Genomic DNA, 144,179 nt, shown 5'->3' with positions numbered 1-144,179 from the left:
CCCATCGTTTGGTATTTTCTCTAGAGAAGCCACTAGTGAAACCTACGACCCCCAATCTATTCTACATCATCTATTTGCAAGATCTATTTTTCTATTCTCGTTTCCATTTTATTTGATATTTTATTTTTAGATCTATATTTTCAAAAACCCCAAATTACCTTGCTTTGTTTTATTTACCGTTACTTCATTTTCATCTATCAATCTGTATTTTTACTGCTTTATTTTACCCACGAGGGATTGACAACCCCTACACGCATTGGGTTACATGGATTTGTTATTGGTGTGCAGGTACCCCTTACATAGTCTTGTGGATCTTCGTACTGGATTGATACCTTGGTTTCATAATTGAGGGAAATACTTGCCGTCTCTGTGCTACATCACCCTTTAAGCTTGGAGGGGAACCAACGCAATGAGTGAGGAGTCAAGATTTCTCGTGCCATTTCCGGGGAATATCAAGTAAAGATCTATCATGTTCCCGAACATAAACACTCATCTACTTGCAATTACATTATTTGCCATTTGCCTCTCATTTTCCTCTCCCCCACTTCACAAAAATATTGGCCTTCTTTTCGTTTGCCTTTTTATTGCTTGCTTGCTTCTATTGCCTTCATGTCAACACTCGAAAACAGAAAAAATAAAAAGGAAAACTAAAGACATACGGATCCTCATCCACTTGCTAATCTTTTCAATAGATATAACTATCTTCAACCAATTTATAGTGAGTCGAGTGCTCTTGATTATATTTTTGAAGTTTTTCTTAAAAATCGTGAATCTAAATATTGTGATGAAGTGTTGGAAGAAGAAATTTATAGAGTGATTCATGATATGTCCTTCAATGAAAAGCTTGATTGCAATGATGTTATTAGAAGTTCAATTAATGTCAACCATGCTAATAATGTGTAAAACTACAATATTGGGGATAACAATGTCATGTCCACTACTCAGTATAATGAACATGATTGGGGTGATACTTCTTATTATGTTGAAAATTTATTTAATCATCATGATGAATATGATATTGACAATAATGTTTGCAATAGTATTGAAAGCGGGTTTGGATGAGTGTCAATTTTAGGTAAAAATGATCCTACTATTTTGGAGAATTATCTATCTCATGAATTTTTAGATAGAAGTGGGTTTGGAGAGGTCATGACTTTAGGTAATGTTAATCCCACTATATTGGAATATTATAAGACTTTTATGCATGTGGATCACGAAGAGAATATTTTATGTGATAGTTATATTGTTGAATTTGAATATGTCCCTACATGTAATTATTATGAGAGAGGGAAGTATGGTTATATGAATAGTCATGTTACTAAATTATCTTTCTTCACGTTGAGATTACTATTATTTCTTTCTTCTTCCATGCATATGTTAGATATTTCTTGTCTTGATAATTTGTTTTCTTATGAGATGTCTATGCATAGGAAGTATGTTAGACTTAAATGTTCTTTACTTATGCTACACGATGCTCTCTTTGTGTTTCAACTACTATCTTTCATGTGAGCATCAATAAAATCTCAAGCCTATCTTAATGTCTATAGCGATAATGCTTGCTGGGAGGTAACCCAATGAATAAAATTTATTTTTCACTTTTGATTTTGAGTGTTTGCACAATTACGCTACTATTATGATTTTGTTTTTCATGTTTTAATCAATCTTTGTGCCAAGTAAAGCCTTTAGGATCATGTTGGTTGATAGTTTCCTTGATCAGGTTGGGAAACATAAACTTTTGCATCCAGTAGCAGAATTTTAAAACATCACATAAGCGACGGAAGTGTGTGAATGTTTTACACAAGATTGATATACAAATTGCCTACGGTGACCTAATTTTTTCAGAATTTTTGGAGTTACAGAAGTATGAGTAAAATTCAAGTCTTTACAGATTGTTCTATTTTTGACAGATTCTGTTTTCTTTGCATTGTGTGTTTATTTTGATGAATCTATGGATTGGACCAGGGGGGAGGGGGTATATGCCATGGTAAAGTTAGAATACAGTAGGTATAATGCAAAAACAAAATTGGAATAGGTTTTTAACAGTACTTAAAGTAAAGATTGGTTTTGTTTTACTAATGGATCTCACAAAGGTTTTGTTGAGTTTTGTGTGATTGAAATTTTCAAGTTTTGGGTGAGATCACGATGGATGAAGGAATATGGAGTGACAAAAGACTAAGCTTGGGGATGCCCCATGACACCGCAAGGTAATATCCAAAGAATACCAAGCAACTAAGCTTGGGGATGGCTGGGAAGGTGTCACAACCCTAGTTTAATTATGATTGCTAATGCATTCATGCATGAATTTTAAATTTCGTATTAAAATGAATTGACAAAGTGACCAAGCCTCACAATGAAATTTTGTCAAATAAGAAATATAAAAATTGCTTCAAACAGATCCAAGAAAATGTCACTCGTATTCTAATAAAATATTGGCATGAGTTAAAAATGTCAACAAATATTTCAGAATCACAAACATTTTATTTTGGGACTTTGAATTAAACAAACAATTATTTGCAATGGAATTATATTTACTATATATACTATAGTTCCACATATTCTGAAATTTATTATGTGGCACTCGCTAATTCCATGTAAATCACATAATAACTTTCATGATTTTTATAAATGGTTTTATATTTTTTAAAGCCACAACAAATGTGAGAAATAGAAAAGAAAATAAAATGAGAAATATGCAGAAAATCTACCTTGGCTTACGTGCTACACAAGCGGCCCTGTCCAGGGGGCAGGATCGTCTTCGACCTATGCTAGTAGGCAGAGGGGAATGCGGGAACGACCAACCTCGTGCTTTGTTGTGGCGGCCTCCCCTGCATCCCTATCCGCCTGAGACCACCTCTAGGACCCCTTCGAGATAATTCCCTCCCCTGGTCCTCACTCTCTTCTCTCTCTTTCTCTCTGAAAGGATCGATATGGTTGGCTAGAGGGGGGGTGAATAGACAACAACCACTTTTTAATTAATCTTAACAAGTTAAGGTAAACACTATACGGGTTCACAAATAATATGGCAAAGAGGTGAACCCTATAGAAGCTAACAACAAGAGCTATTAAGACAAGTAAGATATAGTCACAAGCATATGCAAATACAAAGTAAAGGTTAGAGATAACCACAAGAGGAACCGATGGAGACGAGGATGTGTTACCGAAGTTCCTTCCCTTTGACAGGAAGTACGTCTCCGTTGGAGCGGTGTGGAGGCACAATGCTCCCCAAAAAGCCACTAAGGCCACCGTATTCTCCTCACACCCTCGCACGATGCAAGGTACCGTGATTCCACTATAGGTTCCCTTGAAGGCGGCGACCGAACCTTTACAAACAAGGTTGGGGCAACTCCACACAAAGCTTGGAGGCTCCCAACTAAACCACGAAGCTTCACCACAATGGAATATGGCTTCGAGGTGACCTCAACCGTCTAGGATGCTCAAACATCCAAGAGTAACAAGATCCGCAAGGGATTGGTGGGGGAATCAACTTTTCTCTTGGTGGAAGTGTGGATCTAGGCCTTCTCAACCAATCCCTAAAGAATCAACAAGTTTGATTGGCTAGGGAGAGAGATCGGGCACTTTAGAGCTTGTGGAGCAACAATGGAGCTTAGAGAGGTAAGAGATGATGTTCCTCAGCTAGAAGAACCCTTTATATAGTGGGGGAAAAAATCAGACCGTTTTCCCACTCTCTGCCCGAGTACCAGCGGTACTACCGCTGTGCCTGAGCGGTACTACCGCTGCCTGGAGCGGTACTACCGCTGGGCCTCCAGCGGTACTACCGCTGACACCAGCGGTACTACCACCGGCCCCTTGGTAGTGCACAAGCACTACTACCGCCGGGAAAGTCTTCGCAAAAGGGTCCGTCCACAAACTACCGCTAGGTAGGTGGAACAAAACACCTGGAGCGGTACTACCGCTGACCAGGGGTGGTACTACCGCTGACCAGGGGCGGTACTACCGCTGGCCAGCGGTACTACTGCTGGCTGCAGTGGTACTACCGCTGGCAGTCCAGCGGTACTACCGCTGGGGACCATTTTCCAGAGATAAACGAGACGAATAGGCGAGGGCCGCTCCAAAAGATAAGGAAAGGGAGAATGTGAAGTGTGCGTGTGTAAAGATAGATTCCACCCAAACCTTTCCACTACGGATCCCCTCTTAATAGTACGGCTTTCCTATGACTCAAATAAAGAGAATCGTAGAGAGCGTCATGCTTCCGTTCCAGAAGAGAGGAGACGTGTCGTCTTGTGCCGTTGACGAGTGTTACCTGAAACCTTGACACACACGATTAGTCCTGTACGGTACTGTCATCAATCACCAAAATTACTTAGGCATAAACTATGCCTCAACACTCTCCCGCCATGGTCGAGCTTTGCTTGAGCTCACCGCAGCCACTCGCGTAGCTAGGGCCTTCCCTTTGTCCGGACGTCGCACCCCAAGCTCTTCCGCGCCCCCCTTGACCTCACCGTGGAGCCATGCATCATCGGGAGCATCTTAACGCCAAGGTCGTAGCCGTTTTCCCCGCCTCAGCCATTATACCCTATCGTCAAATTCATCGGCTAAGGAGCTCCACCGACCTCACCGTCGCCGCCATTGAAACCGTCATGAGCCGCCGCCTCGTTTGTCCTTCCTCCCCTGCTTCTCTGTGTCCCCTAGCGTTAGCGCCGCCGTGGCCGAGCTCCGTCCGCCACCACGGGCTCGCTTCCGACGAGCTCCAACTCCCCCGCGACGAGCCGCATGTGCCCCTGGATGCGGGTGAGCCTGGGTTTCGCCCCAGTGCCCTCCTCCGTCGTTCCCGCGGCCTTTGGAGCAGACTCCGCCGCGTCCAGTGGTCGCCGGCGAAGACCTCACCGGCCTGAGCAACCGACCAATGGGCACCGGCCATTAGGAACTTAATTAGCGCTAATTAAACCGAACCTCATGCTGACAGTGGACCCCAGCCAGCTGGGGATTATCCCTAGGTTAGTGACCAGTGGACCCCATTGGTCAGGTTTGACCTGGACCTGACGCGGTTATGACGTGAGGTTGACGCAATTAGTGTTTTTCTGGATTACAAAAAGTTAGGAAAATTCAAGAAATTAGTATAAACTTAAAAATTTCATAGAAATTCAACCTTAGTGCTAAATCAAATAATTTATATATGAAAAATTATCAGAAAAGTTCAAGAAATCTGTTGGTACCATTTTCATGCATCTTTGAATACCCTAAACTTCCTGGATATGACAATTTAAATAAATGGGAAATAAAATGCCTTATGTGGAGTTTAAATTTGGTCTATATTGATCAAATGAACTTCATTTAATTGTGGATAGTGATTTCATCTCAAACCAGCAACATGTTAACATGGCATTACCATGCATCATTGTGAAGCATTTGTCGTGCTTAATTTGTTCCTTGTTTGTCCTTACCGCTAGAGTTGCGAGACGTAGTTATCAACGACATCAAAGAATAGTTGTGTTTTTCTGATCAACATGCACGCAACCCCCCTTGAGCATTCTGATACAATCCAACTCTCTCGCTCTTGCTCTCATTTCAATGCATTAGGAGAAGATAATTCAACTGTTATTTGTGTTACGGTAGATGAACCCATTCTCCCCCTTTTTGGTGGATTGATGACAATACCGGATTTGCACAGAGAATAACATGAGAATAAAAAGATAGAGATATATGACATATGACTCACAGCATATGATGGAAATAACTCTAATCTCACATAAGAAAGATCATGTCTCACACAAGATAGCAAACGAATCAAACCAAGTTCAAAGCAAACCATACGAGATAAAGCAAAGCAATGAAAAGTTCGAAATGAAAGCAAATCCTAGACTCTCTCCCCCTTTGGCACAAGACACCAAAAAGGGGCACACCTAATGCCACAGGTAACTACTCCTCGTCTTCAGGATCACCAGACTCGTCTGTCCCCTCCTGGTCGGTCTGCTCCTCCTCTGCTGCCTCATCGCCAGACCACTGGTACCCCTGAGCCTGCATCCAAGTGGCCTCCGGAGTGATGTCGTCCTCTGAGCCGCTGGAGATGTCCACATCCAAGGTCCTAAGAACACGCTTATGCCTTTGGCGGCTCTGCTTCTGAGCCACATGTGTCTGGTACTGTCCCTTGGCCTGCATACAGAAAAGTGTCTTCATCTTGTCATGTAGTTTGATAGCCCAAGATGGCATGGCAGACGAGCGGGACTGAGAGGCAGTTCCTCTGTTAGCATCGGTCTCTGTATATGTATCCATGTGCTGAGAGGATGTAGACGGATTGGCCCACTTGTCCTTGACGCGAAGCCTGATCGGGTCATGCACAATGTAATCAGACTATGCGTAGAGCACCTCATCCGGAAAAGTCTGTTCCCACTTATGGCAAATGTATGCGAACAGGTAAGGCCCGTAGATAGGAACCTTACGATTGATGATGCAGTTCCAGAGCTCTGTGAACATCACATCTGCAATATCCAGCTGAGCAGACTCCTGAGACATAGCATCCTCACACAGTAACAGCATCTCAGCCAAGTAGCGATGGACCTCATCAAAGTTACCAATCCGAGGGAAAAGGGTGTTGCGAAAGATCCGATGCATGATGTCCAGGTGCTTGGGAAGCACCCCCTTCCTCAGATACAGTGACTGCAGTCTGTCCTTTGTGGAGGACCTATCGGTGGGGGCTGCAGCATGAGGACGCAGCCCAAGAGGAGTGTCAGCACCCTGAAAGTCAATGTGAAGGAACTGCATGAACTCAGTCCAGGAACCGGTCATCTTTTTTGACCCAGTCATCCAGATCATGGAACGCTGATCATCAGGTGAGAAATGGAATGTGACATAAAACTGAGCCACTTCAGTGGGATCAAAGTCCGTCTTGAACGTGATGATGTCTTTGATGCCCAGTTTGTCAACCAGAGAGAGGGCATCACCAAAGTAGTCCATGTTCTGCTGAAGATGTGCCAGATCAATCCACTGAACAGAGACATGGTTCTTCTTGAAGGGAGCAATAACATCCCGATAGATCCTGCACTGGTCCCTTGCCCAGACATTTTCAACACCATCGATCACTTCTCTCTCCTTGAGATATGGGTTCTTGGTGCGAAATTGCAGAAAGTCCTTGGGGGACATTGTACGGATATTGACCCTCTTTTCCTTGTGAGCGACCTTCTTGAAGGACTTCTTCTTGGGAGGCAGACCAGACGTGGCAGACCCCTCGGGCGCCTCTGTGTTGCGAAACTGTTTGGACGCCGTGTCCCGTTGGGGATTCGAACGGCGAGCAGAGCCACCTGTGACACAGACCACAAAGCGAAAAAGAGGCGACAAGAAAAGTCAAGGCAATGAATCTTGAAAACGCAGAAAAAGGAAACATGCATTGCTAAGCACACAAAAAAAAAGAAATACACCGTGAATGCTCCTGGCGGTAGTACCGCCACCCCTGGCGGTAGTACCGCTGGGGCCTGGCGGTAGTACCACTGGGGGTCATAGCGGTAGTACCGCTACCCCTGGCGGTAGTACCGCTGGGGTCCTAGCGGTAGTACCGCTACCCCTGGCGGTAGTACCGCTGGGGTCCTAGCGGTAGTACCGCTACCCCCTGGCGGTAGTACCGCTGGGGGGTTTGACTTTCAGATCTGACATATAAAACTCGTATTCAAGGGCATGGATCGAATATGAACACTAAGACGTACACCCCAGCCCTACTGTCATGAGGAACACATAGTAACAAGAGGTACAAACATGCCTAGGCAAGAGAGAGCACGTTTTAGATCTAATCCAAAAGTTCAAGTATTCGATCTAAGACGATGAAATCCTAAAGCATGGCAGCAATCATAACAACAAACCATCGGACCTATACTCCCCTCAAGGATTTCCTTCATGCCATACAATAACTAGCCATAGGATCAACAAGATGAATCCAATCCCCAATGCTCCTAACCCTAGAACACGAAGAACAACCAAATAGAAGAAGGGAGGAGCTTTACCGGGATTCATGGCTCTTGGAGTAGGAAGAAGAGATGAAGCAACCCTTCCACACCAACGGGGAGAAGGAGCTCCATGAAGAGAGATCCAAACATGGGGTTTTCGTGCTAGGGGAGGGAGGAGCCGCGAGGAAGAAGAAACAGATGCAAAAATCGGGCTCCCCTCCCTTTATATAGCCCAAGGGGTACGGGCCAGCGGTAGTACCGCTGTGGCCCTAGCGGTAGTACCGCCAGATGCAGCGGTAGTACCGCTGGGGTCCTGGCGGTAGTACCGCTCCCCCTGGCGGTAGTACCGCTCCCCCTTGAAACCCTAGAATTTTTCTAGCCGGTCGTGTTAGATTTTGAATCCTGGCGGTAGTACCGCTGGGGTCCTGGCGGTAGTACCGCTACCCTGGCGGTAGTACCGCTGTACATGTATCAACATGGCTAAGGAAAAAGGGAAACTTGGGCACATGACAAGTGAGTAAAAAGGAATGACATCCAAGAAAATGTACTGACTTGTCATTGTATATCCTCTCCTTTATACGCAAGAGAGGATGGAGGGGCGGTGGCCGAGGCCACCTATGTTTGAGATAATGGTATGACACCGCGAAGAATTATCCTTGGGTTCATGACCAATGCTCGTCTTTGAAGCACACGTGCCATTTGTCAATGGCTAAAGTGAAAGACTAGATTGATTTACGCATAATGGGGGGAGGGAGAGTTCATTGAGAGAACAACACTCCCCCTATGTCCATGCCTACATCTAGACCAAGATGAAATGTAAAGTGAGGTGCAACATGCCTAGTTTCAATCCACATTACTTGAATCAATGATATTTAGCTCATGCCTTAACTCCCGGAACCTTGCTTCATCTAGTGGCTTGGTGAAAATATCTGCAAGTTGCTCTTCAGTGTGGATGAAGTGAACCTCAATATCACCTAGCTTGATATGTTCACGGATGAAGTGATGACGAATATCAATATGTTTGGTTTTGCTATGTTGCACTGGGTTGAGGGAAATCTTGATGGCGCTTTGATTGTCACATAGAAGAGGCACTTTGTCACAAGTGACACCATAATCCTTTATAGTTTGCCTCATCCATAGCAATTGTGCACAACAACTTGCAGCTGCCACATACTCAGCTTCGGTGGATGATAAGGAGACACAGTTCTGCTTCTTTGAAGACCAACTTACCAAAGAGCGACCAAGGAATTATGCCCTAGAGGCAATAATAAATATAGTTATTATTATAATTCCTGTATCAAGATAATCGTTTATTATCCATGCTATAATTGTATTGAATGAAGACTCATTTACATGTGTGGATACATAGACAAAACACTGTCCCTAGGAAGCCTCTAGTTTGCTAGCCAGTTGATCAAAGATAGTCAATGTCTTCTGATTATGAACAAGGTGTTGTTGCTTGATAACTGGATCACGTCATTAGGAGAATCACGTGATGGACTAGACCCAAACTAATAGACGTAGCATGTTGATCGTGTCATTTTGTTGCTACTGTTTTCTGCGTGTCAAGTATTTGTTCCTATGACCATGAGATCATATAACTCACTGACACCGGAGGAATACTTTGTGTGTATCAAACATCGCAACGTAACTGGGTGACTATAAAGATGATCTACAGGTATCTCCGAAGGTGTTAATTGAGTTAGTATGGATCAAGACTGGGATTTGTCACTCCGTGTGACGGAGAGGTATCTCGGGGCCCACTCGGTAATACAACATCACACACAAGCCTTGCAAGCAATGTAACTTAGTGTAAGTTGCGGGATCTTGTATTACGGAACGAGTAAAGAGACTTGCCGGTAAACGAGATTGAAATAGGTATGCGGATACTGATGATCGAATCTCGGGCAAGTAACATACCGAAGGACAAAGGGAATGACATACGGGATTATATGAATCCTTGACACTGAGGTTCAAACGATAAGTTCTTCGTAGAATATGTAGGATCCAATATGGGCATCCAGGTCCCGCTATTGGCTATTGACAAGGAGGTGGGAAGGGAAGGAAGGACTCCCACCCACCAAACCAAGTCCAACTCGGTTTGGGGGGGAGACCTTCCCCCCTTGGCTCGGCCGACCCCCTTGGGGATCCTTGAGCCCCAAGGCAAGGCCCCCCCTCTCCCACCTATATATACGGAGGTGTTAGGGCTGATTTGAGATGACTTTTCCACGGCAGCCCGACCACATACCTCCACGGTTTTTCCTCTAGATCGCGTTTCTGCGGAGCTCGGGCGGAGCCCTGCTGAGACGAGATCATCACCAACCTCCGGAGCGCTGTCATGCTGCCGGAGAACTCTTCTACCTCTCCGCCTCTCTTGCTGGATCAAGAAGGCTGAGATCATCGTCGAGTTGTACGTGTGCTGAACGCGGAGGTGCCGTCCGTTCTGTACTAGATCGTGGAACTGATCGCGGGATTGTTCGTCAGGCGGATCGAGGGACGTGAGGACGTTCCACTACATCAACCGCGTTCACTAACGCTTCTACTGTACGGTCTACAAGGGTACGTAGATCACTCATCCCCTCTCGTAGATGGACATCACCATGATAGGTCTTCGTGCGCGTAGGAAAATTTTTGTTTCCCATGCGACGTTCCCCAACAGTGGTATCAGAGCTAGGTTCATGCGTAGATGTCTTCTCGAGTAGAACACAAAAGTTTTTGTGGGCGGTGATGTGCGTTTTGCTGCCCTCCTTAGTCTTTTCTTGATTCCGCAGTATTGTTGGATTGAAGCGGCTTGGACCGACATTACTCGTACGCTTATGAGAGACTGGTTTCATCGCTACGAGTAACCCCGTTGCTCAAAGATGACTTGCAAGTGTCGGTTTCTCCAACTTTAGTTGAATCGGATTTGACCGAGGAGGTCCTTGGATGAGGTTAAATAGCAACTCATATATCTCCGTTGTGGTGTTTGCGTAAGTAAGATGCGATCCTACTAGATACCCATGGTCACCACATAAAACATGCAACAACAAAATTAGAGGACGTCTAACTTGTTTTTGCATGGTATGCTTGTGATGTGATATGGCCAATGATGTGATGTGATATATTGGATGTATGAGATGATCATTTTGTAATAGATAATATCGACTTGCACGTCGATGGTACGGCAACCGGCAGGAGCCATAGGGTTGTCTTTATACTAATGTTTGTGCTTGCAGATGCGTTTACTATTCTGCTAGGATGTAGCTTTAGTAGTAATAGCATGAGTAGCATGACAACCCCGATGGCGACATGTTGATGGAGATCATGGTGTGGCGCCGGTGACAAGAAGATCGTGCCGGTGCTTTGGTGATGGAGATCAAGAAGCACGTGATGATGGCCATATCATGTCACTTATGAATTGCATGCGATGTTAATCCTTTTATGCACCTTATTTTGCATAGAACGACAGTAGCATTATGAGGTGATCTCTCACTAAAATTTCAAGACGAAATTGTGTTCTCCCCGACTGTGCACCGTTGCTACAGTTCGTAGTTTCAAGAGACCACGTGATGACCGGGTGTGATAGACTCAACGTTCATATACAACGGGTGCAAAACAGTTGCGCACGCGGAACACTCGGGTTAAGCTTGACGAGCCTAGCATGTGCAGACATGGCCTCGGAACACATGAGACCGAAAGGTCGATCATGAATCATATAGAAGATATGATTAGCATAGGGATGCTTACCACTGAAACTATACTCAACTCACGTGATGATCGGACTTGAGCTAGTGTAAGTGGATCATGAACCACTCAAATGACTAGAGAGATGTACTTTTTGAGTGGGAGTTTAGCGAATAATTTGATTAAGTTAAACTCTAATTATCTTGAACATAGTCTAAGTCCACTTTGAATATATTTGTGTTGTAGATCATGGCTCACGCGACAGTCACCCTGAATTTTAATACGTTCCTAGAGAAAGCTAAGTTGAAAGATGATAGAAGCAACTTTGTAGACTGGGCTCGTAATCTTAAGCTAATCTTACAAGCTGGCAAGAAGGATTATGTCCTTAATGCTGCGCTAGGAGATGAACCACCCGCTATGGCTGATCAGGATGTTAAGAACGCTCGGTTAGCACGTAAGGAGGACTACTCAGTAGTTCAATGTGCAGTCTTGTATGGCTTAGAACCGGGACTTCAACGTCGCTTTGAGCGTCATGGAGCATTTGAGATGTTCCAGGAGTTGAAGTTTATCTTTCAGAAGAACGCCCGGATCGAGAGGTATGAGACCTCCGATAAATTCTATGCTTGCAAGATGGAGGAAAACTCGTTTGTCAGTGAACATGTGCTCAAAATGTCTGGGTACTCAAACCGTCTGGCTGAGCTGGGGATTGAACTCCCACAAGAGGATATCACTGATAGAATCCTTCAATCGTTGCCGCCAAGCTATAAAGGCTTTGTGTTGAACTACAACATGCAAGGGATGAACAAGTCTCCCGGCGAGTTGTTTGCGATGCTGAAAGTCGCAGAGTCTGAACTCCGTAAAGAGCATCAAGTGTTGATGGTGAATAAGACCACTAGTTTCAAGAGAAACGGCAAAGGCAAGAAGGGTAATTGAAAGTAGAGCGGCAAGCCTGGTGCCAATCCGACGAAGAAACCCAAAGCTGGACCTAAGCCTGAAACGGAGTGTTACTATTGCAAGGGTATGGGTCACTGGAAGCGCAATTGCCCCAAGTATTTGGTAGATAAGAAGGCGGCCAAAGAAAAATCAGGTATATTTGATATACAAGTTATTGATGTGTACTTAACCGGCTCTCGTAGTAGTGCCTGGGTATTCGATACCGGTTCTGTTGCTCATATTTGCAACTCGAAACAGGAACTGCGGAATAGACGAAGGCTGGCGAAAGATGAAGTGACGATGCGCGTAGGAAATGGTTCCAAGGTTGATGCAATCGCCGTCGGCACAGTTTCACTTCAGTTACCATCAAGATTAGTTATGAACTTAAATCATTGTTATTTAGTGCCTGCGTTGAGCATGAACATTATATATGGATCTTGTTTATTGCGAGACGGTTACTCTTTTAAGTCAGAGAATAATGGTTGTTCTATTTCTATGAGTAACATCTTTTATGGTCATGCACCCAATGTGAGAGGATTGTTCATATTGAATCTTGATAGCGATACACGCATACATAACATTGAGACCAAAAGAGTTAGAGTTAACAATGATAGCGCCATATTTTTGTGGCACTGCCGCTTAGGTCATATTGGTGTAAAGCGCATGAAGAAACTCCATGCCGATGGACTTTTGGAGTCACTTGACTTTGATTCACTTGACACGTGCGAACCATGCCTCATGGGCAAGATGACTAAAACTCCGTTCTCCGGAACAATGGAGCGTGCAAGTGACTTGTTGGAAATCATACATACCGATGTGTGTGGTCCGATGAGCATGGAGGCACGCGGCGGATATCGTTATTTTCTCACCTTCACCGACGATTTGAGTAGATATGGTTATGTCTACTTAATGAAGCACAAGTTTGAAACATTTGAGAAGTTCAAGCAATTTCAGAGTGAAGTTGAAAATCATCATAACAAGAAGATCAAGTTCCTACGGTCTGATCGTGGGGGTGAATATCTGAGTTTCGAGTTTGGTGCTCACTTAAGACAATGTGGAATTGTTTCACAGTTGACATCGCCTGGAACACCACAGCGTAATGGTGTGTCCGAACGTCGTAATCGTACTTTATTAGAGATGGTGCGATCTATGATGTCTCTTACCGATTTGCCGTTATCGTTTTGGGGTTATGCATTAGAAACAACTGCATTCACTTTAAATAGGGCACCATCAAAATCCGTTGAGACGACACCATACGAACTGTGGTATGGCAAAAGGCCAAAGTTGTCGTTTCTTAAAGTTTGGGGATGTGATGCTTATGTCAAAAAGCTTCAGCCTGAAAAGCTGGAACCCAAAGCGGAAAAGTGCATCTTCATAGGTTACCCAAAAGAGACAGTTGGGTACACCTTCTATCTCAAATCCGAGGGCAAAGTGTTTGTTGCTAAAAACGGAGCTTTTCTCGAGAAGGAGTTTCTCTCGAGAGAATTGAGTGGGAGGAAGATAGAACTTGACGAGGTTGTCGAACCTCTCATCCCTCTGGATGGTGGCGCAGGGCAAGGGGAAACCTCTGTCGCTGCGACGCCGGTTGAGGAGGAAGTTAATGATGATGATCATGAAACTCCGGTTCAAGTTTATGTCGAACCATGCAGGTCGACGAGACCACGTGCTGCTCCAGAGTGGTACGGTAATCCCATCTTGTCAATCATGTTGTTGGACAACAATGAACCTGCAAATTATGAAGAAGCAATGGTGGGCCCAGATTCCAACAAATGGCTAGAAGCCATGAAGTCCGAGATAGGATCCATGTATGAGAACAAAGTGTGGACTTTGGAGGTACTGCCTGAGGGCCGCAAGGCTATTCAGAACAAATGGATCTTTAAGAGGAAGACGGACGCTGACGGCAATGTGACCGTTTATAAAGCTCGACTTGTGGCAAAGGGTTTTTCACAAGTTCAAGGAGTTGACTACGATGAGACATTCTCACCCGTAGCGATGCTTAAGTCCGTCAGAATCATGTTAGCAATAGCTGCATTTTTCGACTATGAAATCTGGCAGATGGATATCAAAACAGCATTCCTTAACGGTTTCCTTAAGGAAGAATTGTATATGATGCAACCCGAAGGTTTTGTCGATCCTAAGAATGCTAACAAGGTGTGCAAGCTCCAGCGATCCATTTATGGACTGGTGGAAGCATCTCGGAGTTGGAACAAACGTTTTGATGAGGTGATCAAAGCATTTGGGTTTATACAAGTGGTTGGAGAATCTTGTATTTACAAGAAAGTGAGTGGGAGCTCTGTGGCGTTTCTAATATTATATTTGGATGACCTATTGCTGATTGGAAACAACGTGGAGTTTTTGGAGAGCATAAAGGATTACTTGAATAAAAGTTTCTCTATGAAGGACCTAGGAGAAGCTGCTTACATTCTAGGCATTAAGATCTATAGGGATAGATCAAAACGCCTAATAGGACTTTCACAAAGCACATACCTTGATAAAGTTTTGAAGAGGTTCAAAATGGAACAGTCCAAGAAGGGGTTCTTGCCAGTTTTACAAGGTACGAGATTGAGTAAGACTCAGTGCCCAGCAACTGATGAAGATAGAGAGCATATACGCTCCGTCCCCTATGCTTCGGCCATAGGATCTATCATGTATGCAATGCTGTGCACTAGACCGGACGTTAGCCTGGCCATAAGTATGGCAGGTAGGTTCCAGAGTAATCCAGGAGTGGATCACTAGACGGCGGTCAAGAATATCCTAAAGTACCTGAAAAGGACTAAGGAAATGTTTCTCGTATATGGAGGTGACGACGAGCTCGCCGTAAAAGGTTACGTCGATGCAAGCTTTGACACAGATCCGGACGACTCTAAGTCGCAAACCGGATACGTATTTATTCTTAATGGGGGTGCGGTAAGCTGGTGCAGTTCCAAGCAAAGCGTCGTAGCAGATTCTACATGTGAAGCGGAGTACATGGCTGCCTCGGAGGCGGCTAAGGAGGGTGTCTGGATGAAGCAGTTCATGACGGATCTTGGAGTGGTGCCAAGCGCACTGAATCCAATAACCTTGTTCTGTGACAACACGGGTGCCATTGCCTTAGCAAAGGAACCACGGATTCACAAGAAGTCCAGACACATCAAACGACGCTTCAACCTCATCCGAGACTACGTCGAAGGGGAGGACGTAAATATATGCAAAGTGCACACGGATCTGAATGTAGCAGACCCGCTGACTAAACCTCTTCCACGGCCAAAGCATGATCAACACCAGAACTGTATGGGTGTTAGATTTATTACAATGTAATTCGCATGATGATGTGAGGGCTAGATTATTGACTCTAGTGCAAGTGGGAGACTGTTGGAATTATGCCCTAGAGGCAATAATAAATATAGTTATTATTATAATTCCTGTATCAAGATAATCGTTTATTATCCATGCTATAATTGTATTGAATGAAGACTCATTTACATGTGTGGATACATAGACAAAACACTGTCCCTAGCAAGCCTCTAGTTGGCTAGCCAGTTGATCAATGATAGTCAGTGTCTTCTGATTATGAACAAGGTGTTGTTGCTTGATAACTGGATCACGTCATTAGGAGAATCACGTGATGGACTAGACCCAAACTAATAGACGTAGCATGTTGATCGTGTCATTTTGTTGCTACTGTTTTCTGCGTGTCAAGTATTTGTTCCTATGACCATGAGATCATATAACTCACTGACACCGGAGGAATACTTTGTGTGTATCAAACGTCGTAACGTAACTGGGTGACTATAAAGATGCTCTACAGGTATCTCCGAAGGTGTTAGTTGAGTTAGTATGGATCAAGACTGGGATTTGTCACTCCGTCTGATGGAGAGGTATCTCGGGGCCCACTCGGTAATACAACATCACACACAAGCCTTGCAAGCAATGTAACTTAGTGTAAGTTGCGGGATCTTGTATTACAGAACGAGTAAAGAGACTTGCCGGTAAACGAGATTGAAATAGGTATCCGGGTACTGACGATCGAATCTCGGGCAAGTAACATACCGAAGGACAAAGGGAATGACATACGGGATTATATGAATCCTTGACACTGAGGTTCAAACGATAAGTTCTTCGTAGAATATGTAGGATCCAATATGGGCATCCAGGTCCCGCTATTGTATATTGACCGAGGAGTCTCTCGGGTCATGTCTACATAGTTCTCGAACCCGCAGGGTCTGCACACTTAAGGTTCGACGTTGTTTTATGCTTATTTGAGTTATATGGTTGGTTACCGAATGTTGTTCGGAGTCCCGGATGAGATCACGGATGTCACGAGGGTTTCCGGAATGGTCCGGAAATGAAGATTGATATATAGGATGACCTCATTTGATTACCGGAAGGTTTTCGGAGTTACCGGGAATGTACCGAGAATGACGAATGGGTTCCGGGAGTTCACCGGGGGGGCAACCCACCCCGGGGAAGCCCATAGGCCTTGAGGGTGGCGCACCAGCCCTTAGTGGGCTGGTGGGACAGCCCAAAAGGGGCCCTATGCGCATTGGAAGAAAAATCAAAGAGAAAGAAAAAAAAGGAGGTGGGAAGGGAAGGAAGGACTCCCACCCACCAAACCAAGTCCAACTCGGTTTGGGGGGGAGACCTTCCCCCCTTGGCTCGGCCGACCCCCTTGGGGCTCCTTGAGCCCCAAGGCAAGGCCCCCCCTCTCCCACCTATATATACGGAGATTTAGGGCTGATTTGAGATGACTTTTCCACGGCAGCCCGACCACATACCTCTACGGTTTTTCCTCTAGATCGCGTTTCTGCGGAGCTCGGGCGGAGCCCTGCTGAGACGAGATCATCACCAACCTCCGGAGCGCCGTCACGCTGCCGGAGAACTCTTCTACCTCTCCGCCTCTCTTGCTGGATCAAGAAGGCCGAGATCATCGTCGAGTTGTACGTGTGCTGAACGCGGAGGTGCCGTCCGTTCGGTACTAGATCGTGGAACTGATCGCGGGATTGTTCGCGGGGCGGATCGAGGGATGTGAGGACGTTCCACTACATCAACCGCGTTCACTAACGCTTCTGCTGTACGGTCTACAAGGGTACGTAGATCACTCATCCCCTCTCGTAGATGGACATCACCATGATAGGTCTTCGTGTGCGTTGGAAAAATTTTGTTTCCCATGCGACGTTCCCCAACAGGAGAACCACCTTTGTCGGCATCTCACCAGATGAGAAACTATCAAGGACTCTTTCAAGCTCAACCCGAGTCATTTCGACAAACAACAATGAGAGACATAGGGACACCTGAAGAAGGCCCACAAGACTAAACATACTCCTCTCCAACACACGAAGTAAGCATGACTATCGAGTCCGAGAACCCCCAGGGTAGGATGAGTCGTGTATCCCCTATGTGAAGTTGAGTCCATGTGATGGTTCGAATGGAACCATATTGTATCTTGTTTGTTTTTGCTTGTTTGTGCTTTGAGATAAGTCATACTTTTCCCGAGGTAACAAGTATGCGACTATATCACTTGCCTCATCTTGATGATTTTGTTTGGCCTTTCGGCACTTGTTCGATTGCACTTTTCTCCCTCTCACCTTTCTCGACAAATGAATACCAGCAAGACAAGATGCACCAAGGATCCACCTCGAAGGACAACAAGCACTGAAGACCTTGACTACAACGTTCTTAACTAGACACAACCTCGTAGCTTTATGCTTCTCCCTCAAGATGGTAAACCCCTCATTGGACCAACTGAAACCTCACAAGCTGCCCAAACTCAAACCTCTGATCACGTGTGTTAGAGCATATTTCTCCATATGTGGTTTGCTAATTGATGACCATTCCTATGGACTAATGGTTGCCTTAAGTTATATTTATAGGATTTGTCCATAGGCACTTCTTGAAGTCCATCTGTTGGGTTCAAGGAGTTTATATGATGACTAAGGAGGTATTCAAGGTATTATCCAAAGAATGGTCATAGAGACTCAAGGTTGATCAAGATCTCAGACAAAGAGTAAATCAAAATGATCAACACACAAAAGCGTACAAGATGTACCGAGAGGGATCTAGTGATCCCATGGTATGGTAAGCATTGTCCATTATGGGTTAGGTGTGTTTCCATGGGCTTGCGTCTAAAGGAAGATCTCATACAACCCATGGAGGATGATGTCAAGTGGTGGAGGATGGTGGCATTGGACTTGTGAAGATATGTGGAAGAACGGCTCATCCGTAGTGTGTATGGGGGAGCAATCAACTAGTCTTCATCAAGCCAACGCAATCAAGAAAGGTGGTCCATCTTGAGGAAGCCAAGATCGTCATCATCTAGAACAAGAGGACGAGGTGCAAGGTATAGGTTTGCCCTTGATAGGTTTTTTGTTTTAGGATAGATTGACCTACTGTCAAGGGGGGCTCTCAAGTGAGTAGCTTGATCGTATCGTTCGTTGAGAGCTCAAACCATTTGCATCCTTGTATCATACTTCTTGGTTCTTGTTTGGTGTTTCTTTGTGTGAGTTTTAGAGCTTATGGTCATGTTCATGACAAGCTCGAGTTGATCGAAAACGGAGTCCATATGCACGTTCTATGATGTTTTCGATGCTGGGAGTTTTACCGGTCTTATTCGAAGAAGGGTTCTCACCATTTTCTTATGGTACTTTTGTCTCTTGGTTCTTATTTATATTTCTATCAATATTGTGTTATCCCATGTCGTTAGTTTTCCAACAAACTTGCTTTCATTGAATTCGGAGTCCGTATGCGAAAGTTAGAGCAGTTTCAGTATCAAGTGGTAGTACCGCTCTTGGTGCCAGCGGTCGTACTGCTCCTGTAGCGGTAGTACCTCCCCCGGAGTGGTAGTACCGCCCCTGGAGCGGTAGTAATTTTTTCCTACCGCTCCCTAGCGGTAGTACCGCTCCAGGAGCGGTAGTACCGCTCCGTCGGACTTTTTTTTCGCATCCTTTTTGGCCTCAGCATGGTTGGTGAACCTACCAAGCGGTAGTACCACTCCCATGAGCGGTAGTACCGCTCTGTGCGGGCTGTGAAGCATAACGGTTGGATTTTTCCCCACCTATAAAAGGGGGTCTTCTTCCCCATTGAACCTTATATCTTTAGCTCATGTTCTTCCCCCATTGTTGACCTTCTTCGAGCTTGCTAACTCTCAATCCCTCCAATGATTCTTGATAGTTCTTGAGGGAAAAGAGAGAGGAGATCTAGATCCACATTTCCAGCAATCACTTTCTCCTCTAAGTGAGGGGAACCCATTGGGTCTAGATCTTGGAGTTCTTCGTGTTCTTCTTCATTCTTCCTCTCATTTTCCTCCCTAGCATTAGTTGCTTTGGCGGGATTTGGGAGAGAAGGATTTGGGCACTCTGTGTGCCCTTGCCATTGCATTTGGTGCATCAGTTTGAGTTCTCCACGGTGATACGTGGAAGTTAGAAGTTGACAAGCTTATTACCTTTGGGTACTTGGTACCCCTAGAAGCTTGGTGGTGCCTCGGAGCTCAATCATTGTGGTGTAAAGCTCCGGGCAAGCATGGGGGTCTCCAATTAAGTTGTGGAGACTGCCCCGAGCATTTGTGGTCACCTCGAAGCCATATGCCATTGTGGTGAAGCTTTGTGGTGTTGTTGGGAGCCTCCAATTAAGTTGTTGAGATTGACCCAACCTTGTTTGTACGGGTTCGGTGACCGCCCTCATGGGTCTCGTAGTTGAATCACGGCATCTTGCATTGTGCGAGGGCGTGAGGAGATTACGGTGGCCTTAGTGGCATCTTGGGGAGCATTGTGCCTCCACACCGCTCCAACGGAGATTAGCAGCCACAAGTGTGTGAACTTTGGGATACATCATCGTCTCCGCATGCCTCGGTTATCTCTTACCCAAACCCTTTACTTATGCACTTTACTTTGTGATAGCCATATTGTTTCTTGTCATATATCTTGCTATCACTTAGTTGTTTATCTTGCTTAGCATAAGTTATTGGTGCACATAGTTGAGCCTAGTTGTTTTAGGTTTTGTGCTTGACAAATTAAATGTTAGTTTTATTCCGCATTTGTTCAAGCCTAAACCGTAATTATTTTAAAGCGCCTATTCACCCCCCTCTAGGCGACATCCACATCCTCTCAATTGGTATCAGAGCTAGGTCTCTCTTTATTAGGTTTAACCACCTACAGAGTAAGGATGCCGACTAGGGGTTTAGGATTCTCTGACACTCTTACTTTCGATGGCACAAATTTTGATGTTTGGGTAATTCACATGCTTAATCACTTTAGGGTCATGGACCCAAACTTGGACAGAATTGTAGATATGGGTTTTTCTCCTCCAAAGGATTTTCAAAATATATCTTTAGAGGATGAGCAAAACTCTTATCTCAATGCTCAAGCTTCTAATGTACTTTTTGATACTTTGAGCAATGTAGTTATATTTCAACTCATGCCATTCTGGGATGCTCATGAGTTGTGGACAAAGCTTCAAGATAAATATGGTATGTCCAAGATTTGTGGGAATTATTGTTCTCCCTCCACCTCTGGTCGTGTGGTCTTCTCAACTTCATCTACTTCACCTACATGTGGATTGCCACAAGGTAATGATATGGTGAGTAGTGGTGATCATTGCAATGATGATGGTGGGTTTATTGTTGATGATCCTTCGTCACTATATTATTGCAATGCTTCATCTTTGGGCATTAACACTTCGAGCACTCTAAATGTTGTACATGATTGTGTTGATAGTCCTTGCATATCATGTAAAAACTGCTTGACTAAATCTCATGATGATACGCTTCCTATATCTTGTTGCCATGATAAAAAATATATATATTTCCTCGAGTTGTTGTGCTAACAATATAGAGGAAATTCATTACTACATGGAACAAGATGTGGCCTTGAATTATGCTTTAAGGGATCCTACATCATCATCTATTGTTACTCACTTTTGCCTTATGGCTAAGGATTCAAAGGTATCTCCTACTTTGAATCCCAATGTATCTCATGATGATGATGTTAATGATAATAAGGATGAGAATAATGATGAAGAGAGTGGTATTATTGCATCCTTCAAAATTAAGGGTGAAATGATTTTTAAATCTCTTTATAAGAATAAACTTGCTTGTTCCAACTTCTTGGAAATCATGTCTATTGCCACTTAGGGCAAGAAATACATTGAGGAGTTGGAAGCTCTTCTCGAGGAGCATGAGGCCACCATTGAGACAATGGAAGGTCACGAGCGTGATTACGCTAACGAGATCGCGGAGCTATCTCAAGCTCTTGAAAATAAACAAACCACCAAGGAATCTCTTGAGGAAACCTTTGCTATAGAATTATCCAGATTAAAGGAATCTCATGATAGAGCTCTTGAGGTGGTTAATTATTTTAGAACTAAAAATGATAAGCTTGAAGTTGCACATGCTAAACTCGTTGAGGACTATGAGCACCTCGAAAATGGCTCAAGGGCTATTAAGAGTTCACTCATCAAACTCACCGAGTCTCATGCTCAATTTGAAGCTTCATATGCTAAAGAGCTTGCCAAGTTGCCTTCTCCTCTTATTGTTAATAATGACGCTTGTGCTACTAACTCTACTTATTGTGAAGCATCCATTTTAAAGGAGAATGTTGAGCTAAGGGATCAACTTGAGATGCTATCTAGCAACTATGGGAAATTTGAAGAAAGTCATGTAATGCTCACAAGCTCTCATGATGATCTTCTAGTATCCCATAATGTGCTAAAATTAACTCATGAGGCTATTACTATCAAGGTAACATCGAGTGAGCATCATGTGGACATTAGCACTACCTCTAGTCAAAATGCTATATTGCCATGTGCTAGTCCTCGTAATTCATCTACTCATAATGTTGCTACATCTTGTGATGAATTACTTTCCATGCCTTGTTTCTCTAACAATGAAGCTTATACTTCCTCTAGTACTTGTGTTGATACTAACCATGTAGAGGAAATCAAAGAGCTCAAGGCCCAAGTCACTTCCTTGAAGAAAGACTTGGAAAAGAGTCATGAAGGAATGTCCACACTCAACAATGTCTTTTGTGGGCAAAAATCCCCAAATGACAAAGATGGACTTGGATTCAAGTCTAACAAGAAGAATAAGTCCAAAAGCTTCAAGAAGAAGGGCCAAGAACAAGTCAAGAATTCGGCCAAGATTATTTGCTTCAAGTGCAAAATTGAAGGGCACCATGTTAGATCTTGCCCACTAAAGAAGAAGCCCCAAAGTCACAAGCAACAAGGGAAACGGCCACAAGTTCAATCACATACTCAACTATAAGTTGAATAAAGCCCCCTTCCCAAGAAGACCCAAGCCAACACTCCTCATGTTGAGAAATCAATAGGGAAGAAATTAAAGGGTAGATGTTGCTACTTATGTCGTCAGAAGGGTCACTTCGCTTCTTCTTGCACGAGAGGTAATTTATCCAACCCAATCATTATTGATGATATCTATTCTCTTGGGAAGGATAAGGTTGGCAATGTGTTTGCCAGATTTGTTGGTACTCAAAGTGGTGTCAAGAAAAGTACCATTTGGGTTGCCAAGCCTATTGTGACTAACCTCTTAGGACCCAACGTGGTTGGGGACCAACAAGCTCAAACTTGATTAATAGGTGAATGTGGAGTACATTGGAGACTTGGATACATAATGAAGAATTAAGGGGTCTTTATCATTCATATTATCTCAAGCCAATTCATTTGGATTATCGAGTTTCTATCTCATACCCAATGTGCCTCCTTACGATAACTTGTACTTAAATTGTTTACATTGTTAGTTACTTGCCCCTTTGCATGTTGTGGTTTTGTACCTTGCATGTGTTTGTATATGTTGTGCTTCCAACTTGCTTATCTTGAGTAATCGAGTATGTGTATGTTCGTTTGCACATCATGTACATGTGAGTCTTTTAGTGAGCCTTTTTGCATCTTGTTTGTACCTTTGTTGGCTCTTGTGAGAGATTAATGGATTATCCCATTGTGGGGGAGTGATGTGCTTTGCACACCTCACAATCCTATAAATGTGTATACATGGGGAATACCACTCAGTATTGATATTTCAAGATTATCAAGTTTGTGGGTATGTCTTACTCATGAGAAACTCAAATTCTATATGGTCCATTAATTATCTCTTGTTGGTTTAGATTTTCCAGTTGTTAATATCGTTGGGTTATCACATTATGGGGGAGTAATATGCTATGTGCATACTACAAGCCTAGAAAATGTGTACATTTGAGGTATTGACACTTAGTGTTGATATTGTAAATTGTCTTGTTCCTAGGTGACATGTCAGCTCTACAAGTGTCATTTGCTTGCATTTTAGGGCTAAAGATGATGTTGGATATATTTACGATCTACCAATGAGTATTATTTCCAAAATATTTCTTGTCCTTGACAATTGGTATTCCCATCATGTGGTAGAAATTGCTAATCGTCTTTACATTGGATTTTGTGTTTCGTTTGTCTTCCTTGCCTCTTGTGGATCTATTTTAACATGTCTAGTGTTTTTATCGGTATAGAGAAAGTGATGATCCCATCTTGTGCATTTTGTATTTAAATGCAAATTCTTTATAAGGCACATCCCTTGGGGGAGCTATCCTATTTTCTTTAGAACACTCTCTTTATTCGCTCATCATAAAATCTTTTGATCCCCATCGAGGGTGTGTTGATGAGAGGCAAGTCTTGGTATTTATGATGCTTTGTGCCATCATGGAAATTTGTCGAGGGTTTTGTTTGTTGGAACCTAGCTATCTTTTGGAAACTAGATACCTCATGTTTGTTTTCCTTCAATTGGTATCTTGTTTCCTTTTATTTGGCATGTTCCAATGGATATATATCTCATTCCTTGAGGTATCTTTTAATTCATATCCTTCAAGTGATAGTTTTTTGCTTGGTATCTTATTATCACTTGATACCTTGTCTTTTGGTGTCTTATCAACTTTGTGTTGAGTTGATTCTTGAAAGACTTGAACATGCATATTTACTATATATAGCTTATTTTGCTTGCTTTCTTTCTTTGACCCAATATATAGGGGAAACTCCACCTTGTCATAAATTGGCTAAAGTGTGCATGAAATTCAAATTGATATATATGTGCACATATGTATGTGGAGTTTGTCCTATGTATTGTTGGTTATCTAACTCTTTTGTCCCAATGAGTTTGGGCACCATTTTGTTTGTTTTCTTGTTCTAGGAACAATTGGAGATGTGTCGGATGCTCGGCTCACCTATAAGGAAGGTGTTGAGACCATGTGATTATTGGAGCCAAGTTAGGATGATCAACGAACAACTATCTACTACATCAATCCAATTTTGTCTCGACAACAAGTATCTACTTCATGCATTCATTTCTTGCAAAGGCCCAAACCTATCTTTTCTTTTCCAGGTCGCATCATGGCATGAATCGCTTGATTCGTTCTTGTAGTACTTGTTTCCTTTCTCAAAGCATCCGAATGATGATGTCTTATTGCTAGTTGGGATGTCTTTGATGTTCGTATGTTGGAAGGTCATATTGTACAATAAGAAAATATTAGGACATGTGCTATGCTTCCAAGCAAAGATCTTATTGATATACTTATGACTTCCTTTAGGATATCTTGTTTGTTCCTTCTTATAACCATTTCGTGTGTACATCCTTCTTTCTGGATACATATCATCATGATTGTCTTCTACTTAGAGTCTTTTACACATGAGAGAAGTTACATCTCTAATTGATATCCTCTTTTCTTTCACTTCCACCATTTCATTTCCTTTTTCAGTTTTGGTGGCTTCGTGAAAGGATTTGTCTTGAGTGTGTATCTTATTTTCCTACATCTTGATGCACTCTTTGGCCGTGAAGATTATTTTTCCTCATGCTTGACTTGATGAGGGTTTTGCCATTTCGATTGGTATCCCTCCTCTTGACAAGGTTCTTATTTCCTATCTTCACCACAGGTTGTCACAAGCGTTGGTTCTTATTTCATTTATTAGTAAGCTTGTGAACCCATTTTCTAGTGTGTGTGTGTGTGTGGGAATGATATGTCTTGCACTTTGTTTCTCATTTCATCAAGAATATGTTGATGAGTAATGCTCATCCTTATCTTAGTCTTCTCAAGTGCTTTGCCATGACTCACACACATTATTTTGGTTGAGCCTATTCTTAAGTTGCTTCTTTTACATGTTGCTCAACCATTTGTTTTGTGCAAAGTGATATGCTTATTGTCTCATCTATCTTCGTGCAATCGTTGTGTGTTTTATTAATTTTGGGGGAGCAGCGATAAAACACTCTGTTGCCTTTCTCATAATATCTTTTATTCATATGGTTTGAAGGACCGTATGATTGTTTGTTCCATCTTGTATCTTTTGATTGCTTGCCTCTATTTTTGTATGTCTTTGTGGCATACGATCATTTTATTTGCAATCTTTAGGTCCTCGATATAGTTTGTTTTCCTCCAACTTCTTATCATTGTATATGTGTATTTCTCTGCACTCATTTGTTGAGAAGTACACACTTTTTGGAGGACCACCTACTATATTGGCTTTCTAAACTTTTTGTCCATTTTGGCAATCGATGCCAATGGGGGAGAAGTATAGAGAGTTTTGTTTGGTTATGCTTAGAGGGTTTTGATTTTATTGCATAAGCATTTACATCTTGTACGCATGCATTACTGCTTTGCATGTGTGTGCTTGGTTATGCTTATTTCCTTATATAAACTCTCTTTAAGTGGTTGTCATCAATTACCAAAATGGAGGAGATTGTTAGAGCATATTTCTCTATATGTGGTTTTGGTAATTTATGACAATTCCTATGGACTAATGGTTGCCTTAAGTTATATTTATAGGATTTGTCCATAGGCACTTCTTGAAGTCCATCTGTTGGGTTCTAGGAGTTTATATGATGACCAAGGAGGTATTCAAGGTATTATCCAAAGAATGGTCATAGAGACTCAAGGTTGATCAAAATCTCAGACAAAGAGTAAATCAAGATGATCAACACACAAAGCGTACAAGATGTACCGAGAGGGATCAAGTGATCCCATGGTATGGTAAGCATTGTCCATTACGTGTTTGTGTACTAACCCATGGTCTTCGTGAGAGTTCTATGTGGGGTTAGGTGTGTTTCCATGGGCTTGCGTCTAGAGGAAGATCTCATACAACCCATGGAGGATGATGTCAAGTGGTGGAGGATGGTGGCAATGGACTTGTGAAGATATCTAGAAGAGCGGCTCACCCATAGTGTGTATGGGGGAGCAATCAACTAGTCTTGTAACATCCCAAAATTATAAATTTTGGAATGTTAATATAATTATTAGATTGATTGTTTGTTTGTTTGCTGAGTGACTGAAACTTGTGTGAAATTTGAAACTTTTCGAAACTTTTGAATGAGAGGGAATAAAATGACTTTCCCCTTCTCCGGTGAATTCAAATTCAAGCTTTTAAAAGCAAAGAGAGAAGATGACATGACTTCTTCAACTATAAATAATTTGAACGGAGATATTTGCATTTGAATTCTCTTGCATTTCTATCCGTTTTCTTCGTGCAAGAAATGCCGGGAAATACATTCTAAAGAGCGGAGGAACATGACCCTCAAATACCTGGGCATTTTGAATGTTATTTGCACCCTCAAACTTAGAGGATCATTTGAAAATTATTTGCAAAAAGAAATAATGCTTTTAGGGATTTTTGGAAAAACATTTTTTCTGAAGTTTTAATTTTGCCGTGGAAAAATGCCCATCATCTATATTTTATTTTTCTGATAATTTTAGTATATAAAAACTCTTTATTCCGAATTGATTTGATTTCCTTCTTAACGTTTTAGTTTCCTAGTTTTGAGAATAGGAAGGAGATCACTTTTATTAGGAAATAGGAGCTAGCCCATTAAGAGCTTTCCAAATTTGGCCCAACAGAGGATCATCTTCTTCCTCCTCTCTCCCTCACGTAGAGGAAACTTGCCATCCATGGAGAGGAGATCCCCACCTCCGGGATTCGCGAAGCACTTTCCCTCCCCGCACCTCCCGTCGCCCCTATAAGAACCCCCACACCCTCCTCTATCCATTTTCCCCAAGAACCATACCTCTCCTCGCCTCTAGCCGCAGCCCCCGCCTCGCCGGAGTTCATCTTCAACAGGAACTCGCCGGAGGTCCTGCTGCCTCCTCCCGTCGCCCCATGCCCCACCGGCACCACCAACCTTCGGCCGGAGCCCTCCTCCCCCGCCTGGACCCCTCCGCTGCCTCGGCCGGCCACCGGAGCCACCTTCCCGTCGTCTTCTCCAACTCCGGCGACTAACTCCGGTGAGATTCACGAAATCCCGTATTGCAGTTTTTTCAGAAAATTGCAATCTTAGAAAATTCATATATATTAGTCTATAACTCCGAATTAGGTGATTCTTTTTGCGTTGGATCACAAAGTTTATGCAGTTTCTGTAGATATATAATATGTTTGGATTTATAAAAATTGAGTTAGATCAGATTTGAATTAAAGCTTGTTTTGCATATTCCGGGGGATTAAAAATAGCTTTTAATTTGATTCTTTTTGCTGCTGCTTCCTATTGATCATATCTTTCAGTAGTTTCAGTTTCAGTTTTTTTTACATATTTTTACTTGGGGTTTTTACCAAAACAGATTCTGTTTTAGTTCTTTTAGGATTATGGCTATTTTTTCTATAATTGTTTTTAACTTAATTTCTTTTATATTTCAGAAAGTTTATGTTTAATTTCTGTTAGTTAAACAGTAGGTTCTCAACAAGTTTTTATTTTTATTTTATTTGTTATCATGAAATCAATTCTAGTTCCCTGATAACTTGCAATTGGTTTCTTCACGGTTTCAAATCCCGTTTGGAAATACTTTTAAATAGTTTTGTGAAAAAATACTTTATTTTATCTTAGTTAAACTTATATCTTAGTTCCTTGTTATTATTTTCTATTAGACAAAAACTATTTAGTGTTTGACGTAGTAGAAGACTCTCTAGTCTTATTTGAAGTTTCCTTCGGATTCCTATTCGCTCTCTCTTTTGTTTTGATTGCTAGAATGATTGCTAGTATGAGTGCTTATGTGAATGATATGTTTGTTATATAGATTTCATCGGAGAGTGACGAGTAGTCTATCAAGTTATTTTCTCGAGAAATTCTTCTTCGTCAACATCACCAGGCAAGTCACTTTGATCATACTTTCACCTATGTTTTATGCATCGTAGTTCTACCATCCTATACCCAATTGCATGCTGCCTAGGTACTTGGAAACTTTAGTATAGTTGTAGTATCATGTGGTAGGAACACAACAACCCCGACACTTGGCCCCGGGACGACAATTTCTTAAAGCTATGCTTGAGTAGACGGGTTATCGGTTGAGTGTATACCACGAGTGATGCGAGATTGATATAATAATCAAGACTGGACTAAGACAAGATTTTCAAGACCTCGGACGCAATGCAACTCTGGGTGAAGGACGGTTGATCGGCTCCCTGGAAAACCCAGTGGATGCCCGGGATGCTGGAGAGGCCATGTCATCCTGCGAAAAGCTTCACCCAGGCTCAAAGAGACGGACGGATATTTTCAAGACCCAAGGCTTACCTGCACAACCACAAGTCATTATGGGCTCTGGCTTGGTTGGACAACGCGGCGACTCTGGACAGGCGGTGCTAGCAGATGTAGACGAACGGTAGGAATGGATGGGCACCGACAGGGATTCAGAGGGACCTGTTGAAAGACCATGTTTTGATCATCCGGTCTTCAAACACCCTGAAGTGCGAGGACATACACGGAGGCGATCAAATCTTGTGGGGAACGTGTGCAAAACTCTGCAGAGTACTCAACCTAATCGATTAGCCGTGTCCACGGTCATGGACAACTTGAGCCAAAGGAACTGAAGTTATCCGGATTTCTCAACACCATTATATATATTTGATGAGGGTAATTATTGACAACTCGGGTACGAGAACTAGTTGGCGGAACCATCTCGTTAACAACAAACATTGTAGTAACATTTTGCTTTCAACCCCTCTTGTTGTAGGATAAAACTGGCTTTATGCAAAACTTAGCTCCATCGACTAAATATGCATGTAGAGATAGTTGATTATGACTTTACCCCTCTTTTATGTGACTTTCCGGCATATTCATTATGCTGACCTACACGGCTGCAACGTCTTATGTTGCAGATATTATTCTTCGACGAGTAAGAGTACGATTCAGGGTTACGGTCTACACTCAACTTGCCGTTGGTGTTTATTGGGACTCCACTCCCTTGACCGCTTCCGCTGAGATATTTAAGGTATATATCAGTTTTACGCTATTTTACATGTGATTGCACTTTGATATATACATTGATGTACTGTGTGTGCCAGCATACTTATCCAGGGATGGCACAGAAACACAGAGGCTTGACTCGTCTTGAGTCGGTTCGCTACAGAGATGGTATCAGAGCACATGTTGACTGTAGGACGTGACCCTAGAAACTGGAAATTTCTTAGGAAAGGATCTCTCAAAAAATTTATTTTCAACAACACCTTTTACTTCTCATCTCTTCTGATTTCATCAAACGTTCTCTCCCTCCTCAAATAGTTAGAGAACGCCCTTTCCCCTTTGACCACGTGAAGGATCAACCGACTCCCACTTCAAAGTGAAGAGGATTTCATCATGCAGTTGAAGCTACACCAATTGAAGACTCTCAAGACCCGAAGAATTCGAAGACCCTGAAGTGTTCGAATAATTATATGACCATTAGAAGTCCAAACCCCTTTTATATACTCACGTTAGATACGATGATTTGTGAGCCGTCATTGGTGTGTGTTTTCCGACGGCCACAACTAAAACCTATTCTCAAAAATATTGTTTGTATTGTGTATCTCCCTCCCTCTCTTACCCATCTCATCCCCAAAACCTCAACCCTACCAGATGGAGTATGAGCTGGACTTGTAGTCTCTGGACCAATGACCCAACTTGAAGCTTAGATATGGATTCAGAACATGGAGAACCACTTCGGGAGCAACTTGATCTCAAGGAAGCATGAAGTGGAACACGCTCTCCAGTACTTTACCCAAAGTGCTGCTATCTGGTGGAAAATGCATCATGCCATACAAAGATTTAGTGGAGCAGAAAATTGGGAAGAATTCAAGAAGACTCTGTTAAGATCTCGTCTCATTCGGAAGTGCTATGATAATCCGAAGGAGAAGACTTGTGCATGCAAGATCTGTGGAGAAATAGGACACACCCAGGAAGAACACACGGATGGATGCACTCATTGTGAAGAAAATCACCCAGCTGAGGAATGCCCAAGTAGTCAGGTGACTTGTTTCTTGTGTGAAGGAACCACCCACTACCCAGCCCAGTGTCACATTTACCCCAGGGTGCAACAAGTTGTCAAGCAGCAGAAATATGCAATGAAGGAAATGCTCAGGAAGAAGATTCTAGAAGAACCGATGATGAACAAAAATATTGAAGACCCTGATGGACAAGGTCTGACCAGATTTTTCTCCAATGCATGCTACTCATGTGGAGAAGAAGGACATTATTCACAGGACTGCACGAAGAGAAGCCAAGAGTATCTGGGATACTTCCCGACGGAAGAAGTGGAGTTTGATCCACTTGAAATAGAAGAACTGGCCAAGATGAAGGAGTCTAGAAAGAAGAAAAAATACCCTCGGAAAAACCAAATATATGCAGACATAGACCTGAGTCATGTCAGATGTTACAAGTGTATGAAATTTGACCACCACAAATACATGTGCTCAGGAAGGAAGCCGGGAATCCAAGGAGCAAAAGCAGAAGCTAAGAAGCCTCGAGACTTGTCAGAACTCATTTGCTTTCGTTGCAAGGAAGCAGGACATTTTGCTAGCGATTTTCTGCAAAGGAAGAAAGCTAAGAAGGAGTAGTTAAGTTTTGACCGCGGCAATTAGTGTAATATGAAGAACTCTTGTTTTTCATGAGATCATGGAGTGAAATTTTTGTAATAGAAGTCCGTGAGATTGTAATAACAACATGAATAAATGGAATTTATTGTCTCATGATTGCCTATGTTGAAACTGTATGCGTTGTTTCTCTCCGAACAAAGATCTCTGAACAATTATGAGGATATGAGAAAATATGGTCTATGCAGGCATGAGCATAATTCATTTAAGTGTGGTAGTAATCGGTAAACCCACAGGATCCACTGAGTAGGAATGTACCAAGATTACCAAGGAGACACATACATTCCTCTGAGTACCTATTTACTGGCACCTGCAGATGACAACTCTCTATGAGTCATTCCTCAAGGGCCCAGAAACGATCATGACCCTGACCAGTGATCATGATTACCCGAAAATCCTGAAGGACATGATGAAGCACATTCACCTCGAAGGAGATGCAGTCTACAAAGGCTACCCATTCATGGAAAATGGAGTAGAACTTTGGTATGTGGAAGTACACCTCCATCATGAGAAAGGAGTTTGTCCAAAGACTATGGGGCAATACTTCATTTCACGTGTACCACGAGCAACCTTCTTTGATGTTGTTCGTGAAGCTGCCATGGAAGCCATATGTCAGATCGGAGAAATACTTGAAGCAAGACTCCGTCATACCCAGGAATACCTGAGTGAAGTACGTGCGGAGATGATGGAGATGAAGCTAATGACCACCATGATGAAGCCAAAGATGGATGATTTCAAGGAGCACATCGAAAAATTCGAGTGGAACTAAGTACCTCCAAGAGAGGCAGATGAATAAAGTTGGCAGAAAAGCTCGACCATACCGAACAATGTGGATGGCAGCATTTGTAATAGAGTACTTTTGAATTGGAGTTTTTGATAAGAAATTAAGGATGTAATAAAGGATTGATTATGAAATGAATATGATTTATGGAAGAAGCTATGATAGATCAGCAAACGTTTTCTTAGGAGCATACGAAAACCTGAGAGTTGTGAAGATACGATAGATGTTTCGTTCAGCTTGCAGAACCAATGGATTATCTGAATTTCGTTCGTGAACAAGAGAAATTCTGCAACACTTGTGAGGATGCCCAAGTGTTAGAATGCGAGATTCGCTAAACCTTATACAGAGAAATGATTTGGGTGCGGAATGGATTGATCACCATGACGACTTACTCTTATCATTTATCTTGCTATTCGGAATGGTAAATCTGAGAGACTTACCCATAGTGAGAGACGACGTTCTTTGAAGCTTTTGTTTAAGCCTTAGAATGGTATAATGAAAGCCCCATGTACATGGCATTTGTTGTCACACGTAGGAAATTTTACGGTGAGGATGAAACCAAGACCCCTCTCTCTACAGGATAACCACAAATGGTAGACCACCATGCGAACCATCGATATGTTATTTAGAATTGACCACGAGACTGTCAGTTAAGAAGACCCAGTAACGGAAGAAGCTTATATCAACGGGAGAGCATCACCAAAGGATTTAATATGAAGACTGTGCAATGTCAGTTGCCAAAACCCCAGAGGATCGTTAAAGCATTTTGAGGGACCAGTATCTCTCATTTTATGTGTGGTAGCATCACACCTTTCCGGAGATTTGATTTGTTAGAAGACCCCAAACCCTAACCTTTCTTTCTAGCCTCTTCGAATCTCGAGGACGAGATTCATTTTAAGTGTGGTAGTTTGTAACATCCCAAAATTATAAATTTTGGAATGTTAATATAATTATTAGATTGATTGTTTGTTTGTTTGCTGAGTGACTGAAACTTGTGTGAAATTTGAAACTTTTCGAAACTTTTGAATGACAGGGAATAAAATGACTTTCCCCTTCTCCGGTGAATTCAAATTCAAGCTTTTAAAAGCAAAGAGAGAAGATGACATGACTTCTTCAACTATAATAATTTGAACGGAGATATTTGCATTTGAATTCTCTTGCATTTCTATCCGTTTTCTTCGTGCAAGAAATGCCGGGAAATACATTCTAAAGAGCGGAGGAACATGACCCTCAAATACCCGGGCATTTTGAATGTTATTTGCACCCTCAAACTTAGAGGATCATTTGAAAATTATTTACAAAAAGAAATAATGCTTTTAGGGATTTTTGGAAAAACATTTTTTCTGAAGTTTTATTTTTGCCGTGGAAAAATGCCCATCATCTATATTTTATTTTTCTGATAATTTTAGTATGTAAAAACTCTTTATTCCGAATTGATTTGATTTCCTTTTTAACGTTTTAGTTTCCTAGTTTTGAAAATAGGAAGGAGATCACTTTTATTAGGAAATAGGAGCTAGCCCATTAAGAGCTTTCCAAATTTGGCCCAACAGAGGATCATCTTCTTCCTCCTCTCTCCCTCACGTAGAGGAAACTTGCCATCCATGGAGAGGAGATCCCCACCTCCGGGATTCGCGAAGCTCTTTCCCTCCCAGCACCTCCCGTCGCCCCTATAAGAACCCCCACACCCTCCTCTATCCATTTTCCCCAAGAACCGTACCTCTCCTCGCCTCTAGCCGCAGCCCCCGCCTCGCCGGAGTTCATCTTCAACAGGAACTCGCCGGAGGTCCTGCTGCCTCCTCCCGTCGCCCCACGCCCCACCGGCACCACCAACCTTCGGCCGGAGCCCTCCTCCCCCGCCTGGACCCCTCCGCTGCCTCGGCCGGCCACCGGAGCCACCTCCCCGTCGTCTTCTCCAACTCCGGCGACTAACTCCGGTGAGATTCACGAAATCCCGTATTGCAGTTTTTTCAGAAAATTGCAATCTTAGAAAATTCATATCTATTAGTCTATAACTCCGAATTAGGTGATTCTTTTTGCTGCTGCTTCCTATTGATCATATCTTTCAGTAGTTTCAGTTTCAGTTTTTTTTACATATTTTTTACTTGGGGTATTTACCAAAACAGATTCTGTTTTAGTTCTTTTAGGATTATGGCTATTTTTTTCTATAATTGTTTTTAACTTAATTTCTTATATTTCAGAAAGTTTATGTTTAATTTCTGTTAGTTAAACAGTAGGTTCTCAACAAGTTTTTATTTTATTTTATTTGTTATCATGAAATCAATTCTAGTTCCCTGATAACTTGCAATTGGTTTCTTCACGGTTTCAAATCCCGTTTGGAAATACTTTTAAATAGTTTTGTGAAAAAATACTTTATTTTATCTTAGTTAAACTTATATCTTAGTTCCTTGTTATTATTTTCTATTAGACAAAAACTATTTAGTGTTTGACGTAGTAGAAGACTCTCTAGTCTTATTTGAAGTTTCCTTCGGATTCCTATTCGCTCTCTCTTTTGTTTTGATTGCTAGAATGATTGCTAGTATGAGTGCTTATGTGAATGATATGTTTGTTATATAGATTTCATCGGAGAGTGACGAGTAGTCTATCAAGTTATTTTCTCGAGAAATTCTTCTTCGTCAACATCACCAGGCAAGTCACTTTGATCATACTTTCACCTATGTTTTATGCATCGTAGTTCTACCATCCTATACCCAATTGCATGCTGCCTAGGTACTTGGAAACTTTAGTATAGTTGTAGTATCATGTGGTAGGAACACAACAACCCCGACACTTGGCCCCGGGACGACAATTTCTTAAAGCTATGCTTGAGTAGACGGGTTATCGGTTGAGTGTATACCACGAGTGATGCGAGATTGATATAATAATCAAGACCGGACTAAGACAAGATTTTCAAGACCTCGGACGCAATGCAACTCTGGGTGAAGGACGGTTGATCGGCTCCCTGGAAAACCCAGTGGATGCCCGGGATGCTGGAGAGGCCATGTCATCCTGCGGAAAGCTTCACCCAGGCTCAAAGAGACGGACGGATATTTTCAAGACCCAAGGCTTACCTGCAAAACCACAAGTCATTATGGGCTCTGGCTTGGTTGGACAACGCGGCGACTCTGGACAGGCGGTGCTAGCAGATGTAGACGAACGGTAGGAATGGATGGGCACCGACAGGGATTCAGAGGGACCTGTTGAAAGACCATGTTTTGATCATCCGGTCTTCAAACACCCTGAAGTGCGAGGACATACACGGAGGCGATCAAATCTTGTGGGGAACGTGTGCAAAACTCTGCAGAGTACTCAACCTAATCGATTAGCCGTGTCCACGGTCATGGACAACTTGAGCCAAAGGAACTGAAGTTATCCGGATTTCTCAACACCATTATATATATTTGATGAGGGTAATTATTGACAACTCGGGTACGAGAACTAGTTGGCGGAACCATCTCGTTAACAACAAACATTGTAGTAACATTTTGCTTTCAACCCCTCTTGTTGTAGGATAAAACTGGCTTTATGCAAAACTTAGCTCCATCGACCAAATATGCATGTAGAGATAGTTGATTATGACTTTACCCCTCTTTTATGTGACTTGCCGGCATATTCATTATGCTGACCTACACGGCTGCAACGTCTTATGTTGCAGATATTATTCTTCGACGAGTAAGAGTACGATTCAGGGTTACGGTCTACACTCAACTTGCCGTTGGTGTTTATTGGGACTCCACTCCCTTGACCGCTTCCGCTGAGATATTTAAGGTATATATCAGTTTTACGCTATTTTACATGTGATTGCACTTTGATATATACATTGATATACTGTGTGTGCCAGCATACTGATCCAGGGATGGCACAAAAACACAGAGGCTTGACTCGTCTTGAGTCGGGTCGCTACAAGTCTTCATCAAGCCAACGCAATCAAGAAAGGTGGTCCATCTTGAGGAAGCCAAGATCATTGTCATCTAGCTCAAGAGGACGAGGTGCAAGGTATAGGTTTTCCCTTGATAGGTTTTCTGTTTTAGGATAGATTGACGTACTGTCAAGGGGGGCTCTCAAGTGATTAGCTTGATCGTATCGTTCGTTGAGAGCTCAAACCATTTGCATCCTTGCATCATACTTGTTGGTTCTTGTTTGGCGTTTATCTTTGTGAGTTTTAGAGCTTATGGTCATCTTCATGACAAGCTCGAGTTCATCGAAAATGGGGTCCATATGCACCTTCTATGATGTTTTCGATGCTGGGAGTTTTTACCAGTCTTATTCGAAGAAGGGTTTTCACCATTTTCTTATGGTAATTTTCTCACTTGCTTATTATTGATATTTCTATCAAGATTGTGTTAGCCCATGTCGTTAGTTTTCCAATAAACTTGGGTTCATTGCATTCGGTGTCCGTATGCGAAAGTTACAGCACTTTCAGTATCCAGCGGTAGTACCCCTCCTCGTGCGAGCGGTAGTACCGCTCGTGTAGCGGTAGTACTGCCCCCGGAGCGGTAGTAATTTTTTACTACCGCTCCCTAGAGGTAGTACCGCTCCAGGAGCGGTTGTACCGCTCCGTCAGACTGTTTTTCGCATCCTTTTTGGCCTCAGCATGGTTGGTGAACCTACCGAGCGGTAGTACCGCTCCCATGAGCGGTAGTACCGCTCTGTGCGGGTTGTGAAGCATAACGGTTGGATTTTCCCCCACCAATAAAAGGGGGTCTTCTTCCCCATTGAACCTTATCTCTTTAGCTCGTGTTCTTCCCCCATTGTTGACCTTCTTCGAGCTTGCTAACTCTCAATCCCTCCAATGATTCTTGCTAGTTCTTGAGGGAAAAGAGAGAGGAGATCTAGATCCACATTTCCACCAATCACTTTCTCCTCTAAGTGAGGGGAACCCATTGGGTCTAGATCTTGGAGTTCTTCGTGTTCTTCTTCATACGTCCTCTCATTTTCCTCCCTAGCATTAGTTGCTTTGGTGGGATTTGGGAGAGGAGGATTTGGGCACTCCGTGTGCCCTTGCCATTGCATTTGGTGCATCGGTTTGAGTTCTCCACGGTGATACGTGGAAGTGAGAAGTTGAGAAGCTTATTACCTTTGCCTACTTGGTACCCCTAGAAGCATGGTGGTGCCTCGGAGTTCAATCATTATGGTGTAAAGCTCCGGGCAAGCATGGGGGTCTCCAATTAAGTTGTGGAGATTGCCCCAAGCATTTGTGGTCACCTCGAAGCTATATGCCATTTTGGTGAAGCTTTGTGGTGTTGTTGGGAGCCTCCAATTAACTAGTGGAGATTGCCCCAACCTTGTTTGTACGGTTTCGGTGACCGCCCTCAAGGGTCCCTTAGTGGAATCACGAGATCTTGCATTGTGCGAGGGCATGAGGAGATTACGGTGGCCTTAGTGGCATCTTGGGGAGCATTGTGCCTCCACACCGCTCCAACAGAGATTAGCATCCGCAAGGGTGTGAACTTCGGGCTACATCATCGTCTCCGTGTGCCTCGGTTATCTCTTACCCGAACCCTTTACTTATGCACTTTACTTTGTGATTGCCATATTGTTTCTTGTCATATATCTTGCTATCACTTAGTTGTTTATCTTTCTTAGCATAAGTTATTGGTGCACATAGTTGAGCCTAGTTGTTTTAGGTTTTGTGCTTGAAAAATTAAACATTAGTTTTATTCCGCATTTGTTCAAGCCTAAACCGTAATTATTTTAAAGCACCTATTCACCCCCCTTCTAGGCGACATCCACATCCTTTCAATGCGTTTGATACAAGGATTTGCCAGAGAACCAGTTGAGCTCCGATAACCCCTACTTAGCGTTGGGTTCATTATGGAGCAAGTGATCACATAGAACAAGTATCCTTCATTCTTAAACTAGCACCAGAACTTTGATGCCATAGGAGGGATCGTTCCAAGGATATACGAATTGTGGACAATGATTTAAGGTGACTACAATAGGTGTCTTGAGGATGTAGATAACCCCTTTGTTGGATTACGGGGACTTTCTTGGGCTATGATAACTTGATTGTGATGAGTAGTGTCATGAATTGATGATGTTACAATAATAACTTGGAGTGACAAGTAGGATCCCGTTAGACATGACCTTTGGATTAAATAGGTAATCTAAATAGAATGTCAATGATGAATAAGACTACATGGTTCAAAGTAAATTGGATTAAGTCTGATGATTTTTATCATGATACCATGTTCCTTTGTGGATGACAGAGTAAGAGTAATTGCGTGATGTTAGGGATGACTTAAGAGTCCATATGAGCTTGACCTTGGAATTTACTTGGTCATGATATTGGAACTTGGTGGACATACTGTGGTAATAGTCCTTTCAATGATTATGGATTATAGGACTCTAGGTGATTATGTAGAACCCCGTCAATGTTGGATTTATAGGAGTGATGGGTCTAGTGATGATTGATGGTATTGATGAACCACTTCGTTGGATTCATAGTAAGGAAACCAGATCTTGGATTGATATACTACGTGCTTCCTTAGCATAGAGATGCAGTACATTAGACCCTGGTTAATTCAGCTGAGCGCTTGGATTTGTAGTATCTTAATCAAGTTTAGCAGCTTGTAAGCTTTCCCGAGGATTTTTACATAGGGAAACATATATAAGTTAGCTATAACATACTTATGAGATTTTTGGTTTAGTCCATCTCTCAAACCTTGGAGTTGAGTAGCATAGGTGGTGAGGGAGTTGCCTTATATGATGTAGTAACTTTTTGGAGAGATTGGATGATTCTGTTAGGAAATAGAGGTAGGACTATTAACATATAAGGAATGTGTTCAAAGATAAGATGATAGGCGTTCACTCACATCCTAAGTTCCTTGAAACCTTTAAGCTTTATCAAGCCATAATATGGTCGGATTATGACCATAGGTCTTGGCTCTTAGCCATTAGACTATGGGTGATACTCCACCTCGACCATGACCAATCATGTCCATGAGGAACATGGACATGAAGGAATGGATTATATTGGACCACAAAACCCTATACAAGGACCATCCAGAATAAATCCCCGCTCCTCTCACATATCTCATGAGCAGTGTGCTTATATGATGCTGGGAGAAGTATGTTGTTATCCTTACAAATGACATACTTATTTACCCAATAAGAGGAGGAACATCTTAGTACTATTTGGATAAGTCCCCAGAACACCGATCGTCATGCCTCTCAAGTGTAAGGTTTTATCTTGAAGAAGATAGACTCCTCGAAGCACCCTCCAATCAGCAGAGGACTATCTACCCAAGTAAGATGAAGGACCACTACAGTTAGGAAACCACGACGAAGAAGAAAAAGAGAAGAAGCAATGGAGTAAACCACCACTCCTCTGCCAGCTACATCCACTAAGTCATGGAGCATTAACGTTCAAACACGATGAAGCCTTTGAAAATCAAGAGACATAAAAGAGCCCCTTTTTGGTGAGATCAAGGACGTGAAGCCTGACTGGACCATGGAGAAACCCTGGCAAAGGAGGTTCACCCAACTAGCCTAGCCACAAACCTTGGGGATTGGATGACTGCTCTATACTTTTGGGTATCCAGCTCATCTAGGACTCCTCAAAAACCTCCCAAGATGGTAGAACCCGTTCTAACACCGAGTCTTTAACTTAGAATTATGTACGAGACCCAACCCAGACAATCTTACGAGAAGCTACGAAGAGGCTAGAAGACCAAATGTGTGAAGAGACGTCAAAAACATGCGTCCCTGAAGACAAAGAAAGGATGGCCGAAGATAAATGAAAAACATACCTGGGAAACTTGCTCAAGCAGAAGATCTCGACGAAGGCCTACGACGACACAGTTCAACACTCTCGCGGATGAAGACCACCCGCAACCATAGTTTACCTGCTTATGGGAGAAATATTTCCCCGTTGTCGGGGAGCTACACAAAAACCTTGACACTTTTGGACTAACACAATACATATATATGTCACTAAAAACATGAGAAAACCCAAGACCAACACAAGGACACACTACTTTGCCACGTATTCCGATTTTGGAGTAGACATCCCAGCTAGACACTTTTCAGAACTTAGTTCACCAAGACCTTGATCCTTAGTCAAGCCTAAATTATTCCAAGAACCCCATTTACATTCAGACGAACACGAGCAAAACATTAGAAGCCGTATCATCAAGAACTTGAAGGCCCAACGGAGTAATCACATCGAACAAAAAGCAACATGGGAACGTGAAGGATAGCAGAGACCCAAAAATCTCTATCTCTTCAATGCCTATCTTAGGAATCTCGGGGACGACATTCTTGTAAGTGGGGTAGGTCTGTCACACCCTGTGTTTTGCCTTACTTTGCAAAGTTAACATAGCCCAAAATTAGGACCAATTAAAACTTTTTCTGTGCGATGTGATGCTTGAACTATTTATTGTTTGCTTGTGTTTTAAATCACAAAACTCCCTCCTACTCTCTAGACCCATTTCCTTGCCCCTTGTCTCTGCCAAGTGACCATACCATGTGTGTAAGACCTAAAACTATTTTTTACCAAATATTCTTTTGACCAAAAGCATTTATTTATTTTAGCTTTTCAAAAACCCCCGAGTTGAGGTTTGTACTACAAGTCCTCAAATTAGGGAAGATGTTTTGCCCCAAATATTTTATTTAAATCCTATTATAAAAAAGATTTATCAAAACCAAAAAAATATATTATTTTAAAAGATATTTTCCTATTTTATGTAAATATCTTTTTCTGAGGCCAGAAAGGGTCCTTTATGAAGGAAAATTATTTTTCTTGCTTTCAAAATATTTGAATTTTTTATTGAAACTCAGTGGACATATATATTCCATATAAAAGAGTTTCAACACATGGTCATATTCAAAATATTGGAGAAAACCCTTGAAAACCCTTTGTGCCTATTTCAATCTTTTAGAATATTTCTATAAGAAATATTTTCAATAAATTCCAAGAAAATTCTAGCAAGTAACACATGATATATGTGATGATCTTGCCAAATTTCATCTCAATCCAAGTTGAATTGGTTTTCCTAAAATATTCCTATTTCAGCAACTCTACATTGCCTAGTGTCTCCAATTGTGCTAAATCTTTTTGGACATGTTCTAATGATCTAATAATGCATACACACCAAGTGGGGCATCAAAGAGATCATATGAACTTGTCCAAAGACCCTCAAAACCACTTCTTCTAGTTTCTAGAATTGGGAAATTTTACATTGTGAAGTTTCTCCAATTGATCCCAAACTTTTTGGAAATGCTATTATACTCAAACGATGCCACCACACCAAGTGGTGAATTAGTGAGAGTTGATTTGCATGGATTTATCTACAGAAAGCATTTTCTGCCCATTTCTAGGGTTTTTCAATTCTACATTGGAAAATTTCTCCAACAAATCCCAAATTTGGTGTCCAAATTCACTCTCATGTATCATGTGATCTTACTAAGTTCCATAGCAATTGGACTCCATTTCCTTTCCCAAACTAGAATCAAACACCTTATGATGATTTGGTAACAGCCACCTTTTGACCTCTTCCACTATTCCCCTTGAGCCCAAATTTTTACCACAGTTCCATCAAGACCCACAACATCTCCAGTAAGTTTCCAATGACTAGATCCATGATTGAGGGGGTGGAACACCCACATGCAGTGTACGGACAACACCATTTCCCCCTTTATCTCTTCTCTTTCCCGCTCATGGTTGTTTCCAGAGCATCCAAGGTGCATCCTAGTATTATACTCCCTCCAACAGCTAGTGCATGTAAGTGGACACGCGAGAGAGCGTGCAGGTGCACCCATGCTAGCCAAAAGCATGCTTTGGAGCACCTACACAACACTCAAGCGCTGACCCTGCGCCCCCTGGCCACCTCGGGCATCCCCCACACACTAGTCGATGTCCCTGGATGTTCGGGACACGCCAGGACCTGCCCCCCTCATATCTCTCCCTCTAGTGACCTCCCTCGCACGCGCACCAAGAGATCTCAAGCGTCCCAACCGGTGCTTTCGCACGCGCGTGCCTCTGATGATCCCCCGCTCCCTCTCTTCTGTCATGTGGGCATAAACCATGACCACGGGGCTCGTAGACACACCCCAAGCTCCTCCCGTGGCCCCTAGCCTCGACTACGTCATAGCGGTGGACACTGTACACACTGATCTTACCGCGAGGGCTATTTAAAGACCCCCTACCTCCACTCTAGACTCCCTTAACTTCCCCTCCCTCTGGTGAACCTTTCGGGCCAGCATGTTCGCTTCCCACTAGCCCCCATCCTCCCAATGACCGAATCTTACCCGACGGCCTCCTATCAACATTTGCGCAACCTCGACCTCCTCCTTGTCCCCTGACCACTCCAAAAGCTTCTCCTTCCCACCGTAAAGTCACCGGTGCTGCCCACCCTATTCGGGGATGCCCTGTGCTCCAGTACAGAAATGGCCAATAGCACCCCTTCGGCCATCGCAATTCGTTGCCGCCATGGCCTTCCCTCTTGTGTATGCCACACGTGGTTGGATGCGGGTGGTCCCCGGTGCCCTCCGGTGGCCTGGGTGTCGACAGAGGTGGCTGAAGCCACCGGAACAATGCCGGCAACCGCGTGGTCGCGCCTTCCCTGGTCACCCTGGGCTCGAGCGGGAGGTTGAGGGCGAACCTGACGGGAGGGCCCTGCGTGTCAGCGACACGCGGCCGGGCCCCGTGTTGTTTAAGTGGAGGCGAACCACCCACAACCGTCACCTTGCAATGAAAACGGTTTTTCCTCGAGGCACCTTCGACGTGGACGGCCTGCCCGCGTGGCCGAGCCGCTGGGCCGGCCTATCTGCCTACCAGGCGCCCTCGCACATTATAGTCGTGTGGTATGCCTTTTTCCCTTTTTCTGTTTTTCAAAAGCTCATATAATTCATTGTTAAGTATACTCAACTCCAAATTTAATAATTCAAGTTCTTACAAATTCCTAAAATGCCCATCTCAGTGATATGTAGGCTCTCAGCCCTTACTTGAATCATCTGTCCTCCCTACAGAAAGAAAGCAATTTTATGCCCCCCGAAGGAAAACGTTTGGGCCGGCTAGAGCTCGACACCATTACCTATTCAAATATGAGCATTGCACATTTTTCCAAAGAACTTTTTTGTAGTATTTAAGTTTAAATTTAAATTTGAATATTTTAGATCCCACCTTGCAAAATTCCTAGAGGGTTCAAATCAACTCCAAATGGAGTGATTCCAATGTCTAGGTGCGCTAAATATCATTCCCTATTTTTCTAGCAGTAGTCAAAATTTACTCTGCAATATTTATTTTGCACCATATATAAAACCCCTTTTTGCCATTTATTCCATATTAGGAAGTCCCTAGAATATTCATACCAACTCGAAATCCAATAAAACCACCTCCTAAATGTTTCTAAAACCTTGCCCTATTAAATGAGTGCCTCCACTCATGTTTGATAAAGGATATTATGTAGACTTATTGTGGGGTTAGTGATGCCTCCATTTCCACCATTCAAAATTCTCCGGTGATACAAATCCATTAGAACAACTTTAGGTGTTTTTTTATTATGACCAGAGATGTCAAAGAAAAATAGAACTCCAATTTATAGAGTACTTTTGTTTTATTCTTGTTGTGTGGATTATCGTGGTTGTTTCCCGTGATAGTTGACGAAGTAGACGAAGTGATCAGAGTTGGACGAGAAGCGTGAGAAGACCTCGAAGACTTTGTTGAACCAGGCAAGCAACCCTTTCACCATGTCTAAGGAACCATTTATTTTGGATGTCATATAGAACTATATTCTGTTACATTTTATTCATGTTGAGTCCGTGACCACCTTGGTGGGTTGTCTCCAAGAAACGCCTCATTGATACTTGCACTTGAGCATGACCCTATCACCTATGAGGGTTGTGCGGGTGGGAAGTAGTTACGTTGCTAGTAGCTGCTACACAAATGGGATGGGACTATGCATGGTGGAAATGAGAGAAATGATTTCAAAGGCTTTTCAAAAAACACATTGGGTGCCACTACTGCCCGAGGGAGATGGTGTGAGATGGGGACTACTTGGGGAAGAAGTGGTGTATCAAGAAAAGTTTTGTATGTGTGGATTCGAAAACGGGATTAGATTTAAGAATTGATAGCCATCCCAACATTACATGTGCGACCACAATACCCTAATATGGGAACGGGGCTTTGTTGATTACCATGGTCGATGCTAGCAGAGAGCCCGCATTACATGTGGCGGGAGGGCCGAGTCACCCTCTCGAGACGGGGTCGTGCCAGGTAGGGCGACCATGAGCTATTTTCATAGGCACCACACACACCGTTGGTCCCTTCAGGGATGGTACGAACTAGAGCGAGGCTCGTATGATGTACATCATGAGGGTTGTGTACCAATCGAGTGGACTTTTAGTTTAGTGTCGCTAGGGAAAGGCATTGTTCGAATGATTACCCGGGGTATGTAAGATCATGCGAGTCGTGGATGGAATGAAAGTTCCCCGAGTCTTGTGAGTACAACGCGCAACTTCTACAGAGTGTAAAACTATTCGAAGAGTCCTGACCACGGTCAAGGTGATTTGGGTAATCCTTCTTAAACTACGTCCAGAAGTTTTCGCATAAACCAAGTGTGCGTGTGTGGAAAAAGATGGTTGTGTGTGTAATATGATACTTGAGATAAGTCAGGGGACTTGGCATGACAAATGAACGTGGGATGCTCAACCCCTGCTTACTATGATACTCGAGTTAAGTCAAATGACTTGACATGGCAAATGAATGTGGGGCGTTCAACCCCTGCTTACGATGATATCTATAACTTGTTCATATGGATATCTGGAACACGTTGATGCATGCTTTTACAAGACTGATCACGTCATTGCACTCAAAATTAGCTTTCTACAGAATTACCTACTTAGTGCTATATCATGCTTTGTTATTGCCTTGTTCCAAACATGGGTTGCTTGCAGGTACATTCAAAGGACTCATTGCCTTGACATTCAATGATTATCCTGGTGACGTACGTGCGAGCTAGGACGCTTCCTTGTCAGAATGCCTATTGGCTTAAGACAGATGGCCCGGGTTGACGCTATTTATGAATATTTTCCGCTGCAATTTATATGAAGACTTGGCCATGGATGGCATCCGAGCTATATGGTACATAAAGGATTTAAGACACTTGTTAATCAGTTTTTGTGTGTTCAGTGAGCATTGATCTCTGGGATCACTGTGCACGTTCATTCAGTGATCACGACCAATGAGTCGGGGTCCCCACACCCACTCTCTCAATCTTCCTCTCATTTCAATGCATTAGGACAAGATGATTCAACTATTACTTAAGTTACGGTAGATGAACAATTCCTTTGCATGACCAGTCATTGTCACAGTAAATAGCTAAACCAAGCAACCTAGCATACTTGGTAGATGCTGGAGCCATGTTGTGCCATTACATGTTAGGCGTGCTATGCTTAGAGTTGAGTTGGTCTGACCATGTGGGTGATGAGTTGGAGTGAACATGTCCTACCATTAGAGTTAAGCATGTGAACTTTTTTGGTAAAGGTAGTGTTGAGAGGCCATGTAGGAGTACATGGTGGGATGTCTCATTGAGGCCGCACTTAGGACCTGAGATCTTGTGTTGGTGTTCCAATACTAGCCACTACCGCACATTTGGTTCCTGTAACTCGACCCCTCTCGGCCTATTAACTTCTTTGTTCTCAGTCCAGGAGTCGCAGTAGTTCATAATGTTCATAGGTTGTGGCACGGCCTACAAAGTGGATGAACAGCCCACTCAGGACTCGCTTAGGGTCCTGCTTATATCGTTTGAGGACATGTTGGAAACCTCGGCCGGACTTCCATTAAGGGTTCCAACTCAGATAGGTGACTGCCTTGGACGTGAGTCGTTGTAAGATAACGTCTATGGCTGACTCCCTCGCTAGGCGTCCACTTGAAGGTTGCCGAGGTGCTTGTTTATGTGCACATGTTGATAAGTGGCGGGAGCATTTGTGACGAAGGACACCAGTGCAGGGTAACTATCTATTCAAATAGATGCGCCCTTAGATATGGACTACTTGGAGACTTGCATGGTTCATAAATTATTTGAATGGATACTCTAAAATGTGCGAGATAAGTGTGAGTGCTATGGATGCCCTTCTCGTAGGAAGATGGGAGAGGATGCCCTTCTCGTAGGAAGATGGGAGAGGATGCCCTTCTCGTAGGAAGACAGGAGAGGATACGTGGACTCATGTGCACTCTCTCGTAGGGAGACGAGAGAGGAATGATACATTGTCGTAGTCTAGATCAACCAATGGTTAAAGCTAGCATTTCTGTAGTAAACCCCACAATCCTGTTCATTGATACATGATGCATAAGTATTTAGTTCTGAAGTAAGTCTTGCTGAGTACCTTCATACTCACTATTGCTTATTTACATTATTGCAGAGATAGAAGTTACTCTCTTTACGTTTTCCACTTGGTGTTGACATCGACAGATTAACTTGGGAACCGAGATAGTGGTATGGCTCCTCTGGTAGGGTCATTGTAGCTTTTGAGGCTCTTCCAGCCATTTTTAGTAGATTTTTGAACACAGATATGTAAATTTTGCTTGTTGTTTGTATGCTCTAAATGTTGGGTCATGTGACCTCCCTGTTTGTAACATTATACTTTGTTGGCTCTTCGGAGCCTTCTAAATAAATGATATGTGGTGATGCCATGTTGTATCTACACATATCGTGCATATTGGGTGTATGTTTGAAATGCATTGGTATGTGTGGGATTCGACATATAGTTGTGTGTGTATTGTAGCCTGCTCTACAAAAAATGCCTCTTTGTACTTCCACCGAGCCCTGGTAGCTTGCTACTGCGCCAAACACATTTATTGTCCGGCATGTATCCTTCTTTGTTGTTGTGTCTGTCCCTTCGGGGAAATGTCACGCAGTGTAATGAAGTCCATGTAGCTTGCTATGACTCATCTACACACGCTGATGACCAACACCTGCATTGCTGGGTAATGTATGCATGTTCCTGTATGGTTGTGCCACTTGGGCATATAACTAGTTATGTCGACCCAGGTTCTATGACATATGATCTCTAGCAACGTATTCATATACATGAGCCAAAAGACGCAAACGGTCCTGGCCAAGGTAAGGTGGCAGACGTGGGGATTACCGTGCGTGAGGCTGCAAAGTGATATGATATGTTACATGCTAGATTCGTATGACTTAGGATTGGGGTCCCAACAGTGTTGGTATCAGAGCTTTTCTGTCTATAGGATTACCAAGCCAAACTAGTCGATGTTGAGTCTAGTAATGCTTTAGTTATATAAGGGAATTGATTGTGGAAGGGAACGTAGATTCTTTTTACTCCATTCCTTGAGTCACTCTATTCTGGGTCACCCTCTTCTCTTCTAAGGGGATAAGGACTGGGATTCTTACCTATCTACTTGGATCACGAGTTATTGGATGCATATACTTATAGGATGGCTCTTGTGTGTCAATCCTATTCCTATCAGAGTCATGAGAAGTGATAGTATTCCAGGCAGTGTCCCAACAAAAAGCCCGATGCACCGCGCCCCAATGCACCAAACCAAGGCCAAGGAGCAACAGGCAGGAACCAAGCTCCCCGCAACCAGCAGCATCGTGGCACGGGGCGGATTAATCATATCTCCGTAGAAGAGGCATAGGAAGACTCGGACTGCATTCTGGGTACGTTCCTCGTCAACTCCACCCCAGCAACAATATTGTTTGATTGTGGTGCTTCACATTCTTTTGTTACGCAAAGATTTGCAGAAAAATGTGGTATAAAGCCTACCCTGCTTAACTGGCAAATGGCAATACAAACCCCGGGAGCAGTGTTAAGGACCAACCTAGGGTGTAGGAAAGTCGGGATTGTTATCAATGGGATAAGCTTCTCACCAGTTCTCATCGTCATTAAGTCACAAGGCCTAGAAGTAATTCTCAGCATGGATTGGTTGGCCAAACACCAGAGCATCTTGGATTGTGCCAATAGGGCTAATACCATGACAAGCGACCAAGGGGTCAAGGTCAAGTATGTCTCTGAGCCAGTAACCACTCGTGTACCGCAGGTTAACAGCATGTCAGGAGAAGAGTTGGACCAAGTGACGATAGTCTATGAGTACCCGGACGTCTTTCCTGATGAGCTACCAGGGATGCCTCCCGACCGTGACATCGAGTTCATCATCGAGCTCATGCCCGGATAAAGACCTATCTATAAGAAGCCTTACAGGATAGGATCCAATGAGCTAGCAGAGCTGAAGAAGCAGCTGGATGAGCAACTCAGGAAAGGGTTCATTCGTCCGAGTGCATCACCTTGGGGATCACTTGTTCCGTTCGTGTCTAAGAAGGATGGAACTATCAGACTCTGCATCGATTACCGTTCTCTCGATGAAGTCACGATCAAGAACAAGTACCCACTCCCCAAGATTACAGACTTGTTTGACCAGTTCAATGAGCTAAGGTATTCTCCAAGATCGATCTCCGATCTGGATATTACGAACTAAAGATCCGACCTGAAGACATACCCAAGATTGCGTTCGTGGCCCGGTAAGGTCTATACGAGTGCACTGTCATGTCTTTTGGGTTAACTAATGCCCCAGCTTACTTCATGTACCTCATGAACAAGGTCTTCATGGAATACCTGGATAAGTTTGTCGTCGTATTTATGGATGACATATTAATCTTCTCCACGTCCGAAGAAGAGCATGAGTAACACTTGAGGTTAGTGTTGGAGAAGCTTCGAGAGCATCAACTTTATACCAAATTCGGCAAATGCCAATTTTGGCTGAACGAAGTTGGATTCTTTGGTCATACCATGACAGCAAGTGGACTGGCAGTCGATCCCTCCAAGATTACTAGGGTAACTAACTGGGAGTCGCCAATCGACATGAAGGAAGTCAGGAGCTTCCTCACGCTCGAGGCATACTACCGCAAGTTCGTAGAAGGATTCTCTCACATTGCTCGACCCATGACTCAGCTCTTGAAGAAAGGCAAGAAGTTTGAATGGACGCCGGAGTGTGAAGCAAGCTTCCAGGAGTTGAAGAAGAGATTGACTACCGCCCCGGTATTGGCTACTTCAGATATCAGCAAGGAGTTTGTGATATATTGTGATGCCTCTAGAACCGGGCTCGGTGGGGTCCTAATGCAAGACGGCAGGGTCGTGGCGTATCTGTCACGGCAACTGCGCCTGCATGAGGAGAACTATGCCACCCTTGATCTCGAATTGGCAGTCGTAGTGCATGCTCTAAAGAAATGGCGACATTACCTTCTGGGGAAGCGATGTGAAATATACACCGACCACAAAAGTCTGAAGTATACCTTCACTCAAAGGGAATTGAATATGAGGCAACAAAGATGGTTGGAGTTAATCAAAGACTACGATCTCAGCATTCAATACCATCCCGGTAAGGCCAATGTAGTGACTGATGCTTTGAGAAGGAAGGCCAACACTTTGAACAATATGTTCAAGGAAAGGCTACCCGCCTTATATGAAGAAATGGAGAACTTCGGGTTGGAGCTAGTGGAATCAGGATTCCTAGCTAACCTCAAAGTCAAACCAACGCTGGCTGACGATATCAAGGAGCCCAGAAGGGGCACAAGAGCATTGAAGGCATCAAGAAGAATATCCAAGAAGGCAAGGCCCCAGAATTCTCAGTGGATGAGCAAGGAGTAGTGTGGTTTGGGAAATGTTTATGCATAGCCAACAAGGAAGAACTCAAGGATTTGATCCTGCAGGAAGCACATGATACACCCTACTTTATTCACCCCGGTGGTACCAAGATGTATCAAGACCTCCGAGAAAAATTCTGGTGGCATGGCATGAAGAGGGAAATAGCGTCTTATGTTGCCAAGTGCGACGTGTGCCAGCGCGTCAAGGCTGAGCATCAGTGACCTGCTGGACTACTAAAACCTCTTCAAGTGCCAGAATGGAAGTGGGACAAGGTCGGCATGGACTTCATCACTGGATTGCCCAGGTCAATCAAGGGGCATAACTCCATATGGGTCATTGTCGACCATCTGACCAAGGTGGCCCATTTCATTCCAATCAACACCACTTATGATGGAAGCCAATTGGCTAGTCTGTACATCCATCGTATAGTGAGTCTCCACGGAGTTCCCAAGGAGATTGTATCTCACCGAGGCACACAGTTCACCTCAAGATTCTGGAAAAAGTTCCAAGAAGCCCTCGGAACCAAACTCTCTTTCAGCACCGCTTTCCACCCACAAACGGGCAGACAAACGGAGAGAGTAAACCAGATACTCGAAGATATGCTCTACGCTTCTGTCTTGGCGCATGATGCCAAATGGGAAGATTGTCTGCCGTTCACTGAGTTCTCATACAACAACAGCTATCAGTCCAGTGTCCAGATGGCCCCATTTGAAGTGTCGTACGGATGAAAGTGCCGCATCCCTCTCAACTAGTCCGAAACCGGTGAAGGGTTGATATTCGGGCCGGAAGTTCTGCAAGAAGCAGAAGATAAGGTGCAGCTTGTTCGAGAAAACCTAAAGGCAGCCAAGTCACAACAGAAGAGCTATGCGGATTCTCACCACACAGATGTGGAGTTCGTTCCCGTAGACCAAGTGTACCTCCGCGTAACACCTCTCAAGGGAACCAAGCGTTTCCACGTCAAGGGGAAACTTGCCCCAAGGTTCATTGGACCATTTAAGATCACGGCAAGGCGTGGAGAAGTTGCTTACCAGTTGGAGCTACCTCTGGAACTTTCGGGTGTGCACAACGTCTTCCATGTGTCACAACTTCGGAAGTGTCTTCAAGCGCCAAACTGTCCGGATCTTTATAAGGACATTGACCATGAGGCCAGTGACCTTCAGCCAAATCTCACTTATCGTGAGAACTGATCCGCATCCTGGATGAAGCAGAGCGTTGCACCAGAAGCCGCACCATCAAGTATTTCAAAGTTCAGTGGAGCAACCGCACCGAAGCAGAAGCAACATGGGAGCGTGAAGACTATCTTCGATCTGAGTTTCCGTACCTTTTTAGCACCTAGCTTAGGAATCTCAGGGACGAGATTCTTGTAAGGGGGATAGGTCTGTCACACCCTGTTTTCAATATCACTTTTTCTGTAATTCAAAAAAATCTGAGTTTATTAAAACTTTTCAAAACTAATGTTGCGAGTGCCATGATTGTCATTGTATGCTTGTATGTTTGATTATGTGATATTACAAGCCAAATTTCTCATGACTTAATTATTTTCAAAACCTTTTTCTTATTTTTGGTTAAAGCAAAACCCTGCTTTGGGTTACACTACAAGTCCTTGATAGCAAGGAGTGTTCTTAACCAAAGTTGGTGATCTGGTTCTAGCACCATTTTAGAGCACCAAAACCATAAAATAATTATTTTATGGTTTATTTTCCTAATTTATTTGCATGTCCATTTCCGAGGCCAGAAATGGTATTCCTATATGGAAAAATACTTTTCTACCTTAGAAAAATATGAGAAAATTTGGAGATGATCAGAAGGACATATATTTTCCATACATAAGATTTTCAACCCCTATATATATTATTATGATTTGAGTAAAACCCTGAAAACCCTTTGTGTCTATTTTGACCTTTTGAAATATTTCCAAAGGAAATATTCTTAATAAATTCCTAGAAAATTCTTGTGGTATCCCTAAGCAATATTTGGTGCCCCTACAAAATTTCACCTTTATCCAAGGTGATTAAGGACACCAAATAGTTGAAAAACCCCTTCTGTCCAGAGTGAAGTTAGAGCAACTCTACATCGCAAAGTTTGTCCAATGGAGTTCAAACTTTGCAGGGGTGCCTAATACCTCAGATGAGGGCTCCATGCCAAAAATGGGATTTGTGGGACTTAATTTGCCCACACTCTCTTGGAAGGAGCACATCTGGTCATTTGGTATTGTTTTCAAGTTTACAAAGCTAAACTTGTCCAATGGAGCTCAAACTTGGTGAAAACCCTTGTTTTAGCACCAAACCCAATCTTGTTAAGTTGCAAAGCCAGTGGTGGGGTGCAAATACCCCAAACCGCTGTCGAGCACCTTTTGACAGATGGGTAAAACCCCTCCTAACCTTAACTAAACCCCAACCCTTTCTCCCAAACTCTGACATTAGGTGGCTAGCATCAATGCCAAGCCCCAATCAAGTGGCCCCTCTCTGGTTCAAAGTAGAAAGGCCAAAACACCCAATCTAAGCTTCAGCTCGAGGCTGACAACACCTACTTTCTTTGTCCCCCTTGACCAGCTGAAGCTCCCACTGGTCTCCAACGGCTAGGCATCTCTCATCCAATGCTCAGGACACGATAGACACGTCCAAGGCACCCCAGGGCACGCCAGCATGTCGTGGCATGCCAAAGTTGCGCTCTGGGCGCGCTACAGGGAACCACCAAGGTGGGGAGACACTCTCAGCTAGTTCCAGCCTCCCCCGAAATGTCTATCCTCTCCCCCGACAACCCCTCTGCATTAGGTGACCATCAGAGCCCCTTCTCTCCCGCGCTAAGAGCTGGTGCGACGCATGCCCGCGTGCACCAGAACAGGCCAGAGATGCGTGGCCACGGTAGCTCGCCTCTTCTCTCTCCCTCTCTCTTGCATTGAGTTATGAGGTCCAAAACCACGTCCTGAGACCCTGATTTCGACCCCAGCTTCTCTCTACTCCCCCGTGCGCGCCATGGTGAATCACCAGCGCTCCCGATTTGGCTCACGGTCGCGGGCCTATAAATATCCCCTCCCCTCGCTCCAGCACCCCTCATTCCTCTTCGCAGCAACCTCAATCACCTCCCTAGCCTCCTCTTTGAGCAAGCAGAGCCCCTGTAGTCGAGATCGACCGAGGCCCCTCCGCCTTGGAGCTCCAGTCAGTCTCCGGCTACACGTCGGCTCCCGCATTCCTCTGCCCACCAAACCACTGACCGTGACCTCAGGAACCTTTCCCCTCTCTTCCCCGAGAAAATCTGTGCCCCTAGCTACCACCTCCACCTTCGCACGAAACCCCTCCTCTGCGGCTACCTCGTCACCGGTGAACCTAAGCCCCTCCGCCGTCATCTCGACCATCATCACGTAAGCGACGACGAGCCGGACCTATTCCCGTCGTCCTTAGGGCCCGAGGACGTTGGTAGCCACGCCGACGTGCTCCTCCTCCTCTCTGGCCAAAGGTAGGAGATGACCCCGACAGGTGTGCCCCACCTGTCGGTGGCCCATCTCTCTCTCCCTCGATGCCCGCAGCCACTGACCGCACGGGCCCGCGCGTCAGGTTCAAACCTGACGGCGCGCGCGCCTGGGCGGGCTGGTTGGCTCGCCAGTGAGCCGGCCCAGTCCCAGGCCAAGCCAGGCCAGGGTCTGTAGCCTTTTTCTTTTTGTTTTAAAACCTGAGTTTAAAATATTTTTATAAAAAGATTTAACCATTGTAAAAATATAATTTTTCCACTGTTATTCTTCTAAAAATATGTAGTATTTAAGAGAACCATTGGTTCAATTTTTGCACCAACTGTTTTGTTTTACAATAATAAAAAGGATTAAATTGGAATAGTTTTGCTTCTATTAAGTTGATTTTAAAAATATTCTTTCACTAAAACCAGAAGCAAATATTTTTAAAATAACGACCTAGATTTATCAAAAATAACCAACATTTTTAAAATGACTTCATGATCTATTTTGGAGTGTGCTACTTATTATTTTTATCTTTATACGACGATAGGAAACCCGTGTGACGAACGAATCGGAGCGGAAGACCTCGAAGACCCCGGATACCTAGCTGACCAAGGCAAGCACCCGTTTGACCATGACTGAGCATATGTCATATTGCATGCTAGTGTAGGAAAAATTTCTGATGATCATAAGTACCGGTAAATCATTGAAGTGATGTTACTGATAGCTCCTCCAGAGCACATGCATTGAGCTTGATCCTACCACCTCTGAGAGTCATGCTAATGTCGCGTTGACAAGTAAAGCTAGAATAGCATGAAAACCCCGTCGGGTGCCACTAATGCCCGAGGGTGATGATGAGTTAGGTGGCCACTTTTGGTGAAGTGGTGCACCGGGTATTTTAAGTGAGTATGGTTTCGGAAATGGGATTAGATTTATGATGTGTCAACCATCCCAACCTTACATGTACGACCATGTTACCCCTTTATGGGATGGGGCTGTGTTGATTACTCTTGTCGGTGCTAGCAAAGAGCCACATTACTAGTGGCGGGAGTGATGTATTGTGATAGCCCGATGTCGACGTTCGAGAAGATTCCCCTTTCTTTCCGTTTTCGTCGTGTGGGTATTTTCATTTGCCGCATCATCATCGCATCATTCACATCATCTGCATTGCATCGGTGTCTCCGTTGCCGCCCGTTTTCAAAACTTGCATCCGTTAGTAGTTGCCGGTATCCGTCGTTGTCCGTTCTGAGCCTGACCGCACTCGCACGCGCCCACGGCACCGTCGAAACCCTGTTTTAAAAGTGTGCGTAAAACTTTCTCTGATTGGGTTGAGATTTGACGTGCGGTGCTATTTTAATATAGGTAGGCCGCCTGTCAAGTTTCGTCGCAATCGGAGTCCGTCTGGTACCCGAACGGTCGACCGTAGCGGCACCGTATTCGGTCTACCGTCGGACGGTTATATTGGTGTTTTAAATCACGTTGCTGCGCCGCCCGTTTTCCCTCTCATCCCTGCTGAGCCTCTCTGCACAATGCACCGACCTGCATGCAATCCAGTCCGAAAACCTCCCGGAACCCGAGCCCGGCGGTCGTGACTGTTGGATCCGGATCAACCCGGTTTTACTACAAATCATCATCGGTTTGTCCATTGGATTCCCTAACCTAGTTATTCTCGGCCGTCTGATTTACATCCGAGGGTCCTATTAGACTCTAGCCCAATATAATAGCTATATACAGAGACGTCCAGCCCTAATTCCTAGGGATCTTGTCCCATCACCGCACCGCCACCCACCTTGAGTTCCTCATCCCACCAACCCACGACCAGCCACATCCACCACTCGCTCAGCGCAGCTTCGATCCCCATGTCGGACTGCAGGGGCGCGTCCAGGCGAACAAAGCACCGTGGTGCATCGTGTCCAGCGCCCGGATGCCCAACCACCCATGCAGCCAAGCCGCCGAACCAGCAGTGCCGCCGCACTTGTGCTGGCCGCGAGACCCTCGAGGCCCATCATGTCTCTCTTCCTCCTTGTCTTCCCTTCGTTCTCCTTCTCTCCTCACCTCTCTCTATGTCGATCTGCAGGAGCCGCTGCTAGAGATGCTCGTTGCTCGCCATGGCACCGCCCCGCCTCATTTCCGCCGTGCCCGACAACGAGAAGAATTGGTGGATCAGCAGGTCCCCTGCCTTGCGCTCGTTCTCCTCCTCCCTCACTCTTTCTCTCATCTCCCCCTCATCTCTACTTCCTCTCTCTGTGTCAGGAACCGAACTGGCCGCCTGATCTCCGCGTTCGCGCCGCCCCAAGCCTCCTCGTCGCCGGGAATGGAACCCCCGGTGTCGGATCTATCGAGCCCCGCGTCGTGCCCAAGCCAACCCATGGATCCAGCCGTGCAATCCTGTGCAGCGCTGTCAGTTCTGGCAAGTCTGAACCTGCCAGGTTCGCTTGAAACAACTACGCTTTTCAGATTCAGTTTTATGCAGTCAGCAGCATGGTGCGTTGATATAGAGAACTTCTCATGGTTTTTCATAATTTCGTGGTGGCCTAGTTGGTTAGCGTGTGGGTTTGCAATCGTGAGGTCTGGGGTTCGAATCACAGGCACCCCTATTTTTGTTTTGTTTTTTGGTTCAGGTTGGCCCCTTATGCTCCTTCATATTGATTAAAACCCATATCCTTTCACAGATGCTTCGTAGCTCGACTAGCTGTTGCCTTTGTCTCCACCAGAGAGGTCCTGGGATCAAATCCTAGTGAAGCCTCGGTTCTTTTTTCCACTGGCATTTTTATTCTTCTGTGTGCACAGCCGCTTGGGCTGAATCCACTAATGGGCCACTGCAAGTTGTTGCAATTTGGCCTATGTTCATTTTTTTTTTCTTTTCGCTGTGCGAATTTGGTAATTTAGAAAAAAATTGTGTGGTTTAAAAAAACCCGCGTAACTTTTAATACGTGTGTCGGATTGCGAGAAGTTATATATGTAACATGGCTAGAATTTCGCGTAGATTCATATTTTTTTCAAGTCTCATGCATATTTAAAACTGTTTAGCATGTTGTTTGCATCGGTTTGTGTGTCATCGTGTTAAACGGTTTATGTCGTAGATATTTAACCGTAGCTCCGTTCTATGCTCCGCGTGTTAACCGACTAGGATGCCATGTAGGAACGTCGCTTCACCCTTTCCATGTTAACTAAAATTTACTATTGTCGTGTAAATAATCGGGAGCAAACTAAATAATCAATCGTGGAGTTTCTTTGATATGTAACCCATTGCATATCAAGCTTCACTTAATGTGTAGAGTTTGCATGAGGTGAATTGCCATGCCATCCCTTGCATGTTGAACTGATCATGCATCACAGTAGGTTGTGCATCATGTGTGCATCGTGTGGTGAATTCCGTGTGTTGATTGTGTTTCCGGTTTGCTTCGTCTCGATAGAGTTCCGCAAGCGTGTCGGATGTGAGGACCCGTTCGACTACGTTGGTTCGACTGCTTCCCGGAGTTGTTCTTCTTCCAAGCGGGATCTCAGGCAAGATGATCATTTCCCCAGATACCATTACTATCATTGCCATGCTAGTTTCACCGTTGCTATCGATTATGTCTCGTTGCCTACCACATGTTAAATATCAGCCTCTCAACAATGCCATGATAACCTTCAACCTGTTCAACCTAGCAAACCACTGATTGGCTATGTTACCGCTTGCTTATCCATGTTGTTAGTGTTGCTAGTTGCAGGTGCAGTTGCTTCCATGTGATAACATGGATTCCTTGTTATATCATCATATTAAATACTATTTTAATTTAACGCACCTATATACTTGGTAAAAGGTGGAAGGCTCGGCCTTTCTAGACTGGTGTTTTGTTCCACCTTTGCCCCCTTAGTTTCCGACTACCGGTGTTATGTTCCATAAATGAGCGCTCCTAACATGATCGGGGTTGTTATGGGGACCCCCTTGATAATTCGTTTTAGATTAAAGCTGGTCTGGCAAGGCCCAACTTTGTTACTACATTTGCCTAATAACCTAATAATAATGCATAGGGACCTGCCGGCACCCGCGGACTATTTTAATCAACCCCCGGGCCAGTGCTCCTCATGAGTGTTGGTCCAAAACTAGAGCCGTTTGCGGGGCCAACCCGGGGCAACTCGGAAGATTTCTATCAGGCCACCGTACGCTGTGCTTATCCGTCGTGTCCTGAGAACGAGGTACGCGACTCCTATCGGGATCGTCGACACGTCGGGCGGCCTTGCTGGATTAGTTTTACCTTTGACGAGATATCTTGTGCATCGGGATTCCGGTGATGCTTTGGGTAATCTCGGAGTTGAGGTTTTCCACTAGGGAATCTGACGAGATCGCGAGCTTCATGATTCAGGATTTCTATGCGGCTTGTGGTAATTTGTGATGGACTAGTTGGAGCACCCCTGCAGGGTTAAATCTTTCGGAAAGCCGTGCCCGTGGTTATGTGGCAACGTCGAAGCTTTGTTTAACACTGGTTATAGATAACTTGAAGTTAACTTAATTAAAATATGCCAACTGTGTGCGTAACCGTGACTGTCTCTTTCGTGAGTCCCTTCACCGATCGAGGACACGGTGGGGTTATGTCTGACGTAGGTAGGTGTTCAGGATCATTCATTTGATCAACTGTAGTTCACGTCCGTTATGTGTAGATCTTCCCCCCTCTTATTTCTGGTACTCGTAAGTTAGCCACCAAATATATGCTTAGTCGCTGCTGCAACCTCACCACTTAACCATACCTCACCCATTAAGCTTTGCTAGTCTTGATACCTTTGGAAATGAGATTGCTGAGTCCCCTGTGACTCACAGATTACTACAACACCAGTTGCAGGTACAGGAAAAGGTTACTTGACGCGAGCGCGTTGATTGTACATTTGGAGTTGCTTCTTCTTCTTCTTCTTCTTCATCGATCTAGGATGGGTTCCAGGCCGGCAGCCTGGGATAGCAAGGATGGACGTCGTTCTAATTTTTCTCGTTTGTTTTCGTCCGTAGTCGGACCCTGCTCTTACTCTTGATGAATATGTAATGTACTGATGTGACTCTGATGTAGCTTGTGGCGAGTGTAAGCCAACTCTGTATATATATCTCTTCTTTTCAGTACATGTACTTGTAACGATATCCATTCTTGCGACACGACGAGATGCGCTTCTATCCCTGACGAGGCCTTCATGCCAAATTGAGGATAGGGTCGCATCTTGGGCGTGACATGTGTGGTCACTCTCGTGATGGGGTCGTGCCAGGTAGGACGACTATGCCATTTTTACGTGTTCCAGGCACACCGTTGGTCCTCGCATGGTTGATACTGTCCAGAGTTGATGGTTGTAAGACGTACAACACGTGGGATGGGTACCAATCGAGTGGACCTCTTTGTCTAGTATCGTCAGGGGAAAGGCATTGATCGGGTACTTACCTCAGGTATGTTATATACCACGAGTCGTGGATGACACGGAAGTTTCCCACATCTCGTGGGTCCAGCGTACTACCTCTGCAGAGTGTAAAACTATTCGAATAGTCGTGTCCACGGTCAAGGACACTCGGGTAATCCTGCTTAAACTATGTCCAGTTGTTTACGCATAAACCAAGTGTGTGTGAGTATGGAGTCAATATAAAACAGTTGATATGTCCAAGTTTGGTGACTTGGCATATAGGGTGAACCCGGAGTGTTCAGCCCTCGACAGATCTGTTGATATCTGTAACCTATTCTTTAAGTAATAATTAACTTATGTTGCATACCCATGATCATGTTTAATACAACCAAGTTGTTGTCCACCAAAGATGCATATTATTGTTATCCTTCACTTGCATTGTTCATATCATGGGCTGTTTGCGAGTACATTCAAAAGTACTCATTGGCTTCCACTTTTATATTATTGACCAGACCTGGAAGGACCAGAGTTTGGAGAATAGTACGTCTTCGGAGACAGCCGTGCGAACTAGGACACTTCCCAGTCAGAATGCATGTTGGTGTAGGCTGATGGCATGGGCACCCACTTAGCCCTAGGATTTCCATTACTAGTTGTATCAGTGTGTTTGGCCTTATAGGCCCTACCTTGTGAACTTGACCATTCGTTCACGTGATGTAATAATTCGGTATTTGCATGTAAGACTCTTAATATTCAGTATATGTGTGTTCGGTGAGCATTGATCTCTGGGATCACTGAGCACGTTCATTCGGCGATCTCGACTCGTAAGTCGGGGTCCCCACACGGGGGCTTAGCAGCGAACAAGATTTCGCCTAAGTTTCTATAACACTCCGAGTGTAGAGAAATCCTCTCACTCGGAGGCTTAGCTGCAAATCAATCGCCGAAGTTAAAAACCCACTCCGAGTGGTGAGCAATTCTCTCACTCGGGGGCTTAGCTCCGAACAAGATTTCGCCTAAATCAAAATAGACTCCGAGTGGCGAGCAATCCTCTCACTCGGGGGCTTAGCTACGAACAAGATTCCGCCTAAGTATCAAAACATACTCTGAGTGGTGAGTGATACGTCTCAAACGTATCTATAATTTTTGATGGTTTGATGCTGTTATCTTGTCAACTTTGAATGTTTTATGTACCTTTTATATCTTTTTGGGACTAACTTATTAATTCAGTGCCAAGTGCCAGTTCCTGTTTTTCTGTGTTTTTGACTCCTTTCAGATCTGATTTTGGAACGGAGTCCAAACGGAATAAAATCCCCGAAATGAATTTTTCCAGAACGGAAGAAGATCACGGGACTTGAGGGCCAAGGAAGGAAAGCTACAGGGAGCCCACAAGTCCTGTAGCCGCCACCAAGGGGGCGGCGGCTACCAGGCTTGTGGCCTCCCTGGCGCCCCCTGCCCTAGCTCTTTCGCCTATATATTCCCTAAAATCCAGAAAAAAAATAAGTGCATCCACGAAAACACTTTTCCGCCGCCGCAAGCTTCCGTTTCTGCGAGATCTCATCTGAAGACCCTTCCCGGTGCCCTGCCGAAGGGGACTTTGGAGTTAGAGGGCTTCTACATCAACACCATCGCCTCTCCAATGACTCGTGGGTAGTCCACTTCAGATCTACGGGTCCGTAGTTAGTACCTAGATGGCTTCTTCTCTCTCTTGGATCTTCAATACAAAGTTCTCCATGATCTTCATGGACATCTATCCGATGTAATCCTCTTTGGAGGTGTGTTTGTCGAGATCCGATGAATTGTGGATTTGTGATCAGATTATCTATGATTTATATTTGAGTCTTTGCTGATTTCTTATATGCGTGATTTGATATCCTTGTAAGTCTCTCCGAGTCTTGGGTTTTGTTTGGCCAACTAGATCTATGATTCTTGCAATGGGAGAAGTGCTTGGTTTTGGGTTCATACCGTGTGGTGACCTTTCCCATTGATAGAACGGGCAGCAAGGCACACATCGTGTTGTTGCCATCAAGGGTAACAAGATGGGATTTTATCGTAGAGATGAAATTGTCCATCTACATCATGTCATCTTGCTTAAGGCGTTACTCTGTTCTCTTGAAATTAATACACTAGATGCATGCTGGATAGCGGTCGACATGTGGAGAAATAGTAGTAGATGCAGAAAGTATCAGTCTACTTGTTTTGGACGTGATGCCTATAGATATAATCATTGCCATAGATAACGTCACGACTTTGCGCGGTTCTATCAATTGCTCGACAGTAATTCGTTCACCCACCGTCTACTTGCTTTCATGAGAGAAGCCACTAGTGAACACTACGGCCCCCGAGTCTATTCACAACTATCGTCTCCACTTTCACTTTTACTTTTCTTTGTTTAGTTTTTGCTTTCAGTTCTCACTTTGCAAATAATCTATAAGGGATTGACAACCCCTTCATAGCGTTGGGTGCAAGCTCTTTGTGTTTGTGTAGGTACTTGTGACTTGGCGCGCGAGCCTCCCACTGGATTGATACCTTGGTTCTCAAACTGAGGGAAATACTTACCGCCGCTATGCTACATCACCCTTTCCACTTCATGGGAACACCAATGCAAGGCTCCAAGGCCGCGGGGAAGTCATTTGCATATTTTCCAAGGAAGTCCCTATAGGCGTAGCCCGTGACAGAAGGATTCCAGGCGTCGTTGTCAGGGAAGGTCTATTGTCACAGTAGCAGTGAGAAATCCTCTCACTCGGGGGCTTAGCTGTGAATCAGTCGCCTAAGTTAAAACTCACTCCGAGTGGTGAGCAACCCTCTCACTCGGAGGCTTAGCTAGGAACAAGATTTCGCCTAAGTGTCAAAACATACTCTGAGTGGAGAGCAAACCTCACACTCGGAGACTTAGTTGCGAATCAGTCGCCTAAGTTAAAACATACCCCGAGTGTTGAGCAACCCTTCCAATCGGGAACTTAGCGGCGGGTCAGTCGCCTAAGTTAAACATCCTCCGAGTGGCGAGCAATCCACTCACTCAGGGGCTTAGATCGAATCAGTCGCCTAAGCTAAAAAAACATACTCCGAGTGGTGAGCAATCCTCCCACTCGGAGGCTTAGCTGCGAACAAGATTTCGCCTAAGTTTCTAAAAACACTCCGAGTGCACGACAACCCTTTCACTCGAGGACTTAGCAACAAACCAGTATTCGCCTAAATGAATTTCCCCGAGCATCGAACATCACTTTCATTCGGAAACTAAATAAATTCAGTCAAGCAAAAGATTGGAAAGCCAAATGCAGATAAAACTCAAGATCTGCAGCTCGGATTAAAGCTGTCTTCAAGAACGAAAGTGCTCAAACTTAAGGCCCGAACGAAGTTTTAATCGGTTACACCATCTCTTGGCATACCGAGGCAAAATTTAATCATAAATCAAAGTTTTTTAAGGCGTGCCAGGACTCGCAGGCTCGACGAAGGTATCCAAGTCAATCCAATCAGCAATACGGCTAGCCGCGTCGATGAAGGTCTCCATGAAGTTCTCAAACTGGATCTTATTCGTGTTGGCCACCTGGAGCGCCTTTAGCTTCTCCTATTTAGCCTCCTTAACATTGACCCGAACGAGTGAAAGAGCCACATCGGCTCCACAGCGTGCAGCGGATTTCTTCCAAGCTTGCACTCGGTCCGGAATCTGGTCAAGGCGGCTCATCATAGATTCAAGATTGGTTTGGAGAGTGTCTTCTGGCCAAAGCTCCTTGTCAACCCTTTTCCAAATCTATGTACTTGGTTCCAAGCTCACAGGATTTCTGAAATCATCAAACAAGTAATTTAGTCGATAGTAACAATTCAGTCGACTGGATAACGGCCCGTCGCCCCAGCCCACACCCCTACAAAGTGTCATATCATGGTTGATGGAAATTATATCCATGAAACCAGCAGGATAAATCTTACTGGTTCGGACCTTTCCATTCACTCGACAGACCGAGTAGTCAAAGTACTCAAGTACAAAACAGGGACCCGAGTCCAAGTTCTTAAGACTACTACCCATCGTACACGATCGACAGTAGTCTCGGAGACTACACCCAGTGGGTGCACTCAGCGTTCCCCCACTGGATACGACGCCACTCGACAAGGTCCGTCCTGTCTGAGTAAAAAAGAGAGATGAAGCAAATATACAAAATTGTCTAAATCAGACCCCCGCCAGTGCAAGCACTCAACGGAGGTCTCGGGGACTACACCCACTGGCTTCACTTAGCATGCCCCCACTGGACTTATCATCGCTCGCGCAGGTCTGGCCTATCGAGTGTTATCGATTATCAAAAAAAATGAAAGACCACTCCCGATGTCACTGTCATTCGACAGCGGCCTCGAGGACTACACCAAGTGGGTGCACTTAGTGTGCCCCCACTGGATCAAAAACCAGCATATATGCACCGGAAGAAAACACCCAGTGGGTGTAAAGTCAAGATTGACAAAATACAATCAGAAATGAACTTACAAACCCACTTACTTGGACATTAGCACGAAGTGTTGAGCTGGCATCATACGCCAACTTGTTGGCTTCATACGCCTCCTTGGTTCGCATAATCATCTGCTCTGCCTGGATCATGGCCTCCTTCTCGGGACCAGTTTGGTCTTCTGGAACATGTTGTAGAGTGAACGCATGCATTGGAGGAGTCGTCACAATGGTAGATGTCACAAGAGTTGTTGGAGGTTGTTCAATTGATGCAGGAGTCGCAACAGTCGAAGTCACTGGAGGAGCACTCGACGACAGGATCTTCAACCTAGTGTTCACTCGGGATGGGCCTCCAAGTTCCATAGGCAATTCAGAAGTCGACCGGCGTGGTTCTTCATTATCTTCCAGATAGATGACGTTGGTAGCTGTCAGTCGGCAACATGAGTCGGTCCAACCGACCAATTTTATCCAGAAAACATAACAGAATGAAGATTTATTATACCTCGTTGGGAGGTGACCACATATGCATCATCCATGTCCATGGGATCCTCTTCATCTCCAGGAAGTGACGTCACCGAGGTAGCAGCCATCGCAAACAAATTCCACTCGCACATTAAGGGCATGAAATTTTACAATGATAAAAGAAAGAAAGAGGTACTCACTCACGTTGAAGCGACTGGCACAACAATCCTCATTCAGGGCAGAGCCTTCCGAGGCTTTGGGAGCGTCAGGTTTGGGCTGTTTTGCAGCCTTCTCTGCCGACTTAGTTGTTGCAGCTCGGTCACGCTTCACATTCCTAGTGCTTGACACCAGGGTCTTGCTTGGGGTATCTGCCAGATCTTGGCGATGCTTCGATCGAGACTCGTTGCGTGGGGGAGACTGAACTTCTTCCTCACTGTCCTTCGAGTCATCTTCACTTCCCTCACTATCCTCAGTGTAGTCGCTGTCCGCGCTGCCACCTTCACTCTCCCCACCAGCATCAAGTTGCTCCCCATTCAACACACGTGAATACATGTTGGTCAACTCCTACAAGATATAAAAATAGCAAACTCAGTCGGCTGGAGATTCAATCACTCGACAAAGATACGAAAGTAATCGGCAAGGGAATAACTCACTATGTTCGACGGTTTGTTCTCGACACACAAGGGCAAAACCCGTTTGGCTTCTAGCGGATTGTGCTAGGCCCCAGTGATGCCTCTGAGCCACGGAGCCATGGTTTCTTCAAAGACCTCCTCTGGGTGCGACCGAGTGGAATCCTTAGGGCCTGAATAATGCCACATGGGGTGATCTCTCCCTTGGAGAGGTTGGATACGCCGACTAAGGAATGTCTCAAGCATATCCATTCCAGCCACTCCGCCACAGATCAGATCTGGCAACGTGTTTACGAGAATCCCTACCTCGACCTTTGCTACTTCTCAAACAACAGCGCGAGAAATTGACACTTTGACGGAGACTTGCTTGCGTTGGTTTTTCCCTTGAAGAGGAAAGGGTGATGCAGCAAAGGAGCAGTAACTATTTCCCTCAGTTTGAGAACCAAGGTATCGATCCAGTAGGAGAGTCTCGTCAAGTCCGGAGTACCTGCGCAAACACAAACGAGCTTGCACCCAACGCTTCAAAGGGGTTGTCAATCCCTTCAAGATTGTTTGCAAAGTGAGATCTGAAGGCGGAAAGTGCAACGAAGTAAAAAGTGTAAGGCTGAAAATATGGTGTGGAGTAGACCCGGGGGCCATAGTGTTCACTAGAGGCTTCTCTCAAAATAGCAAATATCACGGTGGGTGAACAAATTACTGTCGAACAATTGATAGAACCGCGCAAAGTCATGACGATATCTAAGGCAATGATCATACATATAGGCATCACGTCTGAGACAAGTAGACTGATACTTTCTGCATCTACTACTATAACTCCACACATCGACCGCTATCCAACATGCATCTAGTGTATTGAGTTCATGACGAACAGAGTAATGCCTTAAGCAAGATGACATGATGTAGAGGTATAATCTCAAACCAATGATGAAAACCCCATCTTTTGACCATTGATGGTAACAACATGATGCCTGCCTCGCTACCCCTTCTGTCACTGGGTGAGGTCATCGCACGGTATGAACCCAAAACCAAGCACTTCTCCCATTGCATGAATCATAGATCTAGTTGGCCAAACAAAACCCACAACTCGAAGAGAATTACAAGGATATGAAATCATGCATAAGAGAGATCAAAAGAAACTCAAATAAGATTCATAGATAATCTGATCATAAATCCACAATTCATCGGATCTCGACAAACACACTGCAAAAGAAGATTACATCGGATAGATCTCCGTGAAGATCATGGAGAACTTTGTATTGAAGATCCAAGTGAGAGAAGAAGCCATCTAGCTATTGACCTGTAGGTCTATGGTGAACTACTCACGCATCATCGGAGAGGTCATGGTGTTGATGAAGAAGCCCTCTGTATTTGAATCCCCCCTCCAGCAGGGCACGAGAACGTGCCCCGGATGGGAGCTTGCGGATACAGAAGCTTGCGGCGGCGGAAAAGTACTGTCGATGATCTCCTGATTTTTTGTGGAATTTTTGGGGATATATAGGTGCAAAACCTAGGGCAGAGGAGGTCCAGGGGGCCCACAAGGCTGGGGGCCGCGGCCTGCCCCCTTGGCCGCGGCCAGGGGGATTGTGGGGCCCCTAGGGACCCCCTGCCTTGGCTATCAAGTCTCTTGATCTTCTTCTATTACACAAAAAATCTTTTCCAGGATTTTATTCCGTTTGGACTCCGTTTCAAATTCTCCACTGAAAGGGGTCAAAAACATGGAAAAAAACAGGAACTGGCACTTGGCACTGAGTTAATAAGTTAGTCCCAAAAAATATATAAAAGGCATGCAAAACATCCAAAGTTTGACAAGATAATAGCATGAAACCATCAAAAATTATAGATACGTTGGAGACGTATCAAGCATCCCCAAGCTTAACTCCTGCTCGTCCTCGAGTAGGGAAGTGATAAAGAATGAATTTTTGATGTGGAATGCTACCTAGGATAGTTGTCCTTTGCAACTTCTTTCACGTGACATGAATGTTCAGATCCATAAGATTTGAAACAATAGTTTGCTATTGACATGAAAACAATAATACTTCAAGTAAACTAGCAAGGTAATCATGAACTTTCAAAATAACAAGGCCAAGGAAAGTTATCCCTACAAAATCATATAGTCTGGCTATGCTCCATAATCCTCACACAACTAATGTAAATCATGCACAACCACGGTATTGGCCAAGTAATTGTTTTCGCACTCTTACTTTCTCAAACTTTTTATAACTATCACGCAATACATGAGCGTGAGCCATGGATATAGCACTATAAGTGGAATAGAGTGTGGTAGTGGTTGTGAGACAAAAAGGAGGAGATGGTCACATTGACTTGGCATATCAAAGGGCTATGGAGATGCCCATTAATAGATATCAATGTGAATGAGTAGGTATTGCCATACAAGAGATGCATTAGAGCTATAAGTATGTGAAAGCTCGAAAGGATAACTAGTGGGTGTGCATCCAACTTGCTTGCTCACGAAGACCTAGGGCAATTTTGAGGAAGCCCATCATTGGAATATACAAGACAAGCTATATAATGAAGATTCCCACTAGCATATGGTAGTGACAAAGCAAGATGCTCTCAATCATGAAGAACATGGTGCTATTATGAAGCACAAGTGTGGAAAAGGATACTAGCATTGTCCCTTCTCTCTTTTTCTCTCTTTTTTCATTTGAGCTCTTAGGCCTCTTCTTTTCCTTCTCTTTTTTTGGGCTCTTTGGCCTCTATTTTTTCCTCACATGGGACAAAGCTCTAATAATGATGATAATCACACTTATTTACTCACAGCTCAAAGCTCAAAATGATGATGACTCTATAGGAAATGCCTCCGGCGGTGTACCGGGATGTGCAACCATCTAGCTTGGCGTATGACGTTGAAACATCTCGCTAGCTATCTTACGATCATGCAATGGCAATATGAGAGTGACGGCACAAGTCATGAGACGGAATGGTGGGAGTTGCATGGAAATATATCTCGGAATGGCTATGAAAATGCCATGGTAGGTAGGTATGGTGGCTGTTTTGAGGAAGGCATGTGGTGGGTTTGTGTATCGGCGAGAATTGCGCGGCACTAGAGAGGCTAGAAATGGTGGAAGGTGAAAGTGCATCTATACCATGGACTCACATTAGTCATGAAGAGCTCACATACTTGTTGCGAAAGTTTTTATTAGAAATCAAAACAAAGTGCTAAACGCATACTCCTAGGGGAAGGGTTGGTAGGTGTTAACCATCACGCGATCCCGACCTCAACACAAAGGATGACAATCAATAGATCAATTATGCTCTGACTTCCTAACATAGCGGTTCACCATACGTGCATGCGACGGGAATCACTAACTTCAACACAAGTACTTCTAGATTCACAACACCCTACTAACATAGCTCTTAATATTTCCGAATCCACATCTCAAAACTAATTGAGAGGAATCAAGACTTCTCTTTCTACTCAAGGCACATGAGGATGGAGGTTTTTGTATACTCTTTGGGTACCTATCACATTTTGGACTACTTTCATAGCATAAGCCAACTACCAAATCACGCACCGCCGTGCTCTAAAAGATATAAGTGAAGTAGATAGAGCAAAAGTATCTAGCTCAAAAGATATAAGTGAAGCACTATGAGCATTCTAGCAAAATCACGATGAGTGCATGTATCTCTCTCTCTCAAAAAGGTGTGCATCAAGGATGATTGTGACACAACGAAAAGAAAAGACTCCTACGATACAAGACGCTCCAAGCAAAACACATATCATGTGGTGAATAAAAATATAGCTCCAAGTAATGTTACCGATGGATTGAAGACGAAAGAGGGGATGCCTTCCCGGGGCATCCCCAAGCTTAGGCTTTTTGGTGTCCTTGAATTTGGCTTGGGATTCCTTGGGAATCCCCAAGCTTGAGATCTTTCCACTCCTTATCTCATCGTCCATGACAACATCACCCAAAACTTGAAAACTTCACAACACAAAACTTAAACAGAAACTTGTGATAACATTAGCACAAGAAAACAAACTACCACTTCTTTTGGTACTGCGGAAAACTTGAATTCTATCTATATTGGTGTTGGGCTACTTTATTCTCACTTTTCCATGGCTAGTACCCCCCGATACTAACCATAGTTTCATCAAAACAAGCAACCAACTCAACAAAAACAGAATCTGTCAAAAATAGACCAGTCTGTAGCAATCTGTATGCTTCGTATACTTATGGTACCTCAAAAATTCTGAACAATTACGACTGCCTGGTAAAAATGCATATCAACCAGCATCAAAAAGAATAAACCCAAAAGTTATTTCTGAATAAAAATGAAAAATCATCTCGTGAGCGAAAAGTTTCTGTCTTTTTCCAGCAAGATCAAACAACCATTACCAAGACTAGTCATAAAGGTTTTGCTTGGCTCAAACACAAAAAGAAACACAAAAAACACAATCACAACAGAATTATGATGGTGTTGACGCAACAAAATAGAAATAAAAAGATAAATTCATAGGGTTGCCTCCCAACAAGCGCTATTGTTTAACGCCCTTAGCTAGGCATAAAAGCGATAGAATCACGTATCGTCGTCTTTGGTGCTCAAACCATAAGTGGCCCTCATCATGGATTCATAAGGCAATCTTGTTTTGTTTCTAGGAAAGTGTTCCATGCCCTTCTTAAAGGAAATTGAAATCTAATATTCCCTTCCTTCATATCGACGATAGCACCGATAGTCCTTAGGAAAGGTCTACCAAGAATAATAGGGCATGCAGGATTGCAATCAATGTCAAGCACAATGAAATCCACGGGTACATAGTTCCTATTTGCAATAATAAGAACATAATTGATCCTTCCCATGGGCTTATTGACAGTATCAGCAAGATGCAAATTAAGGCAACACTCTTCAATCTCATTAAAACCCAGAACATCACATAAAGACTTTGGAATCGCAGAAACACTAGCACCCAAATCACACAAAGCATTGCATTCATAATTTTTTATTTTGATTTTGATGGTAGGTTCCCACTCATCATGAAGCTTTCTAGGGATAGAGACTTCCAATTCAAGTTTCTCTTCAAGAGATTTTATCATAGCTTCGACGATATGATCGGTAAAGGCCTTGTTTTGGCTATAAGCGTTTGGAGAGTTTAACATGGATTGCATCAAGGAAATGCATTCAATCAAGGAGCAACTATCATAATTGAATTCCTTGAAATCCATGGTAGTAATTTCATTACTACTCAAAGTTTTAATATCTTCTACTCCACTTTCAATGCTTTTAGCATCAAGGTAGATGGACTCCGAATCATTGAGGCACTTTTCAACCAAAGTGGATTCATATCCAGCCCCATAATCATTAGGTTTGACACAAGAAAACAAGGATTCAATGGGAGTCACACCAAGCACTTTAAGATCTTCGTGATTCTTATCACGAGAACACGCCTTTTTAAGCCATTCATGTCTAGCATGAATTTGGACGGTTCTTTCTTGGCTCTCAATCATGGAAATACGCATAGCTTTCAAAGTTTCATCCATGTTGATATTGGGAGGAGCACATCTAAATTTCAAAGCATCAACATCACTAGACATTCTATCAACGCTCCTAGCGAAATCGTGAATTTTGAGTAGTTTTTCCTCTATGGACGCATTGAAAATCTTTTGAGAGTTGATGAACTCTTTGATATTACTCTCTAGATCAGAGGGTAATCTATTGTAATTTCCATGAGTATTGTTGTAGGAGTTGCCAATGTTATTAGAGTAGTTACTAGGAAAAGGCCTAGGAACATAGTTTCCTCTAAAAGCGTTGTTGTTGCCAAAGTTATTCTTACCAACAAAATTAACGTCCAAGCTAGCGTTGCTACTCTCAATCAAAGAAGACAAGGGCATATCATTAGGATCCAAAGGGGCACTTCTACTAGCAACCAAATTCATTAATTCTTCCATCTTAGCACTCAACGAGTTAATTTCTTCTATATCGTGTACCGTCTTACTAGTAGGTGACCTTTCAGTGTGCCACCGAGAGTAGTTCGTCATGATGTTGTCTAGGAGATTTTTGGCTTCCCCTAACGTGATTTCCATGAAAGTTCCACCTGAGGCGGAGTCCAAGATATTTCTAGAAGCGAAATTCAAGTCAGCGTAAAAGATTTGAATAATCATCCAAAGACTCAAGCCATGAGCTGGACAATTTCTAATCATCAATTTCATTCTCTCCCAAGATTGTGCAACATGTTCATGATCAAGTTGCTTGAAATTCATGATATCATTACGGAGAGAGATGATCTTAGCAGGCGGAAAATACTTGGATATTTAAGCATCTTTGCACTTATCCCAAGAATCAATACTATTTTTGGGCAAAGAAGAAAACCAAGTTTTTGCGCAATCTTGCAACGAGAAAGGAAAAAAGCTTCAATTTAATCACGTCATTATCCACATCTTTCTTGTTTTGCATATCGCAAAGCTCAATGAAGGTATTGAGATGGGATGCGGCATCTTCACGAGGAAGGCCGGAGAATTGCTCTTTCATAAGAAGATTCAGCAAAGTGGCATTGATTTCGTATTACTCCGCACTAGGGGCGGGAGCAATCGGAGTACTAATAAAATCATTATTATTAGTATTCGAGAAGTCACAAAGTTTTGTGTTTTCATTCATGGTGACTTCGGCAAGCAAGCAAGCACACAAGCGAACAAAGACCAAGAGAGAAAAAGGACGAACGAAAAGGCAAACGAAAAAGGCAAATGAAAAAGGCAAATTGGTGAAGTGGGGGAGAGGAAAACGAGAGGCAACTAGCAAACAAAGTAAATGCAAGAGATGAGTTTGCGACACCTACTTGGATGAGTTCTTGACTTGATCTTCCTCCCCGGCAACGACGCCAGAAATTCTTTTTGCTACTTCTCAAACAACAGCGTCAGAAATTAACACGTTGACGGAGATTTGCTTGCGTTGGTTTTTCCCTTAAAGAGGAAAGGGTGATGTAGCAAAGGAGCAGTAAGTATTTTCCTCAGTTTGAGAACCAAGGTATCGATCCAGTAGGAGAGTCTCGTCAAGTCCAGAGTACCTGCGCAAACACAAACGAGCTTGCACCCAACGCTTCAAAGGGCTTGTCAATCCCTTCAAGATTGTTTGCAAAGTGAGATGTGAAGGTGGAAAGTGCAACGAAGTAAAAAGTGTAAGGCTGAAAATATGGTGTGGAGTAGACCCGGGGGCCATAGTGTTCACTAGAGGCTTCTCTCAAAATAGCAAATATCACGGTGGGTGAACAAATTACTGTCGAGCAATTGACTGAACCGCGCAAAGTCATGACGATATCTACGGCAATGATCATACATATAGGCATCACGTCCGAGACAAGTAGACCGATAGTTTCTGCATCTACTACTATTACTCCACACATCGACCGCTATCCAGCATGCATCTAGTGTATTGAGTTCATGAAGAACAGAGTAACGCCTTAAGCAACATCACATGCTGTAGAGGGATAATCTCAAACCAATGATGAAAACCCCATCTTTTTACCCTTGATGGCAACAACATGATGCGTGCCTCGCTACCCCTTCTGTCACTGGGTGAGGTCACCGTACGGTATGAACCCAAAACCAAGCACTTCTCCCATTGCAAGAATCATAGATCTAGTTGGCAAACAAAACCCACAACTCGAAGAGAATTACAAGAATATGAAATCATGCATAAGAAAAATCAGAAGAAACTCAAATAAGATTCATAGATAATCTGATCATAAATCCACAATTCATCAGATCTCGACAAACACACCGCAAAAGAAGATTACATCGTATAGATCTCCATGAAGATCATGGATAACTTTGTATTGAAGATCCAAGAGAGAGAAGAAGCCATCTAGCTACTAGATATGGACCCGTATGTCTATGGTGAACTACTGACGCATCATCGGAGAGGTCATGGTGTTGATGAAGAAGCCCTCCGTATCCGAATCCCCCTCCGGCACGGCACCAGAACGTGCCCCAGATGGGATCTTGCGGAGACAAAAGCTTGCGGCGGCGGAAAAGTACTTTTGATGATCTCCTGATTTTTTGTGGAATTTTTGGGGATATATAGGCGCAAAACCTAGGGCAGAGGAGGTCCAGGGGCCCACAAGCCTGGGGGCCGCAGCCTCCCCCCTGGCCGCAGCCAGGGGGCTTGTGGGGCCCCTGGGGACCCCCTTCCTTGGCTCTCAAGTCTCCTGATCTTCTTCTGTTATGGAAAAAATCTTTTCGGGGATTTTAGTCCATTTGGACTCCGTTTCAAATTCTCCTCTAAAAGGGGTCAAAAACATGGAAAAAATAGGAACTGGCACTTGGCACTGAGTTAATAAGTTAGTCCCAAATAATATATAAAAGGCATGCAAAACATCCAAAGTTTGACAAGATAATAGCATGAAACCATCAAAATTATAGATACGTTGGAGACGTATCAACCTTCTCCACCTCTAACACGGTCAACGTTCTCGGAGCGGCAGGTCATTCCAAAGTAAAGGGAGGAAGAGCAGTCGACATATCCAGGGTTGTGACGTCTTTGCAATATAACGAGGTCAATTGCCAGCCTCAGACGGATTCAGGGAGGGTCATTTGTGCGTGCGCACACTTACTTATGTTCTCGATCCCCAAACCCCCCCCCCCACATAGTTGGATGACATTGGCTCTACTATCCTTGGGTTTGGCCCTCTGAACCAACTGGGAACGTACAGTGAAGATATGCTTGAATAGTCTATTGGAAATATTCCCTAGAGGCAATAATAAATTAGTTATTATTATATTTCTTTGTTCATGATAATCGTTTATTATCCATGCTATAATTGTATTGATTGGAAACACAGTGCATGTGTGGATACATAGACAAAACACTGTCCCTAGTAAGCCTCTAGTTGACTAGCTCGTTGATCAAAGATGGTCAAGGTTTCCCGACCATAAGCAAGTGTTGTCACTTGATAACGGGATCACATCATTAGGAGAATCATGTGATGGACTAGACCCAAACTAATAGACGTAGCATGTTGATCATGTCATTTTGTTGCTACTGTTTTCTACGTGTCAAGTATTTGTTCCTATGACCATGAGATCATATAACTCACTGACACCGGAGGAATGCTTTGTGTGTATCAAACGTCGCAACGTAACTGGGTGACTATAAAGATGCTCTACAGGTATCTCCGAAGGTGTTCGTTGAGTTAGTATGGATCGAGACTGGGATTTGTCACTCCGTGTGACGGAGAGGTATCTCGGGGCCCACTCGCTAATACAACATCACACACAAGCCTTGCAAGCAATGTGACTTAGTGTAAGTTGCGGGATCTTGTATTACGGAACGAGTAAAGAGACTTGCCGGTAAATGAGATTGAAATAGGTATGCGGATACTGACGATCGAATCTCGGGCAAGTAACATACCGAAGGACAAAGGGAATGACATACGGGATTATATGAATCCTTAGCACTGAAGTTCAAACGATAAGATCATCGTAGAATATGTAGGATCCAATATGGGCATCCAGGTCCCGCTATTGGATATTGACCGAGGAGTCACTCGGGTCATGTCTACATTGTTCTCGAACCTGCAGGGTCTGCACACTTAAGGTTCGACGTTGTTTTATGCGTCTTTGAGTTATATGGTTGGTTACCGAATGTTTTTCGGAGTCCCGGATGAGATCACGGACGTCACGAGGGTTTTCGGAATGGTCCAGAAACGAAGATTGATATATAGGATGACCACATTTGGTTACCGGAAGGTTTTCGTGCATTACCGGAAAAGTTTCTGGCTCATCGGTAGTGTACTGGGAGTGTCGAGAGGGGTGCCGGGGACCATCAGGAGGGTTGTCACGCCCCAAGGGGTCTCATGGGCTATGGGAAGAGATAAACCATCCCCTAGTGGGCTGGAATAAGTTCCCACTAAGGCCCATAAGGTTTGAGAAGGAAAAAACACAAGGTGGAAAGAGTTTCCAAGTGGGAAGGTGGAATCCTACTCCAAGTAGGATTGGAGTAGGACTCCTCCGCCTCCAATTTCGGCCAAACCTTTAGGTTTTGAGGCTGCCTCCTCCCCTCCCTCCCTCCTATATATAGTGGGGTTTTAGGGCTGATTTGAGACAACTTTTGCCACGGCAGCCCGATCACATACCTCCACGGTTTTTCCTCTAGATCGCGTTTCTACGGAACTCGGGCGGAGCCCTGCTGAGATTAGATCACCACCAACCTCCGGAGCGCCGTCACGCTGCCGGAGAACTTATCTACCTCTCCGTCTCTCTTGCTGGATCAAGAAGGCCGAGATCATCGTCGAGCTGTACGTGTGCTGAACGCGGAGGTGCCATCCGTTCGGCACTAAATCGTGGGACGGATCGCGGGACGGTTCGTGGGACGGTTCGCGGGGCGGATCGAGGGACGTGAGGACGTTCCACTACATCAACCGCGTTCACTAACGCTTCTGCTGTGCGATCTCCAAGGGTACGTAGATCGGAAATCCCCTCTCGTAGATGGACATCACCATGATAGGTCTTCGTGCGCGTAGCAAAAATTTTGTTTCCCATGCGACGTTCCCCAACACAGTCACGGTGAGGGGAACAGCCCAAGAAACACTCGCATAACATTATAAACGCAGCAAGATGAGAAATAGCATTCATAGGAAGGTGATGGAGTTGAGCACCAAAAAATTTCAAGAACCTGCGGATGAACGAGTGGGGGGCAAAAAAACCTCGCTCTACGTGAGTGGTGAGGAGGACTCTCTCACCTTCTCGTGGCTCCGGCTCGACTTCCCCCTCCGGTAACCGCAAGGAATCAGCGGCTATCAATCTGTCGTGGACGAGGTTCAGAACATCTACCTCCTTGACTGTTGATGGGAGAAAATCTCCCTGGATTCAGCCCGGCGGCACCGAAGCTCGAGTGCCCTACAGCTTATTGGCGCCTCCTCCCTTCTTGGCCCGCTCAAGTCTTCCCGTCTTTGATTTCATCATCTCGGTGTTGGAGGCAAAGGCAGATGTAGGCGGAGCTCGAGAGGCAGAGGAGATGTGGAAAATGAGGAGATTTAGAAGGAGCATTGTTCCAACCCTAGCACCGGCTCATTTTATAACCGCCTGAGTGAGTCGCTGACCCATGGGCCCGCAGATCTCTATACATCCCGATATCAAAGGGAACACGATATGTGGTGATAAGGACAGCGTGATAATCGAGGCGTCGGTCTCTCATTTACCCCGGTTGTTGCGTCATCACCGCGCGACGCGCGCTTACCAAATTTTCGATTCCCACGGAATCCCGGCCTGACAGAGCGATGTGTCACATCAAAAGACCAGGTTGATCACTCGGACCAGCTTTCGCTTTCATATTCACTCATAAGATTTCAAGATAGAATCGATCAGGGTGAATGGCAAATATTTCAATCGACACCCGTTTCTGCCAAGCCTTGATATGCATTCGGAATTTGGCATGTACTATAGAATCTGCATCGACCCCTTTTCCACTCGAACCCCGATCCATTCGAGGGCTAATGATGGGGATATGTACCTAGGGTAGGGTCATAGGCCTGACCTACATGTCCTACCCAAGGCCACATCGTTAAAGACTTAAAGATCTCAAGGAAGATTTCTACTGACTCGCCATGGGTCACACGGTAGAGAATCCACTCGGAGACTTTCTCTTTCCACTCAACAAAAGACTTCCACTTGGAAGAATAAGAAGCCACTCGACCGCAGAAGTTCAGAGGTCGCACCAGGAAGACCGAAGGGCGGGCACTCGACTGGACATCATAAGTAACATTTATTACATACGTTATCAGTAACGCACACCATTGTATTCATTACTCGAACCCTTGGATGTGTGGGCCTTGATGAGGGGTAGAAACCTCTATATAAGCCACCCCTCCCCTCTGGCACAAGGGTCCGCACCCCTATAACACACACTCCACACAACAAGAGCTCTTGAGCACCAAGAGTAGGGCTGTTACCTCCACGAGAGGGGCCTGAACTCATACATCGTGTGTACAAGCTTGTCGTAGCTAGGACTCTACCCTCTCCTTTAGTACCCCTCACCTCTACTGTCAGGTTCGTTCCCACGACGAGTACCACGGTCATCACGCTAGTACCAATTGGCTAGCAGTAGTAAAATTTTACTATGCTCGCTGAGTGGTAGTACCGTTCATCCAGCGGCAAAAAGAAATTACAGCCGCTCTGGATGCGGTAGTACCGTGCCCTTCTCCAGCGGCATTACCGTGGCTATCCACGGTAGTACCGCTCAGCCATGAAAAACAGGTTGACCTTTGCAAGAAAGAAAGAAGAACACATCACAGCCCCAAACGAAAGGCAAAATATATCAAATCAAAAAGGACCAACAAACACCAAAACGAATCTTCTGATGAAGAGAGGGCGATGGCCGGAGCCACCTATGTTTGAGACATTTGGTATGACACGACGAAGAATTATCCTTGGGTTCATGACCATAGCTCGACTTTGAAGCACAAGTGCCATCAACAATGACTAATGTGAAAGACATGATCGATTTATGCATAATGGGGGGAGGGAAAGTTCATTGAGAGAACGACACTCCCCTATGTCCAGGCCTACACCTAGAGCAAGATATAATGATGGGTGTGGTGTGGTGTGCCTAGTTTCAATCCACATTGCTTGAATCAGTGATATTTAGCTCATGCCTTAACTCACGAAACCTTGCTTCATCTAGAGGCTTTGTGAAAATATCCGCAAGTTGCTCTTGAGTGTGGATGTAGGTGACCTCAATATCTCCATGCTTGATATGATATCAAATGAAATGATGATAAATATCAATATGCTTGGTCTTGCTATGTTGCACCGGATAGAGAGAAATCTTGATAACACTTTCATTATCACATAGAAGAGGCACTTTGTCACAAGTGACACCGTAATCCTTTAAAGTTTGCCTCATCCATAGTAATTGAGCACAACAACTTGAGGCAGCTACATACTCGGCGTCGATGGAAGAAAGTGACACTCAATTTTGTTTCTTCGAAGACTAACTTACCAAAGAGAGACCAAGGAATTAGCATCCTTCAAAAGTAGACTTCCTCCCGACACAGTCTCCAGCCCAATCCGAGTCAGAGTAACCTACTATATTAAAGCTTGCTCCTTTGGGGTACCATAAGCCAAAGTTTGGGGTATGAGACAAATATCAAAAGATTCGTTTGACTGCCACATAGTGGCTTTCCTTTGGTGCGGATTGATACCGTGCATAGATTCCCATACTCAACATGATATCTGATCTAGATGCAAAAAGGTAAAGCAAGGATCCAAGCATGGAGCGATATACCTTTTGGTCCACTGCTTTACCATTGGGATCACTGTCAAGCTTGCATTTGGTTGGCATGGGAAACTTGACTGGCTTGACGTCCTCTAGCTCGAACCTCTTGAGCATGTCTTGAGTGTACTTGGCTTGTTTGATGAATGTTCCTTCTCTTCCTTGCTTGACTTCGAACCCAAGAAAGAACTTCAACTCTCCCATCATAGACATCTCAAACTTCTCAGTCATTAGTGGAGCAAACTCTTCATTGAAAGATTTTTTAGGAGAACCAAAAATAATATCATCAACATATAGTTGGCATATGAACAAATCCCCTTTGACCTGTTTGGTAAAAAGGGTGGGATCAATTTTCCCAATTTCAAACCCACGACCTTGCAACAACTTGGTAAGATACTCATACCACGCGTGTGGGGATTGTTTAAGGCCATAGAGTGCCTTCTTGAGTTTGTATACATGAGTGGGGAGCTTGGGATCCTCGAATTCTGGGGGTTGTTTGACATATACCAACTCATTCAAGGGACCATTAAGAACTGCACTCCTCACATCCATTTGTTTCAATTTGAAATCATGATGAGATTCAAATGCATGTAGCATGCCAATAGATTCAAGATGAGCAACAAGGGCAAAGGTTTCACCATAGTCGATACCCTCGACATGGGAGTAGCCTTGAGGCACCAGTCTTGCCTTGTTTCGAACAACCACGCCATTCGCATATTGCTTGTTCTTGAAGATCCATTTGGTTCACATGACATTGTGTTCATCTGTTGGCCTTGGCACTAATTCGCAAACTTGATTGCGCTCGAATTTGTCAAGTTCATCATGCATGGCTTCAAACCAATCCTCATCATCGAGCACTTCATGTACCTTTTGGGGTTCACACACGAAATAAACGCGTGATGCTCATAAAATCTTGATAATTGTTGACAAGTATTTACCTCCTTATTGAAGCTTCCAAGGACATTTTCCAAGATATGTTGTCGACGCTCGAGCCTGGAAGCCACCTTGGCAGCGCGGCGCTCCAAGATTTCCTGGCTAGGTAATTGAGGATCATCATCTTGAGCACCATCTTGAGCTTGCTCACAAGCTTGCCCTTGATATTGTGGTTGCACTTAATCTTGAGCAAACTCGGAGTCTTGAGATAGATACTGGATATCATTTGGTGCATCATCATCTTCATGAGGTTGATCATGTCATTGATCTTGTTCAATGGGTTGAAGGCCTTCACTTCGTTCTTCGGAAGCGTGTGGGTCTAGCGAGGGTGATGGCTCCACTTGAGTAGAGCATTGTCCTTGTCCTTCAGCCACAAGTGGTTCCTCAATGGGGAGTATTTGACCAATCCCCATTCTTCTTATGGCTTGAGGAGGAATTTCATCACCTACATCACAAAGACCACTTTGCTCCACTTGGGAGCCATTATTTTCATCAAGCTCTATGTTACACCTCTCCTTAACGAGTATGGTGGACTTGTTGAGGACACGGTAAGCATGAGAGTTTCTAGAATAACCAACAAATATGCCCCTCTGAGCTCTACTTTCGAATTTAGACAAACGAACAGCTTTTCTTGAGAATGAAACACTTACAACCGAACACCCGGAAGTACTTGAGGTTGGGCTTGTTCCCGGTAAGAATCTCATATGGGGTCTTTTTCAATCCTTTGCGGAGGTAGAGCCGGTTGGATGCATGACATGTTGTGTTAATGGCTTCGGCCTAAAAGTTGTACGTAGATTTAAACTCTGCCATCATTGTTCTTGCCGCGTGCATCAATGTCCGGTTCTTCCTCTGCGCCACACCATTTTGTTTTAGAGGTATAGGGTGCCGAATATTGGTGCTTGTGTTGGAAATATGCCCTAGAGGCAATAATAAATTAGTTATTATTATATTTCCTTGTTCATGATAATCGTTTATTATCCATGCTAGAATTGTATTGATTGGAAACTCAACTACATGTGTGGATACATAGACAACACACTCTCCCTAGTGAGCCTCTAGTTGACTAGCTTGTTGATCAAAGATGGTCAAGGTTTTCTGGCCATAAACAAGTGTTATCACTTCATAACGAGATCACATCATTAGGAGAATTATGTGATGGACAAGACCCAAACTATGAATGTAGCATATGATCGTGTCAGTTTATTGCTACTGTTTTCTGCATGTCAATGTTTTTGTTTCTATGACCATGAGATCATGCAACTACCGGACACCGGAGGAATACCTTGTGTATAACAGACGTCATAGCATGACTGGGTGACTATAAAGGCGCTCTACTGGTATCTCCGAAGGTGTCTGTTCGGTTGGCGTGAATCAAGACTCGGATTTGTCACTCCGTATGATGGAGAGGTGTCGCGGGATCCACTCGGTAATACAACATCACAAACAAGCCTTGCAAGCAATGTGACTACCTTGCAAGAAATGTGACTAAAGAGTTAGCCATGGGATCTTCTATTACGGAACGAGTAAAGAGACTTTCCGGTAACGAGGTTGAACTAGGTATGGAGATAGCGACAATCGAATCTCGGGCAAGTAACATACCGATGAACAAAGGGAACATCATACGAGATTAACTGAATCCTTGACATAGAGGTTCAACCAATGAAGATCTTCGTAGAATATGTAGGATCCAGTATGGTCATCCAGGTCCCGCCATTGGATATCGACCGGAGAGTGTCTCGGGTCATGTCTATATAGTTCTCCAACCCGTAGGGTCTGCACACTTAAGGTTCGGTGATGTTTCGGTAGTATTCAGTTATGTATGTTTGTGACTGAAGGTTGTTCAGAGTCCCGAATGAGATCCTGGATGTCACGAGGAGCTCCAAAATGGTCCCGAGGTAAATATTGATATATAGGAAGCACTAAGGTTCGGTGACGTTTCGGTAGTATTAAGTTATGTATGTTGGTGACCGAAGGTTGTTTGGAGTCATGTATGAGATCCTGGATGTCACGAGGAGCTCCCGAGGTAAATATTGATATACAGAAATTCCTGATTTGGTCACCGGAAAAGTTTTGAGCTCATCGGTAGTGTACGAGAAGTGCCGGTAGGGTTCCGGGGGTCCACCGAGAGGGGCCCACTCACCCCAAGGGCCACATGGGCCTAAGGGGTGGCGCACGAGCCCCTGGTGGGCTGGCCGACCAGCTCCTAAGGAGGCTCATGCAAAATTGGAAGGGAGGAAACCAAAGGGGAAGGAGTCCTCCCAAGACTCAACCTCCCTTGTCGGGGAAGGAGTCCTAGTTTGGGGAGGACTCTTCCCCCTTTGCTTCGGCTGAAGCCCTCCTTGGAGGAGGGGCCAAGGTATCCGCCCCTCCCCTTCCTCCTATATAAACTAGAGGTTTTAGAGGTGAGGGCTAACCGTGATTGCCACGTGCTCCCTCTACTTCATCTAGATATGTTTCTACTCTAGTCTAGTTCGGCAATGCTTAGGCGAAGCCCTGCTGGATTAGTTCACCACCACCACCACCACGCCGTCGTTATGGAGAACTCATCTACCTATCCGCCCCTCTTGTTGGACCAAGAAGTCGGTGATCGTGATCGAGCTGTACGTGTGCTGAACGCGAAGGTGTTGTCCGTTCGGCACTAGATCGGGATGGATCGTGATGGGATCGCGGAACGGATCGTGATGAGATCGCGGGATGAGCTGCGATTTTGCTTGCGAAGATATTCCACTACATCAACCGCGTTATATACGCTTCCGCTTAGCGATCTGGATGGGTATGTTGATTCACTCTCCCCTCTCGTAGATGATCATCACCATGGATAGGTATTGCGTGTCGAAAGGACGTGGATGTCGCCTAGAGGGGGTGAATAGGCGATTTAAAATAATTACGGTTTAGGCTTGAACAAATGCGGAATAAAACTGACGTTTAATTTGTCAAGCACAAAACCTAAAACAACTAGGCTCAACTATGTGCACCAACAACTTATGCTAAGCAAGATAAACAACTAAGTGATAGCAAGATATATGACAAGAAACAATATGGCTATCACAAAGTAAAGTGCATAAGTAAAGGGTTCGGGTAAGAGATAACTGAGGCACGAGGAGACGATGATATATCCCGAAGTTCACACCCTTGCGGATGTTAATCTCCGTTGGAGCGGTGTGGAGGCACAATGCTCCCCAAGATGCCACTAAGGTCACCGTAATCTCCTCACGCCCTTGCACAATGCAAGCTGCCGTGATTCCACTAAGGGACCCTTGAGGGCGGTCACCGAACCCATACAAACAAGGTTGGGGCAATCTCAACAACTTAATTGAAGGCTCCGAACAACACCACGAAGCTTCACCACAATGCATATGGCTTCGAGGTGACCACAAATGCTCGGGGCAATCTCCACAACTTAATTGGACACCCCGACGCTTCCCGGAGCTTTACACCACAATGATTGAGCTCCGAGGCACCACCAAGCTTCTAGGGGTATCAAGTACCCAAAGGAAATAAGCTTCTCAACTTCTCACTTCCACGTATCACCGTGGAGAACTCAAACCAATGCATCAAATGCAATGGAAAGGGCACACGGAGTGCCCAAGTCCTTCTCTCCCAAATCCCACCAAAGCAACTAATGCTAGGGAGGAAAATGAGAGGAAGAACGAAAAAGAACACGAAGAAGTCCAAGATCTAGACCCAAGGGGTTCCCCTCACTTAGAGGAGAAAGTGATTGGTGCAAATGTGGATCTAGATCTCCTCTCTCTTTTCCCTCAAGAACTAGCAAGAATCATTGGAGGGACTGAGAGTTAGCAAGCTTGAAGAAGGTCAACAATGGGGGAAGAACACGAGCTAAAGAGATAAGAAAACACCAAGGGGGAAGAAGGACCCCTTTATATAGTGGGGGAAAGAACCAAACGGTTACTCCCACTTACAACCCGACCACAGCGGTACTACCGTTGCCCCCAGCGGTACTACCGCTCAGGGAGGAGCGGTACTACCGATGCCCCTGGCGGTACTACCACTAGCCCTCGCAGTACTACAACTAGCCCCTAGTGGTACTACCGCTAGCCCCTTGCAGTACTACCGCTAGAGAGTCTTCGCAAAAATTCTGACGAAGAACAGCCGCTCAGAGAGAGATACTAACGTCCCAAAGCGGTACTACCGCCCACCCAGAGCGGTAGTATCGCTCCTGTAGCGGTACTACCGCTCTACCGCTAGCACCAGGAGCGGTACTACCGCTTGATACTGAAACTGCTCTAACTTTCGCATACGGACTCCGAATTCAACGAAACCAAGTTTGTTGGAAAGCTAACGACATGGGCTAAGACAATCTTGATAGAAATATCAATAAAAAGCAAGTGAGAAAAGTCCCATAAGAAAATGGTGAGAACCCTTCTTCGAATAAGAGCGGTAAAAACTCCCAACATCGAAAACATCATAGAAGATGCATATGGACTCCGTTTTAGATGAACTCGAGCTTGTCATGAAGATGACCATAAGCTCTAAAACTCAAAATGGGAAACACCAAACAAGAACCAAGAAGTATGATGCAAGGATGCAAATGGTTTGAGCTCTCAACGAACGATACGATCAAGCTACTCACTTGAGAGCCCCCCGTGACAGTACGACAATCTATCCTAAAACTGAAAACCTATCAAGGGCAAACCTATACGTTGCACCTTGTCCTCTTGAGCTAGATGATGATAATCTTGGCTTCCTCTAGATGGACCACCTTTCTTGAATGCGTTGGCTTGATGAAGACTAGTTGATTGCTCCCCATACTCACTATGGGTGAGCCACTCTTCAGCATACATTCACAACTCCATTGCCACCACAATGGACGGCAAGCTTCAAGCATGATATATTTGTGTTGATGCACTTGAACTTGCACACCGCAATCTTGATGACGATCACCACTTGAAATCATCCTTCATGGGTTGTATGAGATCTTCCGTTTGACGCAAGCCCGTGGAAACACACCTAACCCCACATAGAACTCTCACAAATACCATGGGTTAGTACACAAAACACGTAATGGACAATGCTTACCATACCATGGGATCACTTGATCCCTCTCGGTACATCTTGTACGCTTTGTGTGTTGATCATCTTGATTTACTCTTTGTCTGGCGATCTTGATCAACCTTGTGTCTCTATGACCATTCTTTGGATAATACCTTGAATACCATCTTGGTCATCATATAAACTCCTTGAACCCAACAGATGGACTTAAAGAAGTGCCTATGGACAAATCCTATAAATATAACTTAAGGCAAACACTAGTCCATAGGAATTGTCATCAATTACCAAAACCACATATGGAGAAATATGCTCTAACAATCTCCCCCATTTTGGTAATTGATGACAACCACTTAAAGAGAGTTTATATAAGGAAATAAGCATAACCAAGCACACACATGCAAAGCAATAATGCATGCGTACAAGATGTAAATGCTTATGCAATAAAAGCAAAACCCTCTAAGCATAACCAAACTAAACTCTTTAAACTTCTCCCCTATTGGCATCGATTGCCAAAATGGACAAAAAGTTTAGAAAGACAATATAGTAGGTGGTCCTCCAAAAAGTGTGTACTTCTCAACAAATGAATGCAGATAAATACACATATACAATGATAATAAGTTGGACGAAAACGAACTATATCACGGACCCAAAGATTGCAAATAAAAGGATCGTATGCCACAAGGACATACAAAAATAGAGGCAAGAAATCAAAAGATACCAGATGGAACAAACAATCATATGGTCCTTCGAACCACATGAATAAAAGATATTATGATAAAGGCAACGGAGTGTTTTATCAAAACTAGAGAAGCTCCCCATGATTTGTGCACTAATAAGAGATTTTTGTATTTGATACAAGTGCACAAAATAGGATCGTTGCTCCCCCAAAATTAATAAAAACACACAAGAGTGCAAGAAGATAGGTGAGACAATAAGCATATCACTTGCACAAAACAAATGGTTGAGCAACATGTAAAAGAAGCAACTTAAGAATAGGCTCAACCAAAATAATGTGTGTGAGTCATGGCAAAGCACCTGAGAAGACTAAGATAAGGATGAGCATTACACATCAACATAGTCTTGATGAAATGAGAAACAAAGTGCAAGACATATCATTCCCACACACACATACTAGAAAATGGGTTCACAAGCTTACTAATAAACAAAATAAGAACCAACGCTTGCCACAACCCATGGTGAAGATAGGAAATAAGAACCTTGTCAAGAGGAGGGATACCAATCGAAATGGCAAAACCCTCATCAAGACAAGCATGAGGAAAAATAATCTTCACGGCCAAAGAGTGCATCAAGATGTAGGAAAATAAGATACGCACTCAAGACAAATCCTTTCACGACGCCAGCAAAATTGAAAAAGGAAATGCAACGGTGGATGTGAAAGAAAAGAGGATATCAATTAGAGATGTAACTTCTCTCACGTGTAAAAGATTCTAAGCAGAAGACAATCGTGATGATATATATCCATGAAGAAGGATGTACACACGAAATGGTTACAAGAAGGAACAAACAAGATATCCAAAAGGAAGTCATAAATATATCAATAAGATCTTTGCTTGGAAGCATAGCACATGGCCTAATATTTTCTTATTGTACAATATGAACTTCCAACATACGAACATCAAAGACATCCCAACTAGCAATAAGACATCATCGTTCGGATGCTTTGAGAAATGAAACAAGTACTGAAAGAACGAATCAAGAGATTCATGCCATGATGCAACTTGAAAAGAAAAGACAGGTTTGGGCCTTTGCAAGAAATGAATGCATGAAGTAGATACTTGTTACCGAGAAAACATTGGACTGATGTAGTAGATAGTTGTTCGTTGATCATCCTAACTTGGCTCCAATAATCACATGGTCTCAACACCTTCCTTATAGGTGAGCCGAGCATCCAACGCATCTCCAATTGTTCCTGGAACAACAAAACAAACAAAATGGTGCCCAAGATCATTGGGACCAAAGAGTTAGAAAACCAACAATACATAGGACAAACTCCACATACATATGTGCACATAGATATGAATTTGAATTTCATGCACACTTTAGACAATTTATGACAAGGTGGAGTTTCCCCTATATATTGGGTCAAAGAAAGAAAGCAAGCAAAAGAAGCTATATATAGTAAATATGCATGCTCAAGGCTTTCAAGAATCAACTCAACACAAAGTTGATAAGACACCAAAAGACAAGGTATCAAGTGATAATAAGATACCAAACGAAAAACTATCACTTGGAGGATATCAATTAAAGATACCTCAAGGAATTAGATATACATTGACACATGCCAAATAAAAGGAAACAAGATACCAATTGAAGGAAAACAAACATGAGGTATCCAGTTTCCAAAAGAGAGCTAGGTTCCAACAAACCACACCCTCAACAAATTTTCATGATGGCACGAAGCATCATAAAGAGCAAGACTTGCCTCCCATCAACACACACTTGATGGGGATCAAAATATTTTATGATGGGTGAATAAAGAGAGTATTATTAAGAAAATAGGAGAGCTCCCCAAGGGATGTGCATTATATAGAGTTTGCATTTAAATACAAAATGCACAAGTGGAATCGTCACTTTCTCTATATCTATAAAAACACTAGACATGTTAAAATAGATCCACAAGAGGCAAGGAAGACAAACAAAACACAAAATCCAATGTAAAGATGATTAGCAATTTCTACCACATGATGGGAATACCAATTGTCAAGGACAAGAAGTGTTTTGGAAATAATACTCATTGGTAGATCACAAATATATCCAACATCATATTTACCCCTAAAACGCAAGCAAATGACACTTGTAGAGCTAACATGCCACCTAGGAACAAGATAATTTACAATATCAACACTAAGTGGCAATACCTCAAATGTACACATTTTCTAGGCTTGTAATATGCACATAGCATATTACTCTCCAATAATGTGATAACCCAACAATATTAACAAGTGGAAAATTAAAACAAACAAGAGATAATTAACGGACCATATAGAATTTGAATTTCTCATGAGTAAGACATACCACATAGAAACTAGATAATCTTGAAATATCAATACTAAGTGGTATTCCCCATGTATACACATTTATAGGATTGTGAGGTGTGCAAAGCACATCACTCCCCCACAATGGGATAATCCATTAATATCTCACAAGAGCCAACAAAGATACAAACAAGATGCAAAAAGGCTCAATACAAGACTCACATGTACATGATATGCAAATCAACATACAAATACTAGATTACTCAAGATAAGAAAGTTGGAAGAACAACATATACAAACACATGCAAGGTACAAAATCACAACATGCAAAGGGGCAAGCAACTAACAATGTAAAAAGTTTAAGTACAAGTTACCGTAAGGAGGCACATTGGATATAAGATAGAAACTCGATAATCCAAATGACTTGGCTTGAGATAATATGAATGATGAATACCCCTTAATTCTTAATTATGTATCCAAGTCTACAATGTCCTCCACATTCACCTATTGATCAAGTTTGAGCTTGTTGGTCCCCAACCACGTTGGGTCCTAAGAGGTTAGTCACAATAGGCTTGGCAACCCAAATGGTACTTTTCTTGACACCACTTTGAGTACCAACAAACTTGGCAAACACATTGCCAACCTTATCCTTCCCAAGATAATAGATATCATCAATAATGATTGGGTTGGATAAATTACCTCTCCTGCAAGAAGAAGCAAAGTGACCCTTCTCACGACATAAGTATCAACATCTACCCTTTAATTTCTTCCCTATTGATTTCTCAACATGAGGAGTGTTGGCTTGGGTCTTCTTGGGAAGGGGCCTTTCTTCAACTTGTAGTTGAGTATGTGATTGAACTTGTGGCCGCTTCCCTTGTTGCTTGTGCCTTTGGGGCTTCTTCTTTAGTGGGCAAGATCTAACATGGTGCCCTTCAATTTTGCACTTGAAGCAAATAATCTTGGCCGAATTCTTGACTTGCTCTTGGCCCTTCTTATTGAATATTTTGGACTTATTCTTATTGTTGGAGTTGAATCCAAGTCCATCATTGTCATTTGGGGATTTTTGCCCACACAAGACATTGTTGAGTGTGGACATTCCTTCATGACTCTTTTCCAAGTCTTTCTCCAAGGAAGTGACTTGGGCCTTGAGATCTTTGATTTCCTCTACATGGTTAGTATCAACACAAGTACTAGAGGAAGTATAGGCTTCATTGTTAGAGCAACAAGACATGGAAAGTAATTCATCACAAGATGTAGCAACATTATGAGTAGATGAATTACGAGGACTAGCACATGGAAATATAGCTTTTTGACTAGAAGTAGCGCTAATGTCCACATGAGGCCCACTCGATGTTAACTTGGTAGTAATAGCCTCATGAGCTAATTTTAGCACATTATGGGATACTAGAAGATCATCATGAGAGCTTGTGAGCATTACATGACTTTCTTCCAGTTTCCCATAATTGCTAGATAGCAACTCAAGTTGAGCCCTTAGCTCAACATTCTCCTTTAAAATGGATGCTTCACAAGAAGTAGAGTTAGTAGCTCACGCATCATTATTAACAATAAGAGGGGAAGTCAACTTGGCAAGCTCTTTAGCATATGAAGCTTTAAGTTGAGCATGAGACTGGGTGAGTTCGATGAGCGAACTCTTCATAGCCCTTGAGCCATTTTCGAGGTGCTCATAGTCATCAATGAGTTTAGCATGTACAACTTCAAGCTTATCGTTTTTAGTTCTAAAATCATTAGCCACCTCGAGAGCTCTATCATGGGATTCCTTTAATCTAGATAATTCTATAGCAAAGGTTTCCTCAAGAGATTCCTTGGTGGTTTGTTCATTTTCAAGAGCTTGAGATAGCTCCGTGATCTCGTTAGCGTAATCACGTTCATGACCTTCCATTGTCTCAATGGTGGCCTCATGCTCCTTGAGATGAGCTTCCAACTCCTCAATGCATTTCTTGCCCTCAGTGGCAATAGACATGATTTCCAAGAAGTTGGAACAAGCAAGTTTATTCTTATAAAGAGATATAAAAATCATTTCACCCTTAATTTTTAAGGATGCAATAATATCACTCTCTTCATCATTATTCTCATCCTCATTATCATCAACATCATCATCATGAGATACATTGGGATTCAAAGTAGGAGATACCTTTGAAGCCTTAGCCATAAGGCAAAAGTGAGTAATAATAGATGATGATGTAGGACCCCTTGAAGCATCATTCAAGGCCACATCTTGTTCCATGGAGTGATGAATTTCCTCTACATTGTTAGCACAACAACACGAGGAAATATATACATTTTTATCGTGGCAACAAGATATAGGAATCATATCATCATGAGATTTAGTCAAGCAGTTTTTACATTATATGCAAGGACTATCAACACAAGCATGTAAAACATTTAGAGTTCTCGAAGTGTTAATGCCCAAAGATGAAGCATTGCAATAATATAGTGAATAAGGATCATCAACAATAAACCCACTATCATCATTGCAATTATCACCAGTACTCACCATATCATTACCGTGTGGTAATCCACATGTAGGTGAAGTAGATGAAGTTGAGAAGAGCATACGACAGGAGGTGGAGGGAGAACAATCATTCCCACAAATCTTGGACGTACCATATTTATATTGAAGCTTCGTCCACAACTCATGAGCATCCCGGAATTTCATGAGTTGAAATATAACTACATTGCTCAAAGCATCAATAAGCACATTAGAAGCTTGAGCATCGAGATAAGAGTTTTTCTCATCCTCGAAAGATATATTTTGAGAATCCTTTGGGGGAGAAAAACCCATATCTACAATTTGCTCTAAATTTGGGTCCGAGACCCGAAGGTGATTAAGCATGCGAATTACCCAAACATCAAAATGTGTGCCATCGAAATTAAGAGTGTCAGTGAATCCTAAACCCCTAGTCGACATCCTTACTGTCTAGGTGGTTAAACCTAATAAAGAGAGACCTTGCTCTGATACCAATTCAAGGGACGTGGATGTCGCCTAGAGGGGGGTGAATAGGCGATTTAAAACAATTACGGTTTAGGCTTGAACAAGTGCAGAATAAACTAACGTTTAATTAGTCAAGCACAAAACCTAAAACAACTAGGCTCAACTATGTGCACCAACAACTTATGCTAAGCAAGATAAACAACTAAGTGATAGCAAGATATATGACAAGAAAAAATATGGCTATCACAAAGTAAAGTGCATAATTAAAGGGTTCACGTAAGAGATAACCGAGGCACGCGGATACGATGATATATCCCGAAGTTCACACCCTTGCGGATGCTAATCTCCGATGGAGCGGTGTGGAGGCACAATGCTCCCCAAGATGCCACTAAGGCCACCGTAATCTCCTCACGACCTCGCACAATGCAAGATGTCGTGATTCCACTAAGGGACCCTTGAGGGCGATCATCGAACCCGTACAAACAAGGTTGGGGCAATCTCCACAACTTAATTGGAGGCTCCCAACAACACCACGAAGCTTCACAACAATGGCATATGGCTTCGAGGTGACCACAAATGCTCGGGCAATATCCACAACTTAATTGGAGACCCCGACGCTTGCCCGGAGCTTTACACCACAATGATTGAGCTCCGAGGCACCAACAAACTTCTAGGGGTATCAGTAACCAAAGGGAATAAGCTTCTCAACTTCTCACTTCCACGTATCACGGTGGAGAACTCAAACCGATGCACCAAATGCAATGGCAAGGGCACACGGAGTGCCCAAGTCCTTCTCTCCCAAATCCCACCAAAGCAACTAATGCTAGGGAGGAAAATGAGAGTAAGAACGAAAAAGAACACGAAGAACTCCAAGATCTAGACCCAAGGGGTTCCCCTCACTTAGAGGAAAGTGATTGGTGGAAATGTGGATCTAGATCTCCTCTATCTTTTCCCTCAAGAAGTATCAAGAATCATTGGAGGGATTGAGACTTAGCAATCTCAAAGAAGGTCAACAATGGGGGAAGAACACGAGCTAAAGAGATAAGAAAACACCAAGGGGGGAGAAGGACCCCTTTATATAGTGGGGGAAAGAATCAGACTGTTACTCCCACTTACAGCCCGAGCACTGCGGTACTACCGCTGCCCCTGGCGGTACTACCGCTAGCCCTGACGGTACTACCGCTAGCCCGGGCGGTACTACCACTAGCCCCTGGCGGTACTATCGCTAGAGAAAGTCTTCGCAAAAAGTCCTACGGAGAACAACCACTCACAGAAAGGTACTACCGTCCCGAAGCGGTACTACCGCCCACCCGGAGCGGTACTACTACTCCTAGAGCAGTACTACCACTAGGGAGCGGTAGTAAAAATTTACTACCGCTCCGGGGCCGGTACTACTGCTCCGGGGGCGGTACTACCGCTACAGGAGCGGTACTACCGCTCGCACCAGGAGCGGTACTACCGCTGGATACTAAAATTGCTCTAACTTTCGCATACGGACTCCGAATTCAACGAAACCAAGTTTTTTGGAAAGCTAACGACATGGGCTAACACAATATTGATAGAAATATCAATAAGAATCAAGTGTGAAAAGTCCCATAATAAAATGGTGTGAACCCTTCTTCGAATAAGACCGGTAAAAACTCCCAACATCGAAAACATCATAGATGATGCATATGGACTCCGTTTTCGATGAACTCGAGTTTGTCATGAAGATGACCATAAGCTCCAAAACTCAAAAATAGAAACACCAAACAAGAACCAAGAAGTATGATGCAAGGATGCAAATGGTTTGAGCTCTCAACGCACGATATGATCAAGCTACTCACTTGAGAGCCCCCCATGATAGTACGACAATCTATCCTAAAACAAAAAAACTTATCAAGGGCAAACATATACCTTGCACCTCGTCTTCTTGAGCTAGATGATGACGATCTTGGCTTCCTCAAGATGGACCACCTTTCTTGATTGCGTTGGTTTGATGAGACTAGTTGATTGCTCCCCCATACTCACTATGGGTGAGCCACTCTTCAGCATATGTTCACAACTCCATTGCCACCACAATGGACGGCAAGCTTCAAGCATGATATATTTGTGCTGATCCACTTGAACTTGCACACCGCAATCTTGATGACGATCACCACTTGACGTCATCCTTGATGGGTTGTATGAGATCTTCCTTTTGACGCAAGCCCATGGAAACACACCTAACCCCCACATAGAACTCTCATGAAGACCATGGGTTAGTACACAAAACACGTAATGGACAATGCTTACCATACCATGGGATCACTTGATCCCTCTCGTTACATCTTGTACGCTTTGTGTGTTGATCATCTTGATTTACTCTTTGTCCGACGATCTTGATGAACCTTGTGTCTCTATGACCATTCTTTGGATAATACCTTGAATACCATCTTGGTCATCATATAAACTCCTTGAACCCAACAGATGGACTTCAAGAAGTGCCTATGGACAAATCCTACTTAAGGCAACCATTAGTCCATAGGAATTGTCATCAATTACCAAAACCACATATGGAGAAATATGCTCTAACACGTCTGCGTAGGGAAATTTTTGTTTCCCATGTGACGTTTCCCAACAGTGGCATCATGAGCTAGGTTCATGCGTAGATGATATGTCGAGTATAACACAAAAGAGTTTGTGGGCGTTGATGTTGATGTTCAATTTGTTGCCCTCCTTAGTCTTTTCTTGATTCGACAGTATTGTTGGATTGAAGCGGCCCATACCAACATTACTCGTACGCTTACGAGAGACCGGTTTCATCGACTAACATGGAACATGTTGCATAAAGATGACTGGCGGGTGTTTGTTTCTCCAACTTTAGTTGAATCGGATGTGACCGAGGCGATCCTTGGAGAAAGTTAAATAGCATCTTGCATATCACCGTTGTGGCTTTGCGTAAGTAAGATGCGGTCATATTAGATACCCATAACAGCCACGTCAAACATGCAACAACAAATTAGAGGACGTCTAACTTGTTTTTGCATGGTATGTTGTGATGTGATATGGCCAAAGACATGATATGATATATTGGATGTATGAGATTATAATGTTGTAATAGTTAAATATCGACTTGCACGTCGGTGCTACGACAACCGGCAGGAGCCATAGGGTTGTCTTTAATTATTATGCACTTTGAGATGCTTTTCTTTATGGCTAGTCACTAGCTTTAGTAGTAACAACATAGTTAGCGTGGTGTGGCACCGGTGATGATGGATATCATGCCAGTGCTTTGGTGATGGAGATCAAGAAGCACAAGTTCATGGCCATATCATGTCACTTATGATTTGCATGTGATGTTAATCCTTTTATGCACCTTATTTTGATTAGGACGACGGTAGCATTATGTAACGACTAAGATGCGGTCCTTTCCAATCTGGGGATCGAGGCCACGAATTGGAAAGAAGCGCATCTAAGCGTTTTGCAAACATGGTAACATAGCACATATATAAATAGTAGAGCAATGACAATAAGGGATTCAACTGTCATCTCATTAATATATCAGAGTACATCACGCATACAAACAAGGTAGTTCCGCTACGGACTACAAAACATGAGAAATGACTATGCTACCGTGCCTGCTAGCCCACGATCACGACCACGCCTCAATCTTTTGGATAGTTCACGTACATGCGGTCGTTCTCCTCATCGTACTGCCATGCCAGCTGTGTGCCATCGGGATCACCTGCCTCGGGGGTACCTGAACCTATTGGTGTTGTGAAGGAATCTGTGAGCCACGGGGACTCAGCAATCTATGACCTCGGTGCCAGAACTAGTCAAGTTATTAGGTTGGAAAGGGGGAGTATTTAGGTTGCAGCACCCTAAGCTTAATATGGTGGCTAACTTACGTAGAACATGTATGAAGGTGGTCTATGCTAGCGGTCGATGATAGATGATCACTAAGTGATCCTGAACACCTACCTACGTCAATCATAACCCCACCGTGTTCCCGATCGAAGAGAGATCTTCGAAGGGGACAGTCACGGTTACGCACACAGTTGGCAATTTTATTAGCTTATGTTTAAGTTATCTATTACCGGATGTTAACAAAATATTCCAAGTTGCCACATAACCGCGGGCACGGCTTTCCAAAAGATTGAACCCTGCAGGGGTGCTCCAACTAGTCCATCACAAACGTACACGGGCTGCAAAGTAATCCTCTATCACGAATCTCGTGATCTCGTCGAATTCCTTAGAGGAAAACCTCAACTCTGGGGAGAACCAAAGCTTCATCGGGATTCCTATACGCAAGATATATCGCTAAGGTAAGACAAGACTAGCAGGACCTCCCGACGTGTCCACGACCCTGATAAGAGCCGCGTATCTCAGTCTCAGGACACGACGGATGAGTCACACTACAGGTATACCAAACCTCAGGTTGCCCTATGGTGGCCCCATAGTCGGCCCAGTTTGGACCAACACTCATGAGGAGCACTGGCCCGGGTTGTTGATTAATTCCTCGGGTAGCTATTCCCTATGCAGGTTATTATTAAGTGATTAGCAAATTAACACCAATGTTGGGTCCTGCCGGACAAGTCTTAACACTACGCGATTTATCGAGGGGGTCCCCATAACAACCCCGAACGTTTAGGAGCGATCATTATGGAATCAAACAGCGGTAGCCGGTAACTAGGGCGGCAATAACGGAACAAAGCACCCGGCAAAAGGCTAGGCCTTCCGTTATTTACCATGTATATAGGTGCATTAATTAAATAACAGATTTAACATAATGATATCAACTCATGTTATCACATGAGACAAAGCACCTGCATCTAGCAACGCTAACATCAGTAGCTGAGCAAAGCCTACTTAGCCATTCAATATTTGCTAGGAAGGGATAAGTGTTTGGGTTTCATGGCAATTCAGGAGGCAATTATTTCAGTGGTAGGCAGCGAGTATATGACAAAGGAAACGTAATCTACCATAACAAGTCCAGAGATGGAATCAAGGTCATATCATCTTGCCTGTGATATCCTCGGCTTGGAACTCTTCTTGATCGTCCTCCACGTACTCTCCTGAATCAACGTACTCGTTCTCTGATCCCGGTGCTACCCAACATAAGAATAACATCCAATGAACAACAGCAACTCAATATGCAACAAGCACATGATGCATGAGATGAATATGAGCATGCATCACTATTCTACTCACTAGCACAAGCATGAGAAGTAAATACATGTTCCTGGACAGAAATGCATCCTAAGATATCTTGACATGCATGAGATTGACATGATCATATGTGTCTCGTGAAAATGATGCAAAAGCATATAAAGAACATTACAAACGGAGCTATGGATCAACGGGAATCAACGAAACAAGAAATGAAGCCCTACGTATCAAATTCATCACAACACACTCCAACGGCCTATCTCTGGTATTTCCAGGTTGCCAAGACATAAAACAAACCAACATGGATGGGGTGGTGCAAAGATTATCACCACACCATCAACTATGCACTCACAAACATCAAAATACCAAAACTACACAATCTGCCATTAACAGCATCATAGCACTTTGTGAGCTACATGCAAAGCACCTACAGCCACCTAAACATGCCAAATAAGATATGTGGCTGTAGCTATCCAAGATTACTACAAGCACAAGCAAAAATATCACACAAAGGAGTTAAACACAGAAAGTCACAAGGCTGCAAACTTGCCCAAAAATATCAGATTTCAGGGACTTAGTGAAAATGCGAGATTCTCACTTTCTGTCTATGCTCTGAAGCATTTTGACAGCAGTCAAAACAATAGCTACAAGACTCCAAATGGAATGAAAATTTACAGGGAGCAAGACAAACATATAAGCTTCAACTTTCCAGTTGAAAGCTAAGGCTAAATCACAACACAATGACCTGCACAAGCTCATCTACAGGAGAAGAAAATATAAACAGATTCTCGGATTTTCACTAATCTGGTATTTCAGCCACATGCCTATTTTGATTGGGCACAACTTGCACACATGACTTCCTAAGCATGAAACAAAAGCAACAAGTGGTAGAGGGTGTCACCCTCTACTACCACAACCAAGAAACAAACCCTTGGGCTCACCACATCACATGGAACCAAGCTCTAAACTTGGAGCAAAACTGAAATATGTCATCTCCAGAAAATGTTCCAAAGGCAAAAACGACTTCACCAATGGATTCCTGGGATATTTCTACCCCAAAAGCATATAAAATACCTATGCACTTGCTTGGAAGAAATGAGCGCAAACTAGAAAGGAAAAACTACATGGAATCACATCTAGTGAATAGTGCATCATCACATGTGCTATTCACTAGAACAAAACCTACATAAGCATATACACATGACCACAATATCAATGGTGCACATGAGGGGTATACCTCATGTCCATGTGCCTTTGCACACCACCACACCATCACATGAGACAAGCACAACATAGATACAACACCTACATAACTAAATAGATGGCACTACTCACATAAAAACTTCTACACAACACATGATATCTTGTCCATGTGCTCCCCAAGTCATACCTTGACATGACATGGGTGAGACACACACATGACCACACACATACCCACAAGCACACACACTAGTTAGGACACACACACACACGCATGATATGTGGTGAGGGGGGAACCCTTCACACACATACACATACTTGCACAAGGCTACCACCATGAGGATGACCAGCACCCACATGAGCTCTAGCCTAGTAAGACACACAAGTAAAGCACACACACTAGCATGCAACAACTCAACTAAACACACCACACACACACACAAGCTCATGAATCTACAAGCACATGCACCTATATCATATGTAACTTGGAGCAAAAGAAATAGCACCACAAGCTGTAGATAGAAACAAAAATAAATACCTCAACTCTACCTAGTGCACACGGCATATACACAGCCCAGGAAACAGCACATGGGAGAAAACACACAGTAAAAATAAAATGGGGGGAAGAGGATTCAAACCATGTACCCCCTAGTACAACACAGTGCACTCTACCACTCTGCTAGAGGGGCTATGCTTGACAGAACAGAGGCATCTGGCAGGATAAGCTACCCTGCAGCGGCAACCACTGTACCGAAATAAAACCAAAAAGGGGGAGAGATCCCGTGGGACTCGAACCCACAACCTCTTGAGAACAAACACTTGTTGTTACCAATGTCCTACGATACGAACGACTCACAGAGCAGGGGACTCAAGCAAGGAAAACTAGCATGAGCGCATGTCTCTGCTCTACACCTGTGCGCCGGCAACAGAGAGGCCGACGTGGTGCACTGCTTCTGCTGTAGATCCTATGTGGGGGAGTGCCACCACGCTACCGCATGACTACTACGCGGGGAAGAAGCCCTCTCTGCTCCTAGCTCTACCGAGCAACCAAACGTACACAGTAACACATGTAGACATGATCTACTCTCTGACAGAGGCAACTCCGGCGAGCACTAGCCGATCTAGACGAAGAGAAGGAGGGAGGAAGGAAGGGTCCTCACCTAGGGAAGGAAGAGTGAAGCCGCAGCACTTGGAGGAGAAGCTGGAGGGGAAGAAGCCGATCTGAAGGGGTTCTGCTGCACGCGAAGTAGAGACGAGGAAGAAGAAGAAGTTCACCGGAGCAGAGGCGTTGACGAGCTCCTGCCGTCGTTGCAGATGTTCCCCGACCTCACCGAGGTCGAGACTTAGGTGCGGGGAGCATCGCCTCGCTCCTGGTCATGGCGGCGGCGCGGGACGTCGTCGAGAGCGGGGCTAGACACCAGCGATGTTGTTCTCCTCTCTCTGCTACCCTAATTTACAGATACTTACCGAGGGGAAATAATAAGAGGAGGGAGATGGGGAATGGAGTGGTGGCGGCGGATGGGGGAGAGGGGAACCCTAGGACGAGAGAGGAACGGACGTCCACAAATATAGGGGGACCTCGACGTTTGTGCTCACGGCGGCAGCTCTCCCTCTCTCTCGGCTACTGACGGAAAGGACAGAGGGGTGCACAACGTCAGCTCGACAAAGGCGGACGTGGGACTGGGCTTATCGCGGGGGAGAAAGGTACTGGGCCGCCAGGGGGGAGGAAGCCCACCTGAGCGCCACATAAGAGAAATCAAATCCCTCGGCTTATCTATTTAAAGAAACAAAACAGAGAAGAATAGAAATGCACAAGGAAAACTACAAGTGCTAAAAATAATACCAGCACATCCTTGGACATGAAAATTCAAGACCTATTTGAATAAAATGTAAAATGGATATATGGGGCAAATTAATATTTACAAAACAGCAATTCTTGGAACTGTTTTGTAATTATTTGCACCTCTTGCACCCCTATTTAAAACAGCAACTACACATCACAAATTCACCACAAACAAGAGCTAAGACAGGAACATTTTAAAAACAGAAAAGGACCAAGTGAATCTTGATGTTGAGGTGAAATAGAGAGGGGGAGAAGATGGTTTTGAAACCTAAGCAATCACATGGTTCAACTCCTACTATCACATGCACTCTCCACACAATCTTCACTTCTCACATCACCACATAAGATCACAAGCATCACATGAAATTATATGACCACAAGCAACAACACATGACGATGGAATGATATGATATGGCATACATGCATGCAAGGAAGAAATAAAAGGTGACATTGCATGAAATCATACATGCAGAGAGCTCTAATGTCCATGACAAGTTGGGCACACATGAAGAAGGTTCCAAAAGGCGAAGGTTACACACTTGGGGCATTACAAACTCTCCCACACTACAAAGAGAGCTCGCCCCGAGATCTACGCCTGAAAGAACTCTGGAAATTCAAAACGGAGGTGATCCTCGCGTTCCCAAGTAGCCTCTTTATCGGAATGGTGTGACCACTGCACTTTGAGAAATTTGACAGTCTTGTTGTGGGTCTTGCGCTTAGTCGCCTCGAGAACCGCAACTGGATGCTCACGATAAGATAGGTCAGGCTGAAGGTCGATGTCTTGAAGATGAACAGTGTGCTCGGGGGTCTTGAAGCACCTCTGAAGCTGAGAAACATGGAACACATCATGGACATTTGCAAAGTTTGACGGAAGCTTGAGGTGGTACGCAAGGTCGCCTCTCTTGCCAACCACTCTGAACGGACCAACGAAACGAGGCGCAAGATTGCCTTTCATGCCAAAGCGCTGCATACCCTTCATAGGCGACACCTTGAGATAGACGAAGTCATCAAGCCCATAAGACATGTCACGATGCTTGCTATCATAATAGCTCTTCTGACGGGACTGAGCTGCTTTGAGGTTGTCGCGAATGACGCGACACATCTCCTCAGCTTCTTCTATCAAATCATTCCCAAGGATGTGACGCTCGCCGGTCTCAGACCAGTTGAGCGGGGTACGACACTTCCTACCATAGAGAATTTCAAACGGAGCCTTGCCAGAACTAGCTTGATAACTATTGTTATACGAGAACTCCGCAAAAGGCAGACAATCCTCCCACTTCATACCAAAAGAGATAACACAGGCTCTCAGCATATCCTCAAGAACTTGATTTACTCGCTCGACTTGACCACTAGTCTGAGGATGGAACGTTGTGCTAAAGCGGATCTTCGTGCCCATAGCAGACTGAAAAGAGTCCTAGAACTTGAAAGTGAAGATACTTCCGCGATCCGAGGAGATCTTCATAGGCACACCGTGCAAAGACACAATCCTGGAGGTGTACAACTCTGCAAGTTGAGCTGCGGAAATGGATTCCTTGACTGGAAGAAAATGAGCCACTTTACTCAACTTGTTGATGACGACGAAGATGGCATCATTAACCTTCTTGGACTTCGGAAACCCGGTGAAGAAATCCATCTCAATGTGATCAAAATTCCACTAGGGAATGGGCAATGGATGCAAAAGACCTGCTGGACGTTGATGCTCTACTTTCACCCTTCGACATACATCACATTCATTTACGAACTGAGCAATCTCACGCTTCATGCGAGTCCACCAGAAGGTCTGCTTCAAGTCGTGGTACATCTTGGAGCTTCCAGGATGAATAGTGAGCAGAGAGTTATGAGCTTCTTCCATGATTACCTTTCTGAGATCACCTTTCGGGACGACAAGACGATCCTCGAAGAACAACGTGTCCCTGGCATCAACACTGAAGCAATTATACTTGGGAAGACTCTTTGCCACACCAATCTTGACTTTCTTCACCATAGCGTCAAGAAGCTGTGCTGCTCGGACCTGATCTTCCAAGGTAGGAGAGATCTGAAGGTTTGCAAGAAATCCCTGAGGTACTAACTGAAGGTTGAGCTTCCTGAAAGACTCACAAAGACCAGGCTGGAGAGGTTGCAGAATCAGACTGTTGCAGTACGCCTTCCTGCTCAAGGCATCCGCCAAGACATTAGCTTTGCCTGGCGTGTACTCAACACTCGGATTATAATCTTGGAGCATTTCCACCCAACGTGTTTGCCGAAGATTCAAGTGAGGCTGAGTGAAGATGTACTTGAGACTCTTGTGATCGGTGAATACTTCAACCTTTCGTGCCAACAAGTGGTGTCTCCAAGTCATCAGAGCGTGTATCACAGCTGCTAGCTCAAGATCATGCACAGGATAGTTCTTCTATGCTAGCTTCAACTGCCTGGAGGTATAAGCAACCACTTTCTTCTCTTGCATCAGACCTGCACCAAGACCCTAGAGAGAAGTGTCGCAGAACACCTGGTAGGGATTGGAATCATCCGGAGGAACCAAGACTGGAGTGGAGGTGGACTTCTCTTTGAGTGTGTCGAAGGCCAACTGACACTCTGGAGACCAAGCATACTTAACACCCTTCTGAAGAAGACTTGAGAGTGGCTTGGCGATCTTGGAGAAGTTCTCAACGAACCTTCTGCAATAGCCTGCAAGCCCGAGAAAGCTTCGAAGTTGTTTCACATTCTGCGGAGGCTCCCATTCAACAATGGCCTGAACCTTGGACGGATCAACTTTGATGCCCTCGGCAGAGATAATGTGACCAAGATAGACGACTTCTTTCAGCCAGAACTCACACTTGGAAAACTTGGCATACAATTTGTACTCTCTCAGCTTATCAAGCACCAATCTGAGATGTTCTTCATGTTCTTCCTCAGTTTCAGAAAAGACCAGAATGTCGTCGAGATAGAGCAAGACAAAGTCATTCTTGAGCGGAGAGAATATGTAGTTCATCAATCGACAGACTGTCGGAGGAGCATTAGCCAGACCAAAAGACATGACCGTACACTCATACGAGCCAAAACTAGTCCTGAAGGCAGTCTTCGGAATATCTTCTTCGCGAATGCAAATTTGATGATAGCCCATTCTGAGATCGGGCTTGGAGAAGATCTTAGCACCTTTCAACTGTTCGAACAACTCAGTTATGTTCGGAAGTGGATATTTGTTCCTAATTGTCTTCTTGTTCAATGGACGGTAATCGGCACACAGTCGGTCCGTGCCATCCTTATTCTTGACAAACAGAACTCCACAGCCCCACGGAGACGAGCTCGGTCTGATCAGACCCAAACGCTCCTGCTCATCGAGTTGCCTCTTAAGTTCCTTCAATTCTTCTGGACCCAATTTGTACGGCCGTTTGCACACTGGCTCGGTGCCTGGCTCAAGCTCAATCACAAATTCAACTTCTCGATGCGGAGGCATGCCTGGCAGCTCTTCAGGAAACACATCTTCATATTCGTAGACCACTGGGACTTGCGAAATAGGATTAATCTCACCCTTATCATTCAAAGAGAACAGACGGATTGTATCATCGCGTGCCGCGAATATAATCACGTCTTCCGAAGAGTGGGTAAGCTTCACTTCTTTAGCTTCACAATCAATCGATGCCTTGTTCATGGCCAACCAGTCCATACCAAGGATCAAATCAATGTCAGAATTGCCCAAGACAATAGGAGATGCCAGAAAATCATAAGCACCCATCTTGACGAAACATCGGGTACCAACATGTGAGAACTCATGCGCATGCCCGGAGAAACCACACGGAAGGGACTATCCAAATGAATTGCAGGAATATCATGCTTAGCAATGAAAGTCTTGGAGATGAAGCAATGCAATGCACCAGAATCAAATAACACTTTAGGAGGAATATCATTAACCAGGAGGTTACCCATGATCACATCTGACGAGTTTTCTGCCTCAGTCGCATTCACCATGTTGACTCGAGCTGATCTGGGGTTGAACTTGATAAGAGCATTACTTGGAGGTTTGCCTGGAGGAGGAGGCGGCAGTCGGAGCTGAGAAGTACACTTCTTGGCATAATGGCCCTTCTGACCACACTTGTGACAAGTAACCTTTGCTGGTTGTCGGTACTGAGTCTGAGGAGGCATTTGCTTCTGATGCAGGAATCTCTGCTAAAAGACAGGGTTGGAGGGTGGGAAGAACCACGACCACCAGAATGCTTGAGCTGCTGCGAGTGCCGAGGAGGAGGAGGAGACACCCAAAACTTTTGTTGCTTCCGAACCACCTGAGTAGAGGAAGAGCTGGAATCTCTCAAGCGCTTCTTAGAATTCTCCACCCTGAGCAAGGTTGCCTCTGCCCTGAGAGCTATGTTGTAGAACTTGTCGAACTCCTCAGGATCGTGCAAAGCAAGAGCTAACTGCAAATCTTCTTTCAAGCCACCTCTGAACTGATAAATCTTGCTCTTCTGATCAGGGATATCCTGCAAGGCGTAACGGGCTAGCTCGTGGAACTCAACGTTGTACTTGTACACGGAATTGACACCCTGCTTCAAACGCCTAAAGTTCTCACGCATCTCCTCCACAAAGCTGGAAGGAATTTAGTGGGACCTGAAGTCACGGCAGAACTCATCCCAAGTGATCACTCTAGTACCTCTGGAGTCCTTCAACTGTTGCCACCAGATAGAAGTCTGCCCCTTCAACTGGAATGTTGCAAATTTGAAAAAATCCTCAGGACAAACATTGCTACACTCGAAATGCTTGTTCATATCACGGATCCAATCCTCGGCATCAAATGGCTGGTCACAGGAAGTGAAAGTCTTTGGCTGATTCGATAGGAACTGACTCGGACTAGCAAACTGATTGCCACCATGCTGGAAATTGCCTTGCTGTTGATTAGCTCTGTCTTGCAACAACTGTAGTAGCATCTAGGTGTTTGCATTAGTAGCTGCCATCACCGCTTGCCAAGCCTCTGCAGGAGGAGGCGGCGGCGGAGGAGGATTCTCCGGAGATGGAGGTGGTGTCGGCACATCCTCACGCCCTAGGTTCTGACGCGTTGGTGGAGCCATCCTGAAGACGGACAACACATTAGCCCACTGAATATATTGAAGATATTGCTGAATCAAAATGACTGGAATATCTGAACAAGAATAAGCAATTGCACTCGAACAAAATAGTAAGAATGCTTCCTCACAGTGACGGTCCACAAAATTCTGATTAAGACCAGTTCAAACAAGTATGAGCTAGAACTGCTCGGAACAAACATATGATCGAGATTTCACCCAATACCTTCGTGGATAAGATCACATGGGCTCGAATTTACAGTAGCCATCCTGTGCAAGGTAGTGCACATGACATACGAAGTATCCCCGAGTCGTAGCGAGCTACAAGGACTCTTTAAGACACAACGAGAACCACTGTAAGACGACCGTGAACGAACATGTGAGAACTCATCCGCATTCACCATGTTGACTCGAGCTGATCTGGGGTTGAACTTGACAAGAGAATTACTTGGAGGTTTGCCTGGAGGAGGAGATGGCAGTCGGAGCTGAGAAGTACACTTGTTCGCATAATGACCCTTCTGACCACACTTGTGACAAGTAACCTCTGCTGGCTGCCGGTACTGAGTCTAAGGAGGCCCTTGCTTCTGATGCTGGAATCTCTGCTGAAAGACAGGGTTGGGAGGGTGGGAAGAACCACGACCACCAGAATGCTTGAGCTGCTGCGAGTGCTGAGGAGGAGGAGGAGACACCCAAAACTTATGTTGCTTCTGAACCACCTGATTAGAGGAAGAGATGGAATCTCTCAAGCGCTTCTTAGAATTCTCCACCCTGAGCAAGGCTACCTCTGCCCTAAGAGCTAGGTTGTAGAACTTGTCGAACTCCTCAGGATCGTGCAAAGCAAGAGCTAACTGCAAATCTTCTTTCAAGCCACCTCTGAACTGATAAATCTTGCTCTTCTTATCAGGGATATCCTGCAAGGCGTAACGGGCTAGCTCGTGGAACTCAACATTGTACTTGTACATGGAATTGCCACCATGCTTCAAACGCCTGAACTTCTCACGCATCTCCTCCACAAAGCTGGAAGGAATGTAATGGGACCTGAAGTCACGGCAGAACTCATCCCAAGTGATTACTCTAGCACCTCTGGAGTCCTTCAACTGTTGCCACCAGATAGAAGCCTGCCCCTTCAACTGGAATGTTGCAAATTTGAAAAAATCCTCAGGACGAACATTGCTACACTCAAAATGCTTGTTCATATCATGGATCCAATCCTCGGCATCAAATGGCTGGTCACAGGAAGTGCAAGGCTTTGGCTGATTCGACAGGAACTGACTCAGACTAGCAAACTGATTGCCACCATGCTGGAAATTGCCTTGCTGCTGATTAGACCTCTCTTGCAACAACTGTATCAGCATCTGAGTGTTTGCGTTTGTAGCAGCCATCACCGCTTGCCAAGCCTGTGCAGGAGGAGGCGGCAGCAGAGGAGGAGGTGGTGGCGGCACATCCTCACGCCCTGGGTTCTGACGTGTTGGTGGATCCATCCTGAAGACGGACAACACATTAGCCCACAGAATATATTGAAGATATTGTTGAATCAAAATGACAGGAATGTCTGAACAGGAATAAGCAATTGCACTCGAAAAAAATAGTAAGAATGCTTCCTCAAAGTGGCGGTCGACAAAATTCTGATTAAGACCACTACAAACAAGTATGAGCTAGAACTGCTCGGAACAAACATATGATCGAGATTTCACCCGATATCTTCGTGGATAAGATCGCACGGGCTCGAATTTACAGTAGCCATCCTGTGCAAGGTAGTGCACACAACATACGAAGTATCCCTGAGTCGTAGCGAGCTACAAGGACTCTTTAAGACATAACGAGAACCGCTGTAAGACGAACGTGAACAAACACACCCACTGAACATCGAATCCCAACCTCAATCATGCATCTGTAGGAAGATAGTCCTACAAGATACTACTTGATATCCCACCTATGAATTCCCGAAATAACTGGTCATGCAATCTGGTACATGGATACAAGGAGTAATCTCACACAACTCCTATACTAACCCGTCACCTGTATCACATCTGTCAACACACAACCAGCATCTCGGACCATCATCTAGAACAGACCCTCGTGATCACAACGATAGCAAGTATGGCAGTACTCCCGAACAATCTGCACCAGTACTGGACACATCGGGGTTATCTCGCCACTACAGGTATTGAAGCAATAATGAACATCCTTCTTTCTTAGATACTCAGAAATCGGAATGATGGCGATGTGCGCAAGAATCCCCTGGAGCTCAACTCCCCGGAAGAAATCAAGGCAGACAGGAGGCACCAAGACAGAACTCCGTCACATCAAAATCATATAGATTTCACAAATACCCGTGTGATCCTAAAAAAATTTGAGCGAGAAAAGGAGTAGAATTTAAGATGTCCTAAGTCGGGAACCTCACCAGAGCATGGAAGAGGAGAAAAAAGAAGCCGACTCTCCGATATAACTAAGACTCAAAATATTTTACTAGACTCGACTCGGCCAAGTACGATCACACAAAGGCTCCTATGGTCATAAGGCTCTAATACCAACTTGTAACGACTAAGATGCGGTCCTTTCTGATCTGGGGATCGAGGCGCCGAATTGGAAAGAAGCGCATCTAAGCGTTTTGCAAACATGGCAACATAGCACATACATAAATAGTAGAGGAATGACAATAAGGGATTCAACTGTCATCTCATTAATATATCAGAGTACATCACGCATACAAACAAGGTAGTTCCGCTACGGACTACAAAACATGAGAAATGACTATGCTACCCTGCCTGCTAGCCCACGATCACGACCATGCCTCAATCTTCTGGATAGTTCACGTAAAGGCGGTCGTTCTCCTCATCGTACTACCACGCCAGCTGTGTGCCGTCGGGATCACCTGCCTCGGGGGTACCTGAACCTGTTGGTGTTGTGAAGGAATCTGTGAGCCACGGGGGCTCAGCAATTTATGACCTCGGTGCCAGAACTAGTCAAGTTATTAGGTTGGAGAGGTGGAGTATTTGGTTGCAGCACCCTAAGCTTAATATGGTGGCTAACTTACGTAGAACATGTATGAAGGTGGTCTATGCTAGCGGTCGATGATAGATGATCACTAAGTGATCCTGAACACCTACCTACGTCAATCATAACCCCACTGTGTTCCCGATCGAAGAGAGATCTTCGAAGGGGACAGTCACGGTTACGCACACAGTTGGCAATTTTATTAGCTTATGTTTAAGTTAGCTATTACCGGATGTTAACAAAATATTCCAAGTTGCCACATAACCGCGGGCACGGCTTTCCAACAGATTGAACCCTGCAGGTGTGCTCCAACTAGTCCATCACAAACGTACAAGGGCCACAAAGTAATCCTCTATCACGAATCTCGTTATCTCGTCAGATTCCTTAGAGGAAAACCTCAACTCTGGGGAGAACCAAAGCTTCACCGGGATTCCTATACGCAAGATATATCGCTAAGGTAAGACAAGACTAGCAGGACCTCCCGACGTGTCAACGACCCTAATAAGAGCCGCGAATCTCAGTCTCAAGACATGACGGATGAGTCACACTACACGTATACCAAACCTCAGGCTGCCCTGTGATGCCCCATAGTCTGCCCAGTTTGGACCAATACTCATGAGGAGCACTGGCCCGGGTTGTTGATTAATTCCTCGGGGTAGTTATTCCCTATGCAGGTTATTATTAAGTGATTAGCAAATTAACAGCAATGTTGGGTCCTGCCGGACAAGTCTTAACACTACGTGATTTATCGAGGGGGTCCCCATAACAACCCCGAACATGTTAGGAGCGATCATTATGGAATCAAACACCGGTAGCCAATAACTAGGGCGGCAATAATGGAACAAAGCACCCGGCAAAAGTATAGGCCTTCCGTTATTTACCAAGTATATAGGTGCATTAATTAAATAATAGATTTAACACAATGATATCAACTCATGTTATCACATGAGACAAAGCACCTACATCTAGCAATGCTAACATTAGTAGCTGAGCAAAGCCTACTTAGCCATTCAAGATTTGCTAGGAAGGGATAATTGTTTGGGTTTCATGGAAATTCAGGAGACAATTATTTCAGTGGTAGGCAGCGAGCATATGAAAAAGGAAACGTAATCTAGCATAACAAGTCAAGAGATGGAATCAAGGTCATATCATCTTGCATGTGATATCCTCAGCTTGGAATTGTACTTGATCGTCCTGCATGTACTCTCTTGAATCCACGTACTCGTTCTGCGATCCCGGTGCTACCCAACATAAGAATAACATCCAATGAACAACAGCAACTCAAGATGCAACAAGCACATGATGCATGAGATGAATATAAGCATGCATCACTATTCTACTCACTAGCACAAGCATGAGAAGTAAATACATGTTCCTGGACAGAAATGCATCCTAAGATATCTTGACATGCATAATAATGACATGATCAGATACGTCTCGTGAAAATGATGCAAAAGCATATAAAGAAAATTACAAACGGAGCTAAGGATCAACGTGAATCAACGAAACAAGAAATGAAGCCCTACGTATCAAATTCATCACAACACACTCCAAAGGCATATCTCTGGTATTTCCAGGTTGCCAAGACATAAAACAAACCAACATGGATGGGGTGGTGCAAAGATTATCACCACACCATCAACTATGCACTCACAAATATCAAAATACCAAAACTACACAATCTGCCATAAACAGCATCATAGCACTTTGTGAGCTACATGCAAAGCACCTACAGTCACCTAAACATGCCAAGTAAGATATGTGGCTGTAGCTATCCAAGATTACTACAAGCACAAGCAAAAATATCACACAAAGGAGTTAAACACAGAAAGTTACAAGGCTTCAAACTTGCCCAAAAATATCAGATTTCAGGGACTTAGTGAAAATTCCAGATTCTCACTTTCTGTCTATGATGTGAAGCATTTTGACAGCAGTCAAAACAATAGCTACACGACTCCAAAGGGAATGAAAATTTACAGGGACCTAGACAAACATATAATCTTCAACTTTCCACCTGAAAGCTAAGGCTAAGTCACAACACAATGACCTGCACAAGCTCATCTACAGGAGAAGAATATATAAACAGATTCTCAGACTTAGTGAAAATCTCAGATTTTCAGATTTTCACTAATCTGGAATTTCAGCCACATGCCTATTTTTATTGGGCACAATTTGCACACATGACTTCCTAAGCATTGAAAAAAGCAACAAGTGGTAGAGGGGGTCACCTTCTAGTACCACAACCAAGAAACAAACCCTTGGGCTCACCACATCACATGGAACCAAGCTCTAAACATGGAGCAAAACTAAAATATGTCATCTCCTGAAAATGTTCCAAAGGCAAAAAATGACTTCACCAATGGATTCCTGGGATCTTTCTACCCCGAAAGCATATAAAGTACCTATGCACTTGCTTGGAATAAATGAGCACAAACTAGAAAGGAAAAACTACATAGAATCACATCTAGTGAATAGTGCATCATCACATGTGCTATTCACTAGAACAAAACCTACATAAGCATATACACATGACCACAGTATCAATGGTGCACATGAGGGGTACACCTCGTGTCCATGTTCCTTGGCACACCACCACACCATCACATGAGACAAGCACAACATAGATACAACACCTACATAACTAAATAGATGGCACTACTCACATAAATACTTCTACACAACACATGATATCTTGTCCATGTGCTCCCCAAGTCATACCTTGCCATGACATGAGTGGGACACACACATGACCACACATATACCCACAAGCACACACACTAGTTAGGACACACACACATGATATGTGGTGAGGGGGGAACCCTTCACACACATACACACACTTGCACAAGGCCACCACCATGAGGATGACCAGCACCCACATGAGCTCTAGCCTAGTAAGACACACAAGTAAAACACACACACACTAGCATGCAACAACTCACCTACACACACCACACACACACACAAGCTCATGAATATACAAGCACATACACCTACATCATATGTAACTTGGAGCAAAAGAAATAGCACCACAAGCTATAGATAGAAACAAAAATAAATACCTCAACTCTACCTATTGCACACAGCATATACATAGCCCAGGAAACAGCACATGGGAGTAAACATAAAGTAAAAATAAAATGGGGGGGAAGAGGATTCGAACCCTGTACCACCTAGTACAACACAGTGCACTCTACCACTCTACTAGAGGGGCTCTGCTTGACAGAACAGAGGCATCCAACACGATAAGCTGCCCAGCTACGGCAACCACTGTACCAAAATGAAACCAAAAAAAGGGGGAGAGATCCCCTGGGACTCGAACCCACAACCTCTCGAGAACAAACACTTGCTGTTACCACTTCGCTACGATACGAACGACTGACAGAACAGGGGACTGAAGCAAGGAAAATTAGCATGAGCGTCTGTCTCTGATCTACACCTGCGCGCGGGCGACAGAGAGGCCGACGTGGTGCACTGCTTCTGCTGCAGATCCTACGTGGGGGAGTGCCACCACGCTACCGCACGACTACTACGTGGGGAAGAAGCCCTCTCTGCTCCTAGCTCTACCGAGCAACCAAACGTACACAACAACACATGTAGACATGATCTACTCTCTGACAGAGGCAACTCTGGCGAGCACTAGCCAATCTAGACGAAGAGAAGGAGGGAGGAAGGAAGGGTCCTCACCTAGGGAAGGAAGAGGGAAGCCGCAGCGCTTGGAGGAGAAGCTGGAGGGGAAGAAGCCGATTGGAAGTGGTTCTACTGCAGGCGAAGTAGAGCCGAGGAAGAAGAAGAAGTTCACCGGAGCAGAGGCGTTGACGAGCTCCTCGCCGTTGTTGCAGATGTTCCCCGGCCTCACCGAGGTCGGGAATGGGGTGCGGGAAGCATCGCCTCGCTCCTGGACATGGCGGCAGCGCGGGACGTCGTCAAGAGCGGGGGTAGACGCCGGCGATGCTACTCTCCTCTCTCTGCTACCCTAATTTACATAGACTTACCGAGGGGAAAGAAGAAGAGGAGTGAGATGGGGAATGGAGTGGCGGCGGCGGATGGGGGAGAGGGGAATCCTAGGACGAGGGAGGCACGGACGTCCACAAATATAAGGGGGGCCTCGACGTTTGTGCTCACGGCGGCAGCTCTCTGTCTCTCTCTCGGCTACTGACGGAAAGGAGCAGAGGGGTGGACGGCGTCAGGTCGACGAAGGCGGACGCGGGACTGGGCTTAGCGCGGGGGAGAGAGGTACTGGGCCGCCAGGGGGGAGGAAGACCACCTGAGTGCCACATAAGAGAAATCAAATCCATGGGCTTATCTATTTACAGAAACAAAACAGAGAAGAATAGAAATGCACAAGGAAAACTACAAGTGCTAAAAATAATACCAGCACATCCTTGGACATGAAAATTCAAGACCTATTTGAATAAAATGTAAAATGAATATATGGGGCAAATTAATATTTACAAAACAGCAATTCTTTGACTTGTTTTGTAATTATTTGCACCTCTTGCACCCCTATTTAAAACAGCAACTACACATCACAAATTCACCACAAACAAGAGCTAAAACAGGAACATTTTAAAAACAGAAAAGGACCAAGTGAATCTTGATGTTGAGGTGAAATAGAGAGGGGGAGAAGATGGTTTTGAAACCTAAGCAATCACATGGTTCAACTCCTACTATCACATGCACTCTCCACACAAGCTTCACTTCTCACATCACCACATAAGATCACGAGCATCACATGAAATTATATGACCACAAGCAACAACACATGACCATGGAATGATATGATATGGCATACATGCATGCAAGGAAGAAGTACAAGGTGACATCACATGAAATCATACATGCATAGAGCTCTCATGTCCATGACAAGTTGGACCCACATGAAGAAGGTTCCAAAAGGGGAAGGTTACACACTTGGGGCATTACACATTATAAGGTGATCCCTCACTAAAATTTCAAGATAAAATTGTGTTCTCCCCAACTGTGCACCATTGCGGCAGTTCGTCGTTTCGAGACACCACGTGATGATCGGGTGTGATAGACTCAACATTCACACACAACGGGTGCAGAAATAGGTGCACACGCGGAACACTCGGGTTAAACTTGACGAGCCTAGCATGTACATACATGGCCTCGGAACACAAGAGACCGAAAGGTCGAGCATGAGTCATATAGTGGATATGATCAACATGGACATGTTCACCATTGAAGCTAAACTCAACTCTCGTGATGACCGGACTTGAGTTAGTGAATTTGGATCATGCGACACTCGAATGACTAGAGGGATGTCAATTTGAGTGGGAGTTCTTAAGTAACTAGACGATGCCCCGCGCGTTGCTGCAGAAAACTTGTTAAAATAATATATGGATAAATGTTAGAAAACTGATGTTAATGGAAAACCATTATAAAATGTCTTTCTTAATTACCTAGAAAAAATTCATGCATGAGGGTATGTTTTGCATGAAGAGATTAATGAAAAAAGTAACTTATGACTACATGCATGACTTGATGATGTGGCATTATTGAATGTAGAGGAAAATTGGGTAGTGGGTTCTAGCTATTTAAGAATAGAAGATATGATTAATTGAACTCATTATCATGAACATAGTCAAAATTTCTTTGCAAATTATGTTGTAGCTTGCGCTGTAGCTCTACTATTTTTGATATGTTCCTTGAGAAAACTTAGTTGAAAGATGATAGTACAAATTATGCGGACAGGGTCCATAAACTTTAGATTTTCCTCATTGTTGCGCAGAAGTCTTATGTCCTTAATGCACCGCTCGATGTGATGAAACTCGAGTGTCGCCTATGGATGTTGCGAATATCTAACATACATGTTTTTATGACTACGTGATAGTTTAGTGTGTAATGCTTAACGGCTTAGAATTGAGGCGTCGAAGACGTTTTGAAATGTCACGGGACATATGAGATGTTCCAAGAGCTGAAATTAGGATTTCAGGCTCGTGGTCATGTTAAGAGGTATGATACCTCCGACAAAGATTCTTTGCCTACGATGTAAGGGTGAGAAGCTCAATCGTTGAGCATGTGCTCAGATTGTGTGGGTACTACAATCGCTTGAATCGAGTGGGATTTGATCTTCCAGATAAGATAGTGATTGACATAGTTCTCCAAAGTCACTACCACTAAGTTACTGAGCTTCGTGATGAACTATATCATGTCAGGGATAGAGATGATGATCCCTGAGTTATTCACGATGTTTAACACCATGAAAGTAGAAATCAAGTAGGAGCATCAATTGTTGATGGTTAGTAAAACCACTAGTTTCAAGAACGGCAAGGGCAAGAAGGGATACTTCATGACTGGCAAACCTGTTGCCGCTCTAGTGAAGAAACCCAAGGTTAAACTCAAACCCGAGACTAAGTGCTTCTAATATAAGGGGGACGGTCCTGAAGCGGAACTGCCCTAGTTACTTCGTAGATGAGAAGGCTGGCAAAGTCGACAAAAGTATATTGGATATAAAATATATTGATGTGTACTTTACTAGTACTCCTAGTAGCACAAGGGTATTAGATATCAGTTCGGTTGCTAAGTGTTAGTAACTCCAAATAAAAGCTACAAATGGAGACTATCTAAGGGTGAGGTGATGATGTGTGTTGGAAGTAATTCCAAGGTTGATGTGATCAAACATCGCACGCTCCCTCTACCATCAGGATTAGTGTTGAACCTAAGTAATTGTTATTTGGTGTTTGCGTTGAGCATACACATGATTAGATTATGTTTATTGCAATACGGTTATTCATTTAAAGAGAATAATAGTTACTCTGTTTACTTGAATAATACGTTCAATGATCTTGCACCTAAAATGAATGGTTTATTGAATCTCGATCGTAGGATACACATGCTCATAATATTGATGCCAAAAGATACAAAGTAGTAATGATAATACCACTTACTTGTGGCACTGCCGCCTGAGTCATATTGGTATAAAACACATGAAGAAACTCCATGCCGATGGATCTTTGGACTCACTCGTTTTTGAATCGTTTGAGACATGCGAACCATGCCTATTGGTGTAAATGCATGAAGAAACTCCATGCAGATGGATTGTTTAGACTCACTTGATTTTGAATCACTTGAGACATACAAATCATACCACGTGGGCAAGATGATTGAGGGCCTGATTTTCCAGTAAGGTGGAACAAGAAAGTAACTTATTGGAAATATTACATTTTTTATGTATGCAGTCCTATGAGTGCTGAGGCACACAGTGGATATCGTTATGTTCTTACTTCACTTATGATTGGAGTAGATACAGGTCTATTTGCTTGATGAATCCCAAGTCTGAAATATTGAAAGATTCAAGCTATTTCAGAGTGAAGTTAAAGATCGTCATGACAAGAGGATAATATGTCTACGATGTGATCGTGGAGGTAAATATATCTGAGTTGCGAGTTTGGTAAACATTTAAGACAATGTGAGAATTGTTTTACAATTCATGCCACCTGGAACACCATAGCGATGGTGTGTCCAAATGTCGTAGCCGCACCCTATTGGATATTGTGCATACTATGATGTCTCTTATTGAAATACCACAATCGTTTTGGGTTAGGCACTAGAGACAACCTTACTCACTTAAAATAGTGCACCACGTAATTCCGTTGAGACGACACCGTATGAACTATGGTTTGGAGAAACCTAAGCTGTCATTTCTTAAAAGTTTGGGGTTGCGACGCTTATGTGAAAAAGTTTTCACTCTGATAAGCTCGAACCCAAAGCGGATAAATGCATCTTCATAGGATACCCAAAATAGTTGGGTATACCTCCTATCTCAGATCCAAAAGCAAAGTGTTTGTTTCAGGAAATGGGTCCTTCCGAGAAATAGTTTCTCTCGAAAGAATTGAGTGGGAGGATGGTGGAAACTTGATGAGGTTATTAAACCGTCACTTCAACCAATGAGTAGCAGGGCGCAGGAAGATGTTCGTGTGGCGCCTACACTAGTTGAAGTAGAGGGCTGATGATGGTGATCATGAAGCTTCGGATCAAGTTACTACGAAACCTCGTAGGTCGACAGGGGAACGTATTGCTCCACAGTAGTACAGTAATCCTGTCTTGGAGGTCATGTTGATAGACAACAATGAACCTACGAGTTATGGAGAAGCAATGGTGGGCCCATATTCCTACTAATGGCTGGAGGCCATAAAATCCGAGATCGATTCCATGTATTAAAACAAAGTGTGGACTTTGGAAGAACTACTTGATGGTCGTAAGACTGTTAAGTACAAATGGATCTTTATACGGAAAACACACGATTATGGTGAAAGTCACCATTTAGAAAGCTCGATTTGTTGCAGATAAGTTTCCGACAAGTTCAAGGAGTTGACTGTGATGAGAATTCCTCACTCATAGCGATGCTAAAAGTATGTTGGAATTATATTAGCGGTTGCTGCATTTTTCAATTATGAAATCTTGCAGATGGATGTCAAAACATTGTTTCCTCAATGGTTTCCTTGAGGAAAGGTTGTATGTGATACAACCAGAAAGTTTTGTCGATCCTAAGGATGCTAAATGGTATGCAAGCTCGAGTGATCCTTCTAAGGACTAGAGTATGGAATATGCGCTTTGATGAGGTGATCAAAGCTTTTGGGTTTATACAAAGTTTATGAGAAACTTGTATTTCCAAGTAAGTGAGTGGGAGCACTATAGAATTTCTAATGAGTATATGTGGTTGAAATATTGTTGACCGGAAATAATGTAGAATTTCTAGAAAGCATAAAGGGTTGTTCGAAAGGAGTTTTTCAAAGGAAAACCTGGATTAAGCTATTTGAACATTGAGCATCAAGATCTATAGAGATAGATTGAGACGCTTAATAAAGCTTTCAATGAAATGCATGCCTTGACAAGTTTTTGAAGGAGTTCAAAATAGATCAGCAAAGAAGGAGTTCTTGGCTATGTTGTAAGGTGTGAATTTGAGTATGACTGAAAAGCTCGACCACGGCAGAAGAAAGAGAAAGGACGAAGTTCATCCCCTATGCATAGTCATAGGCTCTATAGTATGCTATGTTGTGTACCGCACCTGATGTGTGCCTTGCCATGAATCTGTCCAGTGGTACAAAAGTGATCCAGGAATGGATTACTGGACAGTGGTCAAAAGTTATCCTTAGTAACTAGTGGACTAAGGAATTTTTCTCGATTATGGATGTGATAAAAGAGTTCATCGTAAAGGGTTACGTCGATGCAAGCTTTGACACCAATCCGGATCACTCTAAGTAGTAAACCAGATTCGTATAGTGGAGTAGTCATTTGGAATAGTTCAAAATAGCACGTGGTAGCAGCATCTACAGGATGACATACATATTTGTAAAGCACACACTGATCTAAAAGGTTTAGACCCGTTGACTAAAATCCTCTCTCACAAGCAAGACATGATCAAACCCAGAACTCTATGGGTGTTAGATTTATTACAATCACATAGTGATGTGAACTAGATTATTGACTCTAGTGCAAGTGGGAGACTATTGGAAATTTGCCCTAGAGGCAATAATAAATTAGTTATTATTATATTTCCTTGTTCATGATAATCGTTTATTATCCATACTAGAATTGTATTGATTGGAAACTCAAATACATGTGTGGATACATAGACAACACACTCTTCCTAGTGAGCCTCTAGTTGACTAGCTCGTTGATCAAAGATGGTCAAGGTTTCCTAGACATAGACAAGTGTTATCACTTGATAACGGGATCACATCATTAGGAGAATGATGTGATGGACAAGACCCAAACAATGAACGTAGCATATGATCGTGTCAGTTTATTGCTACTGTTTTCTTCATGTAAATGTATCTGTTCCTATGACCATGAGATCATGCAACTCTCAGACACCGGAGGAATACCTTCTGTGTATCAAACATTGCAACATGACTGGGTGATTATAAAGGTGCTCTACAGGTATATCCAAAGGTGTGTGTTGGGTTGGCGTGAATCAAGACTGGGATTTGTCACTCTGTATGAGGGAGAGGTATCTCGGGGCCCACTCGATAATACAACATCACAAACAAGTCTTGCAAGCAATGTGACTAAAGAGTTAGCCATGGGATCTTGTATTACGGAACGAGTAAAGAGACTTGCCGGTAACGAGGTTGAACTAGGTACGGAGATAGCGACGATCGAATCTCGGGCAAGTAACATACCGATGGACAAAGGGAACAGCATACGAGATTAACTGAATCCTTGATATAGAGGTTCAACCGATAAAGATCTTCGTGGAATATGTAGGATCTAGTATGGGCATCCAGGTCCTGCTATTGGATATTGACCAGAGAGTGTCTCAAGTCATGTCTACCTAGTTCTCGAACCCGCACGGTGTGCACACTTAAGGTTCGGTGATGTTTCAGTAGTATTGAGTTATGTATGTCGGTGACCGAAAGTTGTTCAGAGTCCTGGATGAGATCTCGGACATCACTAGGAGCTCCGAAATGGTCCGTCGATAAAGATTGATATATAGGAAGTCCTGATTTGGTCACCAAAAAGTTTCACGCTCATCGCTAGTGTATCGGGAGTGTCGGGAGGGTTCCGGGGGTCCACCGGGAGGGGCCCACTCACTCCAAGGGCCACATGGGCCTAAGGGGTGGCGCCAGCCCCTGGTGGCCTGGCCGACCAGCCCCTAAGGAGGCTCATGTGAAATTGAAAGGGAGGAAACCAAAGGGAAAGGAGTCCTCCCAAGACTAAACCTCCCTTGTGGGGGAAGGAGTCCTAGTTTGGGGAGAACTCTTCCCCTTTGCTTCAACCGAATCCCTCCTTGGAGGAGGGGCCAAGGAAGCCTCCCCTACCCTTCCTCCTATATATACTAGAGGTTTTACAGGTGAGGGCTAACCCTAATTGCCACGTGCTCCCTCTACTTCATCTATATCTGTTTCTCCTCTAGTCTAGTTCAGCAGTGCTTAGGAGAAGCCCTGCTGGATTAGTTCACCACCACTACCACCACGCCGTCGTGATGGAGAACTCATCTACCTCTCCGCCCCTCTTGCTGGATCAATAAGGCAGTGATCGTCATTGAGTTGTACATGTGCTGAACGTGGAGGTGTTGTCCGTTCGGCACTAGATCGGGATGGATCGTGATGGGATCGCGGGACGGATCGTGATGAGATCGCGGGACACGGTGCGATTTGGCTCGTGAAGATATTCCACTACATCAACCGCGTTATACGCTTCCGCTTAGCGATCTACAAGGGTATGTAGATTCACTCTCCCCTCTCATAGATGATCATCAGCATGGATAGGTATTGCATGTGCGTAGGAAATTTTCTGTTTCCCATGCGACATTCCCCAACATGGTTCTTGTCGCGTCCATCAATGTTCAGTTCTTCCTCTGCACCACACAATTTTTTTGAGGGGTATAGGGTGCCGAATATTGGTGCTTGATTCCCTCGTCAATAAGGAACTCATCCAAGGTGTAGTTCTTGAACTTGGTGTCATTGTTGATTCTAATCATCAATATCCTTGCTTCAAGCTGACGTTGAGCTTCATTAGCAAAGTCAATGACAGTCTGTTGAGTCTCACTCTTACTCTTGAAGAAATATACCCAAGTGTATCTTGAGTAGTGATCCACAATCACCAAGCAATATTTTCTTCCCCCAAGACTATCAAAAGATGGAGGACCGAAGAGATCCATGTGAAGGAGCTCCAAGGGCCTTTTAGAGTAAATGATAGTCGTGGGACAGTGAGCTATTTCATGAAGCTTCCCTTTAATAGAAGCACTGCAAGCACGGTCTTTGGCAAAACTCACATTTGTTAGTCCATGAACATGATCCCCTTTGAGGAGACTTTGCAAAGATCTCATATTGACATTAGACAGCCAGCAATGCCAAAGCCAACCCACATCAACTTTAGCCATTAGAAAAGTCGCGATCTTAGTGGGTCGGTCCGAAAAGTTCACCACATAGAGACCGTTCTCGACATGTCCAACAAAGGCTACTTTAAGAGTCTTGTTCTACCTCTTGAGTTTGCGTTGGTTTTTCCCTTGAAGAGGAAAGGGTGATGCAGCACAGTAGCAGTAAGTATTTCCCTCAGTTTCAGAACCAAGGTATCAATCCAGTAGGAGTATCAAACCAAGTCTCCACCGTACCTGTGCAAAAACAGAAAACTTGCACCCAACGCTACAAAGGGGTTGTCAATCCCTTCACGATTGATTGCAAGGTGAGATGTGAAGGCGGAAAGTGCAACAAAGTAAAAGTGTAGGGATGAAAATATGATGTGAAGTAGACCCGGGGGCCATAGTGTTCACTAGAGGCTTTTCTCATCATAGCAAATATTACGGTGGGTGAACGAATTACTGTCGAGCAATTGATAGAACCGCGCAAAGTCATGACGATATCTAAGGCAATGATCATACATATAGGCACCACGTCCGAGACAAGTAGACCGATACTTTCTGCATCTACTACTATTACTCCACACATCGACCGCTATCCAGCATGCATCTAGTGTATTGATTTCATGACAAACAGAGTAACGCCTTAAGCAAGATGACATGATGTAAAGGGATAAATTCATGCAACAGATATAAACCCCATCTTTTTAAGCTTGATGGCAACAACACGATGCGTGCCTTGCTACCCCTTCTGTCACTGGGTGAGGTCACCGCACGGTATGAACCCAAAACCAAGCACTTCTCCCATTGCAAGAATCATAGATCAAGTTGGCCAAACAAAACCCACAACTCGAAGAGAATTACAAGGATATGAAATCATGCATATAAGAGACCAGAAGAAACTCAAATAAGATTCATAGATAATCTGATCATAAATCCACAATTCATCGGATCTCGACAAACACACCGCAAAAGAAGATTACATCAGATAGATCTCCATGAAGACCATGGAGAACTTTGTATTGAAGATCCAAGAGAGAGAAGAAGCCATCTAGCTACTAGCTATGGACCCGAAGGTCTATGGTGAACTACTCACGCATCATCGGAGAGGCAATGGTGTTGATGAAGAAACCCTTCGTGTCCGAATCCCCCTTCCAGCAGGGCACCAGAACGTGCCCCAGATGGGATCTTGCGGAGACAAAAGCTTGCGGCGGCGGAAAAGTATTTTCGTGGCTCTCTCTGGCAGTTTCAGATTTTTGGAGAATTTATAGGCGCAAGAAGTAGGCCAAAGGAGCCACGGGGGCCCACAAGCCTGCTAGCCCCCCCCCCCCCCGGTCGCGCCTAGGGGGCTTGTGACCTCCCCCGGGGTCCTTTGCCTTGGTTCTCAAGTTCCCTGCGTATCTTCTGTTATGGAAAAAATCATTCCGAAGATTTTATTCCGTTGGACTCCGCTTAATATTCTCCTCTGAAAAAGGTCAAAAACACGTAAAAAATAGGAACTGGCACTTAGCACTGAGTTAATAAGTTAGTCCCAAAAAAGATATAAAAGGCATACAAAACATCCAAAGTTTGACAAGATAATAGCATGGAACCATCAAAAATTATAGATACATTGGAGACGTATCAAGCATCCCCAAGCTTAACTCCTGCTCGTCCTCGAGTAGGGAAGTGATAAAGACTGAATTTTTGATGTGGAATGCTACCTAGCATATTTGTCCTTTGTAACTTCTTTCATGTGACATGAATGTTCAGATCCGTAAGATTCAAAACAATAGTTTGCTATTGACATGAAAACAATAATAGTTCAAGCAAACTAGCAAGGTAATCTTGAACTTTCGAAATAACAAGGCCAAAGAAAGTTATCCCTACAAAATCATATAGTCTGGCTATGCTCCATCATCCCCACACAACGAATTTAAATCATGCACAACCCCGGTATTGGCCAAGTAATTGTTTTCGCACTCTTACTTTCTCAAACCTTTTTCAACTCTTACGCAATACATCATCGTGAGCCATGGATATAGCACTTATAGGTGGAATAGAGTGTGGTGAAGGTTGTGAGGCAAAAAGGAGGAGATGGTCACATTGACTCGGCGTATCAAAGGGCTATGGAGATGTCTATCAATAGATATCAATGTGAAAGAGTAGGGATTACCATGCAATGGATGCACTTAGAGCTATAAGTGTGTGAAAGCTCAAAAGGAGAACTAGTGGGTGTGCATCCAACTTGCTTGCTCACGAAGACCTCGGGCAATTTTGAGGAAGCCCATCATTGGAATATACAAGCCAAGTTACATAATGAAGATTCCCACTAGTATATGGTGGTGACAAAACAAGAGACTCTTAGTCATGAAGAACATGGTGCTATTATGAATCACAAGTGTGGAAAAAGATAGTAGCTTTGTCCCTTCTCTCTTTTTCTCTCTTTTTTTCGTTTGGGCTCTTTGGCCTCTTTCCATATCTCTCTCTTTATTTATTTTTGTGTGGGCAACTTTGGCCTCTCTTTTTTATTTTTATTTTATTTTCCTCACATGGGACAATGCTCTAATAATGATGATCATCACACTTTCATTTACTCACAGCTCAATGCTTAGAACGATGATGACTCTATAGGAAATGCCTCCGGCAGTGTACCGGGATGTGCAACGATCTAGCTTGGTGTATGACGTTGAAACATCTCGCTAGCTATATTATGATCATGCAATGGCAATATGTAAGTGACGGCACAAGTCATGAGACGGAACGGTGGGAGTTGCATGGCAATATATCTCGGAATGGCTATGAAAAGGCCATGATAGGTAGGTATGGTGGCTGTTTTGAGGAAGATCTATGGTGGTTTTGTGTACCGACGAAAGTTGCGCGGCACTGGAGAGGCTAGCAATGGTGGAAGGTGAAAGTGCATCTATACCATGGACTCACATTAGTCATGAAGAACTCACATACTTATTGCGAAAGTTTTTATTAGTAATCGAAACAAAGTGCTAAACGCATACTCCTAGGGGGAGGGTTGGTAGGTGTTTAACCATCGCGCGATCCCGACCGCAACACAAAGGATGACAATCAATAAATCAATTATGCTCAGACTTCCTAACATAGCGGTTCACCATACGTGCATGTTACGGGAATCACTAACTTCATCACAAGTATTTCTAGACTCACAACACCCTACTAACATGTCTCTTAATATTACCAAATCCATGTCTCAAAACTAATTGAGAGGAATCAAACTTCTCTTTCTAATCAATGCACAAGAATATGGAAGTTTTATTGTATCCTCTTTGGACGCCTATCATCTTTAGGACTACTTTCATAGCACTCTCAAAAAGATATAAGTGAAGATCGAGAGTTCTTATATCTCCAACATATGACACCGCCGTGCTCTAAAAGATCTAAGTGAAGCACTTAGAGCAAAGTTATCTAGCTTAAAAGGTATAAGTGAAGCACATGTGAGCTAAATTGCCTAACTCAAAAGATATAAGCAAAGCTCAATGAGTATTCTAGCAAATTCACGATGAGTGCATGCCTCTATCAAAAGGTGTGCAGTAAGGATGATTGTGACACACAAAAAAAGACTCCTATAATACATGATCCTCCAAGCAAAACGCATATCATGTGGTGAATAAAAATATAGCTTCAAGTAATGTTACCGATGGATTGAAGACGAAAGAGGGGATGCCTTCCCGGGGCATCCCCAAGCTTTGGCTTTTTGGTGTCCTTGAATTTGGCTTGGGATGCCTTGGGCATCCCCAAGCTTGAGCTCTTTCCACTATTTATCCCTTTGTTCATGAGAACATCAGTCAAAACTTGAAAACTTCACAACACAAAACTTTAACAGAAACTCGTGATATCATTAGCACAAGAAAACAAACTACCACCTCTTTAGGTACTGTAGCAAACTTGATTTCTATTTATATTGGTGTTAGATTACTGTATTCTCACTTTTCCATGGCTAGTACCCCTGATACTATCTATAGTTTCATCAAAATAAGCAATCAACACAACAAAAACGGAATCTGTCAAAAACAGACCAGTCTCTAGCAATCTGTATACTTTGTATACTTCTGGTATCTCAGACAATCTGAAAAATTACGAAAATTTGTGAAATTGGCATATCAACCCCAAGCAAAAAGAATCAACTTAGAATCTCTTTCTGGATAAAAATGAAAAATAATTTCGTGAGCGCAAAGTTTATGTCTTTCTCCAGCATGATCAAACAACCATATCCAAAACTAGTCATAAAGGTTTTACTTGGCTCAAACACAAAAAGAAACAAAAAAACACAATCATAACAGAATTATGATGGTGTGGACGCAACAAAACAGAAAGCAAAGAGCAAAGATAAATTCATTGGGTTGCCTCCCAACAAGCGCTATTGTTTAACGACCTTAGCTAGGCATAAGGTGATAGAATCATGTATCGTCGTCTTTGGTACTCAAACCATAAGTAGGGTGAACACTCATCATCTTAAGGTCTTCATCTCTCTTACTAGATGGTTCACCACTACTTTTAGGAACAAAAATAGAATTGGTGGCCTTATTGTGGACAAAATTTGGAGTGTTTTGCACAGCGGCAAAAGCGGAACCCAAGTTGGTTATAACATCCTCTAGTTTTACAATCCTAGCGGAATCATGGCCTAGTTTTTCGTTAACTGTGGGTTCCCTCTCCTTTAAATTTTTCAAAGTCATTCCCACCTTGGATCCATACTGAGTGATTTGATTGTGGATATTTTTATCCAAATTCTCAATGAGTTCAATCGTAGCAACTTTATTTTCAATGATATCCGGTCTACGCATCACATGTTCCAAAGTTAAGGTAGTTTCATTAACCATGAGTGGGGGTGAGCCTACCAAATTTATTAAAGCACCGTAAGAATCAACCGTATGGCTACCCAAGAAATTTCCGCCTACGATGGTGTCAAGAACATACCTATTCCAAGGGGAAATACCCACATAAAAGATGTGAAGCAGGATGGTAGTAGATTGTTTACGAGTCGATCTACTCTTAGCATTGCAAATCCTATACCAAGAATCCTTTAAGTTTTCTTCCTCATTTTGTTTGAAATTGAGAACTTCGCTCTCGGGAGTATCGTTCGAAGCGGTAGGTCTAGCCATGGGGACAGGTAGACTATCCCGCACAAGTAGGCAGAAAGCAAGCGAAAGAAAAGGGCGAACGAAAAAGGAAAATATTTTTGTAAATTTTTGTTTTTCAGAAGTGGGGGAGAGGAAAACAAGAGGCAAAAAAGTAAATGCAAGAGATGAGTTTGCGACGGTTACTTGGATAAGCTTCACTTGATGCTCCCCGGCAACGGCGCCAGAAATTCTTCTTGCTACCTCTTGAGCTTGCGTTGGTTTTTCACTTGAAGAGGAAAGGGTGATGCAGCATAGTAGCAGTAACTATTTCCCTCAGTTTGAGAACCAAGGTATCAATCTAGTAGGAGTATCAATCCAAGTCTCCACCATACCTGCGCAAAAATAGCAAACTTGCACCCAACGCTACAAAGGGGTTGTCAATCCCTTCACGATTGATTGCAAGGTGAGATCTGAAGGCGGAAAGTGCAACAAAGTAAAAGTGTAGGGCTGAAAATATGATGTGAAGTAGACCCAGGGGCCATAGTGTTCACTAGAGGCTTCTCTCATCATAGAAAATATTATGGAGGGTGAACGCGAGCAATTGATAGAACCGCGCAAAGTCATGACGATATCTAAGGCAATGATCATACATATAGGCATCACGTCTAAGACAAGTAGACCGATACTTTCTGCATCTACTACTATTACTCCACACATCAACCGCTATCCAGCATGCATCTAGTGTATTGAGTTCATGACAAACAGAGTAACGCCTTAAGCAAGATGACATGATGTAGAGGGATAAATTCATGCAATAGATATAAACCCCATCTTTTTACCCTTGATGGCAACAACACGGTGCGTGCCTCGCTACCCCTTCTGTCACTGGGTGAGGTCACCGCACGGTATGAACCCAAAACCAAGCACTTCTCCCATTGCAAGAATCATAGATCAAGTTGGCCAAACAAAACCCACAACTCGAAGAGAATTACAAGGATATGAAATCATGCATATAAGAGATCAGAAGAAACTCAAATAAGATTCATAGATAATCTGATCATAAATCCACAATTCATCGGATCTCGACAAACACACCGCAAAAGAAGATTACATTGGATAGATCTCCATGAATACCATGGAGAATTTTGTATTGAAGATCCAAGAGAGAGAAGAAGCCATCTAGCTACTAGCTATGGACCCGAAAGTCTATGGTGAACTACTCACGCATCATCGGAGAGGCAATGGTGTTGATGAAGAAACCCTACGTGTCCGAATGCCCCTTCCAGCAGGGCACCAGAACGTGCCCCAAATGGGATCTTGCGGAGACAGAAGCTTGCGGCGGCGGAAAACTATTTTCGTGGCTCTCTCTGGCAGTTTTAGATTTTTGGAGAATTTATAGGCGCAAGAAGTAGGGCAAAGGAGCCACGGGGGGCCCACAAGCCTGCTAGGCGCCCCCTCGGGCCGCGCCTAAAAGGCATACAAAACATCCAAAGTATGACAAGATAATAGCATGGAACTATCAAAAATTATAGATACATTGGAGACGTATCATCTTGCTCCACAAAAGGGCCACGGTATCAAGATTAAAGAATGTCGCAAAGCCCATAATTGCAAGTTGATGAACAAAAAGCAAATCGTATACAAGGGACTCAACAATCATGACCTTCTCTATAGATAAATCTTGGGAGATGACCACCTTGCCAAATCCCATTACCTTATATGTTGAGGCATCAGCAAATTGGACACGGGTGGGCATATATGGAATTGGATGCACATTCACCACCGAGTCATTGCTCCCGGTCATATGATTTGTGGCTCCACTGTCGAGCAACCATGACACTCCACCAGAAGCAAACTCCTACCAGAGATCAACGCTTAGATTTAGGTACCTATTTTTGAATGGGTCCTTTCATGTTAGAAACAAGGTTCTTAGGAACCCAAACAGCCCATTCAATGCACTCATAATAAGAACCAAAAAATTTAGCATAAACATGCCCATCACTAGCACGACATAAAACATAAGAGGGGTTAAAGTCGCCGGCTTTGTTGGTAGAGGTGGTTTTGCCCTTCTTGGCATTACCACCCCCTTCCTTGTTCTTCATCTTCTTATGAGTACTCTCACCCTCTTTGACAAAAATGTCCTTGAGAGGAGGAGGTTGCTTGGTCTTGTTCTTCTTTTTCTTCTTAGACTTGGGTGCAAACCCGAGTCCCTCCTTTCCTACAACTTCCTTTTGATTACTCAAGAGGTCATTTAGGTTCTTATCGCCTTGGATGCATGACACAAGGCCCTTCTCAAGTTGTTCTTTCAACTTAGCATTCTCCTCCACAAGATGCACATGCTCACAACAAGGGTTAGTAGGACAAGCATTATAAATTAGAACGAAGGGAGAACAAGTAGAAATCTCCTTAGTTAGTTTTACTTGGAGTTGATCATGAGACTCCTTAAGAGATAAATAAACACCTTTAATGACCTTGTGGGCCTTGTCAAGCGTGTCAAATTCTTCCTTGAGTCTATCATGGCCAACCCCAAGTGCAACTTTCTCGGAATTAAGCACACAGGTAAGAACAATAGCATGATCAAGATCTTTTTGCAATTTAGCATGATCAACGTTATATGACTCCTCAAGATCCAAACGAAGACCACGCTCTTCCTCTAGAGAGATGGATAGTTCCGCAATCTCATTGGCGTATTCACGACTATGTCCCTCCAACTTGGAGATAGTATTCTCATGAGTCTCAATGAGATCATTGGCCTCACCAAGTTGTTCCAAAAGAGCAACAAAGTGCTTCTTGGATTCACCTTTGACCTTACACAAGAATTTGTCAAATTCATTCTCATCAAGCTCCACTACTTCACTATCATCAACACAATCTAACAATGAAGGACTAGTGGTGATAGTGGTCTTGATGTTGGGGGTTACCTTATTGATACCTTTGTCCATGAGGCACTTGGCGATGCGGTTCTCGTTGGTGGCGCCGAAGAGAGACACCTTGGGGGAGGAGGTGGCAATGGCCACGATAGTTGTTGCCATCCCTCACGGCTTGTATCATCCTCGTCATCATCGGAGGTGTACTCTTCATGGGCCACCAAACCCTTTGGAGGAGTCTTCTTGGTGAAGTTGTTCTTGCTTGGGAAAGACTTGGATTTGTCTTCGCGGATGAGATTGCCCACGTTGTCTTCCCTCTTCTCATAAGGACAATCCACCACAAAGTGACTCACATTGTCGCAATTGTAGCATGTACTCACTCATTGCTTGTTCTTGGACCCACTAGAGTTGTTCTTGGAGAAGTTTGGCCTTGAGTTTCTCTTGTTGCCCCAAAATTTCCTTGATGCAAGAGCCATGTGCTTGTGATAGGCATACTTTGTATCTTCGGGGCAGCCCTCTTCTTCCTCTTCCTCTTCTTCATCTGAAATGACCTTGGCTCTCAAGGCAAGGTTGGGTGAGGCTTTCTTTGACCGGACAAGAGCAAGAGCATTGTCGGCGGTCTTGTTCATGATATTCATGGCAATGAACTCATCCAACACTTCACTTCAGGTCAAGGTGTGGAAATCCGGCCTTTGACAAATTACGGAGGACATGGATTTGTTGAATGGCATGATGGCCTTAAGAAACTTGCGCTTAATCCAAGTGTCATCCGTATCCTTGCTCCCATGATCTTGGAGAGCAACGGCAAGAGTTGTCACCCTTCGGTAGGGATCACGAGGATCCTCATCTTCTGGCATCACAAACTCATCGGCCTCATCAAGTACTACTTTAAAGTTCGACCGTTGAATGCTTGAGCTCCCCTTGTACAACACCATGATGTGCTCCCAACAATCCTTTGCACGAGTGAAGGGGCGCAAGTGAGATAGATCTTCGGGAGGAACCGCGGATTGAAGGATGAACAACGTGGAATGATTGTATTGATTGTCCACCTCTTCTCTTGGAGTGAAGTTGTTTGCATCATGTGGGTAGAAGCCTTGTTCGATGATTCTCCAAAGATTTGTTGAGCTGTGATTCAAATGGGACTTGATGAAAAAGACCCAATTAGCAAAATCACCTTTAACAAGTTTAGGAGGACCAAGGTTATCAATATGCGGTGTAGGGACCGATCCTCCATAGACCGGGGGAGGAGGAACCGAGGCCAAGGTTCCCGTCCTATTATTGTCAAGAGGGGAATAAGTTAGAGTACCCCTAGCCGCTTCCGTTTCGTAATTGGCCTCCGACTTTTATGTGGTGGGTTTAGCCACAAGCAACGGTTCGAGAGAATTCTTCTTCCCCTAAATTAATTCTTTGAGCATGGTCTTGACTTCGATCATCATGGACGTCTTGAGTGAGGCCATATCCTCATTCAAGTCGTCACGTGTGATCGAACTCAACTCCACGGCCTCGGGCACTTCATGCCCACTCCCACCATCGTCAACCATACTCTTCGGGTGGTGAAACCCTTAAGAGACGTGGCTCTGATACCAGTTGAAAGGATCGATATGGTTCACTAGAGGGGGGTGAATAGGCAACTACCAATTTTTAGTTTTCTTAACAAATTAGGGTTATCAACAAAAGGTTCTCTAAATGAACAGCTAGGTGAGCAACCTATATGATGCTAACAACAAAAACAAGTGCAAGAAAGGAATACAACACAACAACAATAAGGACAAAGTAAAGATAAGAGATAACCACAAGTGGAATCGATGGAGACGAGGATGTGTTACCGAAGTTCCTTCCCTTTGACAGGAAGTACGTCTCCGTTGGAGCGGTGTGGAGGCACAATGCTCCCCAAGAAGCCACTAAGGCCACTGTATTCTCCTCGCACCCTCATACAATGCGATATGCCATGATTCCACTAGTGGTGCCCTTGAAGGCAGCAACTGAACCTTTACAAACAAGGTTGGGGCTATCTCCACACAAAGCTTGGAGGCTCCCAACAAGACCACGGTCCTCCACCACAATGGAATGTGGCTCCGAGGTGACATCCACCATCTAGGATGCTCAAACACCCAAGAGTAACAAGATCCATAAGGGATTAGTGGGGGGAATAAAATATCTCTTGGTGGAAGTGTAGATCAGGGCCTTCTCAACCGATTCCTAGAAAATCAACAACACTCCCGGCTCATGGGGGCGCGCGCCTCCATATGGTCCCGAGCACCCCCTCGTCACACCAACCAAGCCAGACGGATTCCAGGCGGGAGCCCCCGAGTCAGGCCTGACGTGGGCGTCGGGCGTGACCTCCTATGCTAGAGGGAGGCGGGCGCCGACTGGGGCCACGAGGCTCGTGATACCAGCATCTGCTACGGCACCCTTCGCCCTGGCGGGGTCGGGGGCGGGCAGCAACTGCCTCTTCCTTGAGGGTGCAGCCCCTCGGTCCAAGTGCCCTCAGCGTCATTGGAGTATTCCATCGTGACGACTTTGTAGGTGCACTCGAGGGAGCGGATCCGTCCTTCTTGTCGCAAGCGATGGTGATGACGTCATCGGGGACCGGCACCTTGAGGACGTTGTAGCCGTGATGGACCACTGCCAAGAACTTGGCCAGGGCTGGGTATCCCAAGATCATGTTGTATGGAAGGATGATGTGTGCCACATCAAAGTCGATGAGCCCGTTGCGGTGCTTGCCGCGCGTGATGAAGGTAATGGGGAGGCGGACCTGTCCCACGGGAACGGTGGAGCCGTTGGCCGTGCCCAAGAATAGCCTGGTGGGCGTCAGGCGACTGTATAGCACATGGAGCGCCTCGAAGGTCCCCGGAGAAATCATGTTGAGGCTGACGCCACTGTCGACGAGGGTGTTGGTGACAGAGACGTTGCACACGATGGGGGTGCATAGAAGGAGAAGCGTGCCCGTGACAACCACAGACTTGGGGCTATCTCTGGAGTCGAAAGAGGCACCGTGTTGGTATCTCCTCAGGGGCTACACGGTTTCTGACTCTCGCAGAGTGGTGGATACCGCGCGAGAGAGGCGCTCAAACCATTGGTTCACAGAGTGGGCTTGGGATCCACCTAGGATGCAGGCCACCGCGCGTGGTTCCTGATCACCCTCAAGCCCCTCATTGCACGAGTTGTGGCCCACCTTCCCTAGGGCGGCGGTCACATTGGCACGGCGGCGCCGCCCTCATGGCGCGCTCCGCAAGGCCGCCTGCGCCGAGCGTCTTCTTGAGGCGGACCGCTTCCGCTGTCGCTGAGGGGTTGGTCGCGCCGACCCTAGCAAGGGTTCCCACCGAGGTCGTCCCTTCTGCTGCTGCTGCGGTCACCTTCGTGCTCGGCAGCGCGGCGACTGATACGTCTCCAACGTTTCTATAATTTTGATTGTTCCATGCTATTATATTATCTGTTTTGGATGTTTTATATGCATTAATATGCTATTTTATATTATTTTTGGGACTAACCTATTAATCTAGAGCCTAGTGCCAGTTTCTGTTTTTTCCACGTTTTTGAATATTGTAGATAAGGAATATTAAACGGAGTCCAAACGGAACAAAATCTCCAGAAAGATTTTTCTTGGACCAGAAGACACCGATGAGACTTGGAGTAGGGAGCAAGGCACTTGCCTTGAGGGCAGAAGCCTACATGGCGCGCCCTAGGGTGGTGACCGCGCCCCCATGGCTTGTAGGCCCCTACAGGTCTCCTAACCCTATTTCTTGGCCTATAAATTCCCAAATATTCCCGTATCGCCAAAAAGAGACAAGAAAATACTTTTACGCCACTAGGAGCCTCTGTTCCTGAGAGATCCAATCTGGGAGCCTTTTCCGGTAATCTGCCGGAGAGGGAATTGATCACGGAGGGCATCTACATCAACTCTGTTGCCCCTCTGATGATGTGTGAGTAGTTCACCACAGACCTACGGGTCCAAAGCTAGTAGCTAGATGGCTTCTTCTCTCTCTTTGATCTTCAATACCATGTTCTTCATGATCTTCATGGAGATCTGTCCGATGTAGTACTCTTTTGCGGTGTGTTTGTCGAGATCTGATGAATTGTGAGTTTTGCTTCAGATTATCTATGAATATTATTTGAGTCTATTCTGAATTCTTATATGCATGATTTCATATCTTTGCAAGTCTCTTCGAATTATTGGTTTGGTTTGGCCAACTAGATTGGTAATTTTTGCAATTGGAGAATTGCTTAGTTTTGGGTTCAATCTTGCGGTGTCCTCACCCAGTGACAGTAGGGGTAGCGAGGCACGTATTGTATTATTGCCATCGAGGAAAAAATGGGGTTTTCATCATATTTCTTGAGTTTATCCCTATACATCATGTTATCTTACTTAATGTGTTACTTGATTGGCTAGGGAAAGTGATCAGGTGAAAATGAGTTTTGGAGCAACAATGGAGCTTGGGGAGGTGAGAGGTAGTCCTCTTGGAGAAGAAGACCCCTTTATATAGTGGGGGAAAGAATCCAACTGTTACCCCCACCCACAACCCGAGCAAAGTGGTACTACCGCTGCTAAGAGAGGTACTACCGTGCGGTAGATCAACCAACCATGGAAGTAAAAAAATTACTCCCATACCTACCATCAGTGAGGGTGCGGTTGTGCCAAAGTCCAAGAGAGTGGTAGTAAAAAAACTACTACCGCCCAGAGAGCGGTACTACCACTCGCACCTGCGGTACTACCGCTCGAACTTTGCACAAACAGAGGGAAACAAGTTGGAGCTCCATTGAAGCGAGGGAAAGGTGGTGCAATAGAACAGATGTGTACGTGTTGATTCCACCTAACCTTTCCGAAGCAGACCCCCTCTTAATAGTACGGCTTTCCTACGACTCAAATCCACCAAAGAGAAACGTAGAAAACAATATTCTTTGATATACTTCGAGGGGCACCGAATTGTCTTGTGCCTAGTCATGAATTAACTGAAATGCTCAATGCACATGATTAGTCCGCACACGCATTGTCATCAATCACCAAAATCACTTAGAGAGAAATATGCCCTAACAACATGACTTTTATGATCGATGATTTTGTCTATCTGAGAGTGTCTCCCATGAAGGGCACTAAGCGTTTTGGCATCAAAGGAAAGCTTGCTCCATGCTTTGTGGGTCCTTTCAAGATTGTTGGCAAAAGAGGTGGCCATGCTTATCAACTAGAGCTTCCATCCAATTTCTCAAATGTGCATGATGTGTTTCACGTCTCTCACCTCCGGAGGTGTTTCAAGACCCCCGAGCACATAGTTGACTTCGAAAACATTGATCTTCAACCACACCTTTCCTATCATGAGCATCGAGTTACCATTCTTGAAGAGAGCGAGCGCAAGACTCGCAACAAGTCTATAAAATTCCTCAAAGTTAAATGGTCACACCATTCCGATAAAGAAACCACTTGGGAACGAGAGGACCTTCTCCATTCCGAGTATCCTGAGTTCTTTCAATCCCATATCTCAGGTCGGGATCCTCTTGTAGTGTGGGAGAGTTGTAAGATCCCATGTGCATTCCATTGCCACCTTTGTAATATATTCCATGTATGACCTCCATGTTTTGCCCTCATGTGTTGGGTTCAATAAAAATGCTTCATGACATTCCTCATTGCATCATGGCATCATGACATCTTCCCATAATTATTGTTGCATCATAAGCTTGTGTGTTGTATTGAGATGAGTGTGTTTTGTGTGCTTGCAAAACGTCTCTCAATTATTTTAAAAGCTATGCCTAAAATCCCTTTAAATTCCAATTCTATGAGAGGTGGTGAATTTACTTGTCATAGTCAATTAAATAAAATGTTCCGCTTCCACCTAATAACCTGTGAGGTTTTTAAAATAGCTCTCAGCCATGTATTAATATTTTGCCTTTTGAATCTTTGCAAAACAATTTCCCTAGATTAATTATATGTGATTTATTTGTTTGCTCTAAAAATGCTCAAAGCATTTTTAGAAACTAGTGCATGTTTTTGCTAGTTCCCAACTATTTTTATTTTCTCTCAAACTCCTTCTGAACTCCCCTGGCTATTTATTTTGTTTGCTGCTATTTTTCTAAAAAGGAAAGCTTTATTTTTCCTACGAGAGAGAGAGAGCTAGCAGCAACAGCGGCCCATGTGCTCGCGGCCCAGCTACCAGCCCACAGCAGTAGACCCACGCTTCTCCTTGGCCCAGCCAGCCCGTGAACCACAACCCACCTAAGCGCAGCCCCAGCCCACGAACGCACAAGCATCGTCGTTCTTATGTACGGCTTCCATCCAGAGAGACACGCCATTCGCCTCGATGGTTTGATGACCAGAGCTCGTCCGAGTTCCTTTAAAAGGTCTCCTAGCCCTAGACCCAACCTCTCTCGATAGATTCCTTCCCCCTCCTCTGTCTGCCACCGCCGTTAAGTCCCATCCAAGTGCTCCCATCGCCCTACTCGCCATGCTCCGGCCGAGCTCGCACTCGAACTCGAGGTGACCTCCTTGTCGCGTGTCTGGTGCTCTAGCGCTGCAGGAAGGATCTCTCGTGACGCCCTCTTCTTCCTCGATGACTCTCGCATTGCCAAGGCCAAGTTCTCCGCCGTCCTCGACTTCTTCCTCTTCTCCGACTCGGACCAGTGCAGCCCCAGACTTCCACCGGTCTTTGCGGCGTCTCCATTGCATATCTGGACACACCTTCATGTCCTACGGACACTAGGTGAGATGGACCTTATCGCTGCCGTTTTTGTTTCGTAGATTTTCTATCCATGCTTGTCGTAGTGTTGTTGCCATTTTCTGCTCTTGTTGCTCTGGCCGAGATCGGTATTTTCTTTGTTGTGTCATGTCGTGCCTCGCGCATGTAGCAGCTCGTTGGTGAGCCGTGTGCACATGCCTTGCCCTACAACCTCTACCCCATTCCCGCAGGCTCATTGGTGCTCTACATCCCGAGCATCGCTGCCCCGTTCGTAATTGCCATGACCGCAAGCTCGTGGAGGTTTTATGGCATGCGCATATGCTCCAAGTGCCCCACGCAAGCCTCGTAGCCCCTCGCCTTGTTGCATCTATCCGTGAGCCCCGTAGCCCCTCACCTTGTTGCGTCTATCCAAGACCACCCGCAACCCCGCAGCGTACCTGCACTCTACACCGAGCCGTGCACATCCATTTCAGTGAGCTGCAGCTTGGTTAGTTCGTCACGTTTTTGCAAGAGTTGTTCAATTGTCGTAGTACCAGATAGGGAGGAGCAACCGAAGCTTAGCGCAGTGGTAGCATCGCTAGCGCTCCACCCAGGATTTCGCGGGATCGAACCCCCCCCCCCCCCCCCGCGCGGCGACTAAACCCCCATTTTTCCCTACTGCATGTGAGGGCACTAACGGTGGGCCCACATGCCATCCCTGGGGGGCCTCGTGTCTATGCAAGTGGGACCCCCCCTTATGTATTTTGTTGTTGTTTGTGATAGTTTTTTTATGTTGTGCTTAATTCATCTAGTTCCTTTCCATTTTAAGTAGGTGTCCAAATCTGGACATGGCCAGATCTGGCAGCTGCGATATTTGGCAAGTATTGACTTATACCTAGATATGTATATTTTGTCGAGCTGTTTTGTAAGAATTCTGCCATAGGAATATATGAGTGTGATATATGGATTTGGGGTAGAAAAATATCACGAATCAAATGGTACCATTATATTTCCCATTGGGGCAACATTGTGAAAATGTTACTTTGTGTTAAGGAGCCATTTTGTTATTTTTGCATGAATTAATCCTTGCACTGTTTGGCAAACTTGTCAACATGAATGTGGTAGAGTTTTGAGGGTACTAATCCCTGGTATTTTTACTTGCCATGATAAGCTTGTGGATTAGTGGGTTCTTGCTATCAACATGCTAAGAAAATATTGGTGTTTGAGTTGAACTTTATTTTTTCTTGCCATGTTGTCTTGATGATTCCCATGAATAGGTTGTTCCTTTGTGGTTGGTCCAGTGCCATGTATCATAGTGTTTGTTGCCCTTTGTAAATGGTTCCACCACTTTGCTATGATGTTGTAAATTGTTGTGATTCCCCGTTGTGAATTTGACTAAGCGTGAGAATGTGCGGTTATTTTCATGCCATGTTTAGGGGATGCTACCATGGGTTCTGTGCAGTTTGAGGTCATGCTTAGTGAGAGTGAATTTTAGTGGTTGTTGACCTCTTTCATCGTGTTCAATTTCATGCCATGAAACTTGTTGTAGAATAGAGTTTTATTGATGTCAACATGCCACCAGATTAAGAACTGCGAGTGCAAACTGAGATTTTTTACTAAGACCTAATCTGTGATATTTCTTGCCATGTTGGGAGCTTGATTTCCATTGTTTCATGAACCTATCCATGTTGATGTTAGTTAGGTATTATTGTGCACTTCGATAGCTTTGTATTCACGTCTTGGTTGAACTTGTTGAGTGGCTGTAGCTACTAGCTTTCACTTGATCAAAGTGGTATGTTGTTGTTCGTGGACAGGTTGGTTGCTAAATTGCTTTGAGCTTTGTGTGAGTTGTGCTCCTTTGTTTTGTATGATCTTTAGGTTTATTCCACTTAGAATTTGTGCCCAATCCAGTGGCATACTTGGAGTGCCAAGAAATTGCCCATAGCTCTCTCTCAAATGTTGTTTAGTCATTGTTGCCTTTCGTATCTTGTTTGGTGATTTTTGAGAGATCCGTACCTCGTTTTACAATGTCCCGTATATGATTTTGCACCATTTTTTCATGATGCATCCATTTATGCCATGTTCATGCATGCCCAAATTATTAAACTTGAGTTTCTGTCCAGAATGCTAAATAACTTAATAAAGGCATGAGAAAGATGACTAGTTAGCATTGTCATGCTCCTTACATAACCACACTCATGCATCATGTTATTTGAAGCATTGCACCTCGGCATGTGTTCTTTTGATGTGTATTTTATTTTGGATAGCATCAGGAGCTGAGAACGAGTGCGAGGATCCCGTTGAGTACATTCTTGAAGATCAAGAGTTGTACCAGTCGGAAGAACCAACAGGCAAGATGACCGTGACCTTGATATTATTTCTAATTTTGTTGTGCTTAGATGACTAGTTTTCCTTCACTATTAATTGTTGATTACTACCAGAATACATGGCCTCCAAACATTGCCATGAAAGCCTCTAACCCCTCCACAACCTAGCAACCATTTATTGGCTAAGATAGCACTTTCTCAACCCTCTTATAGCATTGCTACTTGCAGGTGCAGGCTGATCCATGTGTTAACATGGGATTTTGAATATCATATTATTACTGCTATTTAATTTAATGCACCTATATACTTGGTAAAAGGCGGAAGTCTAGGCCTTTTGCTGGGTGTTTTGTTCCTCTTTTGTCGCCTTATTTTCGGCTACCAGTGTTATTTTCCATATTGAGCGCTCCTGACACGCTTGGGGTGTTATGGGGACCCCCTTGATAACTAGTTTTAGTTTAAGAATTGTCTAGCAAGACCCAACTTTGGTACTCAATTTGCTAAATAACTTAATAATAGAAAGCATAGGGAACAACTGCCCCGAGGATAATTAATCAACCCCCGGGACGATGCTCCTCATGAGTGTTGGTCCAACCCAGAGCATTGTGCGGGGCCAACGCAGGGCAACTTGGGTGATCTCTATCAGGCCGTGTACACTAGCTTATCCGTCATGTCCTGAGACTAAGATATGCGGCTCTTATTGGGTTTGTCGACACATCGGGCGGTCTTGCTGGATTTGTCTTTACCTTCTTGAGGTGTCTTGTGCATCGGGATTCCAAGAATACTTTGGGATATCTCAAGGTTGAGGTTTTCCATTAAAGAATCCAACGAGATCGCGGGTTTCAGTGGTCGAGGCTTCCTATTCAGCTTGTGGTAGTTTGTGATGGACTTGTTGGAGCACCCCTACAGGGTTAATATCTTTCGGAAAGCCATGCCTGCAATTATGGGGCAACTTGGAAACTTTGTTTAACATCCGGTTCTAGATAACTTGAAGTAAATTTAATTAAAATATGCCAACCGTGCGCGTAACCGAGACTGTCTCTCTCGCGAGCTCCTTCTCCGACCAAGGACACGGTGGGGTTATGACTGATGTAAGTAGGTGTTCAGGATCACTTAGTATGTAGCTCACAACCGTCATGCATAGACCACTCACTTTACATTACGTTCTCGTAAGTTAGCCACCATATATGATTAGTGTTGCTGCAACCTCAACACTTACCCTTCCACACCCAATAACTTGATTGGTTTCAGTATCATGGTTGCAAGATTGCTGAGTTCATGTGGCTCACAGATTACTACAACACCACATGTCCATGTATCGCAGATCGAGAGGCGTTTGACGCTACGTAGCTTCAAAGGGAGTTCGATGAAGGCAGTGGTCGCATGTACGTGACATACCCCGATGATTAGAGGACCTTGGTCGTCTCGTGGACTAGCGAGCCTGAGTCATTGCATTTTGCCGTTTATCTTGTCCGTAGCTAGACCCTATTTTGTGGATGATTGAAATAATGTTATGTGGCTTGTAACTTAACTTGTGGCGAGTGTACGCCATTCCATATACTCATATCTTCATGTATGTATTGTGATGATTTCTGTACTTGTGAAACGCTAAGATGAGCCTCTATCCATATTAAGCCGTCCTCCCCAAATATGGATAGTGCCGCATCTTGGACGTTACACACGACCTCCTACGGAACATCGTGAGCAAGCTTGGGCAGCTCGGGGCAGAGCTTCGGGATGCCGACGCACGCTTCGCCGAGGATCACTTGCGCATGGCTCATGGGTGGCATCAGCTTGACATGGCCATCAAGCTGAGTCACCACCAACATGAAGCGGCACGCACGAAGGTCGAAGTATCCACCATCGAGGCGAGGGAGGCGCATGATAACGCCCTCCGTGAAGCTGAAGAGGTGGACGAACGTCGCAAGGCCGCATAGGACCGTGAGCGGGAGCTTCACGCTTCAAACGTCGTTTTCGAGCAGCATCTTCACGAGAGGAGGGTCGAGGCGGAGGGGGGCGCGAGCTCACCCTTCACGAGGCAGATCTCCGGGCCCTCGAACAGAACCTTTCCTTGACGTCGTCGAAGCTGGACTTGGAGCGCGAGCGGCTGGAGGCGCTGGATCGAGACGTTATCGTTGATGCGGCCACCTACAATCTACGAGTGGAAGAGATCCAAGGGGGTGCCGATGCGCGGGTCAAGCAAGCCCGTGAGGATTACAGAAACAAAATAAAGATGTAGGAGAGCTTCTTCATGGCTCGGCGTGCAGAGCTGCAATGCGAGATAGATGGTCTTAAAGAGGTTCTTACTCTCGCAGAAGTCCGGCGGGAAGCCGCGCTTCAGGCCCAGGCCGCTGTCGCGGTCGAGCTGGTGTCACTTCAGGGCCAAGTAGGCAGCGCTACGTCCCTTGTGGAGTGGGCGAAGGATGCCTAGGGGTTGCAGCGCCTGCGCTCAAAGATGTTCCAAGGCCTCGAGTGGCGGGCATGCTGAGCCCTGGGTTCCATCCGCAGAGGAAGCGTCTCCAGTCCTCTCATGCCCGACGACGCTGGTTATCTTGAGTTTTTCACCAAGGTCGTTCAACAGCTTGAGGCGGGCGCTAGACAGGTGGGCGTCTTGATTGAGGAGTAAAGCCACAATCTCCTGTCCCAGACGTTGATGCGCGTCTTTAGCAACCTCCTCCGCGCTCACCCTCAATTTGATTTAGAGGTCACAATGGCCCCGTTCCTAAGGTGATCCGCGACACCCTGGGGGAAGCGTGGGAGACCATGTCGGTGCGCTGAGTGCATAGTTCACTCTTGACAACCTCGAGGGTCAAGGGGTGGTGAGGGACACGCGATCGATGATGACGGCGATGGTGTTGAAGCGCACGGGGATGACGATGGCGATGAGAGCGACACATCTCTCTAGGCTTCCCTCAACCGCCATGTTCATGCCAGCTTGTAGTCCAAACAAGGCGTGAAGCCAGTGGCTTTTGTTTTGAACTCCGTGCTGCTATCATGAATACTCTTGCTTTTGCGTGGCTTCCTCTGGTGCCACTCCATACCTTGTATTATCCGAATGCAACCCTTATGTGAGGCTCAACCGTCATTGGTGAACCAGGCCGTGATCGCCTGGGTAGGTCCAAGCGGCGAGGATGCTCGGAGCATGTCGGGATCCTCCCGAGGCGGTACACTCAATAGGTCGTCATTTTGCCGAATGTCGCGCTTTCCCGTGCATGGGGTGTTTTGCCTCGGGGGCATGACGCATGCTCGCCAGCTTGCTCTTGCGCGTCGTATGAGGGAATTAGGCACTAAGAGCCTTGGTGAGGTGGTGCGCGCGGGTACAGGCCCATACACGAAGCCTGTATCTCGGGTGTGGGCACCGTACCCCAGCCCCCGCTCGTGTGACGTTCAAGAGGGAGACACCAAGCACGCGTGGTAAGAAAAGAGAAACCCAATGAAACTTCGCGAAAACCAGAAGACCAAGATCTTTATTAAAACCAGAGGCGAACTTGTTTACAAGCCAAAAAGGGGAGATGTGGCTGTCGTGTCCGGCACGGGTCAGCCTGGTGAGCATGTTTATAAGTCAAAAAAGAAGGAAAGAAAAGCGGCCGCCGTGTCCAGCACGGGTCATCCTAGAAAGAAATGCGGCTGCCGTGTCCAGCTTGGGTCAGCCTCAAGGAAATGGGTTGTCGTGTCCAGCATAGGTCAGCCTGGGGTTAGTTGCAGCCCGCGGGGCGTCTTCTTCTATCGTTCCCCAAGCGTGATGCATGGGGCTTCCACTAGGCGTGGGCATAATCTCCACTCGATAGTCATTCCGCCAGCGCGGACCATAGGGAATTCCACTTGGGCGTGGGCGAGATCCCCCTCCTGAGGCCACGATGCGGCTCGTCATGGGCTTCCACTTGGGAGGCTTCAGGGTGTGTACAGCCCCAAACTCATTTTTACGTGAGAGTGTCACGGACGGTGATAATTGGGCGGACACCCCAGGCACAAGGCTCAGGAGTTCCTAACCCGGTCTTCAAGTGCTTCCGCGCATTTTGGTGCGGAAAGGGTGCATGTCGACGCAACACTCCTGTGGCCCAAACATGAGCACCATCACACCCCTCGCGGCCACAAGAGCAGGGTTGCGTGCCCCTAGACCCAAAGATGAGCACAATCGTGCCTCGCGAGGTTGCAAGAGCACGACATCAGGAGAGTCGTTATGGGAGGCGGCAAGGCGCCTTCCCAGCGGAAGCGTGAGCCAAGCCGCATTCCCTCCATCTGCCCGCGGCGGTTCTTCGAGAGGGCGTGACACTAAGGACCTTGGTGATATGACTAGCACGGGTTGCCATCCCATGACCCACAGGTTGGTCACTTAGATTTCTCGGCGCTGCGAGGACAAGTCCTGACACAAATGCCATGTCTAAGCCGGCAACATGGAACCATCATAAGTTGGTTGCATGGGCGCGTCAGCCCCCGGCAGCAGTGAAACACCAGAGCTTAAGATTTAGACAAATGACACCATCTCAAGTGAAGGTTAATCGAGCTTGTTACACATCCAGAAAACATTCGCTTGAGGCGATGCAAAATACAGGGCATTGCTTGATTCAAACAACCCAAAAAGTCACCTTACAGCCATGCTGCCGCAGGAGCATCAGGCCTCTTGATGATGTGTGCCATGGAGGTCTACCTTCGGGTGGGGGGCGGTCGGCTACTCAGGCTTCAAGGGCCCACGGGGTTCAACTCGCGAGGCATGCCTGGCCCGCACCTCTTGCAGCTTGCCAATCTCCTGAGCGGCGAACTCATGTGCCCTTGGCGCTTGGCGCCACACTCCCGGCTCATGGGGGCGCGCGCCTCCTCATGGTCCCCGAGCGCCCCCTCATCACACCAACAAAGCCAGGCGGCTTCCAGGCGGGAGCCCCCGAGCCCGGCCTGACGTGGGCGTCAGGCGTGACCTCCTATGCCAGAGGGAGGCGGGCGCCGACTGGGGCCACGAGGCTCGTGATACCGACGTCTACTGCGGCACCCTTCGCCCTGGCGAGGTCGGGGGCCAGCAGCAATGTAACACCCAAGATGTGACCCTATCCTTATTTTGGCACGAGGGCCTCGACAGGGATAGAAGCGCATCTCGTCGTTTCGCAAGAATGGATATCGTTACAAGTACATGTATTGAAAACATGAGCATATGGAATTGGCTTACACTCGCCACAAGCTACATCAGTATAATACATACAAACATCATGAAGAAGAGCAGGGTCCTCCTACGGACGAAAACAAATGATAAAAGAACAACGTCCATCCTTGCTATCCTAGGTGCCGGCCTGGAACCCATCCTAGATCGATGAAGAAGAAGAAGAAACTCCAAATGAACAATCAACACGCTCGCGTCAAGTAACCCTTTACCCGTACCTGCAACTGGTGTTGTAGTAATCTGTGAGCCACACGGGACTCAGCAATCCCATTTTCAAAGGTATCAATACTAGCAAAGCTTAATGGGTGAGGTAAGGTTAAGTGGTGAGGCTGCAGCAAGAAACTAAGCATTTATTTGAGGTGGCTAACTTACGAGTACAAGAATAAGAGGGGGTTGATCTACGTATAATCGGACGTGACCTACTGATGATCAAATGAATGATCCTAAACACCTACTTATGTCATACATAACCCCACCGTGTCCTCAATTGAAGAAGGAGCTCACAAAAGAGACAGTCACGGTTACGCACTCAGTTGGCAAGTTTTTAATTAAGCTTACTTCAAGTTATCTAGAACCGGATGTTAAACAAAGTTTCCACGTTGCCACATAACCGCGGGCATGGCTTTCCGAAAGATTTAACCCTGCAGGGGTGCTCCAACTAGTCCATCACAAACTACCACACGCTGCGACGGAATGAACTCAATCAGGGAAACCCGTGATCTCCTTGGGTTCCTATTGGAAAACCTCAACCTCGAGATAACCCAAAGCATCCCCGGAATACCTCGCACAAGATGCTCAAGAAAGGTAAAACAAATCCAGCAAGGCCGCCCAACGTGTCGACAATCCCAATAGGAGTCGTGTATCTCATTCTCAGGACACGACGGATGAGCAATACGTACGGTGGCCGGATAGAAATCCCCCGAGTTGCCTCGGGTGGCCCCGCAAGTGGCTCTATTTTGGACCAGCACCATCAGCACTGGCCCTCCCTGTATTATGTTGAATTACTCCTCGGGTTCATGACGCCCTATGTTTTTCAGTATTAACAGAATTATTATGTTGGGAAAATATAGTACCAATGTTGGGCCTTGCCAGACGAGCCTTATCCCAAAAACGAGAATCTAGGGGGTCGCTGTAACAACCCCAAGCATGTGAGGAGCGCTCGTTTATGGAACATAACACCGGTAGCCAGAACTAAGGCGACAAAGGTGGAACAATACACCGGGCTAGAAAGACCGAGCCTTCCACCTTTTGCCAAGTATATAGGTGCATTAAATTAAATAGCATTAACATAGGGTGATATAACAAGGAACACATGTTATCACATGGAAGCAACTACACCTGCAACTAGCAACGCTAATACATGGTTAAGCAAGCGGTAACATAGCCAATCAGTGGTTTGCTAGGTTGTGATCAGGTTGAAGGTTTTCATGGCAATGTTGGGAGGCTGATATTTAAGAGGTGGTAGGCAGCGAGACTTAATAGTAGAACAAAACAACTAGCATGGCAATGATAGTAATGATATCTAGGGAAATGATCATCTTGCGTGAGATCCCGCTTGGAATAAGAACGACTCCGTGAAGCACACGAATCGACGTAGTCGAACAGATCCTCACATCCCGACACGCTTGCGGAGCTCTATCGAGACGAAGCAAACCGGAAACAAGCATCAATACATGATATTCACCATGGCACATGCACAATATGATGCACACCCTAATATGATGGATGATCAGTTTGAAATATGCATGACATGGCAATTCACATCACGCAAACACTACACCTTAAGTGAAGTTCAATATGCAACAAGTTGCATATTGACGAAACTCCACGTTTAATTATTTAGTTCACTCCCGTTTATTAACACGGCAATATTAAAATGTTGTTAACATGGCAAGGGGTGAAGCACAAATTAATCTAACTATCTAGGCATTTTAAATGGATTCGGAAACAACATATAGCATCTCCGAGATGACCCCACGCATTAAATTAGCAATATGTCAAGATCTGTCCTAATCACATTTTATGTTTGTTAAACGGCAAAACAAAGTGGTTCACGTGAAACTACACATCGTTCTAGTCCATTTACGTATATGGCTCATCTCCAACGAAGCTACGGATCAAAAGTTACGGGTAAACGGTATTAGCACGGCACGACACGCAAAACAATGCAAATAGCAAGCTGAACAGTTTTTAATCATGCATGAGAGTTGGAAAATATTAATCTACGCAAAATGCTAGTCATGTTACATATTTAAATCACTTCGATCCGATGCACGGTTATAAAACTACGAGCGTTTTAAAAACAACGGTGTATCTGAAATCGTGAAAATTAACTAAACTCGCAAACAGGGAAAAAAGCTATTGGGCCGAATCTGAAACTGCTGGCCAAACTATGTAGGGCGCAACATAGCAACATATCGCTCGGGCGGAGGATAGGCAAGGAGGCGGCTCACCTAGACTACTTGGGCCAGCTGGAGCAGAGGGGCAACCTAGGCCGACGGCTAGCAAAGTGGGCGGGAGGGTGGCGAGCCACTCGGCTCCTACGGTCAACAGGGAGCGCTCCCCCCGATCTGGATCTCGATCCAGATCGAGAGCGAGGTGGCGATGGCGGCGCCAAGCACACGACGGAAGGAGCGCGACCTACCGACACGGGAACCGAGGGCGGCGGCGGGAGGTGGCAACGACCTACACGGCGGCTCCTGCGGGGAAAAACAAGGAGGGAGAAGGATTAGAGGGAGAGGGAAACTGCAGGGAAAGAGAGAGAGAGAGAGAGAAAGAGAGAGAGAGAGAGAGAGAGAAAGAGAGAGAGAGAGAGAGAGAGAGGTTGCGGCGGCGCCGGCCTTGGGAAGGTGCTCGCTGGCGGCAACACTCCGGTGAGCAGCGCGGGGACGCATGCCCGTGGCGGCACCTCACGCGACCAGCCGACAAGGGCGCGGGCAGGAGGAGGCTCTTCCTCGAATGCGATGGCAGGAGCTCGGGGAGCCGGGGTTGCAGTTGCCTCGGGCCCAGACGGGCTCGGGCGGGCCAGATCTGGGCCAGAGCGGGCTCTGCGGCTGGAGGAGAGAGGAGGAGCTGGGTGGCGCTGACAAGGGTTTGGAGGCACGGGCTCGCTCTTGTCCAAATTAGGCATGGTGGCTTGTTTAAACAGGGAAGGGGGTTAGGGTTAGGGAAATTAGCCCGTTTTCGGAGCGTTCGATCTCGATCGGACGACTCCGGTTGCGGGGTTGGCTAGGATGGAAATGGTGGGTTGTGTAGAGGGGGCTAGGTGGAGATGAGAAGGAAAACGGCCCCCGACGACAGATTTTAAAAACACCGAAAATGTCCGACGATAACCGAAGACGATGCCGCTACGGTCGACCGTGCAGGTACCAGACGGACTCCGATTGCGACGAAAATTGACACGCGGCCTACCTACACTATATAAGACCGCACACCAAGTTTCAACCCGATCAGAGAAAGTTTTATACACAATTTTAAAACCAAGGGTTTGATGATGCCGCGGGCGCGTGCGTGTGTGGTCGGGCTCAAAACGGACAATGACGGAAACAAAGAGAACCGGCAACTGATAACAGATGCAAGGTTTTGAAAATTGGTGGCAACGGAGTGCCGATTCGATACTCATGATGTGAATGATGCGATGATGAATGCGACAGACAAACGAACCACACAACGAGAACGTAATAAAAGGGGAATCTTCTCGAGGTCACTGTCGGGCTGTCACAACTCTCCTACACTACAAGAGGATCTTGACCCGAGATCCAAGAATGAAAGGGGAAGATGAAGAGAAAGAGCAAGAGGTAAAACTTAATTGCTTCTTTGACAAATGAGTGAAACCAACGATCCTTGAAGGTTGCAAAGAGATGAGGAATGATATGAGAAAAATGCAAGAATTCACACAAAATTTCGGCAACACTTCGGTAGGAAAAGAGGACAAAATTTCGATAAGATGGAAAGATCTTAACAAGATTCACAACAAACCAACTACATTGAACAAGCAAGGGGAGAACATGATCTTGAAAAAAACAAGAAGATAGCTTGAAGACAGCACATCACAACAACTCCGGAACAAGAGAATAGAAACTAGACCATTGGAAAGAAGGAATGGAAAAGAAAATGAAGACTTCTACCACAATTGAATTTGACAAGCAGCCTTGCAAGAAGAATTGGACGGAGTTGTTGTCAAAACAACAACGAAAGAACAAGCTTGTACTGGAGTTATGAAAACCATCCCAACTACAAGGTGACAACCAGCCACTAACAGAACAAGGATTGATTGGGAGGAACAATAAAGGCAAAACTTCTTACACCAAGAGGATGTGTTGAGAACTTGGGTCAACGATAATCACCATAATAGAAACACTCCTTAGACAAAGCTTTAGGTGAAAATTAAACCAAGATAGCTCAATCAAGAAATCATGGGTTGAAATATCTCATGATCATAGAATCGGTGGGTTTACATATTAATTCTTGAAACAACTTCTCTTTGAGACTCCTCCACTAACAAGAACGAATAACACCACCTCAAAGGATAAAGGAAAAAAAGATGGAGCGGATGGAAAAAAGAATTGATATCATGAGCCACTCCAGAAGAAAGCTTGAAACACTTGATGAAACAAGTATAAGAATTATATTATGCTTATCCTTCATCAAGTTAAATTGATGACAAGCAACGGATTTAGCATACCACTTATTCTTCTTGAAAAGATTGAGGAGAGATATGAGCACAAACTTGAAGAAGTCTTGATGGAGACACCGGTAAGAATTGGAATGCATGGGGATAACAAGAATGAATGGAGATATATGAGAATGAAGAGATCATGAGCCACCTGAGAGAAAAAAAACTTGAACAAGGCACCAGAATAATTGAGAGACGAACGAAGAGACACAATTGAGAAGAATTTGAGAACGAATGCTGAAAGCTGAGAACGAAGACATCTTCTGAAATGGTGGCCTTCGGAGGATCGA

Source organism: Hordeum vulgare, chromosome 2H, assembly GCF_904849725.1.
Source record: "Hordeum vulgare subsp. vulgare chromosome 2H, MorexV3_pseudomolecules_assembly, whole genome shotgun sequence".
Classification (NCBI taxonomy): Eukaryota; Viridiplantae; Streptophyta; class Magnoliopsida; order Poales; family Poaceae; genus Hordeum; species Hordeum vulgare.
This window is presented reverse-complemented; position numbering follows the sequence as displayed.